Raw genomic sequence first — 143,466 nt, forward strand, 5'->3', positions numbered from 1 at the left:
ATACTTGACTACACCACTATGGATAAGGTTCCTATGTTTTTCCTATGTACCACGATAAGCATCTAGATAGTCGTACATCTATGATCGTAGTTTAAAGTTCTCCAACATAAAAACTTATAATTTCACCTTGTAGGAGATTGACCGAGCATTTAGAGGATTTTATATCCTTGATCTTTATTATCTTATCCAGTTCTGCGGCATGACGATTATTCCATCTTGAAGAATTTTTTTTTTTGGTACTCAATCAAATTTCTTCTACATAATGGATCTCTAATTGGTTAGTTTCACTAAGAGTTATTGCTCCCTTATTTGGTTTATTTCTTTACAATATTCTCATTTTTTTTAACAAAATTCAAGCCTTTTGGTTAAGTCAAAACCAAATCCTATCTCCTGATTGACCTAATTTTGCTGATCGATTTGATCAATATAGCATGCTAGTGATCCAATCAACCTTTAGTTTTAGATTTGTCGAGAAACAAATCTCATTTAATCTTTTTGAACTCCTCCTTTTGATATAATAATTGTTTCAACAACATCAATCTTATCTTGCCTCAATGACGGCATCACTATGCAAAGCAAGTTATTCATTAAATAGTCTATGCTGTCATGATGCATGTTCTCATCAATACTGGCAATTGGTTAGTTCAGTATTTCTATTTTTAGTTAAGGTTAGAGCGAAGTTAGAGAAAATAAAAGGTAAGTGGTTGAGATGTTTATTTTGTCCAATAACATGGCCTCGGAGGTGTCATGGTGTGGGTTTCACATGGAAGGTCCGAGTACCATGAACCCTCTTAGTTCTTAGAAATCTTGAAGTCGCCTCTAGCTGCATCATCTAATCTGCGACTTTTCTGCCTTGCTTTGTTGGGAGATAGAGATCGGACTATCCCCTCCCTTTTACATCAATCGATCTGTATGTCTCTGACCAAGCCCTAGATAACCTTCATTGAGGAGGGACCTTTGTGACTCCCATTCCTTAGAGAGCAGGCAGAGAGCAGGCATCTTTCATGTGATTCGCCCGCCACTTCCGTGCCATTTATCACTCTGCCATAAATTTAAGTTGGCCTTGTGACTAGTGAAGCCTCTGAGAATAAAAAAATCACTTGTCTGACCTAGTATCTAACATGTTCTAGATTTACAAGCTCGTCAGGATTATCTAAGATTTTACTTCAACATCTCATGGTCCCTGGCGTCAGCCTTTTCTGTATCATTTGTACTCCATTTGCCCCCCGTTCTAGGCTTATCTAGTTTTATATTTTTGTGAGAGTGTATTCAATGTAAGCTTTTCAGGAGTCAGCAAAGACAGGGTAATATGATATCTTTGCAAGACTCCGCTCATTGTTGGCTCTCGGGGGTGATATCAGGAAGGACAACGAGTATGGAATATCATATTCTTTTGTGAGATATGGAGCCATCGCATCGTGATCTCCAAGTCCGATCTTTTGTACTCACCCCGAGTAATCTCAACAAGTTCTTGCGTCGAGGCGACGGCAAAACCTCTCTAAAGTACAACATTATCTTCTTCGTTCCACGTTCCACGCGCCCTGGTACTGTGTGTTCGGTACTCCGCCTTCCGTGATCGGAGGGGATCAACTACTCCACGTGAAGCAAGGAAACGGCCACGTCCCGAACTGCCCAGCTGCCACGTGCCCTACGGTCCCTTGCAGCCCAGGTCGTACCTACTCTTTGCCGACTGGGGCCCATAATAAAAAATAAAGACGGCTCTATCCCGGGTGTCTCGCTGTTTCCGGGTTATACCGGTAACAGCCTTGGATCCGCCGCCTATCGCCTATCCTATTCCTCCGCTCCCCCGTCGTTCACGTGCATGGGACGCAATCCTTGACTCCCCTACGACGAAAAGTCTGGGCTTCCGTCAAAGAGAGCCACCCGCAGAAGAAAGCCAAGGACAATAAGAAGAAAAGAAGATTTGATCCTTTAGACATCTCCCTTTCGTCTTTATTTATAATTGTCTATTGTAAACGGCCAACAATAAATAGAAAGAAAAGAATGCAGTCCACCGTCCAAATATTAACAAGAGGCTGGAAAACAAAAGTAGCATGTAGATATGGTCCCATTTTTCTCATCAAAACGAAAACATAATGTTTAAGAAAAAAGAAAGAAAAGAAGAGGAAGCATGGAATTGACAAGGGCATCTGAGATTCTTAGGCGGCCAGAAAATTCGAATTGGCCGGCTTGCCGTTGCCGTTGCTACTGGTGGCATTGGCACTGCTACTATTGTTGTTGCTGTTTGGCTGATGACCACCTCCGATGATGGATGTGATGGCAGCCACGAGGGCTGCCTTGAAGCTGGGGTCTGCTGTTATCGCTGCGGTCGCCGCGCTCACCGTATCGGGCAGTGAGGCGGCTGACGGTGGCTTAGGGCGAGGGAATTGGGCTCCGTCCATGTTGGGCGACATCTGAAGGCCGGAAAATGTCGATTGGTTGTTCAGTGCCTGCCCGAAGACCTGCGGCAGAGAGGGGGGCTGAGGTGGTGCGCCGAAGGCAGGAGTACCGCTTGGGAAGGGGACTTGGAACTGAGCTGGTAGCCTTTGGAATTGGAGAGGATTTGGAGTGTGGGTCAGATCCAACGTGACCGTCGGGAATGGAGCGGATGCTGATATCGTAGCCATGCTTGATGAGCAAGGAAGTACTGTTCTTGATAGGAAGTTAGAGTTTATCAATCCCTCGGTGCTCGACATGGATCCAGAGAGAAGCATCGAAGCTGCGGCTGAAGTGGTCGATGCCATCGCCATGGCAGCTGGTGGGAGTGGATGGTTGTGATTCCCCTCATAGGTAGTAATCAAGATGGAGCGATCCTCCGCACACCTTTGGACCTATTTGAATTTCCAAGTTATATCTTAGCTGGATTGTTAAATTTGATCGATCTATGATTAATAAGATTAAACTGGTGCAGGGAGATGATCATTGCCTGCTTGCGGACTGGGCAGCCGGTCGCCATGGTGCACCGGTAGTATGCCCGGGGACACGGATTCCCTTTGGCCATCTTCTGTCCATACTTTCTCCATTGACATCCATCAGTGATCTATAAGACAAGTGGGGCATTGTCTAATTAGTGTCAACATTAATTGCTATCATAATTACCACAATCGATCAGATTAGAGATATGGATGGAAATTTGTCTTGTGTCATCTTACCATAGGTGCTTCGGATCGTGCTCGGACCGATACACGGGCTTTTCTCATGGTGGCCTCTTGGCTCTGTTCTGCACTCTTGGGGGAGGCCAATTTGGATGCTTTGTTAGGGTTCCAACCTTCGGACGATGGGTCAGGACTGTCCTCCCTGTTAGTTCTTTCATGGTCAAACGAAACTATCTCTTTGTTCGTATTATACTTGTTTAGGCGGTACTCCATTGATCCTGCTTCGACATTGTTCGTGGGCGAAGAGGACCGGTCCCAGCCTCCACCTTCAATCGAGGAGCGAGAGGGCTCATCAGTGTTTGCGGCCGGACCAAGGTCCAAGAACTGCCTCGGCACGATCTTCCCATCAGTCTTCTCGTCCGAAGCCTGATGAATTATAGATCTCTAAATCAGTTGATCTACTATAGTTGTTTTGCATTAGACTTGATGAGCTAAATTAGTATGGTCTTAACTACCTCATGGTCTTGTGAGCTTCCATTCTTTTGCGTGCGCTCTTGCATTAGTGCAACGAGGTGCATCTGGAGGGCGTTGTAGTTGGTGGTCACCTGGTTCAGCACCCCCTTCAGCCGCTGATTCTCTTCTTTCATCCGAACCAGCTCGGCTTGCATCGACGACAACTGGATCAAACAAGTAGACAATTAAATTTCACTTTTCACTCGAATACTCATCACCACCACGCGTAGAAACCGAATAAATTCAGTCAAGTATATGAGAATTCATTCATTTATTCATTGTTGCTTTCTTTCTTCCTCTAAATATATGACCAACCTTGCTCTTGCCTTCTTTATTATCCTCAGGAGGCGACAGCCCATCATCGACCATCGACTGATCGCTGCCCGTATTAGCAGTAAGAAGGTTCAAACCAGTGTACGGAAATCGCATCTAATTCATTTAGCATATGTATAACAGATCAAACCCGATAAAAATTAAGATAAAAGAAAATAAACCATGACGCTGAGTTACTAACATCGATGGTGAGGTCTTCCTTCTTGATGCTCAGACTCGGCACCTTGAAGTCGAGATCCCGGCCCCTCTTCTTCTTCTTCTCATCAGAGAAGAAATCCATCTCATCCACCCGCTTCTCGCCAGGCGGCTCCTCTGCGGTATCCCCGCGGCGGTAGTTGAGGGTGACCGGGAATTCAATGGATGGCGGGAAGTGGTCGCCTGAATCCATGGACTGCCTGCGCTTGAGCCCAGCGCCGTGGTTGGGACTAAGGAACGACCCGCTTGCCAGGAACCCGATCGATTCCGAGGTGCCCAAACCCAGCGCTCGTCCACCACCATTGTCCATTAATCTATGATAATTGTGTGAGAAGAATAGGGAGGGAGAGAGGAGTGATGAGGAGGGGAGGGGGGTGAGGGGTGGTGAGAAGTCTGAAGTCTTTTACAGGTGGGATGGGGATGGCAATAAAAAGGGGTTGGCGAGGGACGAAGACTCGGGGATGGAGTGACGTGAGATGGTGCGTCAGTGGGGACAGCTGGAGGGATTTGGGAGGGGTGGCCAGACACGGAATGAACACGGCTATAGCTACTCGTTGAGCTAAGATGAGACGAGGGACAGAAAAAGATAAGAGAGTTCCGTGGAGTTTTGGATCAACGGGAGAAATTATTAGTTAGTTAGATCAGGTCTACCACGTCAGCAGTAGATCGGTCCTATGAAAAAGTGCCACATAATCTAAATATCTACAGAGGATCCATGTAAGCCGACCTATGAGGCAAAAAAGAGGGAGAAACGAAGTTTTAATATGCTCAATCCTCTTCCTGAAAGAAACCCTAAAGTTTCGTATGGGCTGCCAGTCTCTAGCTCTTTTGTGCTGCCGATCTCTAACTTCCTTGTACAGGAGTTGTCCCTCCAAGCCCAAAGGAGAGAGAAATGAAGTTCAAAACTGGTTCCTTTCCATTTATCCTCTCCCTTTATCTCAAGCGGAATCAGTTTCTCCCTTTCTCCCTAGTGCTGAACTTCTTGTGCCAGGATGGCCTCCGGCTTCTGCATGCCATCATTCTCTAGCTCCAATATTGTGGCACATGAAGAACCTGGAAGGGCTAGGAGGAGGTCAACGACGCAAGGAGAAGGCAAAGTGCTTGGGCTGCAGATGACCTTCGGGCAGCTCCACCGAAAGATTTGAAGGGGAGAACGGCGGCACACAAAGAACCTAGAAGGGAGAACCTGAAGGAGGGCTTGAGAAGAGACCAACAACATAAGATAGACCACAGAACGACAACATATGGGAGCCAACCTATGATTCTTCTAGATCCACTGAAGATCAAATAGATAGAAGGGCTCAGAAGAATGCTGGCAGCACACGAAGTCAGACAAATAAAGAGGCACCAATAGCAGCGCAAGGGATCAGGAGAAATCGGTGGCACATGAACGCTGGGTGCTAGAGTTTCGCTAGCGATGAAGGCAAAGACAAATAAGGATTTGAATGCTTTTTTGTTTGATGGCATATGGCTCTTCTTGAGAGGATCGGTGTACTGTTGAGCGGATCGATCCGGCTTGAACAATAATTTCTCGACGGAGGTGTAGAGGGAGGGGAGGAAGTCAAACGGTGATTTGACCGCTTCAAAAAATCCACCGCTTCCGATTGGGCCGGCGCGTTCCACGTGAGAGAACTCGTCAACACATTTGACTGGACTCTATATCTCTCTCCGATCCCTCTCGAGAAAGAGGGAGGTGACCGGACCGCGCAAGGGAGAGGGACGGCGGGGCCCGCAGGGTTGACAAGGGCGGCCGGGAGCGTCTGGCGGAGCGGTGGGGTCGGGAGCGGGAGGTGCGGGGACTCCGTGGGCCGCCATTTGGTTTATAGCACGTCACCTTTCTTGACTCTTTCGTGCTTCTAGGTTATGTCATTAATGGTTAGAAAGAAATGAGAAGCCAAAGGAACTACCGGGTGGGGTGGAGTGGAGTGGAAGGGGAGAGGAGGATCGAGGTCAGTTTATTGGGTTCAGACCTGACCGTTGGAATCTGGGAGTGGCAGGATAGGGTGTTCTTAGTGGACTTCTCTTGAAATGAACCCTCCTTTTTGGACCTCCCCAAGATTTGTAACAGTGTTGCAAACAAAGCGCTTGAAAGTGACAACAAATAATTCTCTGTTTTTTTAATATAAAAAAGGGGCTCACATGACTCCATGTATAAAACCCTGGGAGAAGGCTACAATGGCAGTTATTGTCATTTCTTTTTAGTAACTAAATGGGAAGCTGGACATAGAGCACTGTGGTAGCTTATGTTCTCCCAATATTATGTTCAACCTTAATTGGTAGCTTGCTCCACAAGCCTCCAAATTGTAAGCATCATATCATGCGAATGATTCAAATCGCAGCTCATTTCCAATAGGTTCAAAATCATTTAGTATCTAAACAAGATCCAACTCATGACCTTAATTAAATAGGGGGCACCCTCACTCAGCACTACATTTGTTCATTGGGAGCTGGAGGATTGGTTTCCTCCTTAGTGATATTATTACAAAAGCTATTATACCCTACCATGTACCTTTAATATGTTGCTGTAATTGAATATTACAGCTTAAGAATTAGCTAGTTCAGCGACCATGTTGCTCTCACATATTAGCGACATGATCGAGAGATGAATCAAACCATAATACTTATTTTCTTTTGTTTCTTCATGCTCAGTGATTTGACTCAAATACTAAACAATTTGAAACTCAACCACTCCTTGACATAAAAATGCAATAGTTAGGTCAAATTTTAAATTGAGCTCTCAATATTTTTGACTTAATTTAACAGCCATCTTTTTATTCTTATAATTTTCTAATTTTTATTTTTAATCATAGCAATTCAACTAGCGATTGCTTCAAGTGAAGATCGTGGTCACGGATAGTAGCCATGTTTTTACTAGTTTTCCTTTATGAGAGAAAAAAAAAATTTCAATTTTTGATTCTTCTTTTTTTTACCAGCGATTTCCTAACAAATGTTACATTACTTCAATTTTTCAACAACTTTACAGAGAAATAAATTTCTGACTCGGCATAGAGTTTTAGAAACGAATTCGTTCTTCCATAAAGAAGGAAATGTGACTAGAAATCAAGGAACCAGCAAGCAGCTTCCCCATTATCTCTCTCGAACCACTGCAAGTGGCCGCCTTGTGTTTCCTGCAGCTCTTCTTTGGTTTTCATACGTTTTCCACGTGTTTGGCTGTGGATAAGTCCAATCATGCCAATTTTTTGTTTCCTAACGGGGCCAAATTTTTTGCCCAAGTGCAGATCCCCATGAAACCCTTTTTGTTTATCTCCTATGGTTGGTGCACCATTTTATTCTTAATTTTTTTTTTAAAAAAAAAAAGACATATACACAATGTGTGGTAGCTTACTCTACATAAATAAAATTATTGTGTTGGTGATTGGAACCAGCAAACCTGCAGAGGCTGACCGTTAATCAAGATCGTAAGACCAACCTCATATCGAAGAAAAAAATTATTGCATGCACGTATGTTGATACATGCCACCAATCGTCGAGGTGTATTGCTACGGACCAACTATTGAGACGAGCGTAGAATCAATGGAACCCTTTTTGTTTATCTCCTATGGTTGGTGCACCATTTTATTCTTAATTTTTTTAAAAAAAAAAAACATATACACAATGTGTGGTAGCTTACTCTACATAAACAAAATTATTGTGTTGGTGATTGGAACCAGCAAACCTGCAGAGGCTGACCGTTAATCAAGATCGTAAGACCAGCCTCATATCGAAGAAAAAAATTATTGCATGCACGTATGTTGATACATGCCACCAATCGTCGAGGTGTATTGCTACGGACCAACTATTGAGACGAGCATAGAATCAATGGTACCATTCTAACACGCTGCAGTGATTGGTGCCATGCGCTCGTTGCCATGAATAATTTCTCATGTCCAAGGGTCTCAAAAGTCAGCTAGGCCAACTCAAAGTAAACGATATTTCTTGGGTTCCTACCTCACCCAATCTCCCATCCTTGAATTAAATGATGTATTCAACGATGGTTATGGAAAAATATACGAAACCGGACATAATACGATTAGAAAGTCTTGTCCGGTGGGATTTGAAATGGAGGATCTGCAGTGGAATTTGGTATCCCCCAATTGGTGGATCTGGTCATCATGTGGTCATCATGAATCGTGGACTTGTTTGCGTACTGAATTAATGAGACGAACTTGTCTTGTCAAAAAGAGATGGCGCGAGATTGAGTGTGATTTTACTTCCACCATTAAAGAATTTCGGATGGCTTTGAAACGCGATGCAAAGGCTTCGGCATGGTCGCATGGATTTCGCCCGGAACGCAAATCGACGTGGATGTTGAGCTACCGTGGTTGATACTTCGTTGGTCATGCATGCTGGGCCCACGCCCTGAGAAACATTATATTCTTGTGCGGTTTTTGCGTGTTGAGATGGCAGCGAATGCTTTGAAGGTCGTTTCTAACCCTAGTCTCCTTCCATTCTTAAAAAATAAAAAACAAAAAAAAGATGGCAGCGAATGGTTGGAGATGCTTTTCAGATTTAGATTTAGAAGATTAATTGTCTTATAAAATAAATTATCATGTCGGCATATTGATGAGGCTGCATAGAAACATGTACAATCATATAATTTTCGAAGGCTTTCCGGTCTTTTCTCCCCTCCTATTCTATAGAAGTCGCTACGAATGCAACAATTAGATGAAGACTGATACAATCATATAGTATTGATTCAAGTTTTAATTGATTATTTTTTTTTCAAAAAATGGTGCTTAGGGTTTGGCGTTGAGATCAATATTGTCCAAGCATCGTTCTATTGAACAATATTAAATAACTGCCCCTGCAAGAGAAATTGCAACTACAACATTTATTTCTGTATTTCATAGTCAATGAAGCGTCGGTGATCATTTCGCTCTTAAGAAGTTTATTATCAATATGTTACAGCTTCTAATTTGATGCTGCATTCTATGTTTATAGAGATAATTTAGAATCTCTAAAAATCCATTGATAATATATCCTAGCTAGCTTACCACAAGGTTTTAATTTGCTCGCTAAAAGATCAATCGATTCACAACACTTGTTAATTAAGTGGCATAGAATTAGGGCAGGACACATTCGCCCGTGAACTAATATATAGATGTTGCCAATTCTCTGGCTCTTTTTTTCTTTTTAGATTTTGATTTTTGGCGAAATTCTCCAAATTTGAAATTAATATTGTGATTTTGCCATGCCTTTGTTCTGCAACAAAATCATAGTTCTTTTTCGTGTGCTTGTTATCCATAATTTGGTAAACCGTGTTTTCTGGAAACGCATTATCTATTACTCATATGAGAGGATGAAAGATGGTTGGCTAAAAAAATCCTTGTCTTGCTATTTGTGTGAATCGTCAAAAGCACCTTTAGTCTTTTTGTCTACTTCTCTTCGGTCTTAGGAAATGCAAAATCTAAAACAAAAGGGCATGTCGATTGAATTAGTGAAAATTTATGCAAAGCAACAGTTGAAAAGGATGGAGTGATGTCACGAACGTGTGGCTCATTAAATAGAGACAGAGACAAAAGATTTTTTTCCCATAAAATATTTTGAGACTTGGGCAGCCCATGAGAAGATAAGCAGGCAGTCCTGGTCCATCTTCCTTCCAATTCATTGCAACGAATGAGACATATAAACTACACCCTTATCATCATCCATCGCCGTTCCATCCCATATGATTAGGATCTTTGATGCCTGGTGTGAACTCTAACCATGGGCATCTTCCCAATTTCCATGAACTCCTCCGCACGTTTCCATGAGTTGATTTCTTGGACCAGCCTCCAACACCTACTCTTTGAACACGAGAAATGAAGGCAGCACGGTCTGCCTTCAACGACCTTGAGCCATGCCCTTAGACCGATCTCTTTGATATGAGAACGAGGAAAGAAAATTTAATGAGAAAAGGATTGCTGTGGAAGTCTGGAAGAAACTTCAAGGAAGTTGTGGCAGGAGGGGAAGAAAAAATGGAGAAAGGCATGGACTAAGATATTATGTGACCACGAAGGTAAAACTCGCACTGCCAACCAACCTAATTAGAATTTAGAAAAAAAGGCCTCGTCTAGTTCAACTGATCTCAGGCAACCAAGGATGAATCCAACTTTGCTCTGGATTAAGGTCGTGGAGCATGTAATTCTCGTGTGCGCCTCCATTCGTAATATAGAACCTTTCATTCAAATCCTTTTCAGTTCATGTATGTATTTGATATCCATCGCTATTTTTTCCATTGACGAATGGTGGGTGATTGAACAAGTGGTCGTATTCTATAACGAGCTGTCCATTGTTGATAGGAGGAACCCACTGAATGAATGTTAGGTGTTTTGTCTGTTGAGGACTGGATGGAAAAGACAAACCATATGATGTTCGCCTCCTATAATCCTGATACGGTCATATTAATTTAGGAATGCATAAAATCCTAGTTACGGCCTACCTTAGCCTCTAAAACTTTGTTAATATTAATTTAGGAATGCATAAAATCCTAGTTATGGACTACGTTAGCCTCTCTTCTTGAACAAGCCAAGAGAAGAGTACAAAAATGCGCTCAGCAAATCGAGAGCCTTCTTCCTATATTTCTGGTCTATTTATCCAACCTAACTCAGGCTACCTTTCACAACCCTATGACCAACTCTTGCACCAAAGTGTCTCGTGAATTAAAACTGGATCCCTCCCCCTTTTTCTAAATCTATCTTACATCAATGATAAAAGTCAATGCAAAATTAGGAGATATAAGTTACGGTCCTCCTCTTGACGAATATTCCCAAGAATGATATTTAAAGGAGAAGATGCGCCGAACCAAGAAAAGAATCTAAGAAATAGTAAGTTGTGTTTGAAGTGATCATGATGTAGGACTTGCCATTTTATTTCAACATGCACCGGTCAGCCACTAGCTTACCTTATAACGCATGTCACGCATTTTGGGCGTACTAGTATTGTATCCTTATCACAATTTCAATTGTGGGCAATAGCCCCCTAAGCCATTATTATCATCATTATCGTTGTCGCCATTCTTATTATTAAAGCAATGAATTTTATTATGATAGCAGTGCTTTTGTAATTGTGGGTGGTGTTATGATTTTCGATATGGCTGAGGCACCAAAGGGTCTCAATTATGCTGTACATACATTCATTTAGAGAGTGACTTTATAACAGTTATCAAATGGCTTTTTGATCCCATTCATGTTGAGAGTAGGCTCCATCCTATTTCAGTGAAAAGAAAAAATTCTTTTTACGAATCCAACAAATTCATAAAATTCAATCCACCCACCATTATGCCTAAAACGGCGGGAAATTGACGATGCTTTGCCTTCCACTGTATAAAATTCCCCTTTATGCAGTCTTACTCACGTTTATGGCCTATTCCCTTCTACCAAATATTCAATCCGGCGGTCCAAGTTTCGTCCCCAGGCGAGGCATCGAATGGCCCACAGTTTTCAAGTCCTCTTACGCTGGCCGCCGGTAAACTTATTTTTCCCCCTTTCGTTTCGGTCACTTCACTAGAGAGTTGGAGCCCAGTCAGCTTGAAGCTAACCACCCTTCTCCTTTTATTGTCAAAAGAAAGGCAGGCTTTTCTTGTTCCCTCTCCAGTCTCCACGCTGTTAGCAATCTCTCTCTCTCTCTCTCTCTCTCTCTCTCTCTCTCTCATATGGTAAACTAGGGGCTTCTCACTGCCACTCTGGGAACTTTGTTTTAGATTTTAGAGAGATGGTCTAAGATTTCAGCTATCTATAGGTCTCCTAGTATGCGTGACGCCACCAAAGTTATGGTCCCATGTGGTCGGTCACCAAGCTCTGCTGGATATTACTGCATTAGACTAGGGTTCTGACGTTGAATTCTTGTTAGGCTTTTGGCGAACTGCTCCAAGCCGTGCAGGCTAACCATTAATTTAAGATATTAACCCGGATCACCTTTTTCTTTATTTATTGATCTTAAGCCAGTTTTTTCAATATATACGAACACCAGTAAATTAACATAGTACCCATGCAGCCGTATGTTTAGTCTCACATCGACTATGCATTAGGCAAATCTTAAATACTTATGCAGGACTAAGAAATCTAAATAATACTTTTCGGCTGGTCTTTTTGGATGAGGTCTTATGATAAAATAGTATCACGTACAGCAAACTAAGCCTATAGCCCTAATAGACACTATAGGTCTAAATTGGATTTGTGGTTCATGTGATTGGATGCTACAAGTCTTCTCCATGTACCCTCTTTGCCGAGGAAAATCAGAAAGAGTACGTATTTATTTAAGAATGGAGAGTCTTTTTATTGGGACTCAGAAAACAAGCAATTCAGTGGCATTTGCTTTATTACAATAGAGATTTTTTTGATGGCTCAAGACTGATGCCATGACAACTAGTTTAGTTGGTCACAAATAGAAAGGTGAAGGTCATGTTACACATGGACGCTTCCAAAAGCAAGACGTGAAGACGTGAAACAAATTATATATAGGGAACCCCACTTTGCCGACTTTCTCTTTCAGATTTACCATTCAATACATGGAATGCTGCCCTTTTTCATGTACCTTTTTCTTTGGATAAGGGACCAGACGTAGATGTTTGCACGTGTCCTGTTCTCCCTTTCTTTTTCTTGCCATCGTAGGAGCCTTGTCGTGGCAAACCATCTTGCTTTAGTTGCTCTATTTCAGTGGCATGAAGCTTAAATATACCGTGGGAAGGGAAGGGTAGCTGTGGTGCTTTGAGTAGTGTGGTGGTTCAAGGACTAAGCCCATTGGATTCACTTTAAAGCTAACTGGTGTTCGAAGGAGGATAAACTATAGGTGCTCATGTCTATGTCAATGATTAGTCTGTTCACGTGTTGAGCTATTGACTGCATATCCTATATCCGCATGATCTAAGAAAAGAACATAGTGGAGCTATCAGCCGTTGGATCTTAGCTGATGCTAAAGCCAAAATTAGGCCTAGCTAGCGCTAGACTTCAGCCCCACAAAAGCTATAATAAAAGCTTCAATTCCACTCGTCGAGGTTACGTGATTGTTTTTGTACTCAAAGGATGGATGCTTTTGCTGGATTTCATCCCTAACTTCAACGTGTAAGAATCGCAATCACATGTCTTCTTCTTTTTTTCTCTTTTTTTTTTTTTTGGTTGAAAACAAATACTCCATACAGTGCATGTACAAATACACCCAATAAAATCATCACATATCTTCGGCAATGGAAGATAGGGCATGTAAGCAATTGCAAATAACTGAGGAATGGGAATAAGAATTTTACTTCGCCATTGATGTGATGACAAGGAATCTCTTTCAGTCTAAATGAATTGCAAGATCATAGTCCTTTATGGTTCATCCTCGTCTACTTCGGTCTTTCAACATGGTTCACATTTCAGTACAAGCCACCGTCTAATGATGTGCCGCAGTTACATGCCCGCACGAATGATACAGGCACAATTCATATTATAGATACGCACTTTTGATCTATGACTAATAAGCTACTTCCGTTATAATCATAGTCACTCGATCAAATCCCTCATCTGAAAGTAGTTGGTATTTTTTTAATTCAAATACCAGCCAAATGTTGCATTTCGCATCCAACAAACTTATCTGAGTTTCATAATCAAGATAATTAGTGGATTTATTGGATCTGCGATGCAACAAGTTGTGAAATGGACCACTTGTTAGTGGACACATCCGGTAGCATGGTAGAAATTGAACATGTAGCTAATAGCCTGCATTAGCTGGTGAAATACTGATAGAATCCGATGCGTTAGTGCTGAAGATGGTGAAGTAAGATAACCCTTTAGGGTAGCCTTCTTTCAAGTTCAAAATGAAACAATGCCTTCTTGTGATGCAAATGACCAGCAAGCAAGTTGAGTGAATGTTTGGGAGCTTCGAAAAGTCTCCTTTAGTGACACACTAGAAACCCATAATCGCAGGAATAAAAGACAAAGCTAATATGTGCATACTTCCTGCTATATATATGCAGGAAAACAGAGCTTTACCCAAGTACCGATCAACTAGCAAAGGATTTAAACATCAAAGTGCAGGTTCGAATCACAAACCATATCCTAGACCAGAATATTTACATGCATGGGATGACTTTATAACACATAAAAACAAAGTTCTACTGTATGAAAGAGTAAACCCCTCATCTCTATGCTGATTCAGCAAATCCAACTCTCAGCGGGCCATAGTCAAAAACTGTGATATACTCCCATGAAGACATCACCCAATATCCTGCAGCATTTACAGTACTTGCATGAGAAACCAACCTACAGCCTACAAGCAATGAGAGACGGTGAAGCAATGGCTATTCATACCAAAGGGGACCCTGAGGTACATCCAAGGCTGTAAATCCACTGATGCACTGTGCTGAACTTCCATCGCTGACTTTAAGAATGTACCATGCACCCAATAAGATAGACCAGAAAAATGATAAGAAACATATTGTTACAAGCTATTCATGGCAGAATAACCAAAATTATGTTGGTCATCATCACACGCATCTCAATATGGTGTTCATTAAAGGGGATGCTGTTATAACACAATATATAAATTGCCAATCTGGGGGAAAACCTCATTTAAAAAAAAAAGGGGTGTTCAACAAACGCCATAGTTTTTAATCTATGAATATTCCCTTCAAGAAACATAGCCATCTTAAGCCAAAACAATCATAAGATGCTTGAGATTTGAATTGTACTTGGATTTTAGTAGGAAAGCATCTTCATGTATGAAGCTAATCACATGTACAACTAGCATGAGGCAATTATTCAACTCAGTTAATTTTTTAAAAAAGTTTATTAATTTTCCTTTTTTGGCAATCAAAGATCCAACAGTTACTGTTCTTTATGCTAATAGTAAAGCATGACTTAGGCCATGTCATCATGTCATGCATACCCCTATTGTAAATCTCCCCAAGCTGCTTGTCAGCTGAAATCATGGTCTATGGAACACTCAAAATTATCTAAAGCTCTCTTGTAAGTGTCAGCATGCAGGACACGAGAAGACATGGATGAACACTGCACTTTAAAGTGTTGTTCTAGCATCCATAAAATGTGCCAACACTTGGCACTTCATCTTTTGAGTGTTAAGATACTTTGAGTTGACTAATAACCATGATGACCAATAGCAACCATAGAAGATCGCAGTCCTTGAGGATGTATCCAACACAAGTAGCTGAAATCTTTCACTAGGGTTGAATCTTGAGCCAGACTTTAATATTTACTCCCTCCATCTGATGTGAAGGCTAACAAAGGTCACCCAGATAATTCTCAAATATCCATGTTGATACTTCAATAGTAACATGGAAGCTTTGTGATTACATATCATCCATAACATTCTTCATAAAGTTCATCTTTTACATAAGAATTTAAACAGAATAAATATGTTGGGTATCATATAAAGAAGGAATCCTACATTCATATGATTAAGATTAAGCATTTTCTTTTTTTTTTGTTAATGCATCAATTTTTTTTGTGGTGCATATGATGCCTACAACAATGTCCTAGGCTCTGGACAGTTAAGTTGCATTCTCTAATCCCATAGTCTACCCACATGAGCATTGACCTATAGGCGTCATAGGCCAGGTTAAAACTTGAACCCGCCTACCTCCATTATAAGGATTCCAGAAACCAACTAACCATCTATTTTGCCAAACTTCTCCCGTTCATTTTTCTTCTTGCAGATCTGCTTAACAAGCCGCTGCACCCTACCTAGACCAATCTTACATGACAAAAGGATTAATAAAACTAAAAATGCTTTCTTCTTAAGCAAATAAAACCAAATACTTCAAATTCCTTTTTTTATCCCTTGGCAGCCCCACTTCATCAAAGTTGTCAAAATGAGGGTCCAGTGGTTTCACTTCGAGCAGAAACCATCCATTTCACCCTGAATCCAACTTATTGAAGGACTTATTCAAAAGATAAAGATGGTCTTATCAAAATAACATGCAATAGACTGCATCAGTGTCGCAAGCCCCCTTTAAGACTTCATTGGTAAGGACATTCACTATCACTACTTCACAAGTCAAGCAAAGGCCTGGCACTTACAAGGGGCCATCAGGTTCTAATAGATTTATAAATCCCAAAGTAGGACCTCATAGAGAATTTCCGGTAGCAATCCCTTCTCCAGTATCCAATAACCTCTCAACAAAAGGATGGGTGGTCGAGCAGCATGACACATTGTTTCATCTTGATAAAATAACATGAATGTAGATCGTGTTCTATCCAAATTATGACAAATAAACATAAAGTCAACTGAAATAGTATTTTAGTGTTTTGTTATATTTGATCCATAAACTAAACAGTAAACAGTACCGTCTAGCCTAGATAACATAAACAAAAAACCAAGATCTGTTGTGCCGGAACTGGGGCTCGGACCGGTTGCCCAGCGGCACGGGTCGGTACGCCCCCGTACTGTTCCTTACTGGGTCCATACCGATACAGTAGAGGAAGCGGGGGAGAGTGAGAACGGGAGGGAGAAGAGGAAGAGAGAGAGGGACAAGGGGGAGAGAAGGAGGGAGAGAGGAGGGTGGTGGAGGCCGGCGAGCCGCGCGGAGGAGGTGGAGGAGGGGCTCCGCCTCGAGTCCCCTATTTTGTTCAAAACAGTGGGACCTTTTTTTTATTTCGCGATTTTTAAGTGAAGTCGGGGCCCAATCTGGGACTCGTATTTTGAACAAAATAAAGGGACCCAGGGCAGAGCCCCTCCTCCATGTGACTCGCCAGCCTCCACCTCCCTCTCTCTTTCTTCCTCTCCCGCTCTCTCTCTTTTCTTTTCTCTTCCTCTCTTTCCTTCTTCTCCCCCTCCGTCCACGGCTTTCATTTCAATTGCCGAAACCGTCCCAGTCCGCCACCGATATGGCTTGGTACGCTCCTAACCGTCCGGTTCGGGACGGTTCCAACGACCCTGCAAAGAACCTTTGGTTTTCAATATCAAAGAGCATATTTTTCTTTTCTTTTGCTGCAGACTTCATAAAAATTTTCTTGGAACAATCCCAGCCCAAAGACAAGAAAGCAGCAAATCTTTCCAAAATAACAAGTGCTTTCAAGAAATTTGAACTACACCATGATAAAGTGAAAATTAAATACTTAATCATGGTGTTTTAGTGATAAAAGAAAAAAGCACAAAAATCCAAAAGTCCATCAAAAAGCAAAAGTATGGTCTGGTTGTTGTCTTATTAAGATGCAACTTCAACACCATTTTACTTGTCAAACAAAATAGATTTAAAATTACTAGGTGATAAATACAGCTATCAAAATGATGGTAAAATGCCTGTGACTGTCATATTTTTCAAAACGAGCAAAAACTAAAAGTTTATTGAAAAGAACAGGTGATAAATCACAATGTACCTGCTCTGGTTTCAAGTCAAATCTCTTACCACCAATAGTGAAAGAAACAACAGGCAAGGATGCGAGGCTACTACAGTCTACAGCTGATTCCCTCATGGGGCTAGGCAGACGCTCACATAGCTGCAATGCAATTCAAGATAATGAAAATAAAAATAAAAAAGAAACTCTTAGTTACATCACCTTTTGGAAAGCAACTTACCTCACTGATTTTGCCATCTCACAATATGAGCACATACCATCTCCCAGACCCCCGGTTAATCTGTCTCTTCTGCCATTCACCACACTCTTGATGCCCATACTGTGTAAACATATATAAGTGAAGCAAAAAAGTGAAAACATTTGCGTAAATAATATAATAAAAAACATATATGCTGAAAGAAAGATAAACAAAGATTATGTTGATGATTGACTTCTAACCTAACTCCACGAGTCCCATCAAAGGCACACAGCCCAATTTGAGAACAAATTTGTGCAAGCTCTTCCTGCAAATTTTTTTTAACAAAAAAAGTATCAACCTTGTAGGGTACAAATACAGCTGTACATGAGTATGATGATATCAGTCTAAAACATTTTACATAACCGTAAATATCAGAAAAGACCTTTTCCATCAGCATTTTCATAATCTTTCCCCCATATTGTGCGACCACTGCTTTGCCTTGTTGGGTAGCAACACCAGCAGCTCCAATTTTTTGATTAACCTCTGCAAAGATGGTCTGCAAAGAATAAGTTACAGAGGATCACAATTAAGAGATGATCTATCATTGCTAATTACAAAGACAGTGCCAAGGCCGAATGATGACCTTTTGATCCAATTACACATCAGCATGGAGATGTAATGGAAACACAAATACAGTGATATGAAAGCTAACGACAGCATAACCATGATACAACCAATCAATAGAAGGCAGAAATATGTAAAAGAAGAGTTTCTGTTGTCACTTTACTCAAGAAGTATCTGAACTAGTTATCTACTGGAAAAAGACACAATTTTTAGCATAAATTTTGAAAAATATTGCTTGTTATCTCTGCTATCCTCCAAAATTCTATTGAATTTTCTCTCTGAAATTTTCAACACTCTATTGAACTTTCTGTACTCTCGTTTCAGACTTTCAATATCACTCCTTATCCTTGTCTCAACAATGGCTTTGTTCAGAAGATTTTAAGAAGTACGAATGTTCACCATTGCCAAATCAATGTCAAATGCTTGTGTGACCATGTAGCATCAGAAAATATTGTGGTGCTTTAAAAGAGTATGTAAGAGCGGACATACAAAGGACTTCTTAGAGGGCAATGACTAGTAGTATAAACATAACCCTAGTAGATACATGCAGCATTCTAAAATTGTATCAAATAGCTCAGAATCTTACTATTTTCTTTATGATCATGGTCCATCACTTTGACCCAAGAGCATTAATGCAAGTATCAAGTGACCATATTTTTAACAAATAAAGCCGTGCCCGCTATGAACACGATAGAAATGTTTTGATAAATTCATGGCACAGAACAAGTTAAATGCATCATTGGTGATGAAATGTCATTGCTGCTGAAATTTTTATAGTAACAAGTCAAATCACCCTAGCAGAAGCCATATATCACCAGATTTTGACAGAAAATATCATTATGTTATTGCATTTCTCAACAACCAAAGGTGAATATATTATAAAGACAATTTATATATCTGTCTGTCTGTCATGTTATTGTGCATTACTAGACATATGCAAACACACTCACTAAGAAAGACAGACAGGCAGAAAGACAGATATCAATAGCTATGTACTATATTGTCATCCTAGAGGCAGAAAGCATACATGTTTCACATCTAATCACTGCTATTAATCACATGGGTAATTGTGTTTCGAGCGATAGGCCTGGAAACATTCTAGCCTTAAATAAGTTACATCCCCTTGTACCTTAATGAGGTCACTGGCCAAAGGAAAGCTAACTTGTACAAAGTCCAACCATCATATTTTCGTGAATCATGAAGTCTAGAGTACTAAATGATGTAAGGAATGAACAAAACTTGGCTCTTGCAATGAAAGTGTAAATTTTAAATAAAAAATAAATCACAGACGTGTCCTTTTTCATGGCCATATTAAGCAGGTTATACATATCAATGCTTGCATGAAGACCAAAAAGCATAAAGAAAAGAACTGAAAGAGAGAAAAGAAGGCTAATCAGTTGAATAACCACCAAACATAGGCACACACTGTTGGACCAGCAATCAAAGAAGTTCCAGAATCTGCAATTCCTTGACATCCTTTAGCACAGAATCCTGAAGATCTCAAGTTGTAAGATAATCAGGAGGTGTAAGAGAACATCTAACTAGAGAACATGCATGAAAGCAGAAAAAATAGCATATCAGAGAATTAGCATGAACTACCAGTTTTTTGACCACCAACAAGGACATCTCCAATTTCAAACTGCAACAAAAAAAAAAATTGAAATACAGAAGTTAAACAAAGTGGATAGTGGGTAAAATATGAAAAATTATATACTAATGAAAATTATTTAGGAATTGGATAAAATATGACAAATCATGTACTAATGAAAAAATTTAGGGATCAAACCTGCCAGTAGCCTTTCTGAGTTACAGGGACATATGCGTGTTCACCCTTATAAGGCTTTGGGTCAGTCCCTCCAAACACAGTTTCACCTCCCTCCCATCCTCAGTCTTCCGGTTAAACCAGAACGAGAAGACGGGTTCTTTAACAAGACTCTGGTTGACAATGTTATCCCAGTTAAATGGTACAAGCAGGCAGACTTATATCTCTGATTCTCTCATTATTGTTCATGGAGCATTTACAAATATCTAAATGTCAATCCCTCCGCACCAAACAACAAAAATAAAAATGATAACAAAACAAAGAAACATATAGTATTGTTAGAACTTTGACGCACAAGAGGGCTTGTCAAGCCTTAGCACTCCAAAATAGCAGTTCCATGATAAGGATTATATGACAACATGCCCCCTTGGCATGAATAATTGGTCTCTTTAAGGCAGCTTAAAGTCCACTATTAATCAACAATTCTGCAGGCTATCATCATTGAATAGACAACCGTTCCAACTGAAATTCTTTTTTTCTGGAAATCAAACCTTTCAGTCAATTAGAACTTTTTTTAACAAATTGGTGATTTAATATTTATCTAGCACTATGCAGTTTGACCAAACATTGACTGATGACAGAGTTTACAATTTTTTTCAGGATGAAAATATCAAATTTTACATAATCAAAGCTAAAAGGGAGGCTAAATCAGTTTAGAGTTTTGTATGTTAATCACATTCTCACGACAAAATATCTACATTTTCTATCAACGAACAGTTAAATCCACCTAAAAGAGAGATGTCAATCCAGGCCTGGTTTCATGCATCTCATATCTCATGGCTGCCTCATGGAGAGGCTAAAATAAACCTAATTGACATGGATTCCAACTGAGATAAAATATGATTTGGAGTAAATCGAAGCACAAATACTATTATTCAAGCCTAAGGGGAACTTCACATTTGTTCTTTCAGATTTCTCTCATAAAGATTTCCTTCGATTATGTCATAATTTCAGTAGATGTATGTCACTTGCATGTCTATTATCGGCTGACATCCTCTTTTCAAAATTTTCAAGTTTCTTCTTTCCCATGCTTTCTTAGTGACCTCTTGTCCACTAAAGATTAAGTTCTAGCACATCAGTTTCCGGCAAAACCATACCAGTCATGCTTGGTTCATATGTTAATCAAAATTGGAATTCCTTGGATGTAAGAAACTAAAGTTGGGGTTATGGGTAATATGCACCATTACTCCATAAGTATTAGAAGCTATCATCCATTATTACATCTATAGATTTTTTGTATTTAATATTTATACTTGCATTTGACCTTGATGCTGATACCAAGCCAAATGTAAAAATATGGATGGTTAATGTCAGGTTGATGGTATAACAAGCATGTCAAACCATGAGAGGAATCCAAAGAAATCATGATACTGTGGTATCCCTGTTTCATATAATGCACCGTTATATAACTCAATTACACAAAGAAGTGGGCAGGGGTAGAGAAGCTTGAAACAACATCATAGGTATAAGAATAACTGACAAATGAGGACCTATAAAGTTGGTCCAAATAGTTGGGACAAGGCTTGATGGTCATGATTAGTGATCTTCCAACTTAGACAGAATCAAGTAGCCGCAAAACACATATATGGTCAATCTAATACTCAAATACCTCATTATTCTCATTCATTTGTTTTGCCCGATATGCCTAAAGATTTTTCTGAAACTTTATTTGCCAAATTTAAAATTTTTCAAGGCTTTGGCATGTTTCAGCCTGCAACCATCCAAAACAATTAATATATTTCTAACTGCCCTGCGAGTTTAACTTCCATGGGATTTCCTATCACAGGTTAATAAGATAATGGTCTTAGATACATTTCGCCATTGCCCTGCTTTTCTCTTTTTCCCCAAAATATTGAATTATCATGTTTTATTTTGACCAATTATTGTCGATCTAACTGAACTAAGAACAAAGATTTTTAAACAAGCACTGAAAAAGAAAATGACTTAACAACCAAATAAGTATCAATACTCAAGTTAGGATTGCATACCATATGGGCACCAAATTTCCAACTGAGATTTCTTTAAATCCAAGTCCAAGTATTCCATCAAATTTTGCCGCCATTTGTGACAGTCGGCTCCCTAGTGGCTTCAATAAAAACCTGAGGAAAAGCTTTGATATGAGTATATGCACTCCATAAAATATATACAAAGTGAGAAATACAGAATATATGAAGCAGTTTCAAATAAATTCCAACCTGATTCTTGATGGTAAGGTCACCAACTGTAGCATGATCTTGGCTTAAGAAACCTGCTACTGATCCGGTCCCATAGTGAATATACGCAGACCTCCCTGCTGAAAGGATCAAAAGAAATAACATCAAAATGCTCTTTAAAAAAAATAATAAATCAAAAAGAGAATCTTGTGAGAACCGGTAATGAAACAAAAAATAGTGCATAGTATGATAAAGAAATATTCACTCACAAGCCAACATAAGATTCCATCATGTATAAGACATGCAAGAATAGGGCAGAATGCCTAAGAAAATAAAAGAATACCATTGGACATGTTCATTTTATGCTACATGCAAAGATCAAAAGTGGTGAAAGCATGCCCAAAGCTACAACTTACCCATATATATGTGAAGAGAGTGAGAGAGAGAGGGGGAGAGAGAGAGAGAGAGTTAAATAGGAAGGTAATATGTTATGTTAATGGTTCGAACTTAGACTGCGATGTTTCGATCAAGGTTTCAAATACGCCTGAACAAAATGGTACAAACAGTACCATACCGGTCTGCTAGGTTTCAGACACCGGTACAAAGTGTACTGACATGAGATGCAGTCCCTATCATGTATCAGTACCTGGCACCATACTGTTATGGAAAAACTGGTACTAGGTATTCGACGGCAAGCTTGAATTTCAAGAGTAGGGGCGCCACAGAATAGCTACGGAAGCTTCCTCGACTCTACTGTCAGACTAAACTACTCCATTCCCCCCGAGGGGGAGAGCGAAGCAGGGGGAGAACCGACTTCTCTCTTCTCTGCATGGAGGCAGTCGGAAGTACCAGCTTTGACTTCACTTGGACTTGACTTCAAGAGCTAGAAGCTGCGGGTCGAGTCAACTACACCAGACTGACAGGGCACACCACACTCTATCAAGCAAGCAAGCTGCCTGTGAAGTTGAAGCTGACTTTGCGATACGGACCATTCCCAATTTTCTTGCTTGCGAATATCTAACGATTAGCTTTTAGGCTAGATTCACCTCCGTACATGCGGATGTACTCCGGGATAGACGTGGAGAGCTAAAAACTGTATGGGCCACCCTTGCTAGCAGAAGAGAAGGAAAGAGTTCTCCCTACCCCTTAAGTAAGGTCGTCTTTGGCACTCCAACTACTGATGTTTTGACCAAGGCCCTATAGAAGAAAGTTGGAGAGGAAGATTCGTCATTCCCGTAGCGGTGACCGAGAGTGATTGCGCATCGGGGGCAGGGGGGTAACGTCCATCTAATCTGGAAGTAGGTGTTTGAGCGAGGTGTCCGAGCGAGTCAGGGAAGGAAATTACTTTTTGTTTATATACGATAAAAGTGGTCTTCCTCGGGGTGACAAAGAGAGGGATTTCGACCTTCGTTTTTCGGGAGAATGAAATAGGGGATCTTTGACTTTCCGGTAAGGAAAGATATGGGAACTCATTCATTCTTTATTAACCCTCACGCGGTTTGAAACCTTGGTTTCAATGAACTTTCAGTTAAATATCAAGAATTGGTACTAGAAACTCCTCTATATCATAACATTTGGGATCCATAAACATGTTACACATTTGTGAGTTAATGTTGTGAACTTATGCCCCAAGAATCCAAACTAAATCTCTAATAATTGTGTCTCTGATCAGACATCCTCCCCTAGAATAATGTCTGAAAAATTGGCAGCCGGAATGGATAGCTCTCAGATGAAGTCTAACTGAAAAGTGATTGGAGTTCTCATAAGCCTCAGTTTGGATTTTTTTGTCTTCATTTTCTTAAGTTTAGCAGTTCAGATCTTTCTTACTAGCGATAGATTAAGCCTTCGAAACTTGTTTTCGCAAGATTAAGTTCAAGCTTTATCTCAAAAAGGCTTAGAAGGCATTGCTTTAACAGAAAGGCTAATTAATCTTTTTCCAATGGTTTATTGTTTCAAGTAAGATGGGTTTGTTTTCACTGAGTCCAAAACTGACACAGATATTGGGATTTTAAGTGGATCTGATCAGGTGTCAGTTAGTTTCAGTCAATTCCAACCGAAATTGACCGCTTTAAACCAAAAGCGACATGGATGAACCTGACAGCCTACTTTTGTTTCTTTTCCCATGCATCTCTTTCCTATAATTGACATAAAAATCTACCCAATTCTCCAGCAAGCAAACTACATCCAAATGTTGGTTTTTTTTTGTCCATATACACACCATCCTTAAAAGTCCGAAGGCGATCTTACATTTTCCTTCCCCAGTATCCGCAAATATTAATCAATTAGATAACAATACTAAGAAAAAGTATGTAATTCCTAACCAGCCACTAGTCCCAAGAACAAAACCAGTCAAAAAGAAAAATAAAGAACATTAGCAAGGAGAGGCAAACCCTTCTGCTGATAGGTGCCTGAACATTAGCAAGCCGCGGCGACCCGAGCTCGATCTCGCCGAAGTACCGAGCGTTCATGTAGTTCTTGAGCGCCGTCCCCTCCTCCATGTCCGCGAGCCGGGCCGCTAGCCGGCTATTCTGGTCCAACCGCCTCTCCTTGAGCCCGATCCAGACCACTCCATCGGCCGAGACCGGAAAATCCCAACAAAACAAGAGGATCGAAAACAGAGCAAAGACCCTCACAGCATTGCCCCTGGCTCCCATGGTGGACGAGACCTGCTCATAAAAAAATTGATAACGTCAAAAAAACTATGACAAGAATCAAAAGCGGGAAAAGGAAAGAGAGAAAGAGAACGAGAAAAGGCGGTAATGGGTTACAGATGACAGGAATGGGGAGGATGGGAGGGAGCTGGGAAAGGTCGGTGGGGATAAGAATGGGGAGGAGACGAGAGGAGAGGACGGAGAGTGGGCTTAAATTTGGTTGTTGAGAATGAGATAGGATTTAAGACATAAAGGGTGCCTTAGAATAATTTTTTGATATTTGAAAAATAATAATAATAGTAATAATAATAATAATAGTAATAATAATAAAAAGATTATTTGAGGTCTTTAGGGTTTCACTTAACATAAGTATAGAAGGTTTTCAAAATTCAGACCCTCTGGTAAGTGCACTAAGCCTAGATTTACAAGAAATGTCAGCAAGGTTAATTAGTTAACATACGAAAATGTACTTGAGCCATATGGATGGGTTATATTGTATTTTTTTATGCATTCTCTTGTCCCCTTAGTTATTTTAGAAACCTAAATTCGGTATATATATGGAATGGGATAGCAATTTTGATTTTACTGAAAATTATGTTGGGTAGCAAAAAAAATTTGGTTTCACTAAAAAATTATTTAAAGTGCGGGTTATGAAATAGTTCCATAATATCCAAAAATTAAGCAATAAATTATAGAAAAGATTTGGAATTGGATTAATTGGAAAGTTGAGATGCCTCGTTGAGAAGGTAGAATTTGCCGTAGAGTATATTCAAAGGCATCTTGAAGGAAAGAGAATCCTTTAATAATAGTGATCTAAGATTTTTTATGGTCTGATGGCTTGAGGTTAGATTGTTATGGTATCCGTAAAAGATGAAATTGTTAGAAATTATCATGAATGATTTCTTCTTTACCAGATGTTTCAAGATCATGATAAACTATTTGAAGAAGTTAAATGTTTATATACATCTGTATTTGAAAAATTGTAAATAAAGATACTGAGTCGGTTTGTTGCAATACTATAGAGCCTATGTCTCCGTTCAAATAATCTTTAGACCAAATTGATAGCTTTATTTTTATAATAAATTCTTTTAAAGTCAGAGTTAGGTTCATGAGTTGATCATGAGTCTCTTATCGCTGTTATTGAAACTGTTGGTGAAATCTACCATTGAATAAATAATCTAACTTTGAGAGCTATGCATGAGTTTATCAAAAGAGGGAGAAGATTTCTACAAGGTTGTCAAAAATATTAGAAAGCTCGAGAGAGGGTAGTTGATATGAGAAGCAAGTTAATCAGGATCTTTTGAATCGTTGAAGCATAGAGTCAATCTTTCTAAAAAAAAAGTTGATTTGGAATTTTCTAATTGAATTGTCCATCAAATCCATGGTTAACTTAGCTCAAATTAAAAGTAGAATATAATAAATTATCCATACAAGAATATCATGTGATTATCTTACATCCATCACTTGTTAAGATGTAGTTGGAATTTTATTATGTTGATTTAAAGGCACCCATGATCTTTCTATAAACTATATGTCAGGACCAAAATATTCTCATGTAAAATCTAATTGCAATCATTTTCATGATTTTAGAGTCATTCTACTTTATCTTGAATTTCATTGATTTCGATCCTTAACTGAATAAAATTGTATAGTCCCAGTTTCTCTTATAATTTTAAATTTTGAATCTATCATTCTGTATTCAGATAAGTGGGAGCATGTTGCAAATCAAAAAGCACACCATCCGTTAATCCTCATACCAAATTGATTAATATCTTTCACCTTCGATGTGTCAAAGTATTATTAAGGTCTTCAGAACCGATTTCATAAGATTAGGTATTATCACTCCCGGACAATCTCAATGATAATCAAATCATGCAGTCATAATATGATTATCTTATCCTCCCATGATTTATTCAAGTTGTAACATGAGTTATTTTTCATTAAAGCCTTTTACCAAGAAGCGAGGAGTTTAAAGGAAAGAAGCCCATATGGGATTCTATCACAAGACTATGCTTGGAGTGCACAATGGTGGCCTGAAAGCTAAAAGACCCGATGACTGTCCGGCCAAAAATATAAGGAAAAGGTGACGGTCGGCTTGGAAGATAACTTATTTTAGGATGTGGCATGGAAATCTCGTCTACAAGCCCTCTTATATTTTAACAGTAATGCCATGCGTAAAGATTCAGAACTCAGTAGAAAAAAAAAATACAAATGAGCTCCTGCAAACACATATTATTTGATTTTAAGTCCACTCTCCTTCTCTTCAATTTTTTTTATTACAAATGGGTGAAAAAGTTCAAAGTGCTTTGAGGCCTGTGTAAGATGTGATCCAATGATTAATATCGTGAAAAAATATTAATTATTTTTTTTTTTTTGGTGGCATTAACTTCTTCTACGGCCAAATTTGACTCACGGGCAGAACACCAGTGCCCAGAACCCTCACATCCCACGCTGAAATTTGGATGGGACTAAATGTGTTAAAACACTTACATACTTGAGTAGCTGATGCATGGGGTTGCACGAACTTAGGTTTAGGTTTGGTAGCTCAGGCCTTCAAGTCTAGCCAACCCAACTTGAAACCAGGTTATCTTACTGGGCTAGGGTTCAACCTCTGTCAAATAAATTGACCCAGATTTCATCAAATAAATAAATTGACCAGCAAGAACCAACTTATCAATTTCCTTGGGCTGGGTTTTCCTATTCCTGTGTTACGAAAGTGATACAAAACTAGATCTATTAGTCTTTCGATTTTGCCAATGCTGCCGTTGTGAGGAAAGGTTTGGCTAAGTATATTGTTACCGGCAGCCATGGGCTTCCCAAATGTCTCACTCTAGCCTGTAAATGTGCTAGGCTGACTTGGGCTTGAATGAACGTTAGATTTTTCTATTAGTTGAGTCCTCAGCACCTCTCAAGCCAACTGGAGAAAAAAATTATATACTCCGATCGGATCAGCTATCAAGAAATTTTATATTGTAGAAAAAATAAACTTTAAAATCATTTTTTTATATTTTAAATATTCATGAATAGTTCTTTGGTTGCAATGTGCTTATGCACACTTAGACAATCGGCCAATCCATTATTGTCCTTAAGATTGCAATTTTTCTGAAGTTAACTAGAAAGGGCGAGAGTTTGGTTAAAACTTGGTAAGGGCAGATTTAGAACACAGATTACTGGTAATATCCAATAACTATATCCATTGAACGATCCAGTTCACGTACAACAAGAACCGCGTCATGAAAACTGCAAGTTTAGGACCACTTTGACCCATGCCCGACCCACTCTTTTATTATTATTGTTCATGCCTCTTCTTTTTTTTCTTTTTCTTTTTTTTTTACTTAAAAAAAGGGGTAGGAAGAGGAACGGACAAACCCACCTCCGCGTAGCAGCCCCCACTGGGCTCCCGCCCTGCCAGGAGAATGTTCGATGCGGGCAGAAATGGCCGTGTGTTGGGTACCCCGACCGGTTTTACTCATGCCTTCCCTACCCGTGGGCCCGGCTCAGCTACCCCTATGGGCTATGGCTCGAGTTTCACGTGTGAGTACGTCACACCTGGTACCACACCGGCTACTGGCGGTCCAAGAACGGTCCTATACCTCATGTTCAAGCAGTGGCCGAAGCCACATTTCAATCGTCGCCGCAGCGACTCGAATTTGGGACTATGAGGTTAGAATCCCCGCCCAGTACCGCTAGGCTACCACCTTGGTGGCGTTCATGCCTCTTCTTGCCCCTTCAATTTGGGGAGGCCTCCTTTGCCTCCCCCAGTCCATACTAATAATAATAATAACTATAATAATAATAATAATAATAATAAAAATAAATTCATTAAAAGAGTAAAAAAAATTAAATAAGGTCCTTAAATAAGTTTTTTTTTCAATATCTTTCTAAAAATGGAATTTTACATAAATATTTTTGCACAATTGATATTTATATGTATACTCTCGTAAAATATTTATTTTTTTATTTTATTTTTTTTCTTATTTTTATATATATATCCATACTGCCGTTAAAAAATTAACGATTTCAAATTAAAATGATTAGAATATCTTTGATGGGTAGATTTGTAAAAAAAAATATTTATAAAGCGATCAGGATGGAGAATAAAAAAATTATTTAAAAATTTTATTTTATTTTTAATTAAAATAAATATGGTTTTTATTAATAGTATTAGAAGAACCGCTATATTAGGATATTTGTATAGAAATAGTGTTTTATAAGGGTACAGAAATAAATATAGATATTGAGAGGATGTTTATTTAAATTTAAATTTTTTAAGGAATATTTATAAAAAACCCCTAAAAAAATCCTAATTTCCGTTGGAGGACGGATTACTAGTGTATAAATAAATAATAATAAAAGAGACCTGTACCCAGTTCCCCCTCCGAAAAGACCCCTCGTGTCGTTACTCGTTGCTCTGTTATTGTATTGTAGGAAAAGCAAAGAGAGCGGAGCATCAAGAAAAGAAAAGCCGCGGCGAAGAGGGTTTGTGATTTGTTGTTGGCTCTCTCTCTCTCTATATCTATAAATACCCACCACACCACCTCTCTTTCTTCTTTGCTTTCTTTCTTTCTTTCTTTCTTTCTTTCTGGTTCTTGGGGGTGGAGAGGAGCAAAGAGTGGAGAGAAAGCTTCGAAGAAGAGAAAGCGAAGATGGGCCGCAGGCGCAAGAAGAGGAGCGGTGGCGGGGGCTCGTCAGCGGCGACGGCGATCCCTCTCGAGGCGATGGAGATGGTGGAGAGACTGAAGGAGGTCGTGGACCTGCCGGACCACGAGATCTACGCCGCGCTCATGGAATGTAATATGGACCCCGACGATGCCGTCAACCGCCTCATGACCCAAGGTATCCCTTTCTCTCCTCGCTCTTGCTCTTCTTTGTAGTTCCTTTTCTCCCTTCCTTCCGTAACTGAGTGTAGTTCGTCAGAAAGAGGGGTTCTTGGATGAAAAAAAGCCCTCTTGTTCCGTTCTTCGGCATGGGAAGTGGTGGAAGGAGCAAGAGAGGTTCTTGGAAGAAAGAAAGCCCTCTTTTTCCGTCCTTGGGAGTGGGCGGTGATGGAAGAGAGGAAATGGGCTAAGACATTTTATCTCTTATGACAACTTTCGGTTTTTATCTAATGTAGGAACTCTCTTACGTCATTCCTTTTGCTTTCTTCTTCTTTGTAGTGTTTCTTTTGTCCTCCTTCTTTCACTGAGTGTGGGAGAAAGAGAATTCTTGGATGAAAGAAAGCCCTCCTGTTCCGTTTTTGAGCATGGGGAGTGGTGGAAGGATAAAGAGTGGTTCTTGGAGGAAAGAAAGCCCTCCTTCCCTTCAGGGGTTTGGGCAGTGGTGGAAGGAGAAAGAGAGCATCTTGGAGGAAAGACAGCCGTCCTTTTGCGTTCTTGGGATGGGTTGGTGATGAAAGAGAGTCAATTCGTTTTTATCTATTGTAGGAACTATCTTTTATGTCATTCCTTTTGCTCACTTATTCTTCTTCTGATTTTCATGTTTCGTCCCTTTGTTTTCTTATCTTCTTGAACGTTGACTACTGGGACTCAAGTTCTTGGCGCAAATAAGTTTCTCTTGGTTATTATGGTGTTCCTCTTTGATTGCTGTTGCTGAAACTTGTCTTATTTTCGCTTAATTATGCTCTAGATAAGTTTCTTTTGGTTATTTTGATGCTCCTTTTTAACTGCTATTGCTGATTTTGGTCCTTTTCTTGTTTTCACTTTATTATGCTGTTTTTTAACCCTTATCAACCGGGTGGAAGCGAAACATGGACTCCCTGTCCTTGGATACAGAATTCTTTGGGTATTTTTATGAAAAACAACTTATATCCGGTTTACGAGTCTAGAGATAGGATCTTAATTAATGTTGAGAAGTCCTAGCCGAGAATATGAAAGCATGTTTAACAGGATTTCTGTTTTCGATAGGCCATTGACCATTGTAGCTTTTTTGTATGGCAAGGCTACTGAATTCATAGACAGAGCACCGTTGTTCCATAATGTCCTGATGAGTTGTGTACTTAGTTCTTAGTATATCTTCTTTCAGAAGCTAATTTTTTGCTCGTACATGATTCCATCAACCTAAAGTATTTTAAATATCCAAAATGCCTACGTCATCATCTATTATGCCTTTAATTATTCGAAGCCTTCACGGCATGTGCTGGTTACCCTTGGCAAGATTCTAGTTTTATGCTGTAATGTTTGACAGTGTTCAAACTATACATGATAATAACACTCACAGAAAATGTAAATTATTTATGTTTACTGAGTAACTAGTTTTTGTTATCCGGAAATGCAAATTTCACTAGCTAGAGGCATTTGAAAACTTTATTAAAAAGTTTGACAGTTACAGTGGTTGAGTTTAGATGATAACATGTGCATAGGAGTCTTCTTAGTAGAAATTTTGAAAAATTTGTGCCAAGTGTGGACACATTATAATGTAATAAGTGAGATGCTCTGTTCTTCAAATTTCAGGATGTATCATGGTGTTTGACAATTTGCAATTGTTCTCTTTAATGGTGGCATGTGGAGTTGGTCAAACTACTTCAATGTGTTGGTTGACTGGTACCTTATAAATGATTTTGTGTATGAAAATAAATGAGAAATTGGAGCCAAAATTCTTGATGTCATTGGAATTCCTTTACTTCTGATTGGTACTGTTGCCTGTACAGATCTCTGACCCCTAATGAATATCCTGAAACCAACTCAACTTTTTAACCTTGAGTGGCTCTTAATTCTGCTGTTCAATTGCGGGTTCTGGTCTAAGAAGTGTTATTGAATTTGTAAATTACTTATTGTTATTTTCTCTCAAAGTTGTAGCCATGCCCTCTTTGCACTTTCTGCTCTCCTTTTTAGAGGTGCTGTCTTTTTCAACTTGATTTAGAGCTTAAGCCTTTTAATGGCCTTAGTACCCATCTTTATTTATTTATTTTTTAAATACACATCTTGCCATCCCTAGTAGCAATGGTGCTTTTATTTCTCTTTTTTTCGCTACTAGTGGCAATCCATCACATATGGTGCTTCTATATAGATGTGGGTTGTGGGTTCACATCTAAGTGTCTCAATGTGCTTCTTAACTCTATTGAACTGCATTTGGGGGTAATATGTAAACCTTCAAACTTATTGGATCAAAAGTAAGGGTCGATGATAGTGACATGACTTCAGGGAATATGAATGATATTTGAACTAGGCTGAGTTACTTAATAGAGTGGAAAAAGCAGTTGGGATGAAGATAGGATCTGAAATTTGATAAATTGTATAACTTACTCTGCCAAAAGCAGTTAGGAATGATGTCACGGTCTAAAATTTTATTCAATAAGTATCAGTGCTACCGAATGAAATAGGGAAAAAGATTATGCTAAAAGTTTGAACTTCATGAAAGGGGAAGAGCTGCATAAGTAGAGGTATTTTGTTTTTATAAACAATAGGATTCTAGGTTTATGTACAATACTTGGAGTAATTCATCAAATTCACTTTATAGTTTGTATTTATTTGGATTGCTTTTGTATATCAAATTCTCAATAATGACATGTTTTAGTATTTAAATGCAAAACAAAAAGTTGAAGGAGAGGAAAAGTTTTTGAAGATATAAGTGAAAGAAGAGACAAACTGAATCAATCAGAAAGAATGAGCTTCATGGTTTTTGCTCACCATAGTCATTTCTCAAGGCTCCATCTGGAGCCATACTTATTTATGACAATTGACACTCTTTTGACTCAAAATGGACAACTAATCTTTGGGAATGGGTACTTAAAATCCTTCCTTCTTCTATAATGACTTTGTCAAATTTTCTCTTGCGCTCTTTAAAATGTATGAGGCTTCCCATAGAAATAGAATAATTGTTCAATCAAACCATCAATTAAAATTTAATGTTCCACCATCATCTTAAGTATTCTAATCTAATTACTGTGAGAAATCACCTTAAGGGTGGATGCAATCACCTTTTATTGGAGCGGCAGAACTGCCCAAAATACAGGACAACTATGGCTTGCCTAGATCCTAGTAAAACTACATTAAATTCAGGTAACCCCAAGAAAGTAAGAAAGCCTAATTTGTTTTGGTTGGAATGCTACATCAGTAGCTTCGGTTGATACATCTTATCCCTTCAACTTCTATTACGCTTTTCTGTTGGGGTTCATCTTCATTACGTTTGATGGATTGTTTATGGTTCTGTTTATATATAATATGCTTTTGTTTTACTTAATGACTTATCCTTTTCAATGCACGTTCAAATTTAAGGATCCATTCTGGTGCTTTGTTGCGAGGGGATTTTTTTGAAGAAGTTATTGCTCTGGTTCTTTCATTGGACTCCAAGCAAAACAAATTAGGCTTTCTTACTTTCATGTGGTAGGGATAAAATAACTGATGTTTCAATTTTGGATATTTCTAGTCTAATATTAAGCCTTTCATTTTTTTCTAGATACTTTTATTGAGGTGAAGAGCAAATGTAAAAAGAAAAAGGAGGTTAGTGCTTATAAAAATTAATTGTATTTTTATGTTGTTTCATCACGAGCTATTACATGAAATGCCAACAGGACTTGGTACAGCTGGTTGGCCTGGCAGTAGCATTCCCAACATATTTTTTGAAAAGAAAAGAAAAATATTGCATGTTACCAATGTATGCTGAACCAGCCCGTATTGGCCGGTTCAGCCCGTACCGAACCGGTCTAGTCTCTGACCGATCCGGTCTGGCCTTAAAAAACGGTTCCGTCCGATACGGCTAGGAATTGGAACAAACCAGTCAGTTCGCACCGGTTCGCCACAACGCGCACAATGCGTATGCAGACTGGTTCGACACTGATCTGAACCGGTCCGGTAGGTGACCGGTACGCTTACTGGTACTAGTTCAGCATACCTTGCATGTCACAAATCCAACAAGAAGTATGAATTGTCATGGACTTTCATCTTATATTTTTTTTTCCTGCAGTTAGGTATTGGTACTATACTCATGAGCAAGGTCTGCCGAACTGGGCCGTACTGCCCGGTTCAGGTAGAACCGAACCGACCTGGTGCCAAACCGAGTTGGTTTGCTAGAAAAATGGTTCCAGCCCCTAGGGCGCCGAAACCTCAATGCTACCGGCCGGAAGGGCCGGAACCTCAATGCTACCAGCCGGAAGCGGGAACTGGATGGTTCCGTCTGGTTCGACTCGGACTCAGTGCGAAGTCAAGGAGTGTGGCATTATTGCCATAGTCCCGCTATGGCAATAATTGCCACAGCAAGCCCTGTGGCGGGCGTTGGCTTTAAAAGCATAACGCCACTGAAGGGGAAGGCCCAAGAAGGCCTTCCCACGGTCAGTCCAAGCCTTACTCTTTCCAAAAAAATTCACAAACAACATTGATTCATTTAGGCTATCAGAAGGAAGAGCCAAGGCTAAATAAGGTGTGCTTTTTTTTTAATCTTTTTTTTCTTTTTTTGGAGGGATCTTGAAAAAATAGCTCAAAAATTGCAAAATAAGAGGAGATCATGTAAAATTTTTTGATTTGGGCTTGATTTTTTTATATGTTATAGATCTATGGATGATGTATATGCTGACATAAAAATTTTTAATTTTTAGATTATATATATCTTTAAAAATTAAAAATATTTTTTGGATTAAAAAAGAATATTTTTTTAAATAATAAAAATAAAAAATTGTAAAATCAGAAACGTATTTAGAGGCATGCAAGATACTCTATATTAAAAATTTAGTGTCCATTCATTCAAGTTTTGACGCGATCATGCGCACAGTAGTTTAGGCCTAAATTTGAAAAAAATTGAAAAATAAGTAATCTTTTATGCATGCCCGAGGGTCTAAAAAAATATATGTAGCATCCATTGTTGGGTTCTAGATGGATCTGAGCTGAAATTAATTTTTTAAAATATTATTATTTAAAAATTAGTTTTAAATATTAAAATAATTTGAAATATATAATGAATACCAAAAATCATGAAAAATTAGTAGTACGTATAACATAATTAAAAAGTAATTTCTGAGGTAGAAATCTTATTTTTTAAATTTATGATGTATAAATATTTTTTTAAACTAGAAATTATTAAAAATATATAAATAAATAAAAAATAGATTTATGTATTAGATAAATCAGATGTATTTTTTGAAGTTAAAAAAATTATCGTCCTTGCATTACTATTTTGCTAATTTTAAGTAATTGATAAATTGCGTACTTGATCGACCCAGTGTAGGAATGGAGCCATCAAGAAAAAAGAATTCAGAGCATGATATTGGCTGGGAGCATGGACAAATACTTTCGGGTCGACACCAGTGGTAGTGCAACTGGTGCAACAAAGAGTTTAGAAGAGGAGGGATAACCAGATTGAAACAACACTTAGCTGGTGGTTATCCCGACGTATCTATGTGCCGAAAATGTTCACAGGAGATTTGGTTGCTGATGAATAAGCACCTCGCTGATTTCAGAGCAGCGAAGGAGAGAATTGCCAAAAAGAAGGTGGAGGTGGACCGCCGAGCGACAGAGTCACCTTCCTATCACTGTAGAGAGTCAGAGGAGGTGTCCGTTTCAGATGATGAAGAGGCACAGATCCAGGTTGCCATGCAGGCGAGCCTGGATGATCAGTGACATCAAAAGGAGGTGGCTAGGCATAGAGCTCGATTTGGGCCCTCGTACTATGATTCAGACTTTGGTTTTGCGAGCAGCAGGGCCGATCCAGAGTTTAGGAGGACCTCCTTAGTTAGGAAGGCCATCAGTAGAGGCGATGGCCGGATTGCATTTATGCTGGAGACTTTTGGTAGAAAAAAAGTCATCAAGAGAGATTCCACTAGGAGCAAAAATTCATGATTTAGATCTGCATGCCTTTCTCAGTAGAAATTCGAAACAGCAGAGGGTTGCCTTAATGCTGAAGAAGGATATATGGCAAGCTATTGGATTCTAGTTCCACTTTAGCTATATTCCAGCAAATGTGGCTGGCAATACGTACTACAGGTCTGCCATTTGCGCCATACAGGCTGTCGGTCTCGGTGTAAATCTTTCAGGCCCGAAGGACATCTACGATGAGTTTCTTGACAGTAATAAGGAGCTAGAGAAATGTATTGCCTCTTACAAGAACAAATGGCCCACATATGAGCCACTGTGATGTGTAATGGTTGGATCGGTCCTATAAGGCGGAGCATTATCAACTTTTTGATATACTATGATACCCAATTTTTTTTCACAAGTCAGTTAATACTTCTGATTAGTTGTACGATGTCGCGTGCATCCTCAAACTTATGGAGGAGGTGATTGATCAGGTAGGAGAGGAGAATGTTGTGCAGATTATCACTGATAATGGGCCACAATATAAGGCTACCGGAGAGGTCTTGATGGAGCGGTGGCCATATATTTTCTGGATCCCATGTGCTGCACATTGTATCGACCTCATATTGATGGACATTGCGAAGATTCGTAGGGTGCACCAGACAGTGGAGACAGCCCAAACCATCACCAGGTATATTTATAACTATACCTGGATCCTTTCACTGATGAGGAGGTATGTAAGGAGGGAGATTTTGAGATCAAAAGTCATAGGTTTGCTACCAACTACGTTGCACTTGATAGCTTTCTTGAGAAGAAAGCAGCTATACGTTAAATGTTTGTTAGTCTCGAGTGGCAGAAAAGTAGATATGCTCTGGCAATGAAGAAAGCAGTGTCGAAAACTTGGTGACGAGACGAACATTCTGGTAGTGGGCCACTGCGATAGTGAAGGCTATCAGACTATTGTATGAAGTGCTTCGGGCCGTGGATAGCGAGAGGTACCTTAGATAGGATTTCTGTATCGCATGATGGAGAAGGCAAAGACTCATATTATGAAGGCAGATCCAACCCATGCCTAGGAGTACATCAGCATCATTTTAGGGCTTTGCATCTAGCAGGGTAAGCAAGAGCATTGAAAATTAGACTGCTCCTGTACTAGTATAACTTTACTAAGACAGTCTCCTCTATGTACAACATATTCTCTGAACCCTCGGTTCCAGTACAGCATAATTGAAAATGATATGGATGATTAACTTTTGGCCATTCTACGTAATATTATTTACAAGATGGAGCATGATCCAGAAGTCGCGGCCTTATTTCTAAAAAAGATAACTTAGCATAAGTGACATATGTAAGTTAACCGTTATCTTGTATTATTAACATAGTACATGTTTTATTTTTACAAACCAAATTATTTAGAGAGGACAGCGACAACTTTGGAGTGCGGGCAGCTGTCGTGAGCAAGACAAGTATGAATCCATGTATGTTACACATCAGAAGGACATTTAGTTGGCGTTAGATGGTTACTAATATGGTAGTATCTTATATCTATTTTTTTAATATTTTTGCAGCTGAATGGTGGATAAATTTTGGGTTGTCTGCGAGAAATCTTAAGCATATAGCTATTTGGATTCTCTTCCAGACGATCTCCTCGAGTGGATATGAGTGCAACTTGTCAATCTTTGCCCTCATCCATAGCAAGCAGAGGAATCGTTTGACACAGAAGCGCCTCAACGATCTTTTATGTGTTCACTACAATCTGAGGTTGAGGCTGAAGTGCATTCAGAAGGAAGTGAAGCTTAAGTATACAGATCCGATCAGGAAGTGGAGCTCAAGTATACAGATCCGATCCATAGTGCTTTCGTTGATGATGACGATGATCCTATGATCGGATGGCTTGTGGACCAACAGCAAAAGCCGGAGCTTGACGAGCCAGAATCGCCTCCACGATCGGCCAGCTTCGTAGCCAGTGAGGCTAGGATCGATGCAGGGCAATGGGCTAAGTGCAATATTCACGCATTTCTACAGCTGATCAGCCATAACCATAGGGGAGCTAGTCACATAAGACTCCTTGTTCGAGACATCCTCTTAGAGATTTGATCGAGATATGCTCGGACGAGGCCATTATGCTATCCGGTTGACTCAGTCAAGAGGGCAACATAACCAGACAGAGAGGGGTATGAAGGGTAAGAAGGCAGCTGTCCAGCAGACTAAAAAAATAAAAGGCACCTGCAGTCCCAATGGAGAGTGTTGGGGAGTCCTGGAGCAACAATGATGACAGTTCTGGTGGTCAAAGATCTGCTGGCCATGGAGGGAGTAGAGGACAAGAGACAACCGCAAGGTGGTTTTCGATTGACCGATGAGTTCCAGTTTACATATACTACACATGACAGGGACCACGGTGGACGATCTGGTAGAGCCCGCAAGAATATGATTGCATATAGGAGATGGGCTCTTCGAGGTCATTCATGAGGACACGATGCAGCTGCAGATGACCTCGCACGTGGAGTAGAATTCATAAACGTATCAGGTTTCGAGTCGTATACTAGATTCTATTATCCACAGCCACAAGTAGCTAATAATCCATAAGAATATAGATATAGATATGGTGCGTCTGAGCCATCTTCTGGTGGCTACTACCTACGCAGCCCGGAGTATCTTACGGGTCAGATTTTGCTGCCGGCATATTTAGATGGGCCCCTCCACAACTGTATTATTAGCCAGAGGATACCTCTCAAAGCCAGAGCTTCAGTGAGTGTGTTTATAACCCAATGCACGTTCCTAATGGGATGAACATACAAAACTACAACACCACTTGGTTAGAGGGGTGGGTTGATATGCCTCTTGATCGATGATCTGAATATCTACGAGAGGCCTTGACACTCGATCCAATTTTAGATATCAGTATGTATGTTGGATTTTAAAAGTATGTAATTGATTGTATCTTCATTTGAGGATATTTTATGTTCATTTTATGATTTATATCAGATGCATCATTTAGGATAAATTGGGATTATAGAAACATCAAAAAACATCAAGAAAATATAAAAAAACATCATATTAGACTTAAATTCATAGAAAAAGTTTGAAAAGAGAGAGAACTAAAAAAAAATAGGACGTGCCGGTCCATGAACCGGCATGCCCTAGTGGTACGGCCGATTCGGTTCAGCCTAAACTGGTACCGAACCGTACCGGGCGCCGACCAGTACGGGTCTTGGTACCAGTTTAGCGGACCTTGCTCATGAGTCATAATTAATAAACATTATGCATCTATATGGGTATGTCTTCTTTCACTATTCATTTCAACTAGGGCTATAGACCCAATTATCCAAGTATTTGAATTTTATTACTGGTCTTATTGCACTATTGCTGCATATGATTTCTAAGGGATCTTGTTACCTACTTCCAACTTTAAAATTATATGTTTTTGGGACTTTGCCTTGGTATATTGGCTTTTTATTAAAGCATTTTGCTCTCATTTTTGCCTGCCTTGCATTAGACTAAAGAGACCCATGAGTCGACACCCGAAATAGAGAGCAGCAGTTCAAGTTGTGGATTTACAGATGATATTCATGATGAGGGACCTAGCATTTCCATGCAAATGAACTCAAGTGGTACGTGAAAGTGATCACTGTTCTCTCCCCTGCATTTGTGCATGATTTATCTTATAATTCATATATATAATCGAAATTTGTCTGTTTCTTAATTAAACATCCTGGTAGATTATGGAGTTATGCATGGTAAGCTTGTGCAAGAGAAGGATAATGGGATAAATATAATTTCTACATCATCGATTTCGAGCTCTGGCATGGCTGCTAATAATTCTAGCCGGAGGCTAACACCCCAGAGGTTAGTATTGCAGGAAGTTCCAAAACTTCTTTAAGGTTAGTATTGCTAAAACTTTCTAGAAATCTTGTGAACAGTCAAGAAATTTGAATCAGGAAAAGTAATTTTCATTTTTTTTCCGTTTAAATTCTCCTGTATTCTAGTCCTGTTCTTATTCTGTATATTACACTTCTGGATAATGTCTTCTTGTTTGTTTATTGTCTATTCATATTATCTATTCGAGCATGAGATTTTTGTGGCCAAATATGGAAATCATGATTTGTGTGCATCTCCATTTCTCCTTTCCATCTGTTCTGTAGTTTTGTATGATGTAATTAATTTTGAAACTTGTGCTCTATGGATCATATATAACTTCATGCTCCAAGCTGAATGAATCATGCCACAACTGAGCTAAGATAGTCAATAACTATAAATCTATACACATGAAGGAATGTGACTGAAAGGAAGCTCTCTACTACCTTGAAGTCTGCTACATATGTTAAACAAGATACAGAAAAGATCAGAACATTAAAAGAAAAACCAGAGCTTCAAGTGTCTCATCTGTCTGTTTTTGAGTTCTTCCTCATTCAAAGCACTTCCATCCTATCTTTCATAACAAACATAGTTTCATATCATTCATGACCGCCCAATGAGTCTCTTAATGAGATAATTGTCATCTACAAACACTATTTTAGGCATGGAGTTTATAGAAAGAAGTGTTCCTCCACACTCTAGGTTCTATAGGTGCTCTGTCATGCCCCCGACCCGAGATCATGAGCCGGAGTCGTGACAACCACCGCATACTCATAGAAAACTCTCCCCACAAGCATGCAAGGCATCTCATTATGATATCATAAAGCAAGCAGCGGAATAAATAATCAATGAAGTAAATCCAAAATTTAAATAATTAAACTTTAGACTTTAATATCTCACAAAATCCAATGGCATTCAAAAGATCTTACATCAAACTTTAGTAAACTCTTAATGTAAAATAAAGAGACCAAAGTTCTTCTAATCACTCTCCTGAAACATATCTCCATGCTGGCTTAATTCGTAGGATATGCAAAAACAGTAAGATATTGAATAATGAGCTACGTAGCTCAGTAAGCAATGAACACTTTAATTAGATAAGTCGGACAATAAAATAGATAATGATTTACAGTAAATGAGCATATGGAACCTATTAGTTCAAAAGCAAATCCAAATATGCAACATTATCAAAATATTACGTATGCCAATCTTTCTCAAAATTCAAGTTTCCATTCACGAATCCAAATTCTTTCAAAACATTAAATTTATCTCAGTAGCCATGAGCTATGACCATATTTTTGTTATGGCAAGGTCATAATATCGCGCGTCTTCTTGCAGTACAGTCCTTCAGGATAAAACATATGCCAATAGGGCCCAATGTCTAACCTTCATTGGCGGCATCCTTTGCCAATGTTTGACCCTTCATTGGCAAGGTTCTTGTGCCGTGCCACTTTTGTGGCAAGCCGCTCCGTTTGCAGTGTAAATCCTTCAGAACTAATCAAGTGCCAATGTATTAGGCCCCATTGGTGGGGTCCTTAACATAGTCAGGCTGAGAGTTCAAAACAATCATACATTTTCATATCTCAGTTCAACAAAATATATGTAATCATGTGGTATCGACATCAATCAAACAAGATCAATATTTCTAATCATGCATTATCATAATATTCTAAAATAAAATATATTTGATAATAAATTATTATTCATCAAATTCATGCATCATGAATAGTACAATTCAAAATTTATTAATATAATAATTTTATAATTTGCTAATAAATTTAGAACAAGTGAAGCATTACTTATCTGGCAAGTACAGTAACAATTTTGATAATTCGTGAAAGTCCTTAAAATCTCAATTACATATCATATCAGACTATCCTCTTACTGGACATGTTCCTGACTGGACAATTCTAACCCTACATGGATTCATCTCCAATAATCAGAGAGTATCAATGGAAAATCAAGATAATAATGGAAAACTACGAGGAAAAGGAGGGACAACACTAGTTGGGTGATGGTGTCTGACATCCTGCCTCGATTCGATCTGGGTAATCCAATTGATCAAACCACCAATCAAGAGTTATGCTAGGATATAAATAACACTATAGAAAGTATTGATGGTAGAATCTAGCGGTACCCGACCTAGGCCAAGTTGGGGGCTGGTATGCTGCCCAGTGACTATCGAGGTCATCACAGGTTAAAGGGAAGGGACTCTCTGGGGTCCACCCTTCATCAGTTGTAAGAGTAGAAGAGAAATAGGGTAGAAAGAGAAACCAAAGAGAGTCAAAATAATTTTTTTGTTTTCTCCCTTTTTTTTCTTTTTTTTTTTCTTTTTTCTTGGTTTCTTTAGCAAAATGGGGGAGCTCATGCATGCCCTTCACTAGAATGGAGGACACAAAGGCCGACGATAATTGAAAATTCAACCCAAAATGGGGCTTCCAAGAAAAGGCTTGGATTAAATCTTGATTCTCTTGTCAATTCAACCCATAATCTAAAGGCTTGGAAGGATGTGAAGATGGATTAATTAGAAGGTTAGAGGCTAATCACCTTGATTCTGGCAATGTCGGAAGACTTTTCGGTGAACACAGTGGTTGTGGCGAGCAACAATCAAGATGAAAAGGAAGAAGAATACTATCAATTTTCGACCTTGATGCTCAAGCTTGGGTGGATGTCGAAGCAAAGCCTGGGGATGGGTTTTATAGTGGTGAATGGCATCAGTATGTTCAAAGATGTCGGACTCCCATAAGGAGTCGAGGAGGAAGAGGACTTCCATCTGGAGTCAGTCTCCTCCCTAGCATGTGTTAAGCTTAAGTTTTTTTTTTTTTTTTTTTTTTTTTTGTAGAAACAATCCTTTGGGCCCTAATTCAGACACCAGGTCAGGCCATAAAGGCTAGGCTATGCCCAAAAAATAAACTCCAGGCCGGTCCAATGGACAAGGCTTGATTTTTTCTTAAGCCAAAAAGGCCGAGTGTTACATTCTCCCCCCCTAAAAAAAATATTTCGTCGCCGAAATTTCTTTCTCGAGATTTTCAAACTTTAGGGATATATAGTCCTGATCTCTTAATAAATAACCTCAAACTATTATAAACAGATAAATAGATGATATTGATTAAAGGGGTATAAGTTTTGGATCTAGGAGAAAAGAGATCCACAACAAAACATTCCAGGTCCGAGATCAAGAACTGATGGTCCACTAACCCTAAACTCAAGATGCTAAAAATTTTCTTAGAACAACATAAGATTAGAGAACCTACTAGAGAAAATAGCACAGCGACATCCAAGTTAGCCAAGATCAAAACTTTATAATTTATCAATGAAATTCTCTATAAAAAAATCAAATCAAGTCATCAATCATAAAACTTTTCAAATCAAAGAATTAATATTTCTGATCAGCTTAAAATAATTCAGACCACTAGATTTTTGCTGTGCACTCAGATTTAAACTACCAAAATTCACTAGATTCATTAAATAACTTTCGACCATGGTATGCTGAACCGGTCCCGAACCGACTGGAACTGGCCGAAAAAGGTCCGAACCGGACCTTACTGGTGTGAACTGGTCTGGAACCGGCCGGTTTAGTTCCAGTTTGCACCGAGTCGACCCAGTTCTAAACCGGGCCCCTCCCAACAACATTCGTAAGAGGCGCACCTTATTCCATCTTTCTTCCTACCGAACCAAAAATCGCACCTATTCAGCATTTTAGAATGAAGATCCAAGCCTAAATAAGGTGTGCTTCCGCTCCCCTATCTCATTTTCTCATTTTTTGGGCTCGAACAAATAGCTCGAAAATTGCAAAATAAAGAAAGATCATGCCAAAATTTTTGATTTGAGCTTGATTTTATTCTATATTATAGATATATGGACGATCTACACGATGACATAAAAATTTTTAATTTTTGGATTATATATAATTTTTAAAAATTAAAAATATATTTTTGGATAAAAAAATAAAAAAAATAAATATTAAAAAAATAAAATCAGAAGAGTATTGAGGGGCATGCTAGTTACTTCTCAACAAAATTTGGTGTTCATTCATTCAAGTTTTTCTGCGATCATACACAGTGGCTTAGACCTAAATTTGAAAAAAAAATAGAGAAATAAGTGGCCTTTGATGCATGCCCAAGGGCCTAAAAAAATATATTTTGTGTCCATTATTGAATTCTACATAGATCTAAACTGAAATTAATTTTTTAAAATATTAATATTTAAAAAATATTTTTAAATGCAAAAAATAATTAAAAATATATAAAATAATATGAAAATTATGAAAAAATAGTAGTACATATAACATGATTCAAAAGTAATTTCTGAAGTAGAAAACATATTTTTACTGAATTTATGATATTTAAATATATTTTAAAATTTAAAAATTATTAAAAATAGATAAATAAATAAAAATATTAAAAAATAGTATTATTATTAGATAAATCAGATATATTTTCTGACATAATAAAATTATCTTCATCATAAGTTAATTTTACTATTTTAAAAAATGATAAACTGACATAGTTGGTAAACCTGCAGGAGTAGAGCTATCAAGAAAAAAAAAGCCAGAGCACCATTAGAAGTGCAATTGGTGCAACACAGAGTTCAAAAAATGAGAGCTAACCAGATTGAAGCAGCACTTAGTTGGTGGTTATTCCGATGTATCTATATGTCGGAAATGACCACAGGAGGTTTGATAGCTGATGAAGAAGCATTTCGCTGATTTCAGAGCAGTAAAAATAGAATTTTCAAGAAGAAGACGGAGGTAGACCGTCGAGCAGCAGAGCCATCTTTCTATCACTTTAGAAAGTCAGAGAAGGTGTCTGCTCTAGATGACGAGGAGGTGCAGATCCAAGCTGTCATGCAAGTGAGCCTGGATAATCAATGGCAGCAGGATGAGGTGGCCAGGCATAGGGCTCGATTTGGGCCCTCGTACTATAAGTCGGGCTTCAGTTCTGGGAGCAGCAGGGCATATCTAGAGTTCAAGAGAACTTTATCAATCAGAGAGGCTGTCAGCAGAGGCGTTGGCCGTATTGCATCTATGCTGGAGGCTTTTGTTAGTGAAAAGAAGCCATCTAGAGAGATTCCACCAAGAGATTCTACCAGGAGCAGCAATCTATGATTTAGATCCACATGCCTTTTCTAGCAGAGATTCGAATCAGCAGAGGGTTGACTCAATGATAAAGAAGGATAAGAAGAATGATAAGTGGCGAGCTATTGGATCCTGATTCTACTTCAGTCATATTCCAACGAATGTAGCAAACAGTACCGCTTACAAATTATTAGATGATAAGATGTGGATCATCCACTTGATCCGTGCATCTATAATCGTATTATTAGATGACTATTGGTTAGCAGATGTTTGACTCTTACAAGAAGAGCTCTTATTTCTCAATTAGCATAAACGCTTATCATGAATATCTAAAATGACTAAAATGAATAAACAGTAATTTAAATAAATTTTAGTTTTTGAAACTGAGTAAGTTGATTCCCATAAACCTTATCACAAATTTCTAGATATTTAGATATTTGAAAATTGAAATATTAGTTTCAAACTTACTTGAGCACAAGGTTTTGAATATCGGTACCAAATCTTGTATTGTTTTTCCATCAGAATAGTATAGTATTGGAACCAAGGTATGCGGAACCGATCCGGTCAGCTACCGGTGCGCCGGAGCCGTGGAAACTGGTATGGGCAGTTCTGTGCCGGAGACGAAGAAGACGAAGAGAAGGAGAGAGCACGGAGAAGAGAGGGAGGGAAGAGACCTGTGGCTGCCATCGGAGAGCCACGGAGTCCGGGGGGGCGGTGGAGCCCACGGGGGTGCGGCGGAGGCCGAGGTTGCGGCCGCGTCTTCTGTTTCGAAAGAAGAACCAAGGGACGCGGCCGCGGATTTTTAATTTGGGGGTTTTAAGTGAAGTCGGCATTTTAAATGAAGTCAGCAAATTAAAACCCCTGATTTGCCGACTTCACTTAAAACTTCCAAATTAAAAATCCGCGGCCGCATTCTCGGCCTCCGCCGCCCCTCCGCGGTTCTCCGATGGCGGCCACTGATCTCCTCCCTCCCTCTCTTCCCCGCGCTTTCTCTCGTTCTCTTCTTCTCCGGCTCCGGCAGGGAAGAGCTGGCTGGTTCGTACCGCCTGGTTCCGCTACGAACCAGAACCGTACCGGTCTGGTTGGCGACCGGTACGCCTACCAGATCCGGTATGGCAGACCTTGATTGGAACCGACAGTACATACCTAAACTGAAAGCATCAAAAATAAAAAAGAGAAAGACCAATGGTTCTAACCAGTATAGTTGGGTATGGGTATGGTACTGTCTGTATGTAGCAACATGGTTTGTACAAATCGGTACAAAGGGTTTTAGTATCCTATCAATCATCTTGGTGCTGGTTGCCTGGTTGTGTTAGAATGGTACGACATTGATAGTACAATCTTTTTCTAGGAGTTTTTGAATCCATGCTTGAGTAAGATGATTGTCCAAAATCATTCAAATGAAATCAGTTGATATTGCTCTATTATGTTTGTAATTTTTTAGCTCATTTTCAATCAGCTTATAATAATTGTCTTTTGCTATCTACCTTGTCTGCAACATCTTGGTCTTGTTGCTGATGTTTTTCAAGTGCAATGAAATAAGTCTGAAAAATGGTGAAATATGATTCATCTTACAAATTCAGCACATGAACCTCTTCCCGTATCGATAGAGAACAATGCTGGAGCCAGAGAAGGAGAAGAGAGAGAGAGAGAGAGAGAGAGAGAGAGAGAGAGAGAGCAGGGGAGAGGGAGAACGAGCGGCAGCGGACACCGGCGACGAGCAACAGGGGGCTGGAGGAGGGCCCTGGGGGTGGGGGGGTAGGGGCGGTGGAGGCCGCGACCGCGGCTAAAAAATTTAAAATTTTTTAATTTAGGAATTTCTAAGTGAAGTCGGCAATCGATTTGCCAATTTTACTTAAAAAATCCCAAAGTTTTTAGCCGCGGTCGTGTCCCCTGTTTAGAAAGAAACAGGAGACGCGGCCACGGCCTTTGTCGGCCCCCTGTGGCCCTTCACTGTCGTCTGCCGCTGTCCCTAGTTCACCCGCCCTCCCCCGCTCGCTCTCTCTTTCTCTTCACCTCTCAGGCTCCGGCAGCAAGCCATTTTCAATGGCTGAACTACACCGGTGAGCCACCGGTACAGCTCGAAACGGGCAAAACTGGCCGGTTCGACTCGGTTCCGCATTCCTTGACCTCTTCTGGCTTGGCTTTCTCAACTTATGGCACCCATGTTGTATGCACATTCTTACATGGGAACTCTCTGGAGAAAGGGAAGGGGGGGCGGTGGAGACCACGGCTAAAAAATTTGTAAATTTTTAATTTGGGAATTTTTAAGTGAAGTCGGCAATCGATTTACCGATTTCACTTAAAAAAACCTAAAGTTTTTAGCCGCGGTCGCGTCCCCTATTTAGAAAGAAATAGGGGACGTGGCCACGACCTTTGTCGGCCCCCTGTGGCCCTCCGCTGCCGTCTGCCGCCGTCCCTCGTTCATCCTCCCTCCCCCGCTCACTCTCTTTCTCTTCTCCTCTCAGGCTCCGGCAGCGAGCCATTTTCAATGGCTGAACCACACCAGTGAGCCACCAGTACGGCTCGGAATAGGCGAAACTGGCTGGTTTGGCTCGGTTCCGCATTCCTTGACCTCTTCTGGCTTGGCTTTCTCAACTTATGGCACCCATGTTGTATGCACATTCTTACATGGGAACTCTCTGGAGAATTGTACATCTTCTGTCCTGCATGTCATCACATGATAGAATTAATGTGATTCGAGTCGTATTACTCTAGGCTAGATATCTCCATGGCATCTATTTAATCAAATTTGTTAAAAGTCAGTGATTACCATTATATGACATCTTAAAGCAAATTGAGCGGATAGGAAATTGAACATTTAACTTAAAGAAATTGTGCACCTATGCATATGTTGCATTACTATATGCTAACCTACCTTTGGCTAAATTGAAACTCAACATTTTACGCCATAATTTCTTTTGTTGTATTTGATCCTAAGAAAATGTTTTAATGGAGGAATTGAGGTGATATATGTAGTTTTTGATCACTCATAACCTGTCAATATATCAAATTTTAACTCATTTTTTTGATTTGAGGTTTTTTTCGTATATTTATTAAAACACTGCTAGAAGTTGGTGAAAACTTGTTTTTGCACTTAATCACCTTGTTTTGTTTTGGTAAAGCATGCAAATCCATCGATCCAGATTTTAAAAACTATATCCACCAACCTACGCTTGTGAGTCCTTTAAATATCTTGGATTTGCAATATCAGGTTATGCTTCAACCAGCTTACTGACATGTTTGATGGAAGTTTTCTGCTTATGGAACTATTATTTTGCTTTTATCAGGGATTAGATGATAATTTTTTTCGTTTTGATAAGGGATTAATTGCCTCAAGGTTGAATTTTACAAAAATTTTGTGCTGATCATTTGATGGACTTCTTCATATAATTTTTGGTTGTCTTGTATGTATGCTTTTTATTAAATGGCAAAAAAGCTATATGGACATTTTCTCCTTATTTTATTTGCATAATTGGGATAAAATTTGATAATTTTCACTGTTGGGGCATTACTATCTAGTTCTATTTTTTCTCATTTGCTCATCTTTGCAGCGAATCCGATTCCATAAATGCATCACAGTCAACTGGTCCAGTTGATGACTTTTCTTTTTCCTCACGTCCACCACTTAGCTTCCAACCTAATTGGTCAAGAGCACCAGCTCGTCCTAAAATGGATGATATGGTCAGGATGGGTAGATGCCAAGGAAAGGCTTCCAGCACACCTATTGTGGCAACTGGTCCAGTTAGTAACTTTTCTTTTTCCTCACAAGCACCATGCAGCTTCCAACCTGATCGGTCAGGTGCACCAGCTCGTCCTACAATGGCTGATGTTGTCAGGATGGGTAGACGCCAAGGAAAGGCTTGCAGCACACCTACTGTGGCAACTGATGGCTATCAGTCCAAATCATGTGATCCAGTTGTGTTGAACAAATCTCAAGACACTTCTAGGCTCTGCCAAAACACAGTGCAGGCTGTAAAACTGAATAGGGAATCACATTCTTCTCATGATCATGCTTCAAATGTTACAGCGATCAATTGTGACCCTGGGGGTGCTGTTGTTCAGCAAACTTCTCATGAGGAATTGTCCTTAGCTGATCGACCATCTGTCAGAAGTGACCAAATTGTCTCAGAAATATTTGATGCTTCTGCCAACTATGCTGATGAACCTGCACCATCTAGTTTGCATGCTCATGGGGCTGATTTGTCTTTCTTGGATGATGATCAAGTATCAGAAGGAATCATCGCAGGCCAAAATCGGCCAACCAAGTCAACTAAATCTGCTTCTGCATCTGACAGACAAGTGGACAATTCTGGATATGGTTTTCTTTTTCCACATGTGTATGGGCACCATGAAGGTACATCTTCCTATAAAAAAATGGATTCTCATTTTCCTGTTTTATTTTTCATTTTGTACTGCAGTTGTTTGTGCAATGAGTTTGGGAGGAGTGGACTTTTTTGATGTTTTCTAGGTGATTTTCTCCCAAAAAATGCCCGGCTCTATAGAATAAATAGTTCTGTTTCAGACAATTAGATTGACCTCATCCATAGTCTTGGGACCATTGCATATGACTCTAGAAAAGGCGATCAAAATGCCTACCTTAGAGGTGTCGATACAAGGATATAAAATAGTTTTGCATCTACCAGGTGGTAAGGGTTTTATGATCTAGAAACCATAGAAATTGATGTGGTCAAAAGGCCTATGTGGTGAGCGGTGACCAACTTGATCACCTAGAAAACATTAAGTAGGAGTACTATTTTGTCTTTTTCTTTTTCCATCATATATTATAAACTCCTAAACATGATTTTGTCCTTTATTGCTTGAATTAGAAGCTCTATTTCATGATTGCCTTTTTGGGTCTCATCATTCCAACCTAATTGGTCAGGAGCACCAACTCGTCCTACAATGGGTGATATTGTCAGTATGGGTGGACACCAAGGAAAGGCTTCCTGCACACCTATTGTGACAACTGGTCCAGCTGATTCCATAAATACATCACGGTCAACTGGTCCAGTTAGTAACTTTTCTTTTTCCTCACAAGCACCATGCAGCTTCCAACCTGATCGGTCAGGTGCACCAGCTCGTCCTACAATGGCTGATGTTGTCAGGATGGGTAGACGCCAAGGAAAGGCTTGCAGCACACCTACTGTGGCAACTGATGGCTATCAGTCCAAATCATGGGATCCAGTTGGGTTGAACAAATCTCAAGACACTTCTAGGCTCTGCCAAAACACAGTGCAGGCTGTAAAACTGAATAGGGAATCACATTCTTCTCATGATCATGCTTCAAATGTTACAGCGATCAATTGTGACCCTGGGGGTGCTGTTGTTCAGCAAACTTCTCATGAGGAATTGTCCTTAGCTGATCGACCATCTGTCAGAAGTGACCAAATTGTCTCAGAAATATTTGATGCTTCTGCCAACTATGCTGATGAACCTGCACCATCTAGTTTGCATGCTTATGGGGTTGATTTGTCTTTCTTGGATGATGCTCAAGTATCAGATGGGATCATCACATGCCAAAATCGGCCAACCAAGTCAACTAAATCTGCTTCTGCATCTGACAGACAAGTGAACAATTCTGGATATGGTTTTCCACATGTGCAAGGACACCATGAAGGTATATCTTCCTATAAAAGAACAGATTCTCATTTTCCTGTTTTATTGTTCATTTTGTACTGTAATTGTTTGTGCAATGAATTGAGAGGCATGGACTTTTTTGATGTTTTCTAGGTGATTTTTCCTCAAAAAATGCCCGACTTTGTAGAATAAATAGTTTTGCTTCGGACAAGCATATTGACCTCATCCATAGTCTTGGGACCATTGCACTATGACTCTAGAAAAGGTGATCAAAATGCCTACCTTAGAGATGTTGAAACGAGGATATAAAATAGTTTTGCAACTACCAGGTGGTAAGGGTTTTATGAGCTGGAAACAATAGAAATTGACATGGTCAAAACTCGAAAGGTCTCGGTGAGTGGTGAGTGGTGACCAACTTGGTCACCTAGAAAGCATCAAGAAATCAGGTCTGTAGGAGCTCTATTTTGTCTTTTTTCTTTTTCCATCATATATTTTAGATTCCTAGACATCATTTTGTCCTTTATTGCTTGAAGTAAGAGATCTATGTCACGATTGCCTTTTGGGTCTCATCATTCCACCATTAAGTTTCAAGAACTTTTCTAGCAGCCCTCTTCATATATCTTTTCCAGTTTGATGCTCCATCATACTAGTGAAGTTTTCAGTTTCTCATCCTTTTTCAATGTAGCATCTCTAAAGAATGTAGAATTTTGATTGCCTTATTCTTGGCCATCTTGTGGTTACATTACATTTTCCAAGTGTGTGCATCCTTAGAGCCTATATCCCAAAATTGCTTCGTAAAATTTTTGTAGAAGGGCTGTCAGTACTTTTCTGATTTGAACTTTATTTGCATTTATTCAAGTGTTTGAGAGCCAGCAACACCAGGTGTGCAGGCCGTTGGCCAGTGATGAATGTCATGCCATGCTGAAACATGAAAAGTCAAAAAAATATTTGAGAGTCCTTTTTTATTTAAAACATCAAGAAAGACTTAATAAGTGCAATGCTGACCCAGTGCCAGCATGGAGCAGCACAAGTTGGTGCTTAAAAGTTAAACTTCGCATTTATTTACTCAAAGCTGCATTTTTTCACCTTGTATCAGAATGAAACCAGTCATAAGCATTAAGAATGTAATATATCTGAATCTGTTTCAGATTTAAGGACGAATAATAAGTTCAATCATTTAATGGACAAACAAGTCTCTTCCTTCTGACCTAGGGACTTTCATGCAGCATTGTGCACTGATAGTTTTACTTCTTTTCTTTTTCACATAGTTCACATAGATCATAATCACTTGGAATCTGAATTGCATAAATTAGTGGACAAAAATCATATAGATACAATGCTTTTCTATTCTTAATTCTCTTTTATTTCCTAAATCTCTGAAAGTGAAATTAGATGTGCCCCACCACATACCACCCCCCTTCTTCTTTAAAGTTTAAATGTATATATAATCCTATTTGTGCGTGAGCAACAATTTTTCTGGATCTATTGTTAGTTTCGGTAATTGTATTTGTACACAAAATTCATCAAATTTGCAAAGAAAATCTTCTCCTAGGATTGTTAACATTGGTGAAGTTTGTGTTTTATTTTGTTTATTAATACCTTTATGATTTTATCTGATGATATGGGATTATAAATTCAACTAAGCCAAACATATTGGTTGCTTAATTGCTAAGAAATGACAGACTTACTCATCCAGTGCTCCAGATATTCTGAAGAAAGAATAGCCATATTTAGAGTGCTGCATGCCCATCTTTGCCATTCCACTCCTATTCTTGGCTTGATAATGGTACTGGACACTTGTTTTTAAGTTCATAAATGTAGCTTTGACATAGTACAGATAATACATCAGATCTTATCCAAAACCTCACCTTGCTTGTTGGATTATTTGTGGTTATCTTAAAAGTCAGTAAGTGACATCCATATTGACATTTCTTTCTTGGTTGTCGCATCCTGAAACCTTTCAGCTGAGGATGATGGTATGGAGCTTTCACTGTCTATTTCCAACTTGCAGCAACTAAGTTTGTATGAGGAACATGATACTGCACCTGCAGAGAGTTGCCCTGCAGTAAAAATTCCTGAGCATCTGCAGGTTACCAAAGCAGATTGCTCACGTTTGAGCTTTGGCGCTTTTGGATCTGGTGTAACTGGTCCATCTACTGGTATTTTTATTCCAAGGCCTCTGAAAAGTAATTTACAGGTAGCCTCAGTTACAGATACTAGCGTGCCTCCAATTGGTCAGCCAGATACTAGGTATTGCCTACATTATTTTCTTCCTTTTGAACGTAAGCATACTTTGTGTGTGTGTGTATCTATATGTGACATTATATATGCTTATTTTCAGAATATCCAAGTATCATCATGATGAGCAGATAAGACCTTTCTCAGATGATAGCGTCTCTTTTATAACTGGCACAAGCACTGACAATTATGGTATGCTTTCAACTTCACAACCAGAGGTCACGAGGAATGATACCGCTCTGCATACAATTCAACAAAACTTTCCATCTGCCTCTGGTTATGCGATTTCAAACAACGCACAACCAACTGCTGCAGCATGTACATACAGACAAGCAAATTCACATATGCAAAATCTTTCTGCTTTCTCAAGTGCAATGGTAACACAATACCCTTTATTTGCTTTTTAGCCTTACTAATTGCTGACTGCTGCTATTCTTAATCCAGTTTCATATGATCAACTTTCTAAACGATTTGTGGGTTTTTTTTTCAATTATGTTGTTTATAACTGGCTGAATATTGTGATTCAAGGATTATTTATAAACATTAGACTAAAGACTAGGCTTTTTCATGTATATCTTATAGTCTATAAAGAATGCTAATATCCAATTTTCTTTAGCAAATGTACAGTTTTCTGATTAAGTACTTTTCTGCTTGCAATGTGGTGAATAATGTCAATAGAGAGGTCTCATATTTAAATATGTTAATGCATCGGATGTTGTCTACTTACATTTGTATTCAAGTTGTCACATTTTTTCTTTATAAAATGTTTAATGTCAAATCAACTAGTTTTCATATATTGTAGAAATAGAGATGGGCATCGGGCTGTGCCGGGCCTGGCCCAGGCCCACCGGGCCACAGACCAAACGGGCCGTGCCTGGCTCGGCCTGTTACTAAATGAAATGCCCGCTTAACCTAAAGGCTAAGCCCGGCACGGCCCGCTTAACCTAAAGGCTAAGCCCGGCACGACCCTAGGCCCGTGGGGTGGCGGGCCATGCCGGGCCCGGCACAGGCCGTGCCAGGCACGAGACGGGCTTAGCCTCCACCCCCTCTAACCCCGAGATCACCCCGCTCGCCGGCTCCCTCGTCGCGATCCGCATCCTCTCCTTTCTCCTGCCACCGCCCTGCTCGAAGAGCGGCGATAGATCGAGCCCCTCCGAGAGCGAGATCAGATGGAACGCGTTCAGCCTCTCAGGCTCCTCCTTACCTTTCTCCTCCCACAAAGACGACGATGCCGACGCGGCTACAGTACTCGGAATCCGCGATTTCTTGAACCAGGGCATCTCGACCAGCTTGGACACCATGATCCGGCGGTTGGGGTTCGGATCAAGGAGCTTGGTGACGACCCGGCGGGCGTCCGACGAGAACCACGGCGGGCAGCAGAAGTCCCCACGGAGGATCTTCTTGTACATGGCGGCGAGGTTATCGTCCTGGAAGGGGAGGTATCCGGCGATAAGAACGAAGAGAATGACCCCGCAGGACCAGAGATCGGCCTTGGCACCGTCGTAGCCCTTCTTTCCAATCACCTCCGGCGCGACGTACGCCGGCGTGCCGCAGGTAGTGTGGAGGAGGCCGTCGGGGCGGACGTCATCGGCGAAGGTGCTGAGGCCGAAGTCGGCGACCTTAAGGTTGCCGGCGTGGTCGAGGAGAAGGTTCTCGGGCTTGAGGTCCCGGTGGAAGACGCCGCGGCCATGGCAGAAGACGGCGGAGATGAGCTGTCGGAAGTAGTGCCGAGCGGCCTCCTCCCGTAGGCAGCCGACGCAGGCGATCCGGGAGAAGAGCTCGCTGCCGCGGACAAGCTCCATGGCGAAAAAGATCTTGGACCGGGTGGCCATTACCTCGTGGAGCTCCACGATGTTGGGGTGGGTCTCCATCTTCATCGCCGAGATCTCGCGCTTCACCTGCTTCATCATCCCCATCCGGATCACCTTCTCCTTCCCCACCACCTTCATCGCCACGCTCTTCCCAGTCAGGAGATTCCGGGCGAGGTAAACCTTCGAGAAGGTCCCTTGACCGATCACCCGGCCGAGCTCGTAACGCCCATGAAGGATGCACCTCCCGTCCGCCACCGCCGCCGCCGCCGCCGCCACCTCCTCCATCATGAGACCGCTTTCCTTGTACCCCTTTTTTCTTAGTTTTCTCTTTGTTAAAGAAGGAAGAGGGAGGAGAGAGGGCTACCCGTCTTCAACGTGCTTGCGGTGGCAACACCAGCCGCCGTGCTTCGTTCGCTTCCCGGCGAGATCAGGACTCGATCCCCTCATCGTGCTGAATTCCCTGGTAGGCGGCGGATCGGAGGAGCCGAGCTGGTGCGGCGCAAAGAAGAAATTAGGGTTTCAAGTGGCGGCGAGAGGGAGAGAACCGGAGCTTGCGGCTTTCTTTTCCTTGTAGGAGGAGGGATGGATATCTGAGGCGACTCCCCATCTATTTTTCCTGGGGTTTGTATCGGCAGATTACGATGTTGCCCATAGTATGCCGGGCTGGCCCGCGGGCCGTGCCGTGCTTGGCCCACGAATCGTGCCAGCCCAGGCTCTTATGGGCCGCGTCGGGCTCGGCCCGCGGGCCAGAAATCCTTAACCCAACCCGGCCCCCCTTTATAAGCCGTGCCTAGCACGGCCCGTTACTGTAGCAGGCGGGCCGTGCCAGGCACGGCCCGCTTCGTGCCGGGCCGTGTCGGGCCATGGGCGGCCCGGCCCAATGCCCACCTTTATGTAGAAAGCAGTAGCTATATTATTGACCAAACAGATTTTTTTGCTCTATTTAATGTTAGGTCCATTTTGGATGACATATAATTGGGGCCATTGCTTGGTTGTTGGTTCAATGGTAAAGGCTTGGGTTAAGTGCAATGGCACAAGTTCGAGTCCTGGGGCAGCCACTTAGGTTCGAGTCCTGCTATTCTTCCAGGATAATAGGTTGTCAAGAACATAACTTGGTATATAGTTTTTAAGAGGGTGGGCCTTGGCGCAACAGTAAAATTGCTCCATTGTAACCTGGGTGTCACGGGCTCGAAACATAGAAATAGGCTTTTTGCATATGGGGGTAAGACTATGTATATCTTACTGTCCCCAAACCCTGTAATTGTGGGAGCCTTGTGCACCGGGATGCCTTTTTTTTGGATGATAGTAAAAAAGTGATGGCTTGCTTTGTCATTCCTAAATACTGTATTATTGTAGTCATCTTCCTCAAAAATGGAAAGAATATCTTTGGGTTAATAACTATTCTTCTGCCACCTATAAGATCAACTCTGCATACTTGCCCCTTGCTTTTGCCCCAGATAGTAAGTTGTATATGATGAAACACAGTGAACCTTGAACGATTAAATAAGAGTAGGAGATTTGTAGGACTGGAAAGCCCAATTCATAGGGATGTAAGAACATTTTATTGATTCACAAGAAAAAGCTATAGAATTTGTATTTTAAACAGCCGTCAGATTTATCAATGTACCATGCAACTTGAATCTCTTGTGAGCCCTAGTTTTAATTTTTTGATTAACTGGAATAATCCATGATGTACACTAGTGAAATATCAATCAAAAATACTTTGCAGTATGATTTAGGTGTGTATTGAGGAGTAAAAATTGCCAAGAGTTGGAAATGAGTTAATGGTTTTCCTACATCAGCATGACAAGTTGATAGGAGTATCCACTGCAATAAACTTCGTGATGCAATAAGTGATGCTGAAATCTTAAATTGGTTTAGTCACTTTTGAAAAGAAATCATATCCTGTGATGTTTACTTGTACTGAGTTGAATTCCTTTTATAAATTTAATGCAGCTGGGTCTATCTTGTCAAGGAAAGCAAAGTGAAACAAATTGTTATGTTGATTTATAAGTGGGTATGATTGTGTGAATTCACTTGGTTATTTGATAAGCAAGGTGTGATTTAAAGAGATATGTTACTTTTGGATCAACTCTTGTAATGTATTTGCCTATTTGCCCACTTTAATTGACAGTATTTCTAAGGAAAGTTTATGATTCTTAGAATTTTCAACATGCGAAAATTCTCAATAATATAGAAAGCAATTAACACCCTGATGATTAGTGCCAAAAATATTAATCTGGGCAAAGATGGAAAATAAATTTCAATCAGTAGCGGATTCCAGCAATCTAGTGCATGGAATCAATTAAGGAACCACAAAATATTAGTTTGTTAGTATATTACTGTAAGTCTGGACTTGAAAACTTAAATAGAGCTTATTTTTAACTGCGGTATGGTCATATATGATATTTTTTCCAGGTATTGAGGTAGGGAAGAACAAAATTAGGCTTAACATTGAGAAGAGGGGCATTGCAATAAATTACTCCTCCTATAAGCTTCTTTTTTTTGTTAAACAATTTCAACACGCTCATTACTATCTTTTAGTCTATTTAGTGATGTTAAGCATGGAGAAATTGGAAAACGAGTGATATTTTCAGTTTCTTGGGTGACTATTCTTAGCATGACAATCTCTTGATGTTTCCCTATATTAAATATTACAGAATCATAGACAAAAGGGGCTAATTCTTCATATACAGTTATGCAGCGAAAGGGTAGTCCTTTTAAGCTAGGGGAATGTGAACTGGGAGTGGATATTTTTAAAGGTAATGAGTTCTGCTTGCTATGTTAGAAAAGACATTATGTTCTTGAGGGAAAAAAATTAAAGGTTTATATGGAGTTTAGAAGCTTGAATGAGGAGTTGGTTTGAGAGTAGATTTAGGTGTTGGAGCAGGGAAGCATGAGATCTTTATTGATTTGTGTTGGGCATTAGATGTGATGTAGGACAACTTTAGGGAACCTAGTAAGTGATCTCAAACAAATATGGCAAACTATAACTTGAAATTTATGGAGACCTTAAATACCATGGATGAAAACAGTTGAAATTATGATGCTATGCAATACTAAACAGCAATCTGAAATTAGAATTTAGAAACTACTGGGATTAGGGCTCAAATTACTAGATGGGAAAATCATATTCGAAGAATAACTTTTCACAAATAAAGCACAAGATTCAGCAGCAAAAATATTGAAGATTACCAAAAATCTTTGAAGGATGCAAAGTAACAGATCATCGTCCTTCAGGGTGAATATGCTGCAATAGCTGTCCAGATCCAGTCTGTTCCTATTTCCTACTCGTAGATCGTGTACGACATCCCAAGATCTGAGACCTTTTCAGTTATAATAGGAATTGATGCGCTCCAAGGACCAGGTTTAGGATTTTCTGATTTACTGCAAAGTTTTCCAGAACCAAAGAAAGAGGGCTAACAGGTCTGCAGAAGTTGCAAATCTGTTTATACTTATGCAGATTAGGTTTTGGACAGATCAAAGCCTGTAATAACTGTTGACTGATGGTTGTAAAGTGACTGCTATAAGGAAATGGCAACAAGGGTAGATAGAAGGGGGTGTTTTGCTCTAGGCTGCAGCAATGAAGAAAAGAAAGAAAGATAATAAAGATATTATTGAGAAGGAAGAAGAAAAGAAAACAAATCAATCTCACACTAGTTTGATAGGGAATCACTCTCTAGGGCCTCAGACCCATATTCCATATCACACGCAGATAAGAGAGAGAGAGAGAGAGAGCCTTGATTTCTTTGATGAAAAATTCTGCATTCAATGTTCATAATACCTTCCGACTACATTCAACGTTCATAATACCTTCCGACTAGCCTTTTTGGGTGAGATCCTGGGTTGTTACAAATGATATCAGAGCTGATCCGGCTTATGACTTATGTGGACTAGAGGACATTGCAGCATGGATCCATTTGGGTTGACCATGAGTTGATCATGGTGCTTATGATTAGATTTGAATAGATTTAGACCCTTGGCTTGGCGAGGACGCCAGGGCTTAAATGGGAGGAGTATATGAGGATCCATGCAGGAATCTAAATAATACCTTTCAACTAGCCTTTTCAAGTAAGGTCCTAGGTTGCAAAAAAAACTCTAAAACAAAGAAGCTTTAAAAAGGCACAGTACTGTAGTATTACTGCTCATGTTGCAATGCCATGAACAATAGCTCAGCCCTTATTTAATTTCTAAAATGCCCTCTCGACTCTTTAATAACACATAAGACTAAACTAGTCACTTAAATTCAGTGCTTTTCACACTTTAGTACTATACCAAAAAAAACATGGTCTAAAACAGGAAATAAAATTAGAATAAAAATAAATGACACTTGGATACAAAACAAACTCCAATGATGTATGTAAAGCTCTTGTCATGGCACCAGGCCATCCAAGTCAATCTAAAGGCTTGGATATTTCTTTGCTAACCTTACGTAGACTTGAAATCTGTAGCAATCTTGATTAACTCCCCTAGACTGGAAAAATTTGCCTTTGGCAAATAGATCCTATGGTGTCTCTCTGGCAACTCTGGGTTAAGCTTTTGTAGCTCATCAGATGTGATCCATGTTTTAGCCAAAGTTAGGCATCCTCTCCACTTGACCAAGTATTTCTGAAATCCACTACTGCTAGTAGAAACTATCTGCTCATCCATGATATCCTCAATCCTCTTTCTTTCTTCTCAGTGGTGGGTGAGGTGGAGTGGGAGGCTGTGGGAGTGTAGACACAACATGGTGGAGATATGGAAGATGCAGCAGTAGAAGTAGTAGGAAAGAAAGAAGGAAAAGGCTCAAAATATATATCCTTGGGCTCCCGATAGTGTTAAGTCCTCCACATTAAACATAAGATTTACCCTCCATGTCTATAGGAATATCCAACACACTAAAGATATCCAACACATAAGCATTTGCACCAATCGTTTGCAAGATATGGTGGGGACCTGTCTTTCTAATGTGTAGTTTCTTCAGGATTCATTGCATGAACCTCTTCGGGCAAACTCGAGCCATCACCATGTCTCCCTCTCCATACTCTTGATACTTGCGATGTACATCTACTGTAGATTTGTAGCTTTCGTTGCTCGAAGCTATGTTTCAGCATGTGCATTATACATATAATGAGCAAACAAATCCGCTAACTCACTAGCTCTACATGAAGGTTCGCCGAATCGGTACCGGAGCCGTACTGGTTGGCGCCCGATACGGTTCAGTATCAGTTTGCGCCGAACCGAACCAAAGCGGTTGGTGCTGGTTCACGCATCTGCACGCCCTTTTTTTTGAGTTTTCTCTCTTTTCGAACTTTTGTTATGAATGTAAGTGTAATTTTTTTTTTTTGATTTTTTTTTGATGTTTCTATGATTTCGGTTTAAGCTGAATGCATCTTATTGCTTTAAAATAACACATCATAAAATGAACAATATAAAATATCCTCAAATCAAAATACAATCAATTACATACTTTTAAAGTCCAACAAACATACATAATGATATTTAAAATCGGGTCGAGTGGCGATGCCTCTCGTAGATATCCGGATCATCAGTATAATCAGGAGGCATATCAACCCACCCCTCTTACCAAGCAGCATTGTAGTCTTATACGTTTATTCCATAAGAAACGTGCGCTAGGTTATAAGCACTCTCAGATCTCTCGCTGAAACTCTGGCTTTGAGAGGTATTCTCTGGCCAATAATATAGCTGTAGAGGGGCTCATCCGAATATGCCGGCAGTAAAATCCGACTCGTAAGATGCTTCACGCTGCGTAGGGTAGTAGCCATCGGAAGATGCCTCAGATGCACCATATCCATATCCGTATTCTTATGGATCATAGGCTGCCTGTGGCTGCGGATAATAGATCCAGTATACAACTCGGAACCTGATATGTGTATAGATCCTACTCCACGTGCGAAGTCATCTGCAGCTGCATCGTGTTCTTCTAAATAACCTCGAGGAGCACGTCTATTATATATAATGGTATCCTCGCGGGCTCTACTAAGTCGTTCACTGTGGTTTCTATCCTATATAGCGTGCGCAAACTGAAACTTACAGGTGTATCGAAGACCACCTTACAGTTGTCTCATGAATAGTGGTCTCCTATCCTCTATTTTATGGCTAACAGATTCATGACCACCAAAATCGTTATTGCTGCTGGTTCAGGACTCGACATTCTCCATTAGGGCTGCAAGTACCTTTTATTTTTTTTGGTTTGCTGGGCAGCTATCTTCTTACCCTTCGTGCTTTTCTGTTTGACTATGTCGCCCTCCTGATCGAGTCAAGCGGGTAGCATTAGTGACCTCGTCCGAGCATCTCTCGATCATATCTCTGAGAGGATGTTTCGGACTAGGAGTCATGTGGTGACTGGCTCTTCTGCGGCTGTAACTGATCAGTTGTAGGAGTGTGTGGAATATTGCGCTCTGCCCATTGCCCTGCAACGATCCTAACCTCACTGGCTACGAAGTTAGCTGGTCGTGGAAGCGATCCTGGATAGTCAAGCTCCGACTCCTGCTGCCATAAGCCATCCGATCATAGGATCATCGTCATCATCAACGAAAACACTGTAGATCGGATCTGCATACTTGAGCTCCATTTTCTTCTGAATGCACTTTAGCCTCAACCTCAGATTGTAGTGGATATATACAAGGTCGTTGAGGCACTCTTGTCAAACGGTTCCTCTGCTTGCTGTGGATGAAGGCGAAGGTGGACCAGTTGCGCTCACAGCCACTCAAGGAGACTGTCTGGGAGAAGATCTAGATAACTATCCTCTTAAGATTTTTCGCATACAATCCAAAATAAATCTACCATTAGGCTACAAAAATATTGAAAAAAATAGATATAAGATAATACCATATTAGTAACCATCTAACGCCGGGTAAATGTCCTCCGATGTGTAACATATCTGGATTCATACTTGTTTTACTAACGACAATTACTCGTTGTCCAAAGCTGTTGCTGCCTTTTCGAAATAATTTGGTCTGTGAAAAAAATCATATTGTACTATGTTAATAATAGAATATACCAATTAACTTTCATATGTTAGGTCCAATGTTTGCTGTGCCGGTACCAGGTCAAACTGGTTCTCTAACAGCATGGGTCGGTACGGACCCGCGCCGTGCCATGCTGGCCCTGTAGCGACACAGTTGAAGAGGCGGGGGGAGGGAGAACGGGAGAGACAAAAAGAGAGAGAAGGGGGAGGCCGAGGGAGGCTAGTGGAGGGCCAGAGAGCTGCCGTGCGGAAGAGGCGAAGGCCGGAGAGTCGCCGTGCGGAGGAGGCGGAGGCTGGGGAGCCGCGGAGGAGGGGCTCCGCCTCCGGTCCCCTGTTTCGTTCGAAACAGGGGCTCGGAAGGGGCCCTTTTTATTTTTGTGAATTTGAAGTGAAACCCCTCCGTGCTGTGGCTCCCCAGCCTTGTCGGCCTCTCTCTTTCTCTCCCTCTCCCTCCCTCCCATGCACTCTCTCTTTTTCTCTTTTTTCTTCTCTCTTCCTCCATCACCGGTCTTGGTTTCATTGCTGGAACTGTCCCGGTCCACCGCTGGTACGGCTCGGAATACCTCGAACCGAGCGGTTTGGGATGGTTCCACCGACCATGGTTAGGTCCTTTACAACCAGGATAGAATCATGATCTCAAGTGTCCTAGGAAGACCTGAAACAAAATCTAAACTAGTGTCTTGCCACAGAGCATGTGCAATAGGCAGCAACATGTTAAAATATTTGTTCTACTTTCTGCCCTTCACTATCTAACATGTATAGCACCAAGCAACTATACGTGCCACATCATGCTTGAGACTAGGCCAGAAGAACCTATCCTCCACCAATGGCATTGGTTTTATCCATGGTATGCCGTACCGGCCTAGTTCGGGCTGGTACGGAGCGTACTGTACCGGTTCGGTACCGGTACTTAGTATGAGTGGCGTACCGAGTGGCACTGTGCTAATGTGGCACTGGTGCGGAGTCTGGTACCGAGACAGCGAACCTTGGTTTTATCTCTCTCACAATGACCTACCCCTCCACCTTTATGTAATTTCCAAATCAGATAAATCTCTCAAAAATGTGCTGGGAATACATGGGCAGCTGCTCCTAAACAAGTAACCGTCACAAACAATAAATATACTTTATGAGAAGGTGAATCACTAGTCAAAATAGCATATATCTCACCACAATCCTGACATGAAGAGTAGTCATGAATGATCCTATCAAAATCCACCACTTATACATTCATGATAGGTTGGATGGCTACTTCCTCACGAAGTGCATCTGCTAGTTTGCTCTCAACACCTAAGCAATGTCTGAGAACAAAAGTGTATTGCAAAAACTCAACCCATTTAGCATGTTGGTGCCCTAAGTTATTTTGGGAGTTGTTTACACTACGTCCTAGGTTATAGTGTAAATTCTAAGTTTCGGTTGGATGAGGGCCATGTGGTTAAGTTGAATGGACCAAAGGAGATGATTGAAAATCTAACTAATTAAACTACCATATGATGTTCAGTAGGCTGAGTGGCATCTAAAACAATGTCACAGCTAAATAAGGCCGAAGGAGCGCATGAAATAGAGATTGAGGGATAGAGTACAGGCCAATTGAAGGTTGCCTATCCAAGATATTAAGTACATTACTTGAGGCTTATCAGGTCTTATGACCTGTGGAGATGAAACCATGGGTCTAGCAGAAGGTCGCTAATATGGGTATGGAACATGCACGAAGTGGAAAGTGGGAAGAGCGACAGGAACTGATTGCTGTAGTTAGTAATGATTGTTCAGCATGAGAAGCAAGCGGCCGCCTGGTAGTTAGTTATGATTGTATAAATATTAGAACTCTAAGAAAAGGCCCTTGACCAATCAAAGAATTATTGATTTCTTTATTTTATGTTATCTTCCTGTTGCTTTCATTTATCTTACTTTACCCTTATTCCGTAGTTCCTAGCATAGCTCCGTATTCCCCGCTTCCCTTCTCTGAGAAGGCAGCACCTTGGTAGCAAAAATCCTCGAAGTTCAAGGTGGTAGGACCCACTACCACTAGCATCTCTTTCTGGTTCAGACTTCGGTGGCATACCTGCATGGCCATTTGACTTGTCACAGGCTTGGTTTCCTCCTCACTACCCCTTCCCAAGAGAAAAAGGTGTGAACAAGCTCTCTAGCGCGCCCAATGGGACATTGGTAGCTACTATGATGCTGCCACGAAGAAGAAATGATGCTCAACCATTAGGATTGGTAGGAAGTCCAGTTTGCAATGTTGTTTAAGAACTTCAGATTTTCCAGACTAGGCCAATATGGATAAAGTCCTCAGGCTCAGCTAGAAATTGAAGTTCCTGGCAAGCAGATTGGCTCTACCTCTCCTACATATCATGGCTTTGAGAGCCATGTTCCTCGAGTAATATTGATCCATTTGTTGACCGAAACTGTCTTGTAGGTCAAGTTCTATGTGGATGAGAGCTAGTGAGGCTTGTTAGAAGCTGTAACAAGTCAAGTGGCCACTATCCTAAGATCATTTGTTGAACAACATGAATCTTCCTCGACTTTAATAGAAAAAACAGGTTAAGAGACTTGTTTCCGTGATACCTTGTTAATATGAAACACTACAGCATGTGCAACATATCCTGTGATGAATGTGGCTGATAATAGTACCCATATGGTGGATAAATTGGCTGACCAATAGTTGTACTAGGGGAATGTCAGGATTCTAAAGAAGCCCGACCTCCAGAGTTCATGGTCTATGAGAAAGGCTAGGCCAAATATTGCTCTGGAGCAAGGTCTGCTGAACCGACCTGTACCGGTCGGTTCAGCCCGTACCGGACCGGTGCCGACTGGCACCGGTCCGGTACCGGGGTATAAAACGGTTCCGACCCAAACTGGGTCGGAATCGATTGGTTCTGTACCTGGACCGGTGCGAACCGGCCCGGTACAAGCCGGTACCGGTGCGAACCGGCCCGGTTCGCACCGGTCCAAGCCACACTTTCCCCACGCGGGGGTGCGCGGGGAAGAGCGCCCGCGCGCGGGGCAGCGCGCCCCACGCGCGGGGAAGAGCGCCCACGCGGCTGGAGCCCGCGTGGGCCTCTTAATGCCACAGAGTGGCATTTGTTTTTTTTTTTGAAAAACGCGCGCGGACGCGCGAGCGGAGAACGCGCGCCCGCGCGCGATTCCCCGCATAGGAATCGCGCCCGCGCGCGATTCCCTGCGGGGCATCGTGCCCACGCGGGCTGGCAGCCCGCGTGGGGGCATTAAATGCCACAGAGTGGCATTAAATGCCACTCTGTGGCATTTGACGCGTCCGCGGACGCGCGCGGACGCGTTTTTTTTAATTGGGAAACGCGCGCGAGCGGAGCGCGCGCCCGCGCGCGTTTCCCCGCTTAGGAAACGCGCCCGCGCGCGATTCCCAGCAGGGAATCGCGCCCGAGCGCGGTTCCCCGCGCGGGGCACCGTTAAATGCCACTCTGTGGCATTTGAAGCGTCCGCGCGCGTCTGGGACGCGCGCGGACGCGTTTTGTTGTGTTTTTTTTTTAATTTCCGCACGCGCGGCTCCGGTTCGGTACCGGTTCCAAGCCGGTACCGAACCGGAACCGTACCGGTGCCGGTGCTCACCGGTACGCCGGTACAATCGGTTCTGCGAACCTTGCTCTGGAGAGTCCTCGGGATCTAAGGACCGAGGAGAAGAGGAGACTATTGCACAAGTGAATATGGGATTAGTGGGTCAGACTGAACATGTTACCATTCATGGACGCCAGACTGATGCCTCGAGCCCAAGATGAGTTTCAGCCAACCTAACCCATGTACAAATGCTAGAAGAAACTATGTCAGTGGAGTTACGCCAACACAGACTCCTGTACTAAGAGTTGGTCGCTCCTAGAGGTAGTGGATGCAGGGCAACAATTCAATCAGCCAATTATATAGCCTACCCCTGTTCCTAGGGTTGGCAGGCAACCTCGGGATAACCAAGGTGCCTACAGTGTGTACCACAAACCTTTGTATAAGCCGGTGCCGGTTCCGGTGGTTCAGCCTGTTCAAGAGTATAACAATGCTCCAGATAGGAGAAATTTGCTGAATGATGATGCAGAATTTTGCGGTCATATGTGGAGTATCTCTGTCTTGCCCTATTCAATTTCTCACTAAAGTACGGGACAAGATGAGCTTTCTGACTCAAAACTCCTATGCTTACACCTGAGAACATCCCATCCTACCTCAAAAACCTTAGAAAATTCTGGGAGTCCTAATACAGGTGCCTGTGATAGTTTTCTCTGATTTCTTGGAAGGTTTTGGTTGAGTCTTTACTCCATTTGAATTGTCCTTTATTTTGACAACTCGTGATGGGAGCCATAGGTACTAAAACCCCTGATGAACCTTCCATAAAGGATAGTCTGCCCATGAAAACTCCTCCTTTGTGAGTGCTAGAAGGTTCCCAGGCCACTCATGAGTGACCCTTACTTTCTCAAGGTCAGCTGCAAAACACTCGCTGAAGACAACAAATCAAGAAAGTGAACAGTGGAACATATGAAAGTGCGCTTACTCAAACTTATGTAGAGTTTCTCATGTCGGAGAACCTCAAATACTTGATGTAACTGAAGAAGGTGCTCTTCCTTGGACTTATTGTAAATGAGATGTCATCGAAGTAAGCTACAAGGGAACTGCCTATGAAAGGATGTAACACTTGTGTCATGACTCTCATAAACGTACAGCCCAAATGGTTGAAGAGTTTTCACCCTCATAACTTAATGAAAAATAGGTGGTTGGATACTTGATCTCAAAGATGACATCTCCTATGGGGATGAAGAGGAGGCTCTTGTCATTCAGCAAAGAGGATAATTGGCGTAACATCTTCCACAATTGATGCACCTCCTAGGGAAAGGTCTATGACATCATCATCGTCAACAAATGGAGCTGTCAGAATGTTGTATCTGTAAAGATTTTGGAAAAATTGCACCTCAAGATGGAGGAGCTATCACATATCTACAAGTTCTCATGGCTTCGGAAGGGAAATGAAATGAGAAAATGCTTGGATAATTATTATATTTGAAAAAAAAATACGAAGATGAGGCATGGTGTGATGTCCCTATGAATGCACACCAGTTGTTTTATGCAACCGGTAATATGATGAAAAGGTGATCCAGGATGGGTTCTAATTATATAATCTTTTGTCAAAGATTGGGTGAAGTTGACCATTTGTGGGGAGTAGCTTGAAAAAGAATTGGAAGGTTCTATGAAACTATGCTCTAGTGTTGCTGAAATAACAGGAAAATTTTGAAAAAAATGAAGTTCCTTCAACAAGCTATGTCTATTGTTGGTGTTATAGAATTTCAGTAAAGAATATTAAGAGTTTGAGGTGTACTAGATGTATGATTTTAGATGCTCTGTCATGTCAGGAACCTAAATCAAGAATCAAGGGCACACTAGTTATACCAATGGAACTTGGCAGGGTAGTATTGTGCCTTAGGTTGATTGTCTTGGGTATGATGAGTAGTTTGTTCATCAATGACATGTTAAAGAAAGGGGATACTATAATGGCAAGTGCAAGCTCAAATGCAATATGTGAGTTAATAATAGTAATGGATAAGGCAAGCTGCTATTTTACTTCGTTGCTTTTCTTCAAGACAAAGTTATGTTAGAACTTATCGCGATGGTTCAAAGTACTGGAGTATCGCTGGAATGTTTTTGTGCAGGGGATCAAATAGTGCTGGTGATAGAGTGAGAAAAGCTCCATAATGAGTGGTCCAAATGTTATTGGAGTTTAGGTACCATAGTGGAATTAAGAAAACCAAAAGATGACCAGTCTACACACAAATCTCCTTGGTGATGTGGTGCATGATAAATTCAAGTGCAAGTGTCAGTGTTTGCAGTAACTATGCATTGAACTTTGATAACCAACGAGCTGAGATTTCACAAAGAAGAGAATGTTGGATCAATGAATTTGGAGAATATCTTTGTTGCAGTTTAAAACAGAGCTTCCTTGATAGAATTCTCTTGACAATTTATCATAATTTTTATTCTAAGCATACTTTCTCATGTAAGGTTTTCTTTGCAATCTGTGAGTGCATATTTGGTTTTGTGGAGTGCAAAAGCAGCAACGGCAAAGCAGGCTTTGAGTTCTGGTGGGGCTTCCTCTTTGCAATTTTTGTTTTAGACCAAATAGGTGGCTTCCTGCATAGCAAGTCCTTCGCCGTGTAACTTTTGGATGTATCCAAGTCTGTCTTGAGCTAAACTAACCTCGCTTGGCTTAGGACCTTTTGGATAACTGGCTATTTTCAGTGCTCAGGCTGAGAGCAAGTCTTTATGGGATCTGTGCTAAGCTCGCTGTTACCCGTAATGAAGAAGGAACCTAGTCTTGATCTTATTGATTGGATTGATCTGCTTATGGAGACCAACTTTGCACTATCAGCTGCCGCCTGGTGCTGGATTTTCGAATTATACTTGCTGTCAATGCATACTTTGCAGACACTCTAATTTTCACATTTTGGGCTTTTGTCATTTTTAGCAATCCATTATTATCTAATAAATTTTCTATTTATTGCTGTCATTATTTTCTTATGTTTGTAATTTGGCCATGCAGGCTTTGAATCCAGTAGTATGCCCTACCTTTTGGCGAGCTACTGAGAGCATGGTACGCCGTACCGTACCGAATCGGATGGTACGGAACGTACCGAACCGGATGGTACGAGACGTACCGTATCATACCAGTGTGAACTGGTCTCCGTACCGGACGTACCGACATAATTATAATGTGGCACCAGCATGGAGCCCGATACCGAGACGGGGTATCTTAACTCAGAGCATGCCCAACACTAATATCTTCCCAGACTCTTTTCTTACTCAACATCTTACTTGGGCTTCCTACTCTCGACGAACCGACCCTTCAGGGCGTTATCTGCCCTCTGCTGCGATCCAACAAGGATACTCAGGAGGCAATTCTTTCCAGCGGTCTCCAGCAATGCTGCGTAGTGCTGGCACAAGAGATACGATAGCTCAGGCTAGAAGGGGCATCTCTGTGAATAACTTTGCCCCACTTGCTGATGTAGCGTCAGGTCACGGAGGTTCTTGGAATTCAGCAAATATTCCTGGAAGCTACAGAGAAGCTCCTTCCACCGTTTTTGCCAGCAGAAGAGTTGGTTATGGGGGAGCTCTAGGCTCACAATTCAGGGGAGTAAACCGTTTTCTGCCTCCTCACCAGGTAAGGACGTCAATTCTGCATTACTTTTGACATCGGTTAGCTTTCTTTCGTGCCCTCTCAAGACTTTTTGGTTCTTCACAGGGTGAGAACGCTCCCACGTGGGACCATGGAGCTAGTAGGAGAACAGCAACGGCTCTTCCAGGCAGAACAAGCTTCAGTTTCAGGGGCGGAATCAGCATAGGAGGGTTCGACAAGGTCAGCAGCCCTCCCATTTTGAAACCTCGGCTTGCCCAGGTAACTCCGGTTCTCAAGCAGGATCCTCAAACTTCGGTGTTTCCCGGTGACCATTGTCTCACAAATCTAACCAGTTCTGGCAACGAAGATACTGATCCACAGCTGAAGTCTCCCAATTTTTTTGTAGGGAGTCGAGAAGCGACCTGGCCTAGGCATTTTTGTTTGATCACATGTAGCTACAGGTTAGACGGTCTCAATTTTATCAGCTGCGTATACCATGGGAGGGGCTTGACTGGTCTGGTTGCTGTCCTGTATCTTGGGGCTCATGTATTTTAGATGATGGGTGCCTCACTGGTAGTCCACGCTTGACCAATTTCGGCGGTGTTTTTGTCACGCCCCGAACCTAGCACTCGAGTTCTGCCACGAGACATAATCCCATACTCCCTAGGGCAAAGCCATTGGCATTTTTGTTCGATCACATGTAGCTACAGTTTAGACCATCTCAATTTTATCAGCTGTGTATACCATGGGAGGGGCTTCACTGGTTGTTGTCCTGTATCTTGAGGCTCATGTATTTTAGATGATGGGTGCCTCGCTGGTGGTCCACGCTCGACTAATTTCAGCAGTGTTTTTGTCACGCACCGAACCAAGCATCCGAGTCCGACCGCGAGACATGACCACATACTCTCTAGGGTAAAGTTCTAAAGAATATGTAATGTCTAAAAATTTATTACAACCTTATTGAACAATAATATTCTCAATTCATAACAAATAATAAAATTGGTATAATTACAAAATTTAATAATCTAACCACTATCGGTGATGGTCTATTTATTTATCTTTCATCCGTTATCCTAACCATAGCTAAGTATCAAGCAACCTTGCTACTCTGAAAGGAAAAAAAAAGAAGGTAGTATGAGTTTTATAGCCCAATAAAAATTCTCAAACATCCACACCAACACAATAATATAAGTTTGAAAATAGCAAAAATCATTACATACATCACAAAACCACAAACCGACCGTCAATAATGCTCAAATAAATAATATATATATGTACATCAGATATTAATAGAAATTTAACTATTTAAGAGTGATATGTCATACGATATCTTATAAATTTTCAATAGTATTTTCAAACAATTTTTCATTCCATTTCTTTTTAATCCGATCAAAATTTAGGATCAATTATCTTTTCGACTTTGGGCCAAATTTTGGTCATATTTTCTGTCCATGACGGAGCAATCAATAAGTATCACGTTTTCCGCCCATGACGAGCAATTGATAGTGTCATATCTTCAACCCGTGATGGAACAATCGATAATAACTGGATCATCCCAAAGTTCTTGTTCAATTAATCAAATTCACATTCACACATCAATTCTTTTTATTTCCGGTTTTAGACTAACCATAATCACATTTTTCACATGTGATAGGGCAATTGATAAGTGTTGCATTTTTATCTATGATGGGGCAATCGATAAGTGTTACATTTTTCACTCGTGACAGAGCAATCAATATAACATAGTTAGCTTAGAGCACTGCATCCATTAGTCTGATTATGCAAGTGTAAGTTATACTCATATATGCATCCATTATACTATTAATCACAAGTATACATGATCAAACATGGTTTAATACAGAAACTCTCATAAAAAACTTCTTGCATCTTACTTATCTTGATCATTAGCATATCATGCGTTTGTGTACAAAATATCTATAATTATGCAGGTGAGTGTATAAGAATTCTTACCTCTATGTCAACAATTCAAACAGACTAATCATCCATCCACACAGTGATCTACGAATCGGGGTGTGTAGAACCCTGCTCGACGTCCTCTTGTGCTGAAGATTATTTTCTGTAGAACCAAATCAGCATCAAAAAATCATCCGAGCTATCCGACAATCCAGAACCCTCTATTAGTCCACAAAAAGGTCCATCATCACGTTGCAACCTCAAACTACCACTGAATCCTTTTAACCAAAAATTTCTCCGAATCAATTAGGGAAAGAATACCAAGATATGGAGAGAGAAGTCAACTCGAAAACTCAGGACCTCTTGTACGGTTACATAACGTCGATCCGAAACTCTTTCTATGGCTGCATAATGTTGACCCGAGACCAATACCAGCTCGAATCTCCAGGTCATACAACACTGGCCGAGACCCTCTAAGGGTCAGCCTGACATCATAGAATATCTAGACCCGCCATCGGTCCACCAAAACATGTAGAGAGAGAACGAGTAGAGAGGGAAAGAGCGATAAGAGAAATAAAGAGAGCAAAAGAAAAAAGAACTAGAGAAAGAAGAGAGTGAGTGAGAATTGAGGGAAGTGTGGAGAGAGAGTGAGTGAGGAGAGAGAGTGAGTGGCTCGGGAAGTGTGCCTAGGTGCGCCAAACTCCGTGTGGTGGGTGGGGCTTTTCCCCAAACACCTGGGAGGGGTGGACCATGGACGCTGGGGGGGGGGGGGGGGGAAATGGAAAAGGGAAGGGGACAGAGTCGGAGGGAACGAAGACTCCCAAGGGTGCTGGGAAGCGGCTGGGACCTTGGAGGGCGGGATCCTCGCGGTCCTGGTCGGAGGTGGCTAGGGGCTCTGCCCGGCCATCAATGTGGACCACCCACGAGATCTCCGCTGAGGCATTAGAGGAGGTCCAGCGGCGGTTCCCGAAGGTTTTGGAGCTGACGCCGGAATGGGTGGATATGGAGAGGGAGGTCTGGAGCTCCACGGCGGTGATTGCGAGGAGTTTGGGGCGACGAGTCCCGGCGGAGTGGGCAGCCCGGGAGGTGAAAGCTCGAGGGAAGTTGAAGTATGAGGTCGAAGCCTTCCCTATGGCCTCCTGGTACTTTGCCCTTCGCTTCCGAAGTGCGGAGGATAGGGAGGCGATGCTGCTGAGAGGTCCGTGGGTCATTGCCGGGCAGCTACTGGCGGTGGAGAGGTGGCAGCCGGACTTTGTTCCCGGGAGGATGGAGGTAAACAGGGTGCTGGTCTGGCTTCGCCTCCCTAGGCTGCCGCTTGAATACTGGCGTAAGGAGTCTATCTGGGAGATCGCTACTGAGGCTGGCGTTCCAATAGAAGTCGACGCTTTCACGGAGGACCGTCGTCGGATGGGGTATGCGAGGGTCAAGGTGGAGGTGAATGCATGCTTACCGGTGCGGCCGGGGGTTTTTATCAGGGGGAAGGAAGGTAAGCTGTGGCAAACTTTCACCTATGAGTCTCTACCGCCGGTATGTTACCATTGTGGTCGACTCGGCCATGGGGGGAATGGGTGCCGGTACACGCCCCCGGTGTCGGCTACTGGCAGTGGGGGGTCTGGGGCCAATGCGACTGGAGGAGGAATACCAGATCATGGCTCTGGCGGTCAGGCGGAACCAGTGGTGGACGGGACGCGTTACCGTGTTTTTGGCCCATGGCTTGCCACGCACAGGGTGCCAGTGCCGGCGCGCGCGGGTGCTGCCCCAACTCCGGCTCGCCAGTCTGCAGCGGATGAGCCGAGTTCCCCCATCGCGGTGTCGACCTCCCCGGAGTCGCCTGTGGACACCGATGGGTGGCAAAAGCCCACCAAAGTGGCCAGGCGGCGGTCGCCGGGGAAGGGGGTGGTGGGCGACTCGGTGGCCAAGGAGACCGAGGTAACTCAAACTCAACCTGGTGCGGGCGCCGACTCAACCCCAGTGCAGACTGGGAAGGAAGGTGATCCGGGCCGGGCGGAGTTGGGACGGGCTAGACCTCTTGGGCTAAGGCCAAGCCTGGCGGCCCAAGGCGGGACGGACTTTGTGAAGTTGGACCAGGCTACTGCGAGTGGGCTGTCCCCGGGCCAGGGCCCCAGCCCGATGAAGCGGGCCAGGAGCCCGGCTGGATCGACTCGGAGCGTCGGGGCGGGTCGAGCGGCGAGCGAGTCACACCTACTCAGATCGTCGTCTTCCTCTTCTCTCGAAAGCGTGACGACCCGCCGGAAGGGGGTAGGGAAGAGGCATTTCCGGAGTGCCTCCCTGCCCCCGGTGAGACCCCCAGTGAGACCCCCCTTACGACCGATGCCGGCGGGTGCAGCGGCTAGTGGAGCTGTGGCGGAGAAGGCCCGTCTGCCGAGCGGGACGCGAGCGGCGGAGAGAGAATCCTCCCCGCGGCGGGCATCGGTCCAAGATGGCAGGTTGGCCCCGGCTGAGGAGCGGGGATCGGAAGGCGTCGCGATGGCCGGGAAGACGGCCGAGATCCTGGTGCGGCGTCCTGAGGTGAGTTTGGTTGGGGGTCTCTCAGAGGCTTTGGTTTCCCCTTCTAAACTGACAGGCAAGGGAATGAAGGTGATGGGTCTCCCTGTGGCGCCGAGAGACTCTTCCCAAGGTTCCGGGCGGCTGTCATCTCCTTCATGAACCGTGATAGGGCATCCATCACCCTCAGGACCTGTGGTAAGGAGGGGTCTGTTAGCTGTTTCGGGACAGGGATCCTCTTCTCCGATCCTGGAGCATGGGAAGGTTGTGGATTTGCTGAGAGCTGCGATCCAGGGGGATGATTTGGCATCAGGGGATGGAGGGGTCACTGTACCCGCTGTGATCAGCCCTGTAAGTTTGGGCCAAAACCTTTCTTAATTGTTTTGAATGAAGATACTTGCTTGGAATTGTAGGGGGGCAGCCAAGCCGTCCTTTTTGTCGTCATTTAAGAGATTGGTTCAGCTTCATGGCCCGGATATTTGTTTTCTCTGTAAAACCCGAGTATCGGGAGATGGGTTGCGTCGTGTGCTGCGGCGCTTGGCAGTTGATTGGGAAGTGCATGCTGTTGAGTCTCGAGGCTTATCTGGGGGCATCCTAGTGTTATGGAGGCGGGGGATAGCTTCTGTAGATATCATCTGCAATTGTACTCAGCAGGTGGTGATGGTAATTTCGGAACCGCACTTTCCTACCTGGGTTTTGTGCGGGGTGTATGCTAGCACTGACTACCGGACTAGGCGAGTATTGTGGGACGAGCTGACGAGCGTGTTGACCCAGGGAGTGCCGACTATGGTGGTAGGTGACTTTAACTGCATCTTAAGCCCCAGTGAGAAGAGAGGAGGTAGAGCCTACTCAGAGTCTGTGGACAGAAGGGAGTTTCGAGAGGTTTTGGAGAGAAATGGACTGGTGGACCTCGGGTTTTCTGGATCTCACTTCACCTGGTGCAACAATCAGCTTGGACAAGCTAGAGTGTGGGAGCGGATTGATAGAGCACTTGCTTCCCCAGACTGGATTCAGCGGTTTCCATCTTATCAGGTTAGTCATCTAGCCCGCATTGCATCTGATCACTGCCCTCTTTTGATCTCCACAGTGTCGGAGTCCACACATAGCAGCCCTTTCCGCTTCGAGAAGCTATGGCTGTCATACCCCCAGTCTTGGGACGTGGTTAGGGAGGCTTGGGGTATGCCAATGCGGGGTGACGCTATGCAGAGGGTGTCGCGTCGGTTGGAGCTTACCAAACGGCGCCTTCGCCGATGGAACCGCGAGGTCGTCGGCAATGTCTTTCGGAGGTTAGAAGTGGTGGAGGCTCAGATATCGGAGTTCCAAGGGCGGGAGGATCGAGGAGAGGAGCTCACGGTGGAGGATATGGCGGGCTTACGGCGATCGCTAGCTACCCATCATTCTTTGCTTCGCCAGCAGGAGATCCTTTGGAGACAGAAATCTAGAGTACAGTGGGTTAAGGATGGTGATCGGAATACCAGTTTCTTCCACCGGTCGACAGTTATCAGAAGGCAGAGGAACATGATTCGCTCCTTGCGGGTTGGGGCAAGTCAGCGAGTTGAGGAGGATGTAGCAGTGAGACAGGTGTTAGTGGAGTTCTTTAGATCGAGGTGGATGGAGGATGATGGATCATATGTTACAGGTCACATTCCCAGGTCGAGGGCTAGCATTGGGGAGTCAGAAAATGCAGCTTTGATTCGACCCATGTCAGAGATGGAGGTGAAGGAGGCGCTATGGAGTCTTGCTGAGGATAAGGCCCCAGGGCCGGACGGATTCCCACCATTTTTCTTTCGGAGGTATTGGTACATCATTCAGAGGGGTGTGGTGGAGGCAGTACAGCTTTATTTTAGTCGGTCGGTGATGGCAGATGAGTGGAAGGCCACCTTTATAACATTGATACCGAAGCGTCTGGATGCTTCAGAGCCGAGTCATTATAGACCCATCAGTTTATGCACTACCTTGTACAAGGTGGTCGCGAGGATCTTAGTGGGGAGGATGAAGGATATGTTACCGAGGATTATTAGCCAGGAGCAGGGAGCTTTTGTGGGCGGGAGGAGTATTTCTGATAATATTCTGCTAGCTCAGGAGCTGATGGGGGACCTAGTGCGTGCCTCGAGGAGACGATGTTTGATGGCTGTGAAGTTGGACATGGAGCGTGCCTATGACCGGATACGGTGGGATTTTCTTCGGCGGGCGCTGGAGAGCTTTGGGTTCCACCAGATTTGGATTGACTGGATTTTGGGATGTGTGCAGAGGCCCAGCTTCTCTATTTTGATTAACGGCACGCCATCGCCGTTCTTTCGAGCTACTATGGGTCTGCGTCAGGGTTGTCCACTATCCCCGTATCTCTTTATTATTTGCTCTGATGTACTCTCTCGTGCTTTGCATGCTGCTTGTGGGAACCGGGAGTTGGTCGCCTATAGTCCAGCTCCTGGCACCCCCATTTCTCACCTATTGTTTGCAGATGACTGCCTCTTGCTCACTCGGGCGAGAGAGACTGATGCGAGAGCCCTTCGGAGGGTCTTGACAGAGTACTGCGAGATGTCTGGGCAGAGAGTCAATATCCAAAAATCAGCCATACACTTCAGTCCGAGCACGGAGCGGAGGGTGCGACGGGAGGTCAGGGCGATCCTAGGGATGCAGGAGGAGGGGGCCCTGATTTACCTGGGGGTCCCCCTTACAGGGAGGAGGCTGCGGGTGGCGGAGTGCTCTACCTTGGTGCAGAGGGTGCGGAGCAGACTCGAGGGTTGGAGAGTGTCCTCTCTCTCTATGATGGGCAGATTGACGCTGATCAGGTCAGTCCTATGCTCTATGCCTATTTATCTGATGGCACACTCTGTTGTGCCGAAGACGGTACTGGAGGAGATTGAGAGGCTCATGAGGAGGTTCTTATGGGGCTCCTGTGGGGGAGGTCGCGGAGTACATTTGATGGCCTGGGAGAGGGTATGTTTGTCACTGCGGGAGGGTGGTTTAGGGGTGCAGTCACTCCAGGCGCGGCGCGAGGCTCTACTGGCGCGACGGGCAGTGCAGGTCGTTTTGGAGCCACAGGGTTTTTGGAGCCAGATCATGATAGCTAGATACGGTCGTGCGGGATTTACTGCACAGGCGGTAGGGGGCCGTAGAGTTTCCTTTATATGGCGAGAGATTGGGCGGCACTTGCCGATGGCCTTGGCTCATACTAGATGGTTGATTGGCGACGGACGGAGTATTGACGTGACTGAGGACTCGTGGGTGGATGCGCTCCCTTTGAGATTATGGCCGACGATGTTTAGTGGATCGGGGGCAGAGGGACTCCGGGTTTCCGACCTTCTCAGGCCGGGGGCGGCAGAGTGGGATGGTGATAGGCTTGACCAGCTATTTAGAGAGCATTTGGCAGAGCGGGTTCGGGCGCTTCCCATTCCGGTTTCTGCAGGTCCGGATGTCAGGGTCTGGAGCACTACTTGCAGAGCGAGTGTCGGGGTTGGTGATGTTTCCCGAGTTATTCAGCGGGAGTCAGTGCCAGGCCTAGATTGTGGCTGGGTGTGGAGGGTTGGGCTACACCAGAGGGCTGCTCTTTTCCTCTGGAAGGTGGCTTGGGAGTGTTTGCCGACGTGTTCAGTGCTGAGTAGATGAGGAGTGAGCCTCTCTCCTCTATGTCCGGATTGTGGGGAGGATGAGTCGGTGGATCATGCCCTTTTCCAGTGCGATCGGGCGCGGGATGTTTGGAGGCTGACTGGGACTCCGGAGGATGCGTGGAGTCGGAGGGACTGTTTTTTGGAGAGGGTTCAGAGATGGGCGGGCGCCCCTCCGATGCGCAGCATGGCTATTCGGGCAGCCTGTACAGCTTATCAGATATGGCTGGCCAGGAATGCCCGTGTTTTTGGCGAGGGTAGGCCGTCACCGCGTTTTGTGATGGAGCGGGCCAGTGCTCAGGCAGCAGAGATTATACATGTAGACTTAGGCCATAGACCTTTGATAGCTCGGGATATCTGGGGCCCCCATTCTGCTTCGGCAGCTTCACATAGGGTATTTTTTACCTCGGAGCCCCCACCCCCGAGTTTCCTCAAGGTCAATTTTGATGGCTCAGTCTTGGATGGAGGTAGGAGAGGAGGGGCTGGTTTTGTTATCAGGGGGCCGAGCTCTGGTGTGGTGGTGGCAGGGGGATGTCAGATTTTTGACACTTCGGTCCCTGGGGCAGAGCTGCGGGCAGCCTGGATGGGTATGTGCTACGTGCGGCGTGTGCTTCAGGCGACTTCAGTCCTGTTAGAGGGTGATTCTGCTACTGTGATTAGTTGGGTCCGAAAGGGCTCGTGCAGCTATGGGGGAGTTCACCCTCTGATCCGTGACATTTGGGATATGGCGAGGGAGATTAGGTTCCAGGCCATGCATGTATATCGCGAGGCCAATGGGGCGGCCGATTGGGTGGCGGCATATGTTGCGAGCCACTCATGAGGTACCCTATGGTCAGGCGAGTGTGAGTTGCCCGGAGCTCTTCGGAGCCTTTTGTTTTCTGACTCTATTGGGTGTATTCGTACCCGTGTTGTATGAAATACCCGTTTCATCAAAAAAAAAAAAAAAAGAAGAGAGAAAATAAGGGAAGAAAAAAAGAGAACTGTGAAGCCCTCTCTCCTTCCCTCCATCCTTTTCGAAATAAAGGAAGGTCGTCAACAGTGCTCATGATCGATGACCCCCAACAGCCGACGACCTTGGCGGTGGCGGCGAGGTGCCACGCCCGACGATGACCGGCAAAATGAAAGAAGTATCATAATAGGGGAGACACTATTACCAGCAATTTGGTGATTGGCCGACCGGATTTAAAGCAAAAATAGTGATTGTAGTGGTGCATGGGGTCAAGGGACCCACAACCGGCCAACGGACGGCCGACGATTGGCGATGATTGGCATCACCAAACCCATCAAATAAATAGGAGTTTCGACCCTTTAAATTGTGGAATCCATGGCACCCAGGCGGCCAGAGTTCCAGCCATGGACATAAGCCGTCGTGGGGCACCAGAGAGAGCCCCTTGTGCTTGTCGTCGGGGGTGAAACCAGTCGGAAACAAGCAAAGCAGAGGTTCGTTTCCAAAAATAGGGGAAGCAGAGCATCCCCCCTTCTTGGCCAAAATCCGGCAATCATCGACCCACGTTGGAGCTCCTAATGACCCCGGAAGAAAGAGAGAAAGGGTAGCTCAAGGGGGCCGAGTCCTTACCTAGTTTTCCAGCAAGGATTGGTTGCGACAATGATGAGAAGGTAATCAGCACTCGAAATGAAGAATCAAGGGAAACGCTGGGCGGCGAGCTTCGATTAAGACCAGTTCTCCGGTGAGGTGGAATAGAAACCGGGGAGCGCCTCTAAATAAACCTCAGGCGTGACCAGAATCCGACCTAGAGTCGGATTCCATCTGACAAGATCGGAAGGAAGAAGGCTCCCATCGGGAGTCCTCCTCTCTCTCCAGGCTCGTGCGCGGAATGTGCCACTTTTTTTTGTTTTGGGCCAAGATGTCTAGGCCAGTCATGTGGATCGGGTCCAGATTGCTAGGTTTTATAGTTTACTCTTTTTATGAGGAACAACATTCTCCATGGGCAGTCAGCCTAAAATGCATTGTTCTTCATACTTATGCATGCCAGCTGTTATCTTAAATTCTATAGAAGAAATTCGCAAGTATATGTAGCATGTTGATTCTTAAATTCCTAGATATCAGCTGGGTTAGCCAATTACATATTCATTTCACTCGATTTGGCATGAGATTACCAGTGCCGGCAATCTCAAGGGAATTGTTATTTTTTGTTGCATGAAGCTGGTTGAGTAGAATGGACAATGTTTGCTAAACGATCTAGATGGACTCAGGGGAAATTGTTATTTTTTGTTGCATGAGATTACACTTGGTTTTTTCTTTTGGATTTTCAACCCCAGATGGACTCAATTGAATTGATTATGTAGTTAAACTGTATAGGTAGCTCCCCGGTGGTTGTAATTTTTAAGGTCTTGTCATTTTTATATCCGTCGGCTGTTATGGTTCTTTGGATGGGCCCTTGTACAGCGCTCCAGTTTGCAATTTACACGGTGAGGTGGTCAAAGGCTCTATGGTCCTTGAGATATATCTGACAGTTGGATGCTTCGGGTAAGTCAGGCTTTATAGATGACACTATGTGATGAAAAGTCCGGAGCTGGAGGATATAAAACAAGTCTGAAATCAGTTCAAACATCCCAAATAGATGTTGGTTAGCTTGCATTTTACTTGATGCTGCTGCTGTATAAAGATAGGACTTGAACCTATCTACTGGTCAGTCACAGGAAGTTCTTATGCCAAGCGAAGATACTTGCATAGCTTGTTCCTTTATTTTTCTCTTTTCCTTTTTCAAGCCCATGCATGGCGGAATGATTGTTCGAGTGCGCGCATCTGCATGCGCGTGAAGGTGGTGTTTGGATGCCGAGAGATTTGAACACCTTACTGCCCAATAATATCCCATGGCGAGGAGTTTTTAAGGAGCCGACTCTGTTTTTGAACACAAAGTTAATAGTGGTGGGAGAATTGTGGATCATGACGAATCCCTGTTTTGAGGGATAACATGAATCACCTCTCAGATGGACGGATTATGTTACTCTTTAGGGTTCGTTTGGCTGGGGATTGAGGGTGTAGATTTGGCTGGTGGGATGATATTGGACCATCTAGATGGTGCCGCCAGGGCTGCTGCTAATGCAGTGGAGATGCTCGAGGTCGGAGAGGGTGGAGGTCTCGGAGGAGGTAGTGGGAGGAGTGGCGGTGTTGGCATAAGACTTTCCTCATACCGCCTAAGGAGATGCACATGCTAGAGAGCTTGTTTAACAAGTCAATGGTGAAAAGGTTGATGAATACACGGGCGCACCACCAATGTTAGAGCAGCTGAAAAGATGGTGATCAAAGAAAGGATATGAGAATAGCATGAATCCAAGTACTTTGATCTTCAAGGACTTTTGCCACCATTACACCATCGCTCGTGAAAGATAAATCCTAATAGCTAGGCTTCATTAGGATAACAGTAAGTTAAAGCTACTTCTAAGGTTGAGTCCTGCTGGTAAACAAAGTGCGAGATAAAGTAAAGCTATGATAAAATAGAATTTGTTGATATGTTGGATGTCGAAAGGATCCTTTATTTAGTATTATAATATGATATTTATAAGTAACTCTTATCGGTTGCTTTGACACTTCTTCTTGCCATTATGTGCCACATTGGCCACTATTGCTATACATAGTAAGTAGTGGCTCATTCACATCCTAGGTTGCGGTAGAATGGGTGCCATTTACTCAATTCACTCTTGTCCTTGCTAGTGTGCCACATATCCCACTATTATCATGCATGATAATGTCACCATTTTTTGCACTTTTTGGGTAGTTTGACTACTACTCCTAGGTTATGGATATGGTAATCAATATCCTTAGACTTTGCTTCACTAAAGACCTCATCCTAGACCAAATGCTCTCATTCCTCTCGGTTTACAGCACAATCATTTGGTCTATACTCTTAGCGTTTCAGTTTGTATCGCACAACCCACTTGAAGATTTACTACTCGGTCAGTTCTGGAGGGCTTTTGAAACTTATTATTTGATCAATCTCTAAAACACCATGGTTTGAAAGTAGTGTAAACAAATGCGGGGGCAGGGAAGATAGTAGGGAAGGGTCGCGCTGGAGAAGGGGATGAGGACATCCTGCCCTGAGACCATGCTCTCGACGTGCTCTATTTGGGAGGAGGCGGTGGGTCGGGTGGTAGTCATATCAAATGAAGTTATTTTTGCCTTTTCAAAAAAAAAAAAAATCATTGTAATCATTAGATGGGGATAAAATGGTTAATGGAAAAAGAAAAAAACTCCTTGTACGACGTAATCGTAAAACAGGGATAAAATGGTTGGTGACAAAAACAATTTATGACATGTTACCTTGAAATTAAATATACTTATTGAGGACAATAATTTTCCCTAAATATCCTATCACATTTGCAAATTGGACCTAGCATCGGCTTGGTTTAGGAGTGCTTCCTGTTAAAAGGATACTTCCTGGCCTATATGTAGGAGTTGTTTGGAGCCGTGTAGTTGAACCTGCACTGCAACTCAAATCTCATTGCATCTTATATTGTAGTAATTGACTTAAAAGGATGCTCGCTTCTTTTATTTGGAAAAGAGTTCAAAAAAATAAAGATCTCTGACAGAAATTCTATTGAATATCTTAAGAGTAGACGCGAAGTTGGTGCAGTTGACATAAACAAAGATGAGGATGTTCTGAACAAAGAACAACATCAAAACTATCAATGACGAGGGTTTAGGCATAGACCTGGATGCCCATAGGGAGAGAATTCGTGAAAGTGCAGGCCTAAGGATAGTATAGAAGATTAAGGAAAGAGATAGGGCGAACGCTAGAGGCGGTGCACGATAGTATAGAGGTGCAAGTGTGGGCAACAACGACAAAGGAGGCTGAGCAAAAAAGAGGGGAAAGAAAGAGGAAAAATTCTTTTATATTATTATTAAGATACCTGTTATAGGATAGCTTGAAGTTGTAGCTCAATGAGCAACTTAATTAATTGTATAATTTGGATTGCAAGTATCCTAACAAGTGAGCTAGCCTGTATCTGCAAACTTGAGCTACAAGCTGCTCCACTTACCAGACTCCAAACAACATCAAGTTTTATGCTTATATCAGCTACTCTATACCCAACTTACATCAGGTTTTGTTAATTATATATGGATGAATTAATGCTTGGACAACGTGAACCATTCTAAATATTTAGGGGAGGATTAAACGTTAACAATTAAAAGTACATGTCGACGTTGCACAAGATTAATGCACATCACCAGCGATCTAAAAATCCAAACGATACGACAGCAGAAACTCCAAACCGAGCAGCACACACTAGCTGATTCACTTGCCGGGTACAAAGTTGGTGGCGTAGGCCCAAGCGTTGTTGTTGACGGGATCAGCCAAGTGGTCGGCCAAGTTCTCCAACGGACCCTTGCCGGTGACGATGGCCTGCACGAAGAACCCGAACATCGAGAACATGGCCAGCCTGCCGTTCTTGATCTCCTTCACCTTCAGCTCCGCAAAGGCCTCGGGGTCGTCGGCCGGTCCGAGAGGATCGAAGCTACCGCCGGGGTACAGAGGGTCGGTCACCTCGCCGAGCGGCCCGCCAGCAATCCGGTAACCCTCCACGGCGCCCATCAGGATAACTTGGCAGGCCCAGATGGCCAGAATGCTCTGGGCGTGGATCAGGCTGGGGTTGCCCAAGTAGTCCAGACCGCCCTCACTGAAGATCTGGGCACCAGCCTTGAACCAGACGGCCTCACCGAACTTGACGCCATTGCGAGCGAGAAGCTCCGGGAAGACGCAGCCAAGAGCGCCGAGCATGGCCCACCGGCAGTGGATGACCTCGAGCTCACGGTTCTTGGCGAAGGTTTCAGGGTCGGCCGAGAGGCCGGCAGTGTCCCACCCGTAGTCGCCAGGGAATTCGCCGGTGAGGTAGGAGGGAGGCTCACCGGAGAACGGGCCCAAGTACTTGACACGGTCGGGGCCGTACCAGGGGCTGCCAGAGGCGATGGGCTTGGGCCTGCCGACGCTCTTGCGCATGGTGATCCTGCCCTCGCCTATGATGTCGGAGGCCGAGGGGGCGAGTTTCACAGCCTTGCCGGCGAGCGAGGGGGAAGAGAGGGCCATGGTGGCAGCCATGGTTGGATGGAGAAAGGGAGGAAGGAGTCTTGTCTCGTGTGACTGGTAGCAGGAGGAGAAAGACGGAGGAGAAGTGCTTTCTGGGGGTGATGGGGTGGGTGGCTGGGGGTATTAGTAATAGATGAAGGCAGTGGGGAGGGATGGAAAGAGGTAGGAGTCCTTATCCCGGGAAATCTATGCCTTTCTTTCTATTGGCTGATAGGGTTTTGTGGTTTAGATTAGGTCGAACAGTTGGCGCATTATGAGCCACAACCTGAGTGAGATATTATTAACTGAGTTCGTAAGTGGTGGTGGAATGTTTCCATTTTGGCTTGCTGCTGACCATGAGTCATCTTTCCATATCGAAATATCCTTGGAAATCTGGAGTTGGATAACGTGGTGATATGTAGGCCAATAAGAATGGTGGACGCAAAACCTTCGCCGACGAAAACTCTTCCAGAGTTTACCGATATCTGGTTAGCATGACTGAAAAGAACTTATTCTCTTAACAAAAAGAGAGAGAGAGGGAAAAGAATCACTCCTACCTGACCACACACATAAAAAGAGTGCAAAATAATTCCCAGCCGCTGGATTTAAGATTTGATGCACCAAAATATAAGACCCTTAACTTGGAATGAGAAGGAAAGGAGAAATGATTTTAAGGACGCTGAAGCAAAGAACGTTTTATGCATAAATTTCATAAATTTATTAGCTTCTAGAGCCCGGTTGCAATCCTTAGCAGCAAACACATGGCGGTTTCTAAGCTCTTTATTTACTTTATTATGCCTGAATAGCTAAGAGAGTATATATGGAGAGTTGGGGTGAACAACTTCCAAGAAAATGAGCAACTTATAATCGACTTATTCTGTTCTGCAGCTTCAAAACAGAATGTCTTCTTCTTGAATTGCATGTGAAAAGAATATTTTCTTGGAATTTGAAGCCTTAAAACTTAAAGAAGCCGCATTCTTTTCTCTCTTTTTTTAGCAAAATGGTGGCAGGCCACCCAAATTTCATTGCAAGAATGAAATAAAAGACAGCCCAAAGACTGGAAACAAAAGGGAGTGATCAAGAGATCACACATCCAAACAGAAGGGTGAATGGTTACCTTCAAAAAAAAAAATAAAAGAAAAAGACATAAAAGCGTCTATACCCTGTGACTATTGTCTTCAGGTTATCATGTCCCCTTTCTGGTTTAACTCGTTTGAGTTGTCCTAATACTCTTTTTTTTTTGAAGGGAAAAGGAGGAAGTGAAGTACTTGCCTCCCCCAACAATTTTATTAATCGTAGATTAATGTACAAAAGAAAAAGTAACAAATACAAAAAGAAAAAAGAGTTGTCCATGTACTCAACCTTAACATCAAAGAGTTGGATGACAAACTGAGAATTTTGATCTCCAAGAGCAGCCTAAAAGATCAAGCAGCTGTACCTTTCTTCCGTGTTCGTGTATCATTCATCGTCTCCTTGAGGCTCTGGAGTCTAAAGGTCTTTAGGATATCAAGGCTGGGCTACATTTGCACTGAGAAGAACCAGAAAATACTCCTGTCCTCCCACACTTATTACCACCAAAATGTTCTCCCGTTCAATCACAAGTTATAATGAACTACCACGTAGTGTCTTCTCCTGCAGATTCAATTTTCATTGTCTACCTCAATTTCAGCAGCTAACAGTTATTGACAACATTATGATGTCCTGCCACCTGAATGAGAGGCTAAAATTCCCCAAGAATTCTTGCTTCAGTGAATGTCATGCTAATGTACTGGATGATGATAGTAACGACCTTCAACTATATGCACCCAGCTTTCCCACCTCAGATAAAGAATATAGATCATGCCATTATAAATCCGCAATTGAGCTTTTGTTTTAGCTATTCTGAAGAAAGTTACAGGACAGTACCAGGAAAACAAGTTCAGAGCAGATCTGATTAGTAGAGAACTTTGGATTCCTTGGGAAAATTACGCATCTCAAACACAATCCCTTTTAGTTCGAAGGAAACCTGCTTTTCACTACCATTATTGTTCTTTTTGCTGATAAAACCTTTCTTGTATATTTACTCACTCTGATCAACTTGACTCAAGATCAATGTAAACTCCAGTCAGATTCTCCGATCTCTTACTATTTTCTCCTGTAGTTCATGAGAAGATAGGATGCTTTTTACATATGACTTGAATGCGACTCACACATTTCCTGTTCACTACATTTCAGCTATTGATATCTGAAATTGGTGGAAAAGAGATCGTTCTGTGAGGTGTGACATGCAATACTTGATCCCTATAGCAACCTTTGCATAGATGTTCTTTTCACTTCTTGGACTCACTCCCCATGATTTAACTTGTGCCATTATACAGTAAGCAGCAACTTGCACTATTGTTTAGAGTTGAGTTGCACATATTGATGGTTAAATATCATTACGCATATTGATAGTTTAGAGATGAATAACTCCCTTTATAGAAGAAAATTGTATGATTAAATTGAAAACAGGAAAATTGGCTGGTTAGACTCTATCTGCATAGTTTTAATGTTCTCTTCTACTTCCCCAGTTCCTACAGAAAAATAGTTAGAGCCATTGTATGAAGTTTCGCTTCAAGTCTGTTTCAGAGTTGGTAGGGATTAATATATTAATTTCTTGATTATTTGATTTCTAGAATACGAGACGAGCTCTAAACTGAGCCCGCATCCAACTCCTCAGTCCTCGTATTGATTCAAAGACGTGGGTCAGCCCATCCCAAATATTCAATACTCCGGGCTCCATCAAAACGAATACAAAAGGTAGTCTTATACACGATTACCTCGTCAGATTCGCATGCACGGATATCGAGGAAAAAGTTGGCACTACAGGGCGTCAGTCACGTGGGATGCTCCCTCCGACCTTTTTATGTCCACCGTGGGCTCCCTTCTGCAGCCCCCAGCTTGACAAAGCCGAGACAAAGCCGAAAATATAGCCGTTGCACTCGGCCGTTGCCCTCCTCCCTCGCCCAACCTTAAAAGCGGTCGGTCCCTTTGCTCTCACTTCAATTCTGAAGGCCTCAATCCATAGTCCTACCCCTCCTCCTCGGCTAGGAACGGAGAGCAATGGCCAGAAGAGTTGAAGCATCTCCCTCTCTCCTACTCTTCTCTTTTGCAGTGCTCCTGCTAGCTGGTAACCAATTTACTGCTGGACTTCTTATTCTACCTAGAAATCTGGCATGGTTTTCTTAGGAGATGCTGCCATTGATGCGATTTTTTTCTTTTCTTGCTTGAGCAAACATCAATGTGGAAGTTTGATGTGAGGAAGGAAATTTTGTCTCGTCTGAGTGTATAACTGAGATTGGCTTTCCTTTTGGCAAATGGCTGGCTGCTCATTTTATCTTCTTTAATTGAAGACCCATCTTTGTACTTTCTTCTGATGTAGATATTTTTTGATTCCTGCAGATCTTTAAACCTCAAAAATGCTAATTAGATTATTTTGTGTTTTCCTTGTGTTCTGGAAACAAGTTCTGTTCTTGTTGATCTTATAAACCATTAATTTTTCTTTTCTTTTCTTTTCCCTCTTTTCAATATTCTATTCCCTTCAAGATTTGGATTAGTCTCAGCGAGCATCTTACTGATCTCTGCTAATGATATTCTTTACCAGGGGGAACCGTCCAGTTGGTGCAAGGACAGGTAATTCCCCAAATCGACTCGAGAATCATAGCATAAAAGCTTATCCACGTACTCTATTATTCTTTGTAATCCAAGCATTCTACGCATAAACCGAACAAGGGGAATAAGAAGTGAAAAGAGATTAATTGTTACGTAAGCAATGTTGTTGTCTTGCAGAAAACTTGGTGCATCGCAAAGCCTTCATCTGATGAAGCCACTCTTCTAGCCAACATCAACTATGCTTGCTCTCAGGTGGATTGCAGTATACTGCAAAGGGGCCGCCCGTGCTTCTACCCAGATAACTTCATGTCCCATGCTTCCATTGCCATGAACCTCTACTACCAAGCCAGGGGCAGGAACCACTGGAATTGCTACTTCAAGAGTTCGGGGCTCATAACAATGACCGATCCAAGTAAATTTCCAGACCAACTATATCAGATTTCTCTGCCAGAGTTTGTTGCTTGCCACTCGAATTCGCTTCCTTCCAGCAGAATAAAATCGCATCTTCTTGTCACCTCTTGCAGGTTTTGGTAGCTGTGCTTATGCGTAGTCCCTAACCAAGAAGACAGCAGCGTTGCTCACCAGTGCCAGGCATTTCGGATCAATCATTTCTAGCGAATTCAGGTGGAAGTCATTGCTATCTTGCTATCAGAGAAGCATGTAATCATCTATCAGTAAAAATTGCACATTGTAGCCATCTCTTCTGGCATTTTCTCCTTGCTACATTTACCTTTTCACGCCTTATTTTTATTCATGAATTGGAGTTTTATTAAGGACTAAGGATAGCACATCAGCAATGCCATGGATTTGCATCAATTGTTTCTAAATGGATTCAAAAGGAAGCCATTACTGTCTGGGTACCAGAGAAGTATATAATGAATCCATGAAAATTGCACGCCATGACCGGTCTCTTCTGGCATTTTCTTCTTCGTTCATTTGCTTTTGCATGCCTTATTTTTATTCATGAATGGACGTTTATTAAGGTCATATTGGAATGAAGATAGCATGTGCCATCTGAAACTAAGCAGAGAATGCAATAATGTTGTCAGATGTTCATGAAAGCCTTGTGGTATTGATTGATTGGCATGCCCACATCCATGGTTAATATAAAATACACATATCAACCACCTTTTCTTTTCCAGAATATGGATTTTCATGATAAATCTTAAATTTGATAATCCCCTGACTGATTCAGATGGCAACTGGAATACAGTTCGAATTGATGAGGGCTGATCCAGAGTAAGAATCTAGCCAAGCTCACCATAAGTGCAATGGGACTCCCTCATGTTCCACTTGATTCATCTAGGTTAATGTTTTTAATAAATGAACGGTTATTTTATCATTATCTAGCATGCATCTATTTAGTATGAGGAATACCTGTATATGTTGCATAACAAACGTTCTCAATTTACAAGCCACGACCATGTCAATTGAAAGTTTTCGGGGAACTATTTTGGGGCCTGTCTTCAAGATATCTGCTGCTTGTAATAAGATGATTTGCGGGCAGATTTGCGAAGTAAGCTGGTAGGGCCATTGAAACCAGTCATTCTTGTATGACCTCTGCTAAACACTGATTAATTGAGTCAAACTCAGAGAAAACAGGTGATTCAAGACCGAGAAGTTCACCCATGAACCTCGACGCAAGAGGCAACATTCCCATTTGAAATAAAAAGAAAACAAAAAAACTGGCCAGCAGAACTTCTGAAGATCTAGTTTCATCTTTTCTCCAACTGTTAATTATGTTCATTATACACTTTGCAGAAGTTTAAGGTCATTAATCATCGATCTTTTCTCCAATAACTATTTACAATGCCCACAAATAAGTTACTCCTAACTATTGATGTTCAAGGTCCATAATTCTGTCAATGTAAGCCTAATTAAGCTATTGGTGAATCAATCTTCTCCTATGTTCTATCATTACTCGTGTTGTGACAGGGTCCTATCTGTTGCAGGGTTCTCACCCCGGCAACAGTCCGCACACCAGCCGAGCAGGAAAAGCGACTGCGTCCTCACCGGGGTATTGTCCGCTCTGGGGATCGGGGATCGTCGACCGCTTCCGGGGATCCACCCTCTGGTGGCGCCCCGGGTGGAACCACCATTTCCACCCCTCACGGTTTTGCCCCCAAAAGGCGCCTCGATGAGAAGAGGTTATTGAGCCCCCCATTTAAGGCACAGACCTTTCCGCTGATTAGCCGATGTGGGACTAAAATTCGGAACCCCATCCCACAACACAGCCCCCCCAAGCGGGAAGGTCTGTGCATGGCCAGGGCCCTTCCTCTAGCGCCATCTGTTGCGGGGTTTTCACCCTGGCAACAGTCCGCACACCAGCCGAGCAAGGAAAGCGACTGCGTCCTCACCGAGGTATTGTCCGCTCTGGGGTTCGGGGATTGTCCACCCTCTGGTGGCGCCCCGAGTGGAACCACCCTTTCCACCCCTCACAGTTTTGCCCCCAAAAGGCGCCTCGATGAGAAGAGGTTATTGAGCCCCCCATTTAAGGCACAGATCTTTCCGCTGATTAGCCGATGTGGGACTAAAGTTCGGAACCCCATCCCACAACACTATCTATTCTCATTTAAAATCTAACCTGATATTTCAAATACTGCTACATAATGGTTGAACGTAGGATGTGTCATATGGAAAATAACTTCAATCGATAGCTATCATGAGTTTAAAATGTTAACTGATGGCAAAATGTTGTAATTGAACAATCTCTGACTAGAATATCTTGTGACACAAGTCTAATGAAATGAAAAATAAGATCATTCTTATAAAGGAGTTACTTGATGTTAACTAGGAGAAAGATGATATGATTTCCTCATTTCTCCCAAACCAACCAAAAACATTAAAACAGATATATTGGAGATGAAATGAGAAGTAGAGATTAAAACAGTCAAAGAACTATTGTTAAAACAATCTCTGCTTACAAAAATAATCAACAAGGCAACATCAAGACTAAAAAATCAAAGAAAGAACGGTTTTTTTGTATTAATGGCAAGCTGAACCATCCTAACAAAACTACTGCTGCTGAAAGGACTTGCCCAGAAAGTCTTTTTGAGCTTGCATCCTAACCAAGTCAATGAGCTAACAATTGAATCAAAAATTCAAGAACTAATTTAAGGGTCAGTGTATTTCAATCTTTAGCAAGAGATAATGGTGCAAACGTCCATGTGTATCATGTGCTTTCTAATAGGTTTACAATAAAGATGTGTGAGTTAGCAGCTTATCTTATTCTATGCATATATTACTTGAACAAGTGATTTTAATGTACAAATTTCTGGAGACTTTCATCAAAGTGCAACAAATGTTTAGAAAAAAACTAATCAATAGATCTATTCTAATTTACTAGTAACTAAAGATGATTATAAGTTCAATTAAAGCAAAGGTTAATGCATTATAAATTGGAAAATTGTTGGCAAGGGTAACTTATGAAGCAATATATTAAAACCAAATGTGCCTTTATCCTCCTGGAAAATGCATGTCATTTTAAGTTTCTCTGTTTTTTTTAATATATGGAATGGTAGGTAAAGGCATTTTACCAATAACTTTATCAACTCAATAGTAAACATGCATTCAGAAAATCAGAGAAAACTCAATATATGAAATATAATATTGTCTTGGTACAATAAATGAAAACTTCAATCAAAAGGCATCATTTCAAAAAGACCACTAGACGGGTCAGACTCCAGAAACAAGGAAGTATGTTTCTAGTTTACAAGTTAAACTTCAGACTTGGATCATTATGCCACATGCTGAAGCCGTGGGAGGGTGGAAAGGTCTCAAAAGACTGAATATAACAAAATCTGGTTTTAAGGTGATGCTGTTTATCCCAACAATTATATAATAAAAATAATGCAACACCACATGGCAGATCTTTTCTTTTTTCTATACTATCAGGTCCTGTTGAGAAGTTCATGAATTTCCGCATAACCCATACTTTCGTAGGGTAATATTGTACAAATCGACTTGAGAAGTGAGCAGAAGAAAAGGCCCTCAGCTGGCGGGATGAATTTTTGTTTCGTTCCAAGATGGGACATGGGATGTAAACTATTAAGGTATGATTAAATTGATCGACCAGAAGAACGAAAATGAGGTCATATGCTTGTTATGATAGCTAATTGAGAATACAACAATAGCGTTTAAGTACCCCTGGTGCCTGAGCAGTCGAAGCCATTATATTACTTGCTCACCACAGATGAAACTTAAATGCTACGCCTTGAGTAGGATGCATAAGCCTGCAGACAGAGGTTATATTCAGGACAACCTTTTATCAGCAAAATCCAGTACTGGTAACTAAAACCCACTTTAGAAACAAACTCGTTAACTAAGATAACTAGCAAGACTATCTACTGCGCTGTAACAAAATCTAAATGATAATGGATAATACAGCCAACGGATGAGGGATACAAGTGTTGGAGACAGGGCAAAAAACTTTTCTCTGAACCCCAAGTCTTGGTACATATATAGTACACTAAGAAATCGTATCGGTATCGTGCTTGCAAAAGGGGAAAAAACAGATTTATACAAAGGCGCGAAGATGGCACTAAAAGTAGCCTATTGCAGTTGTCAGCCATGTTTAAAGCGGACCCTGAGGTGGAACGAGTTAAAATGATAATGAATAAACAGCAGTTATAGCAATCGATTCTTCAGGTCAGCTAGCCAGCTAACATGCAGTCTTCTCTTGAGTTGTCGGAAATTTGTCAATAATGAATTAAGAGTAAAGGCCTTACCTTCTGAAGTCATGACTAATGAATTATGGGACAGCCCTAAGATCAAGAGAGGGCATTCATCCATTGATCTGGTAATGATGATTTAAATACTTGGAATAATGCTAACCTGTGTCTCTTCCCCCACTTGTAAGTTGTATAGCCCTTAGAAGCTCCACCCTTCAATGTTTCATGGCCACATTCTACAGCTTTTCTTCTCAGTGAGCACAAGGAAGCAGATGGCTCAGTTAGAGTGGCACTGTCCTCTGTACTATGGTCAGGCCCGTCAGGGAGATTAGCTTTCGCCATATGCCTAGAAATTTCATTTGACAACTCAGGGGATTCTTGATTCTCCCCTTTTATGGTTTCTTCTGGCAATGTCCTTCCAGTATCTTCCTTGCTGCTGCTTCCCCACCATTTGATAGAAACAGATGACAAGCCACTCGCTGGAAATCCACTTTTAAATTCCTCCATGTAAGTAGGAATGCCTCTATATTGGATCATATTGGACCAACTATTATGTGAAAACTTATTTTAAACAGAATGACATGTTCAAAAAAATTTGGTCATCCAGAGACATCGTATTTCAGTGGTTTCAGTTTGGCACTAAAAGCTTACAACTAAAGTAGTTTTCTCTTTCTTTTTATTTTGCTCTTTCCAATTAGGATATTCAAAAACAAGATCTGAGTGGAATGGTCATTTTGACCTTACTAAGCTTCAGTCACAAACTAGAGTAAATTCCTTCTATCTCTATTTTATGTTTACAAGTCCAACAAATGGCACCCTTCTAATTCCATCTGATTTGACTTTAACTTGGATCACTTCCTCTACTAAAAACTTGTAAAGATCATTTCGTTTGGTTTTCGACACCTTTGGCTCTATCTAGGAGCATTCGATCAGTTTTCGGTCAACTTCCATCAGCATTGGTGCTGTTATTAGGTGATTATGGCCACTAACTATTAAATTTTGCCTCCACTCCAAATCACTAACAAGCTACACCATGCCAATTTTGTCATATCTTAAACTTGGGTCCTTGCAATTCCGATGAACCTTCTGCTCTTTAGCTGAAGGTTTTTGGTCTTTCATGACCCCTTCCTTGGACTCCTTACTTGCCAGCTCATATCTCCTCTACTTTTTCTAGCAATTAATTGGCCAATATATTTTCTTAATGGATCAACCGCTGTTTAGTTTTCTTTCCTGTTCCTATTCTTGCTACATAAAATCTTAATAAAGATTCAAAACATCAGTGTTTTGGTTTCAGGCATACCCAATGAGTTTTACTGTTTGCAGTTTTGGTTAAGAATCACAGAAAACCTAAAATAGATAATAAAAACAGGAAAAGTGGAAAATAGATAAAAACAAGGTAAGCAAGGAAAATCAATTGGCATCATTTAAAAGCATATTGCATTGTTTTAGGACCTTTGAATGTGCTGTCACACATACGGCCAACGTTACCCTCATATGCAACCAAGTTGCTTGTTAATCACTTAGGCACCAAAATAGGCCAAAACCACTTGCACATGTGATCTGACCAGTATGCAAGTAAACCAGAGATATATGGGATGGACAAAGATATGAGGATTGGCCAACAAGCTGTAAGAGAAACAACCTGCACAATTCAATGCAATTACACACAAAACACAATAAAATAGTTCAAGCACAGAAATAAAGATAGAAACTTAGTAGGCACAAGAATAATGTGGTTGGCCCAGAACTGAGCTATGTAAGCCTTCAAAAGTCACAGAGAGATCCACTAGAAAGCAAGAAAAAGATGTTCCCTAACAATATTTCAAACACATGGAGTGATACAGCCATTCCCCTCGAAGAAACCCCTAGTAAATATTACAAGAATAAGACGAGATTGCCGCTAACCTTCTGAGAGAACGCCCCACTTTTTGTTGCTAAAATCCTTCTCATGCTGCAGCCTCCTCGATAACCTAAAACACAGGGCTTTCTGTATGCAAACTTAACCTTAAACACAGGGCTCCATTAAATAATTCCCAAATACCTAGTAAAGAGACTCCACCATTTGATGCCTATACAAAAAACAATCCAGAACATTCACAGAAAAGCATAGCTGGAAAAGGGAAAGAAAAAGAACCAAGAACATACTAGCACGCTAGAGTTCCATGTGAACTTTCTTTTCCTTTCCTCTCAACGGCAGCCCTTTCTTTCCCTCCTTGAAATACACATGTCAATGGGAAATCTTTTCCCCTTCATTAGTGAGCCAAGCCCCGCTTCCAGTAATACAAAAAAGTATATAAACCATACGAGCATAATATGGACTCATCTTTGTTCTTTGCCAACCAACACAAGAGTGAACCGTTCCCCCTCTTACTACAAAACTCACAGCTGATTTCTTTCTAATTCCAAATAAGTCTGAATACCCTTCAGCTTATTTGTTGTTTTGCCCTATGTACAAAACAAGACACTCCAACAAGGCAGGACATGTTGAGAAGGCTTTAAAATTCACTTCACCCTTTATTTATCTTTCAACCATAAATAATAGATGGAGAGAGAATTCGACAAGAAGAAAGCAAAGGGAATAATGATAGCAGCTGGCAATGAATGTCAAACAGCAAACTTACTCAGACAACAAGTGGCAGATCTCAGGCAACGGACAAAAAGCAATGAAGTCTGCTTTTATGTTGAATGTCAAACAGCAAACTTACTCAGACAACAGGTGGCAGATCTCAGGCAATGGACAAAAAGCAATGAAGTCTGTTTTTATTTGAATTTTCTGCCCTCCGCATCTTTTTACTCCAACTCCTCCCTCTTACTCTGCATCCTGCACTCTGCAATGTTATCTCCACTTCAACATCTGCTCCCTCTTCAATAATGTGAGTTAATTTATAACAGTTCTGAGGCTATTCTGACCAAAAGCTTACTAAATATCCTATTTTCAAATCTTATATGCAAAAAAGTCATCCCTTGATATGTCAAAAGATTCGACTTGATTTCCAAAATCTACGAGAACAACAAAACCCAAACATAGCCTTCTTTTTCAATTACTGATGTGTGGTCGGTTCTGTTCGGAAAAAGGTTTGAATAGGAAACTTCAAAAACCCTTAAATCTAATGAAATCATGTCTCAACTAGAGTTGCATGAAGCAGGAGCAGGAACAAAATGTGATCCTGGAGAATGATAGGAATCAAGACTAAGATGCATAGAAAAGGACCATACTTATTAATAATAATGAGACCTAAATGAATGGCAAGTTTTAAAGAAAAAGCATTACAATGTAGATCAAATCAGGCACTCAAAGAAAGGGGGAAAAAATGAACGTGAAATCTGCTTAGCTCTGACAGGGTTCTGCCTAGTTTTCCTCCTTTCACTTTCCTAAACATTTCTGATTATCAGCCTAAAAGCAACAAAACTAATATTTTCATTTGTTTAATATATTTCATTCCTTTCTTTTCTTCCATCCAACTGGAAAACTGTACAATAGAGAATCTAGTAAAAAGAAAAACGAAAATAACAAAAACTCAAAACAAAGAAAAAACATAAAATAAAATAGCATCGTATGGCCTGGAACATAATGGGAGCACATATGATTTGGTAACCCAAGGGTGGAAACCAACCTCTCATGTTGAACTCTTCAGACCAAGATAACTAGGCAAATGGATTTTAGTAACCGCTAAGATCCTGAACCATGTTCGTGATTTTCAAAGTCACACATATCATCCATCATAAGATCATATTTGATTTTTAACATATTGTCTAATGAACATTGGGATGCCTTCTGCCTTTCACAGTATTCTCTTAACAAATTGTCATTTCACTAACGATTGATTCGAGAACATGATTTTGAAGACTGCAATCAGTTATTTATCAACTGACAATCTTTTCTCTTTCGTACAGACTTCATATTCCTTGCATGATTCGGATATAAACCAGATATCTTTAACTGGGTTTAAAAAAAACAAGAATCCTTCCTTAACATTGTCACACAAATTGCACACTTGCTCCTGAAAAAGAACAATAAAGCATTCTGACAGCAACAACAACTGCAAAAAGAAAACAAGGGGAAAAAAGCCTCAATTCTGACACCTTTAATTTTTAGTTCAAGAAATGCCTCAAGCCGCCTGGCCAAAAAAGTAGGAAAATTGAAGCTAACGATCCACCAAAGAATCAAGAAAACCAATCTGAAATAATTGACGACGAAAAGAGAGATAAGCAAGCCATAACATGCCGATAGGAGAAGAATCCAAATTTCTCCACCTCAGAAAATGGGATTCTTCATATGCCAGCACATCAGGAAAACCAATCCGAGGACTTCTCGAAGACAAGAAGGACATACTCAAGCCATTACATGCCAGTAGGAGAAAAATCCAAGCGTCTCAACCTCAAAAGAAGACATCTTTGCTTTAATGATTCAAACCAATGCAGAGACAAGAAACAAGAAATCAAGAAACTGCAGCGGAAATAGGAAGAAAGAAGTACCAAGGACAGACGCGGCCTCCGCAATGGGGAGGGAGAAGTACTTGATGATCTCCTCCAAGGAGAGCTTCCAGCTGGACGGCGGCGGAGCGGCGCTTCCGCCTGGCTGCAGTTGGTGATCGACCAGCCGCTGCTGCCGCTGTTGGGGGTTCCCTGACTCGGACGCGGACGTCATTTAAAATATGCAATCGTAAATTCGTAATCCAGAAGAAACTAAAACTAGCGTGAGGAGCGTGTGGGAGGAGGGGGGGAGGCAGGAGGGGAAGGATTCGATACGATATCTTGGTTGGATTTTCGGTCTGGTAGCGAAGGGGCGTAGATCAGGAATCCAAGATCATCGGCTAGGGTTGGGGGCAACGGTCGGTTTCCTAAGTAATTCATATTATAAATGTCTCCAGTAAAAATCAATTTGCCCCTTCATGCGTTATGCAACGGTTCACATAACGACACGCACAACATCTGGACGGCAGACTAGACCATGACATGGGCCATCATAGGCCCATGATATCGGCGCAATATCACATCAACATGCCATCATGCCTAATATGACATCAATCTGCCATCAAAGCACGCAATGCTTGCGTCAGAGACGGCCACAACCGAAAACGTCCCTCCAGGGAGAATAAAGATGATTTGATTTATTCATCGTGGAAATTGATTTCCTAATTGGCACGAAGCATTCCTCCCGACATGTATCGCGGGTTCTCCATGTCAAGCATGTCATTCTGGATGACATGTTTTAAAATAAAACATGCATGCATGAAGTAGTGGAATTGATGCAGGCGTTTCAAATGTTAGATACATAGAGCTCGTTTGGTTCGTGGAAAAAGAAGAAAGGAAAGTATGTTCAACAAAAAAATTAATGAGGTGTGGTTAGAGTTTTCAAATGAGAAAGACAAAAAAATCATATTCCCATGGAAATATGATTCCTACATTTCGGGCTTGTTTGGTTCGCAGGAAAAGAAGGGAGGAAAGTGTTGTCAACGAAAAAGTAATGAGATGCCTCTTGTTTGATTGCAGTTTTCAAAGGAGAGAGATTGAAAAGTTGTATTTCCATGGGAATATGATTTCCACATTTCATGGGAAAGTCTTTCCCTTGAGAAACATGGGAAAGTCTTTCCTTGATAAACATGAAAAAGTTACTTTTCCATTATGCGGAAATCACTCCATTTTTATTTTTTTTCAAAAATGCCCTTCAGCATTAAAGAAGCATTAAAGAGACATTAAAGACCTCATTTTTATTAAAGGCATAATAGGAATTATACATAACCTTTTCAGGAAAGTGGATGGCCAACCAAACATAAGCACTTTGGAAATTTGTCACTTTCTCATGGTCAACTAAATATGCCAAAAGTATTTTCCTAGGCATCCTCTTCCTACGAATTTGTTTTCAAATGAGGGAGACGGAAAAATTATATTCCCATAGAAATATGATTCCTACATTTCATGTAAAAATTATTTTTTCGTGAACCAGAAATCACTCCATTTTTATTTTTTTTCAAAAAAGTCCTTCAGCATTAAAGAGATATTAAAGACATAATTTTTATTAAGGGTATAATAGGAATTACACATAACTTTTTCAGAAAAGTAAATGGTAAACCAAACATAAGCACTCTGGAAATCTGTCACTTTCCCATTGTCAACCAAACATGCCAAAAGTACTTTCCCATGCATTCTTTTTTCAGGAATCTGCTTCCCAAAAATCATATTTATAGGAGGAAAAATACTTTTCGCGAACCAAACGAGCCTATCGTGTGAATGATACAATAAAAGCAACATCCATAACCAAATGCAAGGACACAAATAAGTGTAGCAATGATATCAAACACATTGAATGAATCAAATTGTGCAGGTGGACTATCTGTTCATCACAAAATAAGAGCAGACCTACTTAGATGGTAGATTGGATTTCGTAGGTCCATTTTGGGGGGTCACCTCATAGATGTGTTCCACAAAAATCCACATCGATTGAGTTTCTCAATTCGCCTTTCCACCTTATGTATACCTCCAGATTAATATATGACATGACTCATTTCTGAAACAGCAATAGGTTCTCTAGTTCTTGCCCTTTTATTAATAAAGTTGATGGCTATGGCTCCCTTTGCATTTAAAAGAAGAGGTTATGACCGGAAGGAAGACCTACTGTAGTTTATACGATGAGCTAAGTTATTTTGATCATCTGTGGAGGTAAAAATGAGAGGGAATCAATGATGATAATGAAAAGATAATGATAGTTCATGACCTTGCGCTTTCATTATTAACAATTTGGATGGTGACTAAGATCTTAGTTTCTGGCTCGGCCGGCTATTTGTTTTGCTTGGCTAAAACTAAAAATGGGCTCCATGGTTGTATTGTGCTGCAACGGCTACCAGAGCTATCAGCAATATTTGTCTATGTATCTACGGTTGTGATATGTTATGCGGGACAGCGCAAGAAGAGAGTGATTATGATGATATCATGATATGAGCACCTATGTTTGTTAATCGTTATACCACATGTCCATGATAGACACTCTGATAAGCTAGTAGGTTGCATGTTATCTCATCTCATCATGCAGTCACTCTTATGTAATAATTCTTTTCCTGTTCATGGATTACACATATCGATGGATTTTTATAAGACAAAATGATTTCAAGATTCTTCTTCGGGCTAAACTAGTCACACTCTAGTTGCCCAACATCCCACATCTTGATCATATATATTTCCTATATAGCTAGCTAGGTGGTCATGAATCTGCCCTCCCCAATTGGTAATGCTGGATGATAGACCCCAGCCAGAAATTTAATCATCTATATCTGTCTGTCTGTCTGTCTGTTTATCTATCTATCTATCTATATATATATATTAATAACCACTCTATCTATCTATCTATCTATCTATCTATCTATCTATCTATCTATCTGTCTGTCTGTCTGTCTGTCTGTCTGTTTGTCTGTCTATCTATCTATCTATATAATATTAATAACCACTCTATTCTCTACTTCATTTCCAGTTTGGCTTTTAGCTGAGGTCAATCAAATATATTGCACCAAAGGCTACCATATAGAACAAAAAACTAAGTAGTGGATGGCCACCAGAATTTTTGAAAAAAAATAAATGGTATAAACTTGCGCCAGATAGAGATAGGTCACCTACAAGAAGAATATGCTGCATTTCCCTGCAAGCAGTTTAACAATGAGGAGAGAGAAGAAATCGGACGATGGAACCGGAAGTAAACCACGAATATAGCAACTACTGGATAATAGAAGCAGGGCCGATCCGCGCAGCCAACGCATTCATTGCAGGGCCATAAATGCGTAGGCCTAGTTGAGTAATTGTGGCTGGATTTCCTGGTTCCCGGGGCCCCCACCTCCTCCTACCCATGGACCATGGTTCCAACCTCCAGGAAGCCTGGACCACTCCTTCCCTTACACATCATCGCCCGCGGATGATTCCATTCCCCCATCAATTTTTCACATGGCCCCCAACACTGACTTGGGACCGGAGACTTCCCCACGCTGACGTGTCCTCGAACGATAGGCCGAGCACATCCGTCGAGACGATGAGCCCAACGCCTCGTCCACCATGATATCGTTCCAGTGCTTACTCATGGCTCGGTTCAACCGAGCTACGAACCCAGGCCTCCTCTCTTCACAGAACTTGAAAAATCGTGCAACACTAGGTGGGTCCTCATCCTCTCCCCAGCACGAACCACCAGGTCGTAGTGGAACGGCGTTGCCGGCGAACCCGGCCGACAAGCTAAGGTACTCCACCATGGCGTCCACGAGCCACTTCGGCGGCGCGCCGCCCACGTCCCAGAGCCAGACGCGAGCCATGGCCTGTTGCACCGCCGAGACCAACGACAACCCCGGATCGGCCTCGGCCATCACGCTCGGGCTCACATGAATCACGTAGTCGCCGGGAAGGTGGGGATCATCTCCATGACTAACTGCCACGACCCCGCTGAGGTTCTGGCCGGCCAGGCGGAGGGTCACGCTGCGGACCGGCTTGCGAGGGTACAGTTCGTTGGGGTAGAGGATTCGTTCCACGAATTCGCTGGCATTCAGGACAATTCGGGCAGCCCTGCCGTTGGAGACGAAGAGGAGATCGAAGCGCCGGGCGGCGAGAGTGCCGGCGGGGGCGGCGTTGAGGATGGACACGTCGAAGCCTTTGCCGGCTTCGAGGTTTGCCCAGAGAGAGATGGATGCGAAGATGAGGACGAAGGCGAGGCCAGCGAGGGTGGTGGGGGGATCGGTGGAGGATTCACCTGCAGGAGAGTTGGTATTAGCACTGCCACATGGGGTGGTGGAGGTGTTGGGATCGGAGAGCAGGGGCTGCTCCATGGTGAAAGTAGCAGGACCCAATGATGAGAATGTGGAAGGAGGAAAGAAAAATTAAATGATTAGGTGAGCCATCTTATTCTTATTATAGAGTTGAAATTAATGGAACCGTGTCTAATTAATTAACGACGTTCCAAGTCATCATCTCCCATCATGTTTAATAGACAACGATGGATGACATGCGAGCAAAGATAAGAATAAAATGAGCAGTTATGAGAGCTTGAAAATTAAAAAAAAAAAAACTGCTCGAATGTTATAATTACAGAATAGTTAAAAAAAAGAGAAAATCCAAGTAAAAAAAATTACCTTAAATAGGTAAAGAATGTGTATAGGATATGCTAGTAATTGAGAGATTGATAAAATATCCACAAATTCATGGCTATGGTGCGTTCTCAACGTTTGGCTAAAGTTTCTTTTGTGTTTTTCTTCTTCTTTTTTTTTCCTTGGAAGGCAATATTGTTTGATTAAAGATTAAAGACAGGAATAATTATGTGGAGCAGCGAGGGCAGCCATACCTGTCGGACCAGCTTGGGTAATGGCTGGATATACGTGATGGAGTTTGGGTGGACGGAGGGAGTAGCGACCGCAAATGATACGAAGGAAACCTTTCAGGTGGGGCCCCCTTTTTGGCAGTAATACGGCGAAACTATTCGCGTGCAAAAGGTGTGTTCCACCGTAAGCGATGGGGAAACCTAGAGGCACGTCCAAAAGGGTACCGTGGCAATATCTGCAACATCTGTGCTACCGTATAAAGCAGGGCGCAGTTCGTACAAAGCGACCTCAGAAAAGACCACCAATTTTATCGTTATCAGCTTGGATCTAGTATGCAATATCCAAAGACGCTAGCTTCCATATTTTTTTAATATGCTAGTTACTATTATAATATTATTAGTTTATATACCAGCTTTCTATCATTTTCGAGTCTTGTTTGGGACAAAAGTCTCAAAATTGTACTAGATAGGTCTGTAGTAAATAATTTGTCAAAAAAATAAATAGATACGGATCCAGTGTTCTTGAATCCCATAATTTTTTATTTTATTTTATTTTTGCTTTGACAGATTTTTCATATAATACATATACAAATACATTCAATAAAATTAAAAAATACAAGCTCACAGACAGCTCCCTCTTTTCTGACCACAGAGTGTATAATATTAAAAGTAATAGTTAATAGATGCTTAACAAATAAGGATCCATAAAATTGATTCCAAATGAAAACAACAAGAGTTAATAATTGTGGTTATAGTTTATCTTATTGATTTCAGGATTTACAATGCGCATGTGAGCACTAAAAAAAATTATTAGATACAGGGACCAACAAAAAATCCCAATCTCTCTATTAAAAATAATCAATTGACTATCTTTTTTGAATTAACCCTAAAAAAAAAAAAATCTCGTGGCTGTTATTTACATTTTTCCTTGTATGCTAGCTAAGAAAGTGACTTCCAAAACTATCTATTGTATACTTACAATCATATGTGCTCATCATATACTTAATCATGCCATAGCTGTCTGCTATCAAGTACTGCAGCACTGTAAAACTCACAGTTTGCACTGTAACATGAATGATTTGCTTTAATTAGGCTATCATTGGAGAGTAAAACATATAAATCATTGCATATCTGCAATTATAATTGTGACGGTTCTCGGCCAGTTCTGCCTGTTTTTTCTTATTTTTTGTTGTTGGTTTATCTATTATCTATATGGCCGTCGGTTGTGAACAAAAGATAGTTATGGAAGTTTGTGGTGATTTTGCGGAAGCACCAAAATGTGTTATCATAATTTGGCAACTAGCTATAAGAACATATCTATTTAAATCTACGCTATTGACAGGGTGCTTTTCTCACTTCCAAAAAAAATACATGGTGGCTGGGGACCCATGGGTCGATGCCCTCCATTTGCATCTTTGGCCGACTACGGTTAGTGTTGAGGCTGGGGAGGGTCTGCATGTCTGTGATCTTATAACCCCCGGAGGAAGGGGCGGTTGGGATGAGATTCGACTGGCCCAGTTCTTTGGGGAGCATCTGGTGGAGCGGGTCTGATCCCTCTCTTTACCAGGGAGTGGTGGACCAGATGTGCGGGTGTGAAGTTCCTCTACCAGAACTAGGGTTAGGGTAGGCGATCTTTCCCGCATTCTTAGGCGAGAGTATGAGCTTAGGCAGGACTTGCCTGGCAATTGGGACTCCACTCGAGGGTCGCGTTGTTCCTCTAAAAGGTGGTCTGGGACCGCCTTTCCACAAGAGCTGTACTTGGAGGACGAGGATTGAGGATCCCATTAGAGTGTGGGGTTTGCAGTGTGGACGAGACGGTGGACCATGCCTTGTTTCAATATACATGGGTTAGGGCCACCTGGTGTCTGGTAGGGGTCCCGTAGGTGGTGTGGAGCCGTAGGGACCAGTTCTTACAGGCCATACGTCAGGGCTCAGTGTTCCCGGTGCTTCGTCAAAAGGCGGTCTGAGCGAGCTGTACTGTCTATCAGATCTGATTGGCCAAGAATGCTCGTACATTCGGCGAACGACGTATGTCGCCGAGACTTGTGGTGGAGAATGCTCGCGTTCAAGCGGCAAAGCTGTGTCATACCACCTCCATTGGAGGGACCTTGATAGCTCGGGACATCTGGGGTTCCCACTCTGCTTCGGCAGTATTCCATACGGTGTATTTCACCTGGGAGCCCCCACCCTCGAGTTTCCTCAAGGTCAACTTCGATGGGTCCGTCCTGAACGATGGCATGAGGGGAGGTGTGGGTTTTGTTATTCGGGACCCGTCTGCCAGGGTTGTGGCTGTGGGGGTAGTCAGTTATTTGACACTTCGATTTCAAGTGCAAAGCTGAGAGCTACTTGAGCGGGTCTTCGCCATGCCCGGTGTGTGTTACAAGCTAGGTCCATCATCCTGGAGGGTGATTTAGCCACCGTTATCAGTTGGATCCGGGGGGGTCTAAGGGGTAACGGTTGTGACCATCCATTACTCCGAGACATTTGGACTATGGTTAGGATTGGAGGGGCCTTTCAGGCCAAACATATTTATCGTGAAGCCAATGGTGCTGCGAATTGGGTGGCTGCATATGTAGTTTGTCACTCCGGTGGTACCTTGTAGACTGGAGATGGGGAGGTGCTTTTGGCACTTCGAGGTATCCTATTTTTTGACTTTATCCGTACCCACTAGATATGATCCAACCGTTCCAGCAAAAAAAAAAAAAACATGGTGCTATTCTCAAATACAAATCTATATTTTTGTTTGCTTTTTTTCTTGTATCAAATTAAAGTAGTTTATAGTCTTCATCAATTTATCATTTTACTTTTACTTTCTATAGCTCCTGACGTCATGTTGGATGATATCAACAGAGCCGGTTGATGGCCCCAACACTTGAGAGAAATCCTCATGGATTCCCCTCCAAGAGCTTCCATCATTGCAGCAGTAGCAATAAGGACGCCATCTTTGGCCATATGAATTCAGCGTCCGAAATTTTAGTACAGAAATATGCCACATTTCAGTACCAACACTGAGAAACGGGTTCCTCTTGGGTTGGAAACTGCTGCTAAATTAGTTCCCGACTTGGACTCGCCGTAAGATCATCAAAACTCCACGACAATTAACCACACACTCAAGACACTTATCGCATGTCATCATCTTCGATTTTGGAGAAACATATTTGCAATATCCTTCAAATTATTAAAAAAATTATGAATTGATTCAAAAACATTTGATTATTCTCAATTAACATAAATTTTATGATTTATTTATACATTATTCATGTTGTTATCGTTGTGGTGGTGATTTTTTTTACTGTCATTTATTATTTCTGCATCTCTTATACTTATTTCCCAAATAAATAATTTTAAAAATATTTTAAAAAGTTCTTACTTTTTAGTTTTATTATTTTAATTTCTGCCTTCCAAATTCTATCTTAATTTTTCACAAATTCTTTTAGAGCTTTTTTGTTGAATTCTGGAATATTACATTTGATCGAATGATTCCTGAACCCTAAACTAATGACTATAAGTTAAGGATAATTTTATTTATTCATAAATTTAACAAATATATCATTTTAAAAGTCTTTTTTTGGTTTCATTGTCTCAAAATAAGAATTCGAATAATTGAAGTATATTAACTGTAGATAAGGCATTTTAAAATGATAAGTAAATATGGCACCATGTAAAGCTTTGTGAACACATTTAAGGCTGTCATTTGGGGTCTAATATTGCTCATTCTTGCCGAACTAGCGAAAAAAGAAAATAATTATAATATATTTAATATAAACACTAAAATTTTTTCCTATATATAAGATTTTTTACCCCATGCAAAAATTCTTTATCTCACCCTCTCTGTTCATAGCAACCACATATTTTATATGAGGATAAAATAGTAACTTGATCGTTTGGGGTCTTTTCCGTTCAAACCTAACCCTATTTGTTCTTCAAAATTCAAATTTGTCATTTAGTCTAAACCCTCTATCTTAAATTACAAAAGTGCTACCAAAAATAATTATTTAATTCAAAAATGGTGTAAAGAAAATCTGGTTCTTTATCAAGGACTGCCAAGTCTAGGGGGTGAGGTAAAGTAAATAATAATAATAATAATAGTAATAATAATAATAATAATAATAATAATAATAATAATAATAATAATAATAATAATAATAATAATAATAATAATAATAATAATAATAATAAAACAATGAAGTAAGGGTAAAGTTGCCTAAAGAATGATCTTTACATAAATATGGATAAAGATAGAGGTGAACAAGTGACTCTTTGGTTCAAAAGTGATTACGTTGTGAACGCAAATCAGTTGTGTTTTAACATTAAATTTTTTACATACAATTATATTAATCACGAGATCAAGATTAGATGATGGTGAACAAGATTGACCTTGCTTACTAAAAAACGAAAAACTGGATTGAGTAGTTTTGTCGCACAGCTATCCATGGATCACATGCAAGCTCGCAGACAAAATCAATGCATCGAAGATACGGAAGAGACCCAGCTGGCCACCGTTGAGGCACGAACACACAAAGCAATTTAGGTATTGATCGGACTGAAATATCTAGAAGAGCTCCAGATCACAGCTTTGGATAACAGCTTTGTTATATCAATTAAAGTGAAACTTCGACTTCTGCATCAAAGTTCGTCGCCTGCGCAATTCGCCAGCCTGCAGCTTCGGCTCACCTTTCTCTCCGGACTCCAGATAAGTAGATAACATGACTTGGTTGCCGGCAAAAGCTGGTATAGGCCCGGTAAACCCATTGTCTCGAGCTTCGTTCAAAAGTATCATGAGAGAAGCTCACAGGATGCTTCTCATGGTAAGCCAGATCGACCACGTACAATAGCGTGGCCTCTGGGACTCTCGGGTGAGACTAATGTAGCACTCACTTGCTGGATAAGTTGGAATATATAAGACTATAAGTTGAAGGAATATAAAATCTATTCTGGAGAATACTATAACTTTATGCTGGATAGAATTATTCAGCTGCTAGGTTCTCATTGAAACAGGTGAAACAAAAACAACTGTCGCCATACAAAACAAATTCCACATATTGAAGTTCGCGGGGTTCACGCCATCGAAGGGCTTTTGCGGTTGATGTGCCTGCTGGTGAGCTGCTTTGTACCATCGAGTGTTGGTCCTAAAGTTTTGGACCTTTGGTGACTGGAAGAGTTTTTGCCGTTTTCACCTCTCCTTGAGTTGATAATTGGCTATCGTGCCTCGCCTGTAAAAGTTTGCAGTCGGACCCCTCGGAAGATGGCAATTTATTGAGGGGACAGACGGACCGCTAACCCAAGTTGTGGTGTAAGTAGGACCACGTCCAGGTACCCTTAAATTATCCCCGCCAGGTGAAGAGCATGGAGATCGTGTAAGGAGAAAAATAAACTGATGCAGGGTTTAATAGTCACGTCATTTTGTTAATATATACTGTGCAAATTATCTATGCAAGGGCAGATAAGGTGACATATATATCTGGATACAAGTGATGACACGTACGTAAATCGGATGCGAACCGAGACATAAGTTATTAATGTAGCAATAAAATGGAACTGAACATATGTTTAGTCCCCTTCTCCTCTCATCTCAGAAGACCATCCCTGTCTGCGTAACTTTATTGCAAGTCCGGCCGTGTGTCTTCCAGCCCACGCCTCACATGGCCTGGTTTAAAACGAAATCTGACGCTGGACCAGATGGGCCTCCTCCATGACGTGACAACAAGAGATAGGCCGAGCACAACTGTCGAGATGGCGAGCCAAGTGCAGAGTCCACCATGTGCTCGTCCCATTGCCCTTGCATGGCCCGGTTCAAGCGTGCAATGAATCCATGTCTCTGCTCCTCACAGTACTGCAAGAACCGCGCGTCGTCGATGTAGCTGCGGTCACCCCAACATGACGTTTTGGATGCGATGGAGAAATCGTTGGGTTTCAAATGGTGAATCAGACGGGCCGCCATGGTAAGGTACTCGGCCATGGCATTCAGGAGTGATGGAGGGGCCCCGCCCCGCCCGTTCCAGAGCCACACTTGGGCCATGCCCCGTTGCACTGCCGAGGCCATCGAGATTTGTACGTTGGCCTCCGCCATGACACTAGGGCTTACAAGAATAACGAAGTCGCCGGGGCGGCGACCGGAGCTCACCGAGACGAATTCGTTGAGGTTTTGGATGGCCAACTGAAGGGTGACGCGGCGGACGGGCTTCCTGGGGTACAGCTCGCTGGGGTAGAGCACGCGCTCGATGAAGTCACTGGAGTTGAGGATAAGCCGTGAGGCTCGGCCGTTGGAGACGAACATGAGGTTGAAATGCCGGCCAGCGGCGGTGTGGGTGTCGGCACTGAGGATGGTGATCTCGAAGCCTTTGGCGGCTTCATAGTTTGCCCACATGGAGGCGGCAGCGAGGCTGAGGAAGGCAACAAGACGGATGAGGAGGGCGAGGGTGGAGGGCGAAGCGGCTGGGGCGTTGGTGGAGTTGGAGACCATGATGAAAGGAAGGTTGGTGGGGGTGGGGATGGTCTTGGGGATGAAGGCCTGCTCCATCTGGAGAAAGACTGAATGGAACCTGGACTTCTTCTAGTTAAGTAACAAGTATGCCAGTCCTTCATATAAATAAGATAAATAGAAAGTGCAACCTAATCATCCCTATTCCCAGTCATTCACCTTTCCTTCTTACTAAGTGCTACCATCACTTTCTAAGTTTTTTCTTCTCATTTCTTCAAAGAGGCAGGTAGCTCAATTTAGAGCTTATCCTTTTACATCTGTGGCTAGCAATGAACTTTGAGACGGTGGTGGCTGCATCTGCTGTCGCATAGCGAGAGAAAGAGAAAGTAAGCTAACTTGTTATGTATCTTAGGACAAGGCAACAGGTGATGTATAGTAGAAACGAGAAACCTGCAAATAGAAATCTATTAATTTCGAGTGAGGCCCATCTGACCGATAAGCGAGCAGTGTTTCGTCCGCATCTGGACGGCCGGAACGTAGAGTTCTTGTCCAAAATGAAAACTTGGGATGGGCTCACGACATCGAGTCCTACCAAGGCAAAGAAATTTTTTGACAGTGAGGAGATAGCTAGCCAAAAGGGATCTGAGTAATTTGATGAGGAGTTAGGTAGATGTTGATTGGACAATTAGAACATCCAATGCGCGGTAGGAGGACGTAATCCTGCTTTACGATGCATTTGATTTGAGGGGCCGACATGTACAACAGGACATACCGTGCTGGATACTCGAATAGTTCAACCAGTGTCGCATCTGCTTCATGCAACTGTTTTTCCAACACTGGTCTACGTAAAAGGACAGTGCCAAAGATTGTGCATGCATGTGGTACGTGCGTGGTCTTGTGTGGATTCATGTTTTCGCAGAGAAATTTTGAACTAATGTTAGCTTAGTTAGCGAGTGCTCTGGTATTCAATAATAGATTCTTTTTGTTTTTTGAGTTGTCAAATATTGACAGTTTTTTTTTCTCTAAATATTGCAGTTTTATGATATCTGAGCTTCACTGGTATTAGCATATAAAGCTCTTGAAGACATGAACTCATGATACCTGCTACGATATCGCAAATGCTTCGCGTAGCTCTCAGATGTATGCCATGGCTTCTGGTACGTCACATTACTTCTGGGGCTCTGTCCGTGTCAGTTACCCTTTACATAAGACTATTAAAGGGTAAATTCACTTGAACTCGTTCACTTCGTGCCGCAATTTGGTAGCTGGTCTAATAGACTGCATCTGTTTCAAATAAAGAGTATGACTCGAATTCCGCATCGTAGCAGCCAGCAGCTATGTATATGCATGGGACATAGACCTGGTGCAACTGAAGTAGACTCTTTTAAGTTTTAGTTTTGAATACCTTTTTGATGCCTAAATTAGGAAGAGATCACGAATTTGTCATATATTAGCGGTACTTTCGGATATCGATGAATTATGTATAGAATCTTTTGAGTTAGGCTATCAATCATGAATAATCCATGAAGTAACCTAAAATTAATCAAACTATATGTATTTTATTAAGATTTTCGCTTAGCAATCTCTTCCAATAACCCAGATGTGCCCTACCAAAACAATTTATAGTCGTAATCGAAACGTAAGGTGGCAAACAATGTGGATGATGGTGTGTTAGAGCTCGGAAGGGAGGCATCTACTTAAGAGATTTGCTTAGTGGCTCACGTCGATCTGATGTCGGATGCTGGTAATTAGTCGATTCGTTGCCATTTCTGCAACTCGAGTGTCTCTGTAAACTGGAAACGTATGAAATAAACCCACTTGTATACGAAATCTGGGAACCAGAGAGTGACAAGAACATACCTACTTGCGTTACTGATTGGATTCATATATAAGACGTGGAGTGGTCCAAATTCTTTCTACATCAGAACTTATTGCACTTAGTTGTCAACCAGCCATCTGCTTGCAACCTTGGGTACCGCTTTCTTGTCAACACAAACTCAAATTTGCGAAAGCACGACCCAGAGCTCATGTGGAGCCTAAGTTGGCTGTCCTCAATATCTCTAGTTACTGGAAGTTACTGGAATTTTAAATATCTCTAGTTACTGGAACAACATTTGCTCAGCCAAAAGGTTATTGGAACTATCACATTGCCACCCTTATGGGGTTTCTAAGCATGAAGCAAAGCATTGATGGAGACATCAGAGCCGTTCCTTCAGATGATGGAGCCATCATAGCCCTTCATTCGTACCGCACCAGAGTTCGACATCAGGGCTCCCAGATTGGGTCCATTTGAGTCTGAATCACTTTTATTTTATTGTATTATTTGCTTTTGTCTTAGTCAAGTCAATTTGGCCAGTTATTTTGGTTATTAGACTAGTCAATTGGATTTATGTAATTCGGTCAATTTAGTGGACTAATTTTGGTAAGGGATTAATTGATGTAAGGATCCAAATTTGATCAGCGTCAATTGATTGATTTGGTCAATTAATTATTTGACTTGGTCAAGATGTAAGGTCTATATAAATACCACCTCTCTCATGTATGAGGAATTGATGATTGAATAAAAAAGTCCTAGCCTTCTTCTTGTTCTTCTTCTTCCTCCTCCTCCTTCTCTTCTCTTCTTCATGCGTCTTTATAACCTCTTTTTTCTTCTTCTTCCCTTCTTCTTCCTCTTTCTCTCTCCCTCCCTGCAGTGGTCCGCCATCAGGCATTAAACAATGCATTATTCCGTCAGAAAGGACTCCACCAGGACTGTTGGTGGTGGTTATAACAGTTATAATGCCCATCATTTGTCTGAAAAACAACTTTTAAATTTTTAATATTAAAATAATTATAGTAAAATAACGGCTATTATAATGGTGTTATAACGGATTACAACAGCTAATAATGAAGGAATAATGTGTTGACTTTTTCTTTACTTTTATATTAGATGAAATAATATTATTTTTTGAACCATAAAATCATTAGTGGAGAGGATTTTAAGGTTAAAAATTTGAATTTTAAAAATATTATTCTATTAAAACAACATATAAATAAAAACTAACAATTATTACAACGATCTATAAAAAACAGAAAAGAATGGAAAATAATGGCTGTCATAGTTTTCATGTTATTTCACGTAATAACATAAAGGACGTGGCTGAAGCCATTGTAATAGCCGTTCTTATGGTTATAACACCACTATTTCAAACCATAGTATAAAGTATGGAGGCACTGCAGCTTTTCCAGCTACAAGTACATTGCTAGAAATATAATTAAGGTTCGTTTTCTGATATATCTACTGCAGCATGCTTTTAAATAACGATTTTATAACCATTATAATGCCTTATAATGGTTATTATTTTCCATTACTTCTCATTATAACAGATCATTATAATGTAAATAACTGCCTTTCTTTACTTGTACCTTCTTTTTTATTTAAAAAAAATGTCTTAAAGTTTGCTCCAAAAATGATTGTAAGATCCGAAAAATAATATTATTTAATATAATAAAAAAGTAAAAATATAATGCTATTATTTTTTTCATTATTGGTCTTTATTTTTTGTTGTTATACATTATAACAGTTATTATTTCGATAATTTTTTGAATAGTAAAAAATTAAAATTTGCCGTTTGAGATAAATAATAGGTGGTATACCCATCATAATAGCTAGCAACAGTTTGATAGGGCCCGTTATAACGGGATAATATATCATTTAAAACCTTGCAATCGAGCGAGAAAGAATGCAAGCAAAAGAGATTAGAGATGAGCACGTAAATTGCTCGTGAACAATTCATGCATTGGCTGGCGAGATGGTCTTTGGAAGCGATATCATTTTTTTAGCACATTAAAAGATATTTTTATATCTTAAGCCTGCTTAGAAGCTGCAGAGTATTCTTCGAAATATGACCCTTGGGATTCTTCGTTCTCAAGCTTCGGAGTGCGTAATCCACAGGGCAAAGAGGCCTGTTGATATTTTCTAGTTAACCAGTCGAAAGCTTGAGTCCTAAACTCCTCCACAGGAATCCTCCCTATCACTGTCCCAACTTAACCTGGGAGGTGGCACTCATCTGCACTTCTGGAGAAACATTGAAAACATACAGTACGGAGCTGATCAAAGACTTCAATGCAAACGTTATCGCTTGGAGCCCCAGTATCATTTTTAGGTGCCATTTGGTATGATTTTCACTTGCTATAATTTATAAATAAAAAATAATTTCTTTCTATTTTTAAATTTTAAAATATAATTATATTTGTTATAGTCAATTTTTTTAAAAAATAAATATACCGATGGTGATAGATAAAGCAAAGATGGAAATGATAATAATGATAGTGTGATTGAGGCAGAGATAGTGGTGACAGCGATGGTAGAGATAAAGATACCAATTATATAGTAGAGATGATGACCATGATAATGATGATGTGGTAACGATCGTAGAGACACTAAGGATGTGGTGGAGATGATGAAGCTACGGTGTGATCGCGGTGACAGCGGCAATGATACGAAGGCACATGGTAAAAACATGAGTATCTTATTTTTGAGAATATTGGAGTTAAAAAAATTTTAGTTTTACTTTTTGAATAATAATAAAAGTAACTTTTAAAAATTAAAATATAAAAATGATAGTATAAATTATGTTTTTTTATCTCAATTCCTATAATTTTATTTAAAAATAAAAAATATGAAATAGAAAAAGATGCCAAACAATTATTGTGATTTGCTTTAGTGAATGGAAAATAGGATATATCATAAGATTAAGCACAAAAATAGATACGTCACCTTGAGGAATCCAATATATAGGAATCAAAGGACAAGAGCAAGATAGGATTTGTGATTTTTCTATCATTTTTTTTTAAAAGAAAAAGGAAAGAAGTTTCTTGTGAAGGAAAGGAGCTCTTCCCATATAATTTAGCTTTTTTTCAATTACAAAGTTCCCATATAACGTAGTTTTTTTTTGAATTACAAATGCATAGGCGCAGAACATGTCTCTTGCTATGCATGAACTTGTCGAAAGAGGGAAAAAAAATGCATGCATACAAGAATTGAGCAAGAAATTCATCCAGTCTTAAGTGCCAATAGTCACAAACTACAACATTAGAGTCACGAAAAGGCAACCCGGTTTTTTCAAACATCTTTAACATTTATGAAAACGGCTATCGGGCATCATAGTCTGCCTTATAGACGAAAGTATTCATGCCATGGATATGAGGAGATGACTTCATATTTTGAGCTTGGCCCATGTTGAGGAGCATAGGCCTATAAAAGCATACCATTCGGTTGAATACAATAGTGGCTATGTAACTATAGGTGGCATTTGGTGATCTAAATAAGATCACTAAGATGATTTTAGATCATTGCCGATCCTTATCTCGGGATAATCAAATTTCTGGGAATCTAAGATCACCGCGTTTGGTATGCTATATTTTAATAATTAAATATTTTCGGATATCCACGAGTAACCTATTTGGTATTCTACGAAAATTCAAGATCACTAATCATGTAATACCAAAACTATCCCTAATATATTCCCTAAAAATATATTTATTAATCATATATAATATATTATAACAAAATTTAACATATTTATTAATATATTACATAAAAAAATTATTGATTCTATAAATTATTAATCCTATGAAGATATATAATTGTTATTATAGAACTAATATTTTTATTTATACTTATAATATATTATTTTTACTACTAATATTTATTTTGATTAAAAAATAAGGGAAGTTATATATTAAATAATTTTATTATGTACATATAAATTACAATAATAAATTTTTATTATAATTTAAAATTATCTTTGAATAATAATATGACAATAATATGATTAATAATATATTATAATACAATATATATCATAAATACAATATATGTAATATTAATATAATGTAGTATATATGATATTGATATAATATATTAACAGTACTTTGATATACTAATTTCTCCACTAGACTGAGGGGCATTTTTATATCCAGATTTTAGCCTAACATTACCATCTTGGGATGATTTTGGATACCCGACCTCAAGGACAGGTATTCCGTTAGGGTGATTTGAGAAGTAAAAATAATTTAGGATTACTGTCACATAGTATCATTGTGGTGCAATCAAGCACAATAATCTCATCACCTCCACCAATATTATTCTCGATCTTGGAATGATCACCCCATGCCAAATATTCCCTATAACTACACGCACATGGTGACTCTTTTCCTCATGTAACTCTCATGGGTAAAGGGATTTACTAGGATTAACTCTTGTGGCTGGAGAGTGATGGACATATAACAGCATTTTGCATCCTAGCTATCAGCAAGAACATGGATGCTGAGAATCCAGGCGAGGATCAAAGTTTTCAAGTACTGTGAGCATATGAGTAGCTACTACACTTTCCTTTGTAAGATTAGATACAAGATCAAGGCATCCAGAAATTTTGAGATCACTGTTGAATCTCGCTTCCTCATTCTAGTAGAATTACTTTCTCATCAGCCTCTTGCGCCATGATATGGAGACACCTCAATCGACCATTTGACATCATGGAGACTCACGCAAAAAAAATCTATTTAAATTCCTAATTTCCAAAATTATATTAAAGTTTTGAACGCACATCAAACCTGAGATTTGATAAAACCACCCATTGACCATAGCCATGTATAGAACATTTGCACAACTGCTTTAAACTATGCTGAAAAGCAATCCACGTTAGGGACCCACGCATCAGCGGGCACGTCAGATTTAGCTACAAAAAAATAGGAATTTGTTATTTTCGACTAAATTAGAACAAGTTAGTATGATCAACTTATGCCTCTTATAACTCTTGTCCATGAACAACCATCAAACACAGAAAACCAGTTAACAAGGATAGCCTAGGGGGATCACATTCTCATGCAACAGATATTCTTGATGTGAGTTCTCACACTACAGAAAAAAAAAAAAAAAAAAAAGGCTATTGCGACTCTGGATTGTCGATGCTAAATAGAAGCATCGGCAATTGTTTTTCCAACGATAAAACTTACCGACGCTTCTAAAAAGCATCGGCAAATAATGGAATCTGCCGACGCTTTACTTAGCTTTGCCAGAAGCTACATATTACCGATGCTTATAAGCGTCGGAAGGGTTAATCACCGATGCTTATAAGCGCGACGAAAGCCAAAATCCGACGACACTTATAAGCGTCATCGGAGGCCAAAGAGGAAAAGAAAAAGACGACGCTTAAAAGCGTCGTCGGAATCATACTCACTAAATGCCCCGATTAATATTAACTTCCCCTTAAATTTGAGCCAGACGACGCTTAAAAATTTCGTTGGAATCCACACTCCACCCACCCATGCCAACTCTGACTATAAAACACCAAAGCGATGGAAACCCTAGCTGTGGTTAGAGAGATAGAGAGAGAGAAGGGAGTACGTACCGTCAGCATCCCACGCTTTGAAAAACATCGGAGATGCTGCCTTTTGAGGTAGTGCGTACCGCCGCGCTGCTCCCCCCGCTGCATCGAAGCCCACCTCGGCCCCCTGCTGCTGCCGCTCCCCCCGCCACCGCCGCACTCAAACCCCCTGTAGAGATGGGAATCGGGCCGTGCCGGGCCCGGCCCAGGCCCACCGGGCCACAAAATAAACGGGCCGTGCCTGGCCCGGCCCGCTTCGTAAACGGGCCGTGCCGGACACGGACCGCTTAGCCTAAAAGCTAAGCCCGGCCCGGCCCTAGGCCCGTGGGGTGGCGGGCCGTGCCGGGCCCTGGCACGAGATGGGTCGTGCCTGGCACGGCCCATCACGGGCCGCGAAATGGGCCGTGCCTGGCACAGCCCGTTTGGCACCGTTACGGGCCGTGCCAGGCACGGCCCGTCTGGCAGGGGGAAGAAAATAGCTGTTTCCAAACGGCTATTTTTTTGTTTTTACCCAAAATACTCCTCCCAACAGTCCAAAAATGGCTAATTTGAGGGGTATTTTGGAAAAAAAAATATTTGGAGTCCTATAAATACCCCTTTCCTCCCTCATTCTCACCACACCAAACCAACTATTCTCTCCTTCTCTACTACTATTATTTCTCTCTTCTAGCAATTTAATTTTTAGTTTGCATTTAGCAAGTGTTCAAGTGCTACACAAGAGGAGATTCTTGTTGAGAAGAGGAGGTCACTCCCTGTTGAGAGCACAAGAGGAAGCTCAGAAATCTCGGCTCTACCTCTGCCCTCTGGTCCTCTACTCATTTCCTCCTTGTGGTTAGTTTTTATTTTTTGCATTCACCAATTTAGATATGTCATCTTTTGAGGAAAGTCATTTTGGCATTCCTCCTGTTTCTGAGGGAGAAGAAACTAATCCCCAACCCCATGTTCCCAGTTCCTCTAGAACTAGTGAACCGAGTGAAGATCAAACCTCTTCTCGTAAAAAGACTAGTGTTGTATGGAATGAATTTGATAGAATTATGGTTGATGGAGTCTGGAAAGCAAAATGTAAAAAATGTGCCAAACTTTATAGTTGTAGTAGTAGTGGGGGAACAGGCCATTTAAAAAGACATCAAGAGAGTCATAGGATGCATGATTCTCATGCTCAAAGTACCCTTAATATACAAGGGGGATCACTTGTAGGTAATTTTGCATATAATCATGAAAATCAAAGAAAAGCACTTGTAAAATGGATAGTTAAGGATGAATTACCTTTTAGTTTATGTGAATTTTTAATTTTGAAGAATATGTTCAATTAAACCTACAACCTGCTTACAAAAGAACTAGTAGGCGTACATTTAGAAGAGTAGCTATGACTAACTTTTTAGCAATGAGACAAAGTTTAATTGAAACACTCTCTACTTTAAATGTAAAAGTTTCATTAACTTCTGATATTTGGTCAGCATCTGTAGGTAGTAATTGTTTTATTGCCATTACTGCTCATTATATTGATAATGATTGGCAATTAAATAAACGTATTCTTGCTTTTCGTGCTTTTGATTTTCCACATTTTGGGCAACAAATTTCAAATGTCATTTATCAAACTGAATGTTCATATAATATTAATGATAAAATTATGTCTATTACTTTTGATAATGCATCTAATAATAATTCTGCTGTTACATTATTAAAGGACTCATTGCATCCCATGTTAAATTGAAATTTATTGCATATTAGATGTGCATGTCATATCTTAAATCTTTCTATTCAAGCTGGCATGGGCATGATTCAAGATGTTATTTCAAAAATTAGAAATGCAGTTTCTTTTATTCATGCTTCAAGATCAAGACTTCAAGAATTTAAGAAACTATGTATAAATCATGGTAAACGTTTTAAAAAATTTAAACTTGATATAATTATTCATTGGAACTTAACATATAGCATGATACATGATGCATACCCATATATAAACTTATTAAGTGCATATATTAATGATCGTGGATTAGGCTTTACATTGACTGAAATTGATTGGAATAAAGAAAAAATTTTGAAAGATTTTTTGCTTAGTTTTTATAATGCTACTAATATTCTTTTTGGTATTTATTATCCAACTTCATGTTCATTTTTACAACAAACATATATAATTAGTCAAAAATTTGCAGAACATAGATATGATGATGTTTTAATGCCTATTATTGAGCAAATGGAATCTAAATGGAATGAGTATTGGGACAAGATATATCCTATGCATAATTTAGCTGATGTATTTGATCCAAGAGTTAAATTGAAAGGCGTGCTAATTTTACTTGATGCATACTGTAAAAATATGATTCAAGATCCTGAACCTGCTAAAATTGAGGTAAAACAACTTCTTTATGATATTTATGCTATATATGATGAAAAAATTCGTGGATCTAGATTCTCCGTACAAAGTTCTATTTCTTCTTCTAGTAGTTCTCGTTCGTCATCTATTTTTTCATTCATTGCACAGAGAAAACACACACATGCTTCAAGTTCATCTTCATCTTCTTCATCTTTAAGTAGTGAACTAGAATTTTATTTACGAAATGATCTTCAGTCTGCATATGATGAAAATTAAATAGAGAGTCTAGATGTATTATCTTGGTGGAAGAGTGTTAAAAATCAATATCCTGTTATGTCTGCAATTGCACGCGATATTTTAGCTGTGCCGATGTCCACAGTAGCATCGGAATCCGCTTTTAGTGCAGGTCGGCGTGTTCTTGACGAAAAGAGAAGTAGGATGACTGGCGAAATGGTTGAGATGCTTCTCTGCTTCAAAGATTGGTTGGATGCTGAGGCGAGACTTCAAAATAAAGGTGGACATAATACAACATCCTCTGATAATGATGATACAAACACTACTGAATACTGAATCACTGATGATTAGTAAGATTTCTTAATTTTTTATAATTGTATATTTTTATTTTTTTAATTGTTAAAGTGAGTCATCTCTATTTTTTCTCCTTTCTTATTGTATTCTGGAGGTCAGACCAAGGTCCAAACCTCCCTTCATGTACCATTTTGATTTAAATTAATAAACTGGTAGGGGTCTATGCCAAACCCCCCACCATTAAGGTGGCTTTATATTAATAAATCCTTAGTTTTCAATATTTATTAATTTATTAAAAAAAATTATTTTCATTTATTTTAAGGGGGACGGGCCGTGCCTGGCCCGGCCCAGGCCCGGTTCAGGCCCTTATGGGCCGTTCCGGGCTGGCTCGCAGGCCGTGCCGGGCCTAGGCCCTTATGGGCCGTGCCGGACTGGTTCGCGGGCCGTGCCGTGCTTGGCCCACGAGTCGTGCCAGCCCAGGCCCTTATGGGCCGTGCCGGGCTCGGCCCGCGGGCCAGGAATTGGTAACCCAGCCCGGCCCCCTTTTATGGGCCGTGCTAGGCACGGCCCGTTACTGTAGCAGACATGGCCCGCTTCGTGCCGGATCGTGTGGCCCGGCCCAATGCCCATCTCTAACCCCCTGCACTGTCACCACTGTCTCATGATCCAGCATCAACCCCCCTCCCTCGTCCACGGCCGTCCCCTCCGCTATGGAGGGCGATAGAGGCCGCCGGCGTAGGAGCTGATCCTGCCCCAAATAAGCCGCTGCGAGAGGTTATGAGAAGGTAATATGCTTCCTTTTCCTTCAATTCGTAATTTATAGTTTGCGTTATTCTTGTAATTTGGGATTAGAAAATTACTTTTTATAATTTGTAAATATGTTTCCTATGTCATTCTTATTGTAAAAAATAATTTAACAGAAGAAAAAAAAAAACAAGCGTCCGTATAAGCTTTTTATGTATAAACTTTAAAAAGCGTGGAAGAAGAGATTTTTTCATACCATGAGTGGTAGGACAATTTCATAATTGCAACATATTAGATAACTAGATATAAGATTGTAACAAGCAAGTTATGTTTCTTTGTACACTTCAAATTGACCTCCTGAAGATTTTGAAACACCTTGCACTCCCCATACATTATTAAATAAACACGAGTTCAACCATGCTCAGCTACGAGCAACGTGGTTGCCAAAAGACCAATCTAAAATGTCACCTATACAATCCGACCTTACTTTCTTTACATGACCCTTGGATACCAATTTCTATCTATACAAAATATGGAGCACCGTAAAACTCCTCCATTCACATTTTAATATACGCATTAGCGCATCCATCACTTCAAAAGTGGATGCACCCTATCATACAATTGCACCTCCAATTTTCCCTCACGTTTTTATACACTTGAATACCTATAGAACAGTTAGCATTCACAACCACCTGCTCGCTATGATATTTACCAACTTTCCGAGCCATTTTCGGGTAGGGTGCTCTTCTCTGGCTTCTCGCTTGGGCTATTCTTTGCTGGACTTTCTGCCAGGACACCTGCTGAAACAGTCCCATCTTGTTGCCGCACACAAATGTTCATGCCATTCAATGGAAATGGTTCCTGAAAACCCATTTGCAGTTTAGCGCAATCATCTCACTAACACTAGAAAGAAAAGCAAAAAGTTTGCAAGACCTGTCATACTAATACACAGAAAATGAGGCTGCACTTTAAATGCTGTTCCTTATGTAAAAGAAGTCCAATCATAATACATATATATATAACAAATGTTGCTTTTAAAGAATTTATTAGCAAAAATAACATATTTCATTTCATGTAATCTTCCACAGGTGGTAAAATCTCGCATCAAATGACTTAGAAGACTTCAAAATTTATAAACATAGTATAATTCTTGCAAGGATAGCCTAGTGAGGAGATAATCTTCCATTAAATTTTAATCCACCAACCCAGGATTCATAGAGAAACTGTTACGAAAAATCTAATCTAAATATATTCAACACCTTCACTTTTAGCATTCAATGCCACATGATGCTGAAACATGATGATTATGAATACAAGAAAACCTGTATCTTTGGAAAAAGATGCATGCCAAGTACTTTATAGTTTGTATGTTCGATGGAATGTGTACAATCGATATTCTGGTGGAATCTTAGATATCCTAAACCAAGGTTCACCAAACCGGTATCGAGACCTATACCGGTCGGCGTTGTAGACGGTTTTGAGGACGGTTCCAGCCGGTTTCGACCAGATCCAACTGGTTCCAGCCTCTAGGTGGCCAAAAGCATTTTCTAATGGCGAACCGAACCAAGTCGATTCGGTTCGGCTCAGTTCAGCGGTCACCGCCCTAAACACTATAATATCTCATAAATTTCAAAAAACTTTTATTTTCTTTACCTGATCACCAGCTTCGGTCCCCTCAAAATGGAAAAGAATAGGACGGCACCGCTTGTCTTCATTCATCAAGCTTGAGTTCTGGAAGTGGGCAACGAGTGCCACTTTGCCCTGAATTCTGGCATATGCCAATGAGGCAACTTTTTCACTATTAAACTTCTCCCATTTCTTCCCATTGAATGCCTATACATGTATCAAAAAAATTAGCACAGTTTTGTTTTTCAAAATTTACAAGTATTATGAGTTAATTCTAATTTAGCCTTCCAAGTTAAGATGCTAAATTCAGTATAAAAGAAATCCTATGCCTTGTTTTAGGATTAGGTTGGTTAACATTCTTGTTCCTCAAATATAAAGTTCAAGCATGTACTATCATCATTTCAAAATGTGTAAAAATTAAAAAAAACATTCTTATAAATGCAAGGACAGGAGGTATCACCTGATAAAAGGAGATGATATGAGAAGGAGATACCATGTTTATAAATGCATAACCAACATTGCATTTGTTCTGCACATTTGGAAGAACATTATGAATGTCAACATCCAATTCAGCTCTAGAAGACATGGTCAAAGCATTTTTTTCATATTCACTGAATTTACCTTAAAATCAATTGGCAAGTAGAGAAAGTCATAGGTACCCTTATGATTTTCGTCAATGGCTGCTAACAACATCTTGGAGGTGTACCTGGAAAGCAATTATCACACATCAATATCTCCATCTAAAAGAGAAGAAAATCTCACATATAAGTTCACCATAATATAAATGTGAACTTACTTATTTGGAATGTTCTTTATCATCAATGTTGTCCGGGTATCTTCCCCGCTGACTATTTTTTCCAAGTCAAGCTGATACTGCTTCTTGCTATCCACTTGACTCCCACTGTTTTCGGCTCGTCGACTGCGACCTCGCTCAACCAGACCCTCACTGCTAGCAAAACCTGGTCCAGTATATGGAGCATTCCCGAAAAATGTATGGCCCAGTCTCTGTGAGGAAATCATTCTGAAATTGGGTGAACTATTATCAGATGTGTTTCCAGACAAAGCATTTCCAAGATTCATGGAGGCCCCAGCACTCATATTCATCATTAAACTTCCATCATTTCGACAAATACCCATATTTCCAAATGTGACCTGGTTCATGAAAGATGCATCTGGTGACTCTGGAAAAAAACCAAAGTGCCTTTCAAAAGGAAGACCAGAGGGAGCTGACCCCACGTGATGGTGATCATAAGGGTGAGATGACCCAAGGAAAGAACCATTGTGATTTGAATAAAGAAATCCATGCCCTTGCGCATGGCCATTGGATGTGAATGACTGTCCCATAGATGGCGACTGCCAAGCAGATGATTGGGAATGCTCTGAATAAGGAGTTGGGCTACCCCAGAGAAACTGGGGTCCACTCAATGTTCCAATTCCAGATGCATGTGAAGTTGAAAGACCAAAAGAATTTAGAGTTCCTGGACTTGAGCTCACCACTCCGCTATGCTCTGGAAAGGAGCGAGAATGCTGAAATGCAACTCCCTGTGATGAATTGCTATTAAAAAGAACCTGTTCTGCATGGTTATCCCTATTTTGGTCTTTCCCAATTGGAGGGATTTTCACAGAGTTTGACATCACAGGAGGAAGTACAGAAGCTAATCCAGGCAAATGATTGCTGCCCATAGGGCTCATAGCTCCCCCAGTTGGGGACCTGCTCAGAGCTTGAAGTGGATTATTATCACCTGGACTGCCATATTGTGCCCATGTACCTGTCATCCAACCCGGCTTGTGAAAATTAGCAAAATTACAGCAACCTATTGACCGTGAGCTCAAACCAATTTAAAAGCTAATAGCCATCAACTGACTGAGATAAGACACAGTAACTAATGTACCTGGAGGAGAGCTGGTTATAGGTGATCCCACATAATGCCTATAAATTCTGCTTTCATCATGTTCCAATTCATAAGTCAATTGCTGCATCAAGCTGAATTCAGAAAGTAAACTTTTTTAGGACTTTGACCACAAATTACTTGAGGGATTGTAAATTGAAATGTTGATCATGGCATGGGCAGTAAACAAGTCTTCCATATATCACAGCCAAAATCAGCAAGTCATTTACACCATTTATATAGTGCCAGACACATAATTCACCATCTACATATTGAGCTAAATTATTGCAGTAGGAGAGCCTGCAAGACATACTCCAACATTCATAGACATGCAGTCACACATACACTGTAGGTATGTGTGTATGTGAGAGAGAGAGAGAGAGAGAGAGAGAGAGAGAGAGAAGAGCATTTAGCCGTTTCCACAATATTTTTGAGGAATAAGAAAAAATGTGTGATCAAGAACCAAAAATGTGTGATCAAGAACCACAAATCAGTATGATAAAATCCTCATTAAGAAACAAATCTAGGCTAACTGGTGCCAGCAGTGGCAATCAGCTCAGAGAAATTTATTATAAAAATAAAAAAAGGTGAAATCTTCAAAGTGTAATAATTGAACAAGTGTGCATCCTTGCCACCAATTGCAAGCCTATGATCAATTGAAATTGTAAACCTCATAATCCTTTCCAGTCTGATCTTATGAAAGGCACATAACATCCAATTGGTTAAGTATAACAGATCAGTGGGCCCACAAGAGGCTTTCAATGTCTTCAGGCAGAGATTCCCTTCATAGGCATTTCTCACGTACTTGACTCTTGTAAACCTAGACATCCTACAAGGGCCTATACACATGCCCCCTACCCAGACCATTTTGTAAAGTCATAAATTTCTTTTAGCATAATTAAGATTTAAAATCACCACATATCATCATTTTCAAAGTGGGATCGTGTTAATAATTTACTCAAAAATGTAGGATTAAAGATAAAAAAAACTCTGATCATAAATTGAAATATGTCAAATTAAAGGCATGATTTTACAATGCCAAGATATGACAGTAAAAACAGACTTGCTCTCACATGGCATGTGTACTCTTAATTTGGCTATAAATCTCTGATGACAGACAGGAAATCAGAGAATCAACTTCAACTAAAACAAACAGCAAGGCTGAGATCTCTTACGAGTTCCAAAATTTTATCAAGAGTGAAAAGAGTAGCAACTAGCAACACTTTCATTTCACTCCTAGCAACAATTCCTTCATGCAACAAGCAACCATAACATCATCAAGGGCATTCTGCAGTCTCAGAAAGCATAAAAGTAGCAAACACAGAATTATTGACCACAGTTTTTGAATAACAGGAACTGGAACGCGATAATGTAATAATCGAGGAAGCTACAACTTCTGTCAGACTCAAAATAGAATAAGTATACATTTTGGAAGAAACAATATTTCAGAATTACAAAAAATTTCTTCCCCTTGTTAAGAATAGAAAAGAGAACAGGAGTAAAGACAAACATAGCCTGATATGATCACATTTTGATGAAAAATAATCATAAAAGACTTGAGTTCTTGAATGAATAATGCAAACCAGACTAACCCAAAAAACAATAAACTTTACTAAGGGCGGAACAATGTGATGGAAATAAAGAAAGACTAGAACCATGTAATACAAACCAAGAACACAATTGGAAAGAAAACGGGTAAATGCAGATGCAGAAACTAAATTCATAGACATACCTTCTACGAGCCCCACCAGGACGGCTAGGTTCCAGCTTTATTCGTTTGCCAGCTATGTCACTCTTGTTCAATGCCCGTAGGGCAGCTTCTGCTGCTCTGACATCATAGAACTCAATAAATTTATGGTGCCGCTTGTGTGGAGTCTCCCTTATCTGTTTTATGCGACAAGGATATGTGCAACATTTCACATAAACTGGTATGAAGCCATAGAGCGAGAGAAAGAAAGAGAGAGAGAGAGAGAGATTATGAACAGGGTTGGAAAAACAAACTTCCCACCTCCTTTACTTCCCCATAAGCCCCGAATCTTTGACGAAGTTCATCATTTGAAACTGATGCATCCAAATTAAAAATTACAAGAGTTCCTTGGTTCATATCTTTGTCAGATGGATTGTCCTAGCAGGAAAAATATCTATCAGAAGTGACATAGGTTAAAGCAGATCTAAGATAAATTCAAAACATCTTCTATCGGACCTTGGGAATTGAAAAATGAATATCGAGTTTTCTCCTTCGTAGGGGCTTATTTTGTAATGCACGCATAGCAGTTCGAGCAGCTCTAATATCAAAGTAAGATATCATCACAAATCCCCTGTGCTTGCATGCAGTGTAAAGAGTCCGGATGTCCCCATATTGCTAACAAAAGGCAGAATATCATTGTAGATGTCAAACAGAATAAATAATGTCCACAAAAGTTATTCCACAATAATTTTACACAAGAAACAGAAGGGGAAAATAAAATTTATAATTCAGAAGAACAATCCACGACAAAGAAACTAAAAGGATCGAAAGAATATAGCTTTCTGATTGACATAATAAATGAATGCAGACATTAACTCCACATTAAAGATAACAATTGTCTAATAATAGGCACCCCAGGGAAAACAACTATAAGTGCATAACTGCATCCTTTTGAGCAAAATTTATAAATAAAAAACAAATGGATAATTAGAGAGAAGTAGTTCTCCACTTGCTTGATTGATAATACTAATATTCTAGCTTCATTATAACACTTATTAGTAGTCATCAGATACTTGCTGTGAACTGATTGAGGGCCTAAGTGTCCAACATCATTATCAAGCAGACTTTATTATTGCTGGCACATACCAGAAGAAAAGGATACATGGTAATAGAAATAGATACACCAAGGGTACACCGAAATATACTAGGAGATATAGGTGTGAGAGTTTCTAGTTGAAAGTAGACATGTTTAAACAATTAAACACGATTATTGACTACAAGATTTGGCAACCAAGTGCCAATAGAGTATACATAATGTTACATAATCAAGAAACTATATAAAAGGTAAACAATAATGAAATGAAATCGAGGAGAAGCAATAACAGTAATATGCAAAAGTACGCCTATATTGGTAGACTATTGACCCGAGAAAATAAGTGTATCATGTGACCAATATTGTATTGTGTACCCTATCAATGGTTTTGACTTGTATATGGTAAAACCATCTTATGAAGTGAAACCCACTACCAGTAACCAGTACGGAATATAAATTCTCATATTGTATTGGTGACTTAGCAGGATGAAACATATTGTACATCAGAATACAATATAAATTAGGCCCCTTTTGGCAGAGCTTTTGGAGGGCCAGAAAGTATTTTATGGCCCTCCAAAAGCACTTTTAGATGAAATAGGGGTGTTTGCTAAAAAAATCGAAAAGTTATCTTAGCTTTAGCAGAAAGCTAAAACAACTTTTTGGAAGGAGCTTCTCCGGAAAATCACTTTTAAGTCCCATCAGAAAGATATTTTGAGTTATAATTTTTTTTCTTTTAGACCAAAATACCTATGATAAAATATAATAATTATAAATAATAATAATAATATATAATTATAATAATTATAATATTTTATACCTTTATTATTGTATTATACTATAAATATAATATTATATTTCATTATATCATAATTCATTGATACATTATGTTATATAATATCAATTTATATTATATTATTATGCTATAGTATACAATATTATATTACTATATTATAATAATATTATATTACATTACATTAATATTATACTATATTATGTATTAATGTACTAATACATATTATATTTTATTATGCTCTGTTGTATAATACTATGCAATGTCCTCTATGGTCATTTTGTCATACCAAAAGTACTTTTTCAATTTGTTTATCACGGCACTTTAGCAATGTAATTACCAAACAGCAAATAGCTTTTTATAAAAGCTCTACTTCAAAGGCGGGGCGCCGGGGGGGGGGAGTGGATTGAGCCATTGTTTCCCCAGAAACTTCTAAAGTGTAGCATGCATGAACAGGTTAAGAGCATACAAGTTAAAGGACAGAAGAATACTTAACAACCAGACCTGAAAAGATAGCTCAATGTCCAGATAAGTCTTATAAATATGCCTAATAAATGTCTTTTGGCATGCACACTTGCAAGTTTTGAACAGAATATAATATCTAAAATAGCCAAAATATATCCTAGTGCCAAACAAGAAGAATGTAGAAATCAAACAAAAGGGTCCAGCATAAAACCAAAAATTGTCTACTAAAATGAAACTTATATGGTTTCCAGAACTAGCCCTTTACACATCTTAATTAATGTAAGTTCAATCAATTAAGAGTTTCACATGCCATCCAGCATAAGCAAAGCAGGAAAAATATTGAATCATCTCCTAGATTATATCTCCCCTGAATGAGATGTGTGATTAAGACCATTATAAAGTAGCATATCAAGAAGCAATATACTGATCGAAATAAATTTATGTATTGTATAAAAGAAGAACAAAAACCTTTTCCATGTTGGATGAGTGGTTACCTTGCTAGTTGCTTATGAGAAGTAGGTGGAAAACAAACTGTAGGAACAAGCCAACAACAATTTCACAACGTAAAGTTTAACATTTCATCCAATCCAACGATCAAAACCTAAGATAAGACAGACATTCCTACCCTCGTTTTATATAACACAAGCTATAGAGAACAAGCAGAAAGTTATTGATAGTTTTATACATATGTCCACACAAACACACGTGCATACACATATATGCATATATACTAATATGTGAATACATGGATCTAGTCATAGCAAATTCAGTGACAGAGACTGTTTTATATCAGCCAATGCTACTGAGTAATGGCAGCATATAAGTTGATACCTTCTGATTCTTCAATCAAGGAACACTGTAGCAAAACAATGTCAGAGTAATATTCAAGATCACATCAGCAATATTAGCTAACATTAACACTGACTTAATAGCCTGGATGCTCCAATGATATAACAATTCTCATGACAAACAACATATCGCATTCCAATACAAGCTTATGTCGACGAGATAATTAAAATCAAAACACAAAATTGTTTGGTTCTCAGTCAACATATATGTAGCCATCAATATTAGTTCAGCCAAGCTCGGCAATCTTTAGAAGCTAGCGCAAAAACAATGCTCCAACCAATCCCTAACTCAGCAGACAATCTATAAGCTAATTTATAACTTTTTTTTAAAAAAAAAAAGAGCAACTATCAAGTACTACAGCACCATTTTATCATGTAAGTATCCTTCACAGATTCCCAACTACACTTACACAATGATCAGACAACAAGAACTAAGACATCTCTTACTAGTAAAAGAAGGCATCATGACGGAAACAAGACAGATAGAAGAAATAGTTTGATATCCTATTGGTTAAGTGGAGACCTTATCCTCAACAAGAATATTAGCAGCAGAAACTTGGATTGCCACCTATCATATTGCTGATATGATAAAGAATGTAGTATTATTATTTGATGGATGGTTTATTGCCCCAAGGACAGATGCTGCAGCGCAATATAACATGATATACAAATACAGAGCAAAACTTTATTCTCCTTCAACATGTACTTATAAAAACTGTAATGCTAAAACAGTTTTTATTGTGGGAAAAAGTAGGTAATCGATACAAAGACCAGATTTCTAATATGAAAATATTCTTTCTTACAAATGCTGAATATTACACAAACTTCAAATGTTATTCTGTATCTCAACATCGAGATCTGTATCACCAAACACAAACAGGGGGCATCGGGGTATGACTAATATTTTCTTTAGTAGAAGATTGACTCACAAGGAGCAACAAGTGTCCACAATTTTGAAATACCAGACTGACCAATACGGGAACCGAAATTAACAACAAATAATATAAAGACAACAAATGGGATTAATGAGGCAGAGCTACTGGAATACTAATTATCAAACATAAATGAAATACCGCATGAAGCAACAATTAAACTGAAGCAATGTAAACGAACCATGTCGCAAATAATTTACCTCAAACAGAGACCGCAATTCTGAATCTTCAACATTACTATTAATGTTTCGCACAAATAAAGTTCTAGACGGATGCTCTCCATATGGATGTTCACCGGCAACAGTGCCAACACCATTTGGAAGGCTGTACTGACTAATCCCATTACCAGTATAGCCATCAGCAATACTTGCTTTTGCCATCCCAATGGTGAGGCCCTCTGTAGGATCAGAATCCAATTCTATACCGCCTCCACTGCCGAAAAGATCATACTCTTCCAACTCTTCCACATGACTAGGCAACCCACTAAGGTCAAAATCATCCATTATTCCAGCTAAAAGCTCCTCTTCATCATCAGGTAACAGGCTCCCAATTCCATGGAGGTCAAGATCATCCACAGAATCCTTACCATCAATCTTTTTACTCAGATTATTCATTTGAGAAGAAGCTTCTTCCATCACTGAATAGCAACAGAAAGCGAGCATGAAATCAATTCAAAGGAAAGTAGTTGATACTTAACAATGGTACAATAAACAGCTACATACATTTCTCATGTCGAAGAACCGGTAACGAGCTTGAGAAAAGGCTTGCATCACTTGATCCATGATATGCATTGGATCCAGATGGTATTCCCCATGCGCTGCTTCTGATCTTCTGTGCATTCTTCACTGGATAAATATTTGAAGGACCTGCAGGATATCATCAAATATAACTTCTCAATTCAGATTAAATAAATCTCTCTTCCATGATTGAGAAGCAGGATAGCTTTGTACTAATCTACCTGTTGGCTTTAAACCACCCGATGACTGCTCCATTGCATCTGCTCTGTAAGTTGACAAAAGAAGGCAGATTGGGAAAGAGGTAGAGATAGAAAGAGAAGCACGTTTCAAGTTGCGACTATTTTACGAAGATTAACATCGATTTCCACCAACTTACACTTCTAGGTCTAGCAAATTACACATGTCACAACAGCTCTGTTATGGTTCAATGTATCAGGGGATGTACCTTTTCTTCTTTCCTACCATATGTTTACAGGATGTATAAGAGTAAAAAATCGAATAATCTGACTGAAAAACAACTTGACGATTGAAACATCCCAGATCCCACATTGAACCATCTAAGATTTCGCATGTTAAACGCGCAGAATAACTTTCCCCTAATTTTTGAAGGTAAGATGACCCAAGTCAAAGACTCATATTACCAAAACCGATAGCAAGAAACAACAGCAACAACATTAACATTGTTATTAACGATATGAGAGTGCTGGCCGATAATATTTTGAATACGTCGAAAAGACGCCAGTTTATCATCCAACATAGAGAGAGTGAAAGAGAGACAGAAAGCGGATTTCCTCCAAAACCTCCATTTTTTCCGATTAATTATAAAAATCTCGGAAAATCAATGTAACTCGCAACTCTCTCCCGGAACTAGTGAATTTATCAAGTAGAGTCCACCAAAAAACCGCTACAGACGAAGTAATTTTGAACACCTGACATCGAATATTCCTTTTCAGCAGGACTGTGATCAGGAAAATAGAAGCACCGACAGCGAATTTAGAGTAAAATAAAACATACCTCCAAATCCAAAACCTTTTAATAAATCGCACCAAAAACACATGATCATGCCCGGGAAAAAAAAAAAAAAAAAAAAACTTTTTTGCTCCAGACTCATGTCAAAACCCAAATAAACCAAAAAAAGGGGGGGGGGGGGGGGGGGGGGAATCAAAACCAAGAAGCGATAGTCCCTTACCAAGCACAATAACTCGGAACTGAGACGAAGAACCCTCGAACGCTGCGAAACCCTTTCCCAAAACCCTGGCCTCCGCTCCTCAATCCAAACCCTCGATTCCCCGAAATCACGCGACGGTACTACGCCGCCGGCACGGAGCCGCCGCACGAACTTCAATACCCAGATATCATTCCCTGTTCCCCAGAATCGAGAGCGAAATCAGATAAAAAGAGCCCTCTTTCTTCTCTCCTTTCCCCTCTATCATTCGGCTCGACTCCCTCCTCCCAATGCCCCAGAAAGAGTCAGCAGAAAAAAGCGACAGAGAGAGAGAGAGAGAGAGAGAGAGACGGGGGGAGAAGGGGGAGATGAATTTTGGGTGCGCCGGGAATTTGCTATATTTGAATCGGTTTTGGCGTCCGTTGACGCAGCGCTGCTTGCTTGGCTGCTCAGCTCTGCTTCGCCTATGGAAGGAAGAATTAAATAATGCTTTGGGAATTGGAAAGTTGGAAGAACAGCGCGGTGGCACGGTTGTACGTGGAATTTCCGGATTACCACTGACTATTCCGATGATTGGGGGGAAATGCGTCATCCTTCCTTCGCTGCCAAGTTTTTGTTGCATTGTTAATCGCGGCGATTAGTATACACCCTCCAATTATATAGAAGGGGAAGGTGCTTGCCTGGATGATGTGGCTCTTGGGGTAACAGGGCATGGGGATGTCAGCGGGCAACGAGGCAGATTGGCTGAGTTGTGTCGATCGATTGGCCGTATTACATGAACTTGGTTTGGTTTGTTAAATTCTCGAGTCAGATTCCAACTGAAAGCTATGGTTGTATATAGATTACGTTGTACTTCCTTGTAGCCAATGTGCAAAAAATAATAATAATATATCCAATACAGCATGGATATATGTTATATATATATATATATATATATATATGATGTTCGAGTGAAAAGGTGAACGGGTTGTGGCTTGTATTCGGTTTAACTATGATAATTAAGATTACCTTAATGTTAGTCATCCTAGGCACCGCGATGAGAAGTGCGATGGAGCTGGAGAGCTCGGCTATCAGCTATGCTGGCAGAAACAGAAAGGGCAAGTGGTGTGTAATAGTTACTGGATCCTTGTTAGGTCGCCACACTCTGGCCTGAAACAGCATAAACAAATAAATACTCTAGCAGAGCGTATCCGATGCCTAAGTCAGAATGGTGTTTAGGGAGCAAAAAGGGAATCTCTCATAGTTTGTTAGGGCATCTTTTTTCTCATGTATGTGTCCTCACTATCTGGGTTTTTCTCTTTTGTTGATTGTTTGGGCGGATGAGCTTACCTGCCATCGAAGAATTTAAGCACGTGGGCCGACCAAAAATGACTGGCCTGGGTACATCCTGTATATCAGACGTGAATGTTTCGCACGCGGATGACGTCCCATCTATCACATTGATAAGATTTTGGTGATCACCGAAACTCTTGGTTAGGATACAATTAATCATGAAGAACTAATGATATATAAATTTGATCACTGAACTCATGAAGAACTCTTGGTTCGGTACACGTGCACTACCTAGAAGGTGCTACAGTATCTTAGCATCTGACGAATATCATAAAGTAGGAGACTTTCATTTCCTCTCCACCTTTTCTCACATATTCAGTTGATCACCATAACCGAGTCTCCCTCGAGAATGATGCGCTCAGCCTCCAACCTCTGTTTTACGTAGAAGATGTCCTTTCATACTGTCCTGAACTCTGCCTTTTATTACTGTCAGCCCATTATTACTTCGTCCGTCCACAGCAATAATCATCCGTGAGTTATGATTTTTGATTATAAAATTTACACCTGCCATAGCACCATCTCTAGAACCACCATCAGAGGGTAGTGGCTCTCAAGAAATAGGATAAGTATAACCTATTATCCATACTTGTGCCCATCGCTCTATCACTCGGGACACCTCTCTTCTCCCTCTCTTTTACTCATCCCAAGTTGGGTCTTTTTATATTTATTTTTGAAAAGTTCGTGTTTATTTCCGCAAACCATGCGCTAATCATATGAGGCTAGTATTTATTGCGGACACCTTAATATTTATTTTTATAGAATTAGTATTTATTTCCAACATGCTGCACTTATTTTTGGATATTTAGTATTTACCTTTTCTAAACCTTCTGTTTATCTTCATCCATTCTTGGCTTAGCTCCACTCAGTGTAGCCTAATTCATCTCTCCTTCTCTATATATAAATATATAATAAAATTAATTTTAAAATTAGAGTATCTTACACTCGCTTTCAGATTTGTACGGTGATTTAGCCTTTACAAAGTTTGTTTGGATCCCTCGCTAGTTTCCCTCAATTAAGTGGGAAATGATGTATAAAGGAGAGAAGAAGATGAAGAAGTTGATGGGTTAAGGACTCAAATGAGAGAGAGAATGTGTGTGGGTGGGGGAAGTCACCAATCATCGTCGTGTCATGATTTGACCGTCCCGTCATCGATCATATTATTGCGAACCTCAAGGTCCCACCTACTCCCTCCTCGCGTGTCAACGTCAGATATTAATATATGGATGGTTGTTTGATTATTTATATTTTTTCTGAAATAGTTAAATGTAAAACATCACCATAAAAACTAGAGAGGGAAATGTTTCCGTAAAATTTATTTTTTGAATACTTATCAGTTTCGGCAAAATAGTTTCAGGGAGGACAACCAATGATATTTTTTGCGACTCATCGGTTTTGAATCTTACATTAACTTCTTTTAATAGAACTTATTGACACCCATATGCAATGATTAATTACCATGAATGTCAAGAATCATTGTACCAAAAAAAATAACGAGAATCAAAATAAGGATAGGAATGGGATAGAATTAGAACGCAGAGCATCCGAATCAAAATTTCTATCTCCATATTTAGACATGAAAAAAAGAAATGAAAACAATAGTAGAATTTTAATATTTGATCTAAGTAGTTATATATTAGAATATAATTAACTTTATAAAAATAGTAGAATTTCATTAATATTATTTTCTATTTTTATGTATTTACTAAATTTTTATTTTATAGATTATATATCTGGAATAAATTTTTTTATTTTTGAGGTAATATCTTAATTATTTTTTTCTTTTTGATTTTGTAGCCATACTTTATAACTTTACTCAATTTTTCTCAAGTTTTATTATTTACCATTTATTTTTATTTTTATATTTATATTCAATATTATTTAAGTATTTAAATTTCTATTTTTATTCTTCTTTAACATGACAATATCCTTTCCCTTTTTTATATTTTTATTTTCTAATTTTTGTCTTATTGATATCTTATATATTGAATCAAATATTTTATTTATAATTTTAATCTCAGTCATTTATATTTCATATTTTAATTTTATATTTATTCATAAGTTTATATCTTTATTGTTTTTTATTTTTATTATTTTTTATTTTATATTAATTATTTATTTTAGTTATATTTTAATATTCATACAAGATATTTTATCTTTTCTATTTAGTATTATTTTTTTATTTCTATTTTCTTTGACAAGCATAGCAAAATACCTATTTATGTGTATACGATACATAGTAAACCTTTAAATAATACTTGATATAATATCACAATGCATGCTGCTCAAGATTTGGTTATTTTATGATAAAAAATATATTATATATTTATTTATTTTAATTATCATTTTTATTATTATTGATTCATATAAAGTATACCATTTGTTACTATTCTATACCATAAATATTGTTAATTAGTTTATCTCCAAATACATTATTCATTCAATTTAATTGGAATGATTATTCGTGCCATATGTCTGAGTGGAATCATCATTCCTTCAAATGAAGAAATCCCGATGCCAAAGAAATTGAAATCCCTATTCTAATCCAACACTCAATCAAATGTGCCAAATATGGTGCAAAAACTCGTATGTCAAGATCTAGATTTCTATTTTACATTTTTTAGGCTATTCAAATACAAAATCGAAGAGGGTTATGAGTGATCGGGGATTTAAATCCAAAACTATATCTGTAATTTTCATACCGAAAAAGCTTTATAGTACTCCTATGCTCCTCGCGTAGTGCATGAGTTCCATATGAAATGGAATAGCGAGGAGGAGCAGTACTCCTTTGTGTATAAAAAGGGAATCGACACATCTTTAAATCCAAAACGTCCAACGCTTGGTCGAGATGTTTGGTTTTTATTTTTTTTGGTGGAGATCTTGGCAGACATGTCGATTTGTATTGGTAGTTGCCACTTGGCAATAAGATATTTATAAAATGAATTGGTTATATATGATCTAAGATTGCAAACCAAGTACATGTTGTCTCAGAACATGGATACATGTCCACTAAAAATTAGAATAAGCTAGTAGTTGGTATCCTAGAATTTATTAATTTATAGGACACATGTTGCTTATGCATACAATCTTATTATCTCAATCAATATACACTTAGTATCTTAAAATTCTGGTTAGTCTAACCTAGACGAGATATTTTTAATATTTCTTTCAATACACTTAGGGTATGCTTGGTTGGAGATTGGAACAGGAATCGAAATCAGAATGATAATAGAAATTGCCATATTTCTTAACACATTTGGTTTGTTATTGGAATTGAAACCGTAATAAAATACTTTTAAGTAATTTTTTTAAATATTAATTAACTAGCAAGATATTTTTAGAAAATTAATTTTTAAAGTAAATCTGGTGGAATGGGATTTGCATGTTAAAACAAGAGTGAGGATTGAATTTAGAAGATTTGAGCATTCTTATTCCATCTGAAAATAAAAAATAAAAATGAAAATGGAGATGTGACTTCCACCAACCAAACAAAGTCTTCGGTTTCATTTTCATTCCAAAGCTTAACTTTCTCCGGTGCAAAACGTTGCTTGGGCCTCCTAATACTAGCCTAGCAACTTCCTTCTCAATCATTTGTGAAATCATAGAAAGAGAAGGACAAATAAATAATAAATCTCCAGTCCATCGGTCCTCTCCAAACTCCCATCTTTCCATCTCAGCTGAAATCAACATCTCAGCTGCTTGAAGTAGCCGATTTCTTGACGTGGAACAATCTTGATCCGAGTCGGACGACAAATCTGTCAATACACCAGAACTCAAACATCGGTAAGGATTTCAATCTGATCTCCTGGATCCAGCTTCCTCTCCATTTGTCCGTGTCGGTAGCCCTAATCAGAATATAGTGACGTGAGAAGAGATGAGGCGTTTAAGAAATCCAAACCGTGACGGAATGGATGCCGCCCCCCTTCTCCGATCTAAAAAGAAACTGTTAAATAGTAGGTCCTAGCGTCACGCCTGTAAACTCTTCCGAGTCCACTTCTTGGGTTGTTTAATATACGTTTCTTCCGTCTCTTCTATGTCGCAAAGTCAATGTGATCTAGGGAGCCGTCCTCTGCCGGGCTAAACGGAGCCGGACAGAGCGATCCGGATCGATATTTTGGTTAGTTTTCATAGATTCTGAGTCTCGGACGAGGTTGGATACGGAATCACCAAGCTGTCCCAAGGCTAGGTACTTCAGACTACGGCATGGCCAGATACCATCAGCGTAAAGACCTTCAAATCATCAGAATTTGGCTCTCTTTTTTTTTTTTTTTTTTTTTTTTTTGTGAAAACGGCAATTCATATTTGGTATAGAAGTATCCATCCACATGCCTAAATTTTCATTGATTCTGGTTACTTTCTAGCTGGGCTCAATTAAAATATTAGATCTGCTAGGGCCAAACTCAGTCCATTTTAAGTCAGAGCTCAAGTTTGAATATGTTGAAATTCTTAAAGAGCTTGAGATGGACTTGGGAATGATGTTTTGATATATAAATAATTTTGGGCTTTGTCCAAGGCCGGGCTAGCCCATCAGAAACCCATATGCAAGTCGAGTGGGGCTGCGAGCAAGCGAGGAGATGGGTTGGCCCAATACTTGACCACACCCATCTCTCCCATCGCCGCCGCCCTACGCGACTCCTTCCTCTCCTCCCACTGCTCCTTTGGCTTCCGTTGGCCCTCTCCAAGAACAAAATTCCTCCGCCACTCCCCTCCACTGTCCTAATTGCGACACCGTCATCTGCTATTGCTCCCCTACTTGCTCCATCGTCGACGCCATCCTCATATCTATTTTGGCAAATGCCTCCAACCTTAGCCTCAATCCTATGGATAAGATGGATTCCATATGCAAATTGTCCAAGTCCCACCCAAAAGTTTAGAAGAGCAGTATGAAGCTGGTACCTGTCACACCAAACCTTTTCTCGCAAACAATGAATTCTGCAAAGCAGAGTGCCCGAAAACCTTACACAGGGAGCAGACTGAAGGCGCATCATACTCATCAAACAATTCACGCTGTGTCCACCTTACGAGACAAACGAACATTGTACCCATAAAAAAAATTTCAACGATAAATACATGAATAGCACTCAAAAACGATAAAACATATGAGCACAACATGCAAAATTATTAAGTTATGTTATCAAATATTATAGGGCGAGCGTAGAGCTAAATTGTGCTACTTTAGAAAGTCGCCCTGCTTTAACCACCCCCTTCATTCCCGGCCAGCATCAGGTACTTGTCCTTCCGGGTGAGCGTCGTGCATCCGAACCCCAGTGCGTCGGCCAGCTGCCTCTGGATCCGGTTGGCCACGTCCCACCCGGTGCAACCCCCGGCGCATGTCAGCTCCGGCGGCACCCTCCCCAGAAACTCCACCCTGTACTCCGCCCAGGGGTTCATCAAGAAGAACACCGGGTCCAGCCACTTGAGCCCGGTGGCCGTGGTCCCGTGAAACATGCTCACCTTCGTATCCACCGCCACCGGCACGATGTCGTCGGCCAGCTCCGCAAAAAGCGAGCTAAACCTTAGCAGGTACGGCTCCCGGCAGGTGGTGCCCTCGGGGCACACAATCAGGTCTCCTTCATCGAGCAGCCGCCGCATGGTGTCAGCGTCTCGCTCCCGGTTTCTCGTCAGCCGCACCGTCTTCACCGGCGCAATCAGCTCCGACATTTTGCTCAGGCTGTACGTGACCGCCGTGACCGGCTTGCCGAGTGCTGTGCCCACCATGATGGGGTCCAGAAGGGTCCTGTGGTTGCACGCGTATAGGACTCCCTTGTTACCTCGAGCGCTGCGAGTGCTTTTAATGGTGGTGGTGGTGTCCATGTTGCTTAGGCCTTGGACTCTCAGGTGGACGCCCGTGAGGGCCCCCGCAATGATTGCGGCGTTGTAAGGGAGGACGATGCCGATAAGGGCACGGACGATGGCTAGGGTTAGTCCCAGTGGGAGCCACAAGAAGAGGGAGACAGCGGCCAGAGGAGTAGGCAGGAAGGCCAGTCTGCCATCATGGAATACCAATGGCTTTGGGTACTTTCCTCTGGGCATCAGCGAACCTGCACCGCTGCTCCTGCTCTGCTGTTCGTTTACCACGTATATTTCCTGAGATAATTATCAAAGGGCAAATCAGCATACAACCGGTGCAGTTTACACGAAAACTATTGATAAATTTAGAAGAGGCCCAGTGCACTTTGCGATGTACTGTTTTTTGATTTATATCCATATACGTTATGTATGATACTCTCGCTTTCAGCAAAAAGAAGAAGAAAGTCCGAATAAGACGTAAGATTGTTGGTCAATGGACTAATTGGGCTCCGATAATTCAATTGAAGTTAACAAGGGCCAGAAATTAATTTTACTTTTAGAGGTGTCTGTTTGTATTGATACTATTGACTCACCTGTACAATATGTTGATGTTCAAGTGGGTTGGCTTAGCAGCTTACCTTCTGGGCTGGTTCCGATAGATTGGCCATGTCTCTAACAAGAATTTGATCCAATTTGACATCTAAGCCTAAGTTAGTTTGACCATTCTCCTCGGACTCATAGTGAGTCGGAATTCTCTTGCCATGCAACTTTTGTACCATAAAGTTCTAGATACTATTGTGGATAAAGCACGAGTGGCGGCCATCTACGATGGTAAAAGACTCCTCTTTGCAAAAGTGTCATCCCAAAGGATTCTGGTTCGTGTTTTGTATACGTTGTCTACGGTAGATTTGGTAGGTCAAAAAAAGGATAAAAACTCTTTTATAGGCAATTTTTATATAAGTTGTGGACGGCAGATTTGGTAAACTCTTTAGTTTACCAAAAAAAACTCAATAAGATATTTTTTTCGTTTAAAACGAACTTTTTAGTGCATTGAAAATGGGCCAAAGTTGCACGTACGATCAACAAAATCTGCCACGAATCCACTGTAAGAATTTCCTAAAGCCGAGATTGTTCATAGAGGTATTGCACCCGTAGTCGATCTGTAATGATTTATCATGTCCTATATGTCGAATTGATGACTAAATGAGTGACTAAAGTGGTAAGATCATGAGAACAAACCTTGCAGTGGGAGACCAAGAGGTGGTCATGTGGGTTGCATGAACTCACAAGTCCAACATCTGGCTTTGAATTACCAAATAGATCCTTAATCGCCTTATGCTTCACAGCCATGGAAGCCCCCCGAGAAGCGAAACCAGTATAGTAGCCTCCAACCACCTGCAGCTCAGCCCCCACAACATCACTCACCCCAAGATGCTCCCTTAGAAACCCTTCCACCATGACCCTGGGCAAGCTGGTGAGGACCACCCTCTTCGCTGCGGAGGCCAGCACCTCATAAGAATGAAGGTTGAGGCTCTCCAGGTAGAACTTGGGCAGCACTGCCCTGACCACAGTGTCCATGTCCCTTGTCCTCAGGCCACAGAAGGTGATGAGCACCATAATCCTCAAACTGAGCTCATTCTGGTTGCCCAAGAGCCATATGAGGGGAAAAGAAAGAAGCAGGAGGAGAGCCCTCAGGGGATTGCCTCCTTCAAAAGCTACTAACATGAAGAAAGGAAAGAAGGAGGGTGATCTGAGGAGGCTCCCCTGGATGTCACACAGCAAAGTTTGAGCCCCTCCCTTCAAAGGGCACGACCTGGTTACACTAGGGTCCGGGCTGGATATATGTTGTGGCCTACATGAGTTCCCTACACGAAAGAAAGCATAACCTCTGATCTTCCTGGCTGCCCTATAACAGGACACAAACCAATGTGCTGCCATACTGAACAACACCATGGGAAACACCTTCTCTCTTCTCTTCATCTCTCCCTCCGGCTTTTCTTCGGTGATATGGAGTCAGGATGGAGGGTTATAAATGTAGGGAAGAGAGGAGGGGATGAATGTGCGGTTTGACCACGGGGTGGCGCCGGGTTTTGTGCACCATTAGGTAGATAGCTAATATTAACTGCAGCGTCCACGCAGCAACATTACCCAAACGCAGAGCAGCCGTGCCGTTGGTAGGTTGGATTGTTGGTGACCGGCCGCAGCCCTTCAACACCTGGGGAGAGCCGTGCGTTGACTTCGGTGCTTCCAAGAAAGGGCTTCCTTAGCTATAAGTCTACGTTAATTAGTCTTTCACGTACTTTGCGGTCGCTTGTGGGAATAGCGGCCGGCCATGCATGCGTTTCTCCCTTCTCTATCTACTAAGAAGCTTCTACACGCGTGGCCAGCCTTTCGACCACCTCCATTGGAAACGGGCTACCTTCTTTAAACATGCGAATCTAATTAAATGAAAGATATTTTATTGTTACCCTTCTATTTTACATTAGGACGGGAGGTAGGTAGTTCTCTGGAGGACAGAGGAACTCACGCCCACAGGGAAGGCAAACCGGTCAGATGCGGGTAGTTATCTGTCAACCCAAACCTGCCCCATTTATTAAATAGAATGGAAACCGAATCTGACATCTTCATTAAACCTATAATCTGACTCAATCCTCATAACCTATTTAATAAATGAATTGAATCAAACTAAATAAATAAAATAGATTTTGAATACTTTAATGAGTTTTTGAATAGGTTAGATGGTTTACAAGAATCTTAAATAGATTGGCTTATGATCTGATCTAATTGTTAAACAGCTCACAACAACAGGTTAATACATTAGAACACTAATCATGAAGTCGGCCTCTTTTAATAAATGGGTTAGATAAGATCGACCAGTCTAGTACTCGAATTCGCTTATATCAAATTTGACTTAGTTAAAATGAGTCATTTGTGGGTTGCCTTAGCAGGTCGGGTCATAAATACCCATCTCTAGTTAACAATATTATTCTATAACTATTTTCCTATGGACATCAACTTTACTATTTTTTAAAAAAATTAATTTTTATTGCCTAGGTTAATGATCAATATATCCCACAAATCTCATGAAGAACAAAGTGTATTAATTTTTTTTCTCTCTCCAGCGCGCTAATCTAAAATAACGTGGTAATCAAATTAATAGTCTTATCGAGGTACTTTTGTCATCGAATGCTATTTTTATTTCTATAAAAATACTAATTTTCTATTTTTTTAAAAATATAATCAAATATTTTTTTATTATTTTTTATTAACTATATATATATTATTTTTGCAAATCAAATGAGCTTTATTATTGCAAATGGAGGCTCTCCCAACCCCAACCTACAAGCCGGACCCAAAATAAAGACAAGTATTATGATCAAGAGTCTATCGAAGCAAATACTACGGCAACCCATTATGAAAAGTCACTCGGCAAGGTTGTAGCTTTTGCTTTGCTTTCTTCCGCGGCATGCTTCACGATGCAAATTCAAATGAGCAATGGGACTTCTACGTGCCTCTTTTATTTAGATTATGTCAACCTGATTTAATTAACAAGTTCATAGAAATTTTGTAATTTTGTGATTGTGAATAATTGAAGGCTTGTATGGATTCGCAAGAATATTTTGATGTTAAGATCTTAATTAAAAGTTTTTAAATTTTCCTAAGAAATATGATGAGTTCGTCTCACATGTCGAACCCCAAATCCTATAAAACTCCCTCTTTTACATATAAGGCCAACTGGGCTCCAACTGATTGGCAATCTTTAAGTAATATGAAGACGGCAGATATTTATACTCTCCATATGTAACTTGAACTTGACAACTTTAAGCATTTAAGGACATGGCAATTCTTCTCTCATCGTAATAATGACGCAACAATTTTGAGGTCACTCTAATAATCAGATATCTTTAAAATCTATTTAGTGTTTATAATAGTTCAAGATGTATATGCTGGTATATTGGAATCTTTTAATGACTAAAGGTACACTTATGGGCCGATTTTAAGAAGTTCCTGCATCCACAATGCCGGATCTAGTTCAAATCTGCGGCAAGCATTCTTACATATAACCCCCGTTGAAAAGCTAATATTACTCTCCTACCTGCGTATATCTCCGGTATGATGACGCGCACTGATATCAGCGGGCGTAACGGTATCGTCTGTTTGAGAGGCCTATCTGATGGTAGAAAACTAGAAACCCTAGATCGGTCCTGCCATTCCAATTCTCCTCTACCTCTCCATCTCCCTCTCCCTTGGCTCTCCTCGGCGACGCCGAGCTGCCGAAGGTCTCCCGCCGGCCGCCCTACCACCGCTGCCACCGCCCTCAGAACCGGCAGCCCACCGCGTCCCGCCGGTGCGCGCTTTTCCCTTCGTTCCTCCCCGTCTTTTTTTCTTGGATCCTTGAGGGATTTTTCTCTTCTTCCTTAATTGTTTATTGCTATCTCTTTTATCTCTTCTTACCTTGGTTCCGGCAGCCTACTTGCCATTGCCTAATTTTCTTTCTCTCGACCACTATTTGGTCGTTGGGTCTCCAGCTCTCCCCTAAACCAGCATCTGGTGGCTTGGACAGACAATGATGTCGTGATATCTAGGATTAGAGTGTTTCTTATATTAATCCGTACCCAATTTCGTGTGTTATGTAGAATGCGATGTTCTTGGGTCATCCAAGAAACTGTTTTCTGGTGACTGAATGATTGTTTAATACATCTTATTGTCATATTTAATAAAGCTCACTCTAGAAGTCGTTCTTACCTGTTCTGAATTTATTGCTAAGACAAATATATGATAGTAAATCGAGTGTTCTAACCTCATATGCGTATAAGGTTGGGGAACTGATTTGAGAAATACATGCCAATGCGAAAATTGAAATTTTGAAGGGGATAAATGTCTAAATCATTTGTTATGTTTCTATGACATGTGCAAACTGTAAGTATAAGCAATTTCCACATGTCCTATTAATCATTTCTAGGTGCCCATTCCTATTGAATGCCACTTGAATTTTCATTCTTTTACTTGATTAGGTAATTGTTGCAGAGTTTCTTTATTTTGCTAGCTAATTATGATGTGGAAAATGTATTGAAATGAAAATACCATGCCAGCGCGCCCATAGCTAATAATCTTTCAAGGAAACCAAAATAAAGGTTACGACAGCATTAAGAATATAAATGGTTTAATCATTAAAAAAACAAAGGTTATTGTGATATTATCCTAAAATCAACACCTAGTGATGCTAATTCATAAACTCTAGTAAAAAAAAAAAAACCTTTACTGTAACTATTATGATATTTTTGAAAAAATGTTGATTTATCTAAACAAGAGATTTTTACTATAATATATCCAAAAGTATTATTTTCGTACAAGCTTCTCAGCACCTGCAATAACACCATATGGAAAAATCCCCTTTAATCATAAGGTTCATACTTCTTTCTAATCCTTTTAATGTAATTTATTAGGTGCGAACAAACTCCAACCAAAATTAGAGCACTAGATTCCATTAGAAATCTATAGTTAATTATAATTGGATATTCCATCCTAAATTTTAGTATTTCATTTTGTCCTCTACCCTCTTTACTTTGTCTGGTAATATGTTGGAAGTATGAAGGTGGAGATGACCATGATAGAGGAATCTCATGAGTAGGGTAAAATGAGTTGCCATGTCCTTAGTAAGGTATGTTGTCTTGAGTGTAAAGCGAAGAGCTTAAAAAGAGGAGGGTGTAGATCAAAGAATACTTTGATCGAATTACTGGAAAGAAAGATTTGAAGCTCCCCGTTTGTAGGTTTTTGCCGCAAATAGATCTAGATGTCTAACTGAAAAATGAATACCAGGCCATGCAACATCGCTTCATCTCTATGCTACTATTAACAATATTCTTCATCTTCATGTTTTTATGTTTTAGGAAGGTAGGGAAACTTGTGTTTGGTTTTGGCTAGATCGAATGGGTTATGATTTTGGTAGTTTAGCTCTTGTTTTGGCAGCTTTGCTTGAAGAATTTAAGAATTATAAATTAATTAAAATCAAGGAGATATAGGAAAAACAATTACTAAATCATGAAAATAAATTATACATTATAATACATATAAAATAGTTCTTACCTTTGGATTATTTTAGTAGCTTTGCACTGAGATGATGAAAAAATAACTAAAAGATGATAATGTAAAGATAATCATATTTATAGTGTCACATATAATTGTAGTTTGATAGCAATCTCATGTGTGACAATCAAATATCTATGAGATTTGAGTTTCAGGGTAGCCAGACCTCCACCATATCTGTTTGAATCATAAAATTGCAGATCTTTTTAATACACACAAAGTCTAAATTTAATTTAGACAGGATCCTCCCAACATTGAAAGAATGATGAATTGGCAAAACAATGGCACGGGTTTGTTTTTGAGGCTCCAAGTGAAACTTCAAACTTTAAGTTCTGCTTAGTTCTTTTTTTTTTTTTTTTGACTTTGTTGTTAGAGAACATCTATTCTGCATATCAAGTGTAAATGCAGTTTTGATGCATAATGAGACTGTTTTCATTATTCAGACAGCTCCTGCAGATGCACCATGCAAGGCTTGAATATTCCTTTTGTAGGACATCTTTTTCTTACCCAGGATCTTTATTATTCTTCTTTTATGGTTTTTAATTTATGGTTTTTAAGTGGGTTCCACCAATGTTTCATCCGTACACATACACACACGTCCATCTGTCTATATTTATGTATGAATAGGGAAAGCTAGAATACTTTGGGAGTTGTTGGCCCATTCTTTCTTTGATCAAAAGTAAATGCTAGCCCCTTGAAAATAATATTCAGACCTTTGATCATGATCTATCATGATTTTGGAAAAAAAAATCAAGTGCTTTAGAGATTTCTTACTTCGCATCAAGTAAGCACAAAATGGAGGGTAACAATACAAGTAGTGTGCTATTTTTTTTTGGCAGACCATGTAATTAACCAATTTTGTAGCGCTTGATGCATAAGTAAGACTTAAGGGACCTCCACAGCTTGTGATTTTTGGTTTCTATCCAACACAAACATCATACATCATGATCAACAATTTTCATTTTAAAGGGCTGTTATTAATTTACTGATTTTGCATGATGTAGTAGGGATCAACCACTCCTAAAAGTCTTTTAGCTTTACTCACTCTATATATGTATGTACATATTTGGATATTATGAGGTTTGAAGTGACTCTCATATCCTCCCTATAATGATTGACCATTTTGTTTGCTTAATATTGGATCTGATAGCAGCCTTTTGCTCTTTGTTTCACTTGTCTAGAGAGTTTGAAGTATCCTTTTCTCGCTACGTTAGATACTCCACCAGTGTCATAAACACCTTTCCTGTTAAAGGTTTCTTTGGTGATGCCACTTTGCTGTTCCATGGTGTTTTTATGGGATCTTGGATTTAGTTTGTTGTATGATCGTTTGACCTTCTACAACTAAGTTGCAGTTTGTCTATGGTGGATATTCTCTTTGGCACTTCCTGTTTGTCCTTATCAAGCTAATGAAATGCACATGTTTGTTTGTGGGATGTAATTTATCTTGGTAGTCTCCAGGCTGCAATGCTAAGCATTTTAGAGTTTTTTTGGTCCATCACATGACCTTTTATGGTTTGACAAGCTAACCTTGTTTATTTCATTATTGTTTGCAATCCAATACATTGTGCACGCTAAAGCTGTTTTTTGTCCTCTATCAACATTTTCTTCTATCACAAAGTTTTATCTTCTTCCTCCTGCAACTTGACCCTCTAATTTGACCCTTAAAACATGCATTTATATATAGATTTATGTCCCAAAATATTATACATAGTTTCATTCATTTTGGAAAAATTCATACTTGAAGTTCTTTCAGATTTTCAATTAATGGCTCGGGCTGGGACAGATGAGGATTGATCCGAATTCTATAT

At 40.7% G+C, this 143,466-nt stretch overlaps 11 protein-coding genes, 2 long non-coding RNA genes and 1 pseudogene across 15 annotated transcripts in view; 5 read left to right on the top strand and 9 right to left on the bottom strand.

Moving 5' to 3' along the window:
• Window positions 1-1,931: 1,931 nt before the first annotated feature.
• On the bottom strand, window positions 1,932-5,547 carry LOC103699521 (probable WRKY transcription factor 31). Of its 2 annotated transcripts, XM_008781565.4 has the most exons (6): window positions 4,123-5,547; window positions 3,924-4,037; window positions 3,611-3,772; window positions 3,153-3,521; window positions 2,927-3,040; window positions 1,932-2,831 (listed from the first exon to the last, which is right to left on the bottom strand). In XM_008781565.4, the coding sequence occupies exons 1-6, from the start codon at window positions 4,444-4,446 to the stop codon at window positions 2,160-2,162; spliced, it is 1,755 nt and encodes a 584-aa protein (XP_008779787.1). In that variant the 5' UTR covers window positions 4,447-5,547; the 3' UTR covers window positions 1,932-2,159. The 2 variants fall into 2 exon arrangements, with proteins under 2 accessions (XP_008779787.1, XP_008779832.1); XM_008781610.4 differs by lacking the exon at window positions 3,924-4,037 and having other exon boundaries at window positions 4,123-5,546.
• An 8,458-nt stretch (window positions 5,548-14,005) lies between these two features.
• On the bottom strand, window positions 14,006-25,058 carry LOC103699643 (annotated as a pseudogene).
• A 4,325-nt stretch (window positions 25,059-29,383) lies between these two features.
• LOC120111922 lies at window positions 29,384-30,292 on the top strand. Its single transcript, XR_005513378.1, has 2 exons — window positions 29,384-29,674; window positions 29,995-30,292. It is a non-coding gene; the product is annotated as an uncharacterized LOC120111922 (long non-coding RNA).
• Window positions 30,293-32,795: 2,503 nt separating this feature from the next.
• LOC103701795 lies at window positions 32,796-69,477 on the top strand. The gene is made up of 11 exons (XM_039130588.1): window positions 32,796-32,835; window positions 33,233-33,276; window positions 39,056-39,170; window positions 39,279-39,405; window positions 48,043-48,845; window positions 49,374-50,108; window positions 52,033-52,318; window positions 52,410-52,683; window positions 67,632-68,249; window positions 68,331-68,483; window positions 68,611-69,477. The coding sequence occupies exons 1-11, from the start codon at window positions 32,796-32,798 to the stop codon at window positions 68,647-68,649; spliced, it is 3,234 nt and encodes a 1,077-aa protein (XP_038986516.1). The 3' UTR covers window positions 68,650-69,477.
• LOC103701786 (CBL-interacting serine/threonine-protein kinase 6-like) lies at window positions 52,806-61,589 on the bottom strand. Its single transcript, XM_039130533.1, has 3 exons — window positions 61,563-61,589; window positions 53,318-54,354; window positions 52,806-52,815 (listed from the first exon to the last, which is right to left on the bottom strand). Exons 1-3 carry the CDS (start codon window positions 61,587-61,589, stop codon window positions 52,806-52,808), a joined length of 1,074 nt encoding a protein of 357 aa, XP_038986461.1.
• Window positions 69,478-76,418: 6,941 nt separating the features above from the next.
• LOC120112011 lies at window positions 76,419-77,051 on the top strand. The gene has a single exon (XM_039130589.1). The coding sequence runs from the start codon at window positions 76,419-76,421 to the stop codon at window positions 77,049-77,051; it is 633 nt and encodes a 210-aa protein (XP_038986517.1).
• A 4,227-nt stretch (window positions 77,052-81,278) lies between these two features.
• Window positions 81,279-82,393, bottom strand: LOC103699375 (chlorophyll a-b binding protein of LHCII type 1-like). The gene has a single exon (XM_008781419.4). It carries the CDS (start codon window positions 82,288-82,290, stop codon window positions 81,490-81,492), a length of 801 nt encoding a protein of 266 aa, XP_008779641.1. The 5' UTR covers window positions 82,291-82,393; the 3' UTR covers window positions 81,279-81,489.
• Window positions 82,394-85,234: 2,841 nt separating this feature from the next.
• Window positions 85,235-86,787, top strand: LOC103699296 (major pollen allergen Ole e 10-like). Its single transcript, XM_008781354.3, has 4 exons — window positions 85,235-85,405; window positions 85,880-85,908; window positions 86,065-86,299; window positions 86,412-86,787. The coding sequence occupies exons 1-4, from the start codon at window positions 85,339-85,341 to the stop codon at window positions 86,435-86,437; spliced, it is 357 nt and encodes a 118-aa protein (XP_008779576.1). The 5' UTR covers window positions 85,235-85,338; the 3' UTR covers window positions 86,438-86,787.
• A 2,665-nt stretch (window positions 86,788-89,452) lies between these two features.
• On the bottom strand, window positions 89,453-95,841 carry LOC103701776. Its single transcript, XR_005513379.1, has 2 exons — window positions 95,034-95,841; window positions 89,453-93,385 (listed from the first exon to the last, which is right to left on the bottom strand). It is a non-coding gene; the product is annotated as an uncharacterized LOC103701776 (long non-coding RNA).
• A 2,232-nt stretch (window positions 95,842-98,073) lies between these two features.
• Window positions 98,074-99,419, bottom strand: LOC120103669. The gene has a single exon (XM_008783940.4). The coding sequence runs from the start codon at window positions 99,350-99,352 to the stop codon at window positions 98,483-98,485; it is 870 nt and encodes a 289-aa protein (XP_008782162.1). The 5' UTR covers window positions 99,353-99,419; the 3' UTR covers window positions 98,074-98,482.
• Window positions 99,420-105,478: 6,059 nt separating this feature from the next.
• LOC103701759 lies at window positions 105,479-106,360 on the bottom strand. Its single transcript, XM_008783928.2, has one exon. It carries the CDS (start codon window positions 106,358-106,360, stop codon window positions 105,479-105,481), a length of 882 nt encoding a protein of 293 aa, XP_008782150.2.
• Window positions 106,361-117,493: 11,133 nt separating this feature from the next.
• On the bottom strand, window positions 117,494-129,005 carry LOC103699211 (protein MEI2-like 2). Its single transcript, XM_008781282.4, has 13 exons — window positions 128,477-129,005; window positions 127,509-127,552; window positions 127,273-127,416; window positions 126,751-127,187; window positions 122,939-123,097; window positions 122,744-122,860; window positions 122,468-122,619; window positions 120,739-120,830; window positions 119,643-120,615; window positions 119,468-119,552; window positions 119,307-119,375; window positions 118,874-119,053; window positions 117,494-118,081 (listed from the first exon to the last, which is right to left on the bottom strand). The coding sequence occupies exons 2-13, from the start codon at window positions 127,540-127,542 to the stop codon at window positions 117,929-117,931; spliced, it is 2,595 nt and encodes an 864-aa protein (XP_008779504.1). The 5' UTR covers window positions 127,543-127,552; window positions 128,477-129,005; the 3' UTR covers window positions 117,494-117,928.
• A 5,624-nt stretch (window positions 129,006-134,629) lies between these two features.
• On the bottom strand, window positions 134,630-137,565 carry LOC103701751 (glycerol-3-phosphate acyltransferase 1). Its single transcript, XM_008783915.4, has 2 exons — window positions 136,811-137,565; window positions 134,630-135,868 (listed from the first exon to the last, which is right to left on the bottom strand). The coding sequence occupies exons 1-2, from the start codon at window positions 137,549-137,551 to the stop codon at window positions 134,975-134,977; spliced, it is 1,635 nt and encodes a 544-aa protein (XP_008782137.3). The 5' UTR covers window positions 137,552-137,565; the 3' UTR covers window positions 134,630-134,974.
• A 2,153-nt stretch (window positions 137,566-139,718) lies between these two features.
• LOC103699131 overlaps window positions 139,719-143,466 on the top strand; it is a 6,354-nt gene continuing 2,606 nt past the window's right edge. Inside the window, exon 1 of one of the 2 annotated variants that reach the window (XM_026802039.2) lies at window positions 139,719-139,919. The gene's annotated coding sequence lies outside the window, so the exon portion shown is untranslated. The remainder of the gene's footprint in view (window positions 139,920-143,466) is intronic. The other variant, XM_008781208.4, reaches the window with a different exon arrangement.

Source organism: Phoenix dactylifera, chromosome 9 (assembly GCF_009389715.1).
Source record: "Phoenix dactylifera cultivar Barhee BC4 chromosome 9, palm_55x_up_171113_PBpolish2nd_filt_p, whole genome shotgun sequence".
NCBI lineage: Eukaryota > Viridiplantae > Streptophyta > Magnoliopsida > Arecales > Arecaceae > Phoenix > Phoenix dactylifera.

Bases quoted from the DNA above. Each gene is read 5' to 3' on its own strand.
- LOC103701786 (XM_039130533.1), bottom strand. From the start codon at position 61,589: ATGGAGGAAGAGAGAAGAAAAAAGAGA. The intron at 54,355-61,562 runs AAAAGAGAGAGT...GACGGGAGGTGC, and splicing joins AAGAGAGAAGAAAAAAGAGA to ATCCTTCATGGGCGTTACGA.
- LOC103701795 (XM_039130588.1), top strand. From the start codon at position 32,796: ATGGCTTGCCTAGATCCTAGTAAAACTACATTAAATTCAG. The intron at 39,406-48,042 runs GTTAGTATTGCA...TCATCTTTGCAG, and splicing joins CGGAGGCTAACACCCCAGAG to CGAATCCGATTCCATAAATG. The intron at 52,684-67,631 runs GTAACACAATAC...TTGGCCATGCAG, and splicing joins CTGCTTTCTCAAGTGCAATG to GCTTTGAATCCAGTAGTATG.
- LOC103699211 (XM_008781282.4), bottom strand. From the start codon at position 127,542: ATGGAGCAGTCATCGGGTGGTTTAAAGCCAACAG. The intron at 120,616-120,738 runs GTACATTAGTTA...GTTGGATGACAG, and splicing joins TATAACCAGCTCTCCTCCAG to GTACATGGGCACAATATGGC. The intron at 118,082-118,873 runs GTAAAGAAAATA...ATGGGTTTTCAG, and splicing joins GGACCGAAGCTGGTGATCAG to GAACCATTTCCATTGAATGG.
- LOC120103669 (XM_008783940.4), bottom strand. From the start codon at position 99,352: ATGGAGCAGCCCCTGCTCTCCGATCCCAACACCTCCACCACCCCATGT.
- LOC103699296 (XM_008781354.3), top strand. From the start codon at position 85,339: ATGGCCAGAAGAGTTGAAGCATCTCCCTCTCTCCTACTCTTCTCTTTT. The intron at 85,909-86,064 runs GTAATTCCCCAA...GTTGTCTTGCAG, and splicing joins TCCAGTTGGTGCAAGGACAG to AAAACTTGGTGCATCGCAAA. The intron at 86,300-86,411 runs GTAAATTTCCAG...CACCTCTTGCAG, and splicing joins CATAACAATGACCGATCCAA to GTTTTGGTAGCTGTGCTTAT.
- LOC103701759 (XM_008783928.2), bottom strand. From the start codon at position 106,360: ATGGAGCAGGCCTTCATCCCCAAGACCATCCCCACCCCCACCAACCTT.
- LOC103701751 (XM_008783915.4), bottom strand. From the start codon at position 137,551: ATGAAGAGAAGAGAGAAGGTGTTTCCCATGGTGTTGTTCAGTATGGCA. The intron at 135,869-136,810 runs GTTTGTTCTCAT...TAATTATCTCAG, and splicing joins TCTTGGTCTCCCACTGCAAG to GAAATATACGTGGTAAACGA.
- LOC103699375 (XM_008781419.4), bottom strand. From the start codon at position 82,290: ATGGCTGCCACCATGGCCCTCTCTTCCCCCTCGCTCGCCGGCAAGGCT.
- LOC120112011 (XM_039130589.1), top strand. From the start codon at position 76,419: ATGGCTATTCGGGCAGCCTGTACAGCTTATCAGATATGGCTGGCCAGG.
- LOC103699521 (XM_008781565.4), bottom strand. From the start codon at position 4,446: ATGGACAATGGTGGTGGACGAGCGCTGGGTTTGGGCACCTCGGAATCG. The intron at 3,773-3,923 runs GTTGGTCATATA...TGTTTGATCCAG, and splicing joins ATAAAGAAGGCAAGAGCAAG to TTGTCGTCGATGCAAGCCGA. The intron at 2,832-2,926 runs GCAATGATCATC...AAATTCAAATAG, and splicing joins GCTGCCCAGTCCGCAAGCAG to GTCCAAAGGTGTGCGGAGGA.